The 140182-nt window shown below is 55.9% G+C and overlaps 3 protein-coding genes across 14 annotated transcripts; 1 reads left to right on the forward strand and 2 right to left on the reverse strand.

Annotated features, from left to right (window-relative positions):
• Positions 1 to 7385: 7385 nt before the first annotated feature.
• On the reverse strand, positions 7386 to 78632 carry LOC119511976 (paired box protein Pax-8). Of its 11 annotated transcripts, none has more exons than XM_037806439.1 (12): positions 78558 to 78632; positions 78146 to 78238; positions 54095 to 54260; positions 51990 to 52190; positions 50781 to 50869; positions 50404 to 50529; positions 50075 to 50328; positions 45971 to 46091; positions 45378 to 45581; positions 38751 to 38852; positions 9312 to 9398; positions 7386 to 8331 (listed from the first exon to the last, which is right to left on the reverse strand). In XM_037806439.1, the coding sequence occupies exons 2-12, from the start codon at positions 78168 to 78170 to the stop codon at positions 8261 to 8263; spliced, it is 1446 nt and encodes a 481-aa protein (XP_037662367.1). In that variant the 5' UTR covers positions 78171 to 78238; positions 78558 to 78632; the 3' UTR covers positions 7386 to 8260. The 11 variants fall into 11 exon arrangements, with proteins under 11 accessions (XP_037662367.1, XP_037662363.1, XP_037662359.1 ...); XM_037806435.1 differs by lacking the exon at positions 78558 to 78632 and adding an exon at positions 54948 to 57341 and having other exon boundaries at positions 45378 to 45502; positions 78146 to 78213; XM_037806431.1 differs by lacking the exon at positions 78558 to 78632 and adding an exon at positions 54948 to 57341 and having other exon boundaries at positions 78146 to 78213.
• Positions 25968 to 31180, reverse strand: LOC119512784 (paired box protein Pax-8-like; the record flags this gene model as incomplete). The annotated part of the gene is made up of 6 exons (XM_037807587.1): positions 25968 to 26181; positions 26659 to 27172; positions 27325 to 27450; positions 27702 to 27790; positions 28908 to 29105; positions 31011 to 31180. Coding segments are annotated over 6 exons (1311 nt in total), but the record flags the coding sequence as incomplete, so codon positions are not given.
• LOC119511978 (basic proline-rich protein-like) lies at positions 45707 to 47071 on the forward strand. 2 transcript variants are annotated; one of them, XM_037806442.1, is made up of 2 exons: positions 45707 to 45983; positions 46312 to 47071. In XM_037806442.1, exons 1-2 carry the CDS (start codon positions 45787 to 45789, stop codon positions 46577 to 46579), a joined length of 465 nt encoding a protein of 154 aa, XP_037662370.1. In that variant the 5' UTR covers positions 45707 to 45786; the 3' UTR covers positions 46580 to 47071. The 2 variants fall into 2 exon arrangements, with proteins under 2 accessions (XP_037662370.1, XP_037662371.1); XM_037806443.1 differs by having other exon boundaries at positions 45707 to 45962.
• Positions 78633 to 140182: the final 61550 nt, after the last annotated feature.

Consider the following 140182-nt stretch of genomic DNA (forward strand, 5'->3'; position numbering starts at 1 on the left):
GGCCAATTGTTGGCCTCTAGTGCTGCGGTTTGCTTATCCATAAAATGGAGATGATAACACTATTCACCTCACAGGGTCCTTGTGAGGATGATGTGGATTTATGCACATAAGTCTCAAAACAATGCCTGGCACGGGAGGGAAAGCGATGAGGTCAGCTGCTAGTGCACGGCGGCCTGCTCTGGCCTCACCACCCTCCCCCCGTCTCTGGGTTCCAGCACAGATTCTGCCCTCAAACAGGCAAGCTCTGTTTTGAAGCTGTGTGTTCCAGCTTGCTAATGCTGCCGTCATGTAAAAAACCAGAAGTGGATTGGCTTTTATAAAGGGGGTTTATTTGGTTACAAATTTACAGCCTGAAGGCCATGAAAATGTCCAGTTTAAGGTACCAACACGAGTACACCTGCACCGAAGGAAGGTCAGTGGCGTCCGGGAAACCTCTGTCAGCTGGGAAGGCACGTGGCTGGTGTCTGCTGATCCCGGGTTGTGCTCCAGCTCCTCTCTCAGCTCCTGTGTGTTCTTCAAAATGTTGCTCTTGAGGTGTTTTGTCCTGTCTTAGCTTCTCCAGAGCAAACTTCGGGCTAGCATCCCCAAAGCGTCAGCAAAATTCTGCTTTCAACGGCTATCTCCAAATGTCTTTCTGTCTCTCTCAGCTGCAGCACTGAGCTCCTGTCTGAGCCCTTATGGGACTCCAGTGATTTAACGAAGACCCACGCTGAAGGGGCGGGGCCACACCTCCATGGAAATAATTCAATCAGAGTTATCACCTACAGTTGGTTGGGTCACATCTCCATGGAAACAACCTAATCCAAAGTTTTTAACTAATCAACACTAATATGTCTGTCCCCACAAGATTGTATTAAACATGGTATTTTGGGGATATAATACATCCAAACTGGCACACTGGGGCTCTGCTCTTGACTTCCCTTCTGCCTGGAAGTTGCAAGAAGCAAATTTTAGCTCAAATGAGATTTAGCAGAAAAGGAAAAGGAAATTGGCTCCGATAACTGGGCAACACATGCCCAGGCCAAGTATGGCCTAATCAAGGGTTCCCCACTGAGCCAGGACGCTCTTCTCTCTCACCCTTCTAGTGCTATGTGCCCGTCTCCGAACACCAGGGTCAGAGCTCACAGTGATCACAGGGCCTCTTTGGAGATGGGGCTGGAGGAATTTGACTACTATTAAGTTGGGGGAAGGGGTAATGAATGGTAGGGAAAAATCCAACTAGTAACCAGGTACCATCTCCTCCAAGAAGACTTCCTAGAGTAGCCCCTCCCCACTCCAATTACTTTCTATCATCAAAATCCACAACTTCCTAAATATTTCCTTCCTTGCTTCCTTTCTCCTTCCCTCCCTGCCTTCATTCCTTCCTTTCTTCTTTCTGCTCCCAGGAGAACGTAAGCTTCACAAGAACGAGGCCTGTTGTTTAGGGCCTAGCACCCAGAATGGAAGAATGCAGATCTCAGAACTTTATTTGCCTCCAGTACCCTGCGTTCTCCTGGCTCTTACTTTCTTGGGTGTCTTTCGGTCTTGTCTGCTTCCTCCACTTGCTCCTCCCAGCCCTAAACCTGGCCTTTTCACAAGGTTCCAATGACATACTGGAATAAGAAAGGGGATTTGAGCTTGGTGGGCTTTTGCCTCGTCTTGGGTATTGGGGCAGACGCAGCTGGCTTCCTGAGCTCTTTGACACGGGCTGGGGGGAGGTGTGTGGACAGAGGAGAGATGCCTCCTTGCTTGGGTCTGCCCACCCCCGTCCACCCCCAGCTCGGGGCCTGACGACAGCGGCCCGCGTGTCCTGGGGCTCTGCCTGTCTGGTGCTGACCTGGGTCCTGGGGTGGAGGGCAGGGACTCTGCTCGGAGGCGCTGGGGGTCACCACCCCGCTGCCTGGGGATGTGGGGTCACCGTCTCGGCCCTCCCTGCTGGTCGCCGCGCTGAGCTGGCTGTGGGGCCCGCAGCAGCCCCGTGCCCTGCGTCTTCTCTGTCGAGCCAGAGCAAGTGCTTTCTTTTAGCGCAGGTGCTGGGAATGGTGCTGCTGCCCCAAAGCTGGTGCACCAGCCGCAGGGACGAGACGGGGCCTCGGGCAGCTGACAGCTACGCACACAGCCCAGGCCTGGTGCCACCTTCGGCTCCTTCCACAGTCCTGAGGGCTTGTTTTTCATTTATGTTTTACTAATTTACTGCATGTGTTTCCTGTGAGTGGTCTCAAATCCTCTCTGGAACAAGTTAGAGAATACATTAATATTTAAAATAAAGTAAACAACATGGCAGCGTGTGTGTCAGGCTGGACATTCCTTAAGAGCAGAGGCCATGTCTGTTTACGTGGCGCCAGCACGGCATCAAATTGAGGCTTAATAAACGGCTCTGAGTAAGAGGAAGGCGAGGCTGCCCGCACCAAGAGACAGCAGGTGAGGCCTCGCGCTCCAGCCAGCTGTCATCTAAACCCCCTTTTGCAACGGGCACCATTACTCACCCCAGTCCTGACCACCCCCAGAACCATTTCCCTCATCCCTGCCCGTCCACACCCTCCCCATAACCAGCCTCGCCCTCACCGCAGGCACGCAAACTACCAGCCCCACGTGCACCAGCCGCCTTCCCCAGCCCGGCACCCTGGCCCAGGCCGCGCGGCCGCTGGGAATTGCCCAGCAGAGGCGCTGGAGGTGCCGTCCCCAAGCGTGCCTTGGCCCCGGGGGGAGCTCCAGCCAGGCGGGGACCTGGCAGAGGGAGGGAGAGGATAAGCTGCTTCAAAACTCCAGATGCAGCAGTTAAAAGGAGGACAGAGGCAATGATCCTTCAAATTGCCACATCTGTATAATCTGCCTTTTATTTTCTGCTTCATGAAGTTTTATTTCGTATTATTTATTCACCTCCCCGCCCTGCCCCCCTCTGCGCCTCCCTGGCGGGCGACATGCTCAGATGGCCAGCGGCCCACCCACCCACGCCCCGGGCTGTGCCGGGAGGCACCTGCACCCACCTCTGGCTCTCTCCCCTTTTGTTTCCCAGTCCCTGAGGCCCCTGCCTCCACCCACCAAGTCGCTCTGAGGAAATGGGGGGGGGTCATCGAGGTGGGCGGAGACCCCAAGAGTCCAGAGCCCACAGCCAGTGACCCCTGTGCCCTCCAGCCCTCTCCTCCTTCCTGGCGCCTCTCGCCTCGATCCCCCACGTCCCAGGACTGGGGAGCCGGCTGGGATCCGCAGGGCGGCCAGGGAGGGGCAGCATCTGCTCTGGTTTTAGGCTCTGCCCACCCACCTCCCCTTCCCCGCCAGCCCAGGCCGGCCCAGGCCTTCAGCTTCCAGGGCGGGCACAGGAGGGGACAGTGGCCGGGGCTCCCCGTCTTCCGGTGCCAGCAGAGTTGGCGGAGCGGTCAGTGGGGTGAGAGGCGAGGCAACTCCTGGTTTCCACTCCTTGGAAGCTTGGACTGGTGCTTGTGGGTGGAAAACCACCGGGATTGGGGGCGCGTGGGCGCCAGCCTGAGCCGGGCAGTGGGGCCCTGAGCTCTCTGCCTGACCCGGAGCCGCCTGCCCGGGCCCAAGCCCACGTTTCACAGCCGCGGACTCAGGAGGCGTCTCCTGGGGCCACTGGGCTGGGGGCAGAGACCTGGCAGCACCCGTGCCCGCTCCTCCCGGGGGGACCCGACCTCCTGGGCCACGGCGGTGGGGGGCAGAGGGTGGCCCTTCCCCACCACCACAGCCGCCAGCTGTGCCCCTCCCTTAATCCACCCTCTTTCTCCCTCTCTCTTTTTCCCTTTGGAGGGGAAATGAGGTTCCATTCAGACCAACTCTCCCTTTTACGGACAATTTCTTTCCTGATGCAGCTGAGCCTCCTGGGGAGCGGGTGGTGGATTAGCCCTCGGGGCCTCCTGGCTGATGGCTCCGTGGGGACCTGGGGGGCTTCCCCTCTGGAGGGGGCAGGGGCAAGTGCCAAGCAGGAGCGATGGTGCCGGGGAGCAGAGCAGCCTGGACCGCGAGCTCCCCACCTACAGACCCGGGCTGTCAGTTAAGCTACTAGTGAGCTACCCCCACCAGCAAAAGAGGCAAACAAACAAAAAAAACAAAGATCTTTCCAAAAATGAACATGTCGCTCGTTCAAGCACAGCTCCTGGCGTGGGCAGCAGGCGGGTGTGTGCACGTGCGTGTGCTTGGGGAGGGCACCTTGGCTGGGGAGGAGGCGGGAGGGGGCCGAAGGGGAGAGGACCCCGGGAAGGAGGGGTGGGGGTGGGACACACAGGCGGCGGGGGAGGGAGGCAGGAGGGGGCGTAGGGAGGTGGGGGCTGCGAGCTGCTACTGGTTCGATTTATCCCTAATGAGCTCTCAGCACATGGCTGCCCCAGCTCGCTCCGGGGCCAGCGCGGCCCCCTGCGGGCCCCAGCCTGCCCCACTCCACAGCAGCAGCCGCTCGCTCACAAAAAAGCCAATTTCCACACTGCACAGTCCGCTTCACTCAAGGGGAAATCACATTTCCCTCGGAGAGCCGGGGGCAGCATTTCACTCCAGAGCCTGGCTGGCTGCCACCCAGCCCAGAGGCAGAAAAACGGCCCAAAGGCCCTCGTGGGCCCAGAGCCCACTGCCCCCCGAGCCCCGAGCCCCGAGTCTCCAGGCCGCCTCCCGACAGCTGGCACAGCCCGGGCTGCTTCTCAGAGGGGGAGGAAGAGCTGCTGTGCAGGGGGACAGGAGGGAAGGAGGGGGTGCCCCAGGCCTCGGGTCCACCCCAGGAAGAAGGGGCATCATGAAGAGCCAAGGGAGGAGGGAGGCAGAGGCTGTCGTGGGCTTGCAGGCTCTCCCACGAGCCCACGGCCCTGGAGATGAGGGGGAAGGGGAAGCGGACAGAGGAAGGAGGACAAGGAGAGTCACAGAGGCTGAGCAAAGAGCAATCGGCTCCCCACAGAGAAGCAATTCCCCTAGAGGCTGAAGAGGGTGCCAAGGGGCCAGTTGGGGGCTCCCGGCCTGGGAAGGGGAAATTGAGGCCCAGCCCGGCCCCTTCGCTGATGCTGGCGTGTGTGGCCCTGGGGGGCTGGGGCCTCCCGCCAGAGCAAGGGCCTTGCGCACTCTGCAGAATCTGTCCACACAGATCCCCGAGGCCTCGGATGGGGTCAGGCTGCATGACCTTCCAAGGCCAGGCACCTCTCAGGCTCCGTTTCTCCAACTGCAAAATGGGGCCAACATGCAGCACCAGAGACAAAAGATAAATGCTCAAAGGCTTTGGGAACAGAAGCAGCTAAGCCTGTGTAAAGGGCTAAACTTGAGACCTGGAGGGTGACAACTCAGGGGTTGGGGAAGAGGCAGCCACATCCTGCTGGCCCCTGCGCTGTGGGCTGAGCAGGGCTGAGGCTGGGCACCGGGGGGTCTCTGGTCCCCGCTTCTCCTGGCTCCCCCACCCGAAGGACAAAGGCACCATGAACTGCCTTAAAGAAGGGTTATAACGAATAGAAAACTGTGCAGGGGCGGGGGGAGGACGATGCGAGAGGGTGCGGGGAGGTGGGATAGTTCCCCAAATTCTCTGGCCTCCTGTTTGCTGTCTGCAGACCCACAGCCCCTCCCTGCTGGGGCTGGTGTGAGCCTTGGAGAAGTAAGAAGTGATGGGGGATGTGGGGGGGGGGTCTGACTGTGGACCGCCCCCACCTGCTCTGTCTCCCTGAAGGAACCCCACTGTGCACTCAGCCTCCCTGGGAGCTCCTGTCGCCCTGGGTTGGCTGGGCCAGCGAGGAGGGCTGAAGATGATGGGCCTGGGGGAGCTGACTGCCTGGAAAGCCAGCAGAGGTCTCTACAGAGGCAGTGAAAGGGACTGTTGGAGAATCAGGAGGCCCCGAGCGCTGTGAGTGTGTGTGTGTGAGTGTGTGTGTGAAGCTGGGCCCCGAATGCCGTGGAAATGTCTCAGACTCAGCATCATCCCAAATTTTCCTGCCAGCAGACACCACTGCCACACCTCTCCGCAGAAACCAGGGCCCCCGCCCCACCGCACAGCTCCCCTACATCAGCCGCCCACGGGAGTGTCCCACACTCTCACCGGGGAGAAAGTCAGCCGGGCAGCATCCTCTGCAGCCTCGCACGTGACCCCGACTCTGCACACTCCCAGCTCCTCCTGCCCCCTCCCACCCTGCAGCACCTCCTCAGCCCACCCCCTGGTCCACAGGTGATGACTTTCCAAGCTCAGGAGAGGAATCGTCAAGACCCACTGGCCTTGGGCTACACCCCTCTGGGCAGAGCGTCCTGGGATGCTCAGCTCGCCTCAGAGAGGCAGGAAGCCACCTCCGCGGGTCACTAAGGCCGGAGCACAGAGCGCCCCTGTCATCGTGGCTTGGAGTGGCTCTGCCATGGTACAGCGTTTTCCCAGAGAGGCTGCTGGCTGCGATGCTCGGACACCACGCATTGCCGCGGCTCAGGGCCAGGGGCTGTGTTCTCTTGGACGCTCCGGAACCCAGAGGCTCCGGCTCACGGAGGCCACACCCAGAGGGAACCTGTTATCAAAAGCAAGCCCAGCTCAGACCCCTCTCTGCAGAGGGTCTCCGGTGGCTGGGCCCTTCCACACCCCCCCCAGAGCTTCCCCGGGCTCAGGCCTGTCTCCTCCCAGCGTGGGGGTCCCCGAGGCTCCCCTCCCATCCGACTCGGCCCCTGTGGTCTGCTCAGCCACCCCTTGTCCAAGCCGGGTCCACGACACAGGGTCCATACAGACCCTCAACCCTGGTGACCAAGCGCCCGTCGAGTGCGGCCGTCATTGCATTTGCCCCCTTGTTCTTCCAGATTCTTTGGAAGGGGTGGTCCAAGCCCCTGCAGCCTCCTCCTTCAGGCCCCACCATTGTCAGTCATGGTGGATGTTTAGAGCCAAGGCCGAAGAGCCTGGGCCCTCCGTGGCAGCCTCCCTGGGGCCCAGAGCCCTCCAGGGGCCCGAGGAGCCTGGTGGACTTGGCTAAGAGGCCTGGGTCGAATCCACTGTGATCTACCTTGGGAAGCCATTTGACTTCCCCTGAGCTGATCTCAGCTTAGCTTGTGTGAAGCCTTCCGCACCCTGCCTGGTGCCCACTGGAGCTCAGTAAATGCCTTCCTTCTCCTTTCTCTCCTTTCAGGAGGGGCCGTGGGAGCTGCTTATGAGGTCTCCAGTCTGCAGCTGCCCTCAGCCCCGCACTGTCCCAGCTGGGTCTTCCAGCTTCTCGTTAAAACAGCAACTGTTTGTGGAGAGGCCGTGGCTGCCCAGCACTGCACCACGAGCTACTCCTAACCTCCCATGTATCTGGAGTTGAAGAAATTAAGACCCCAAGGTAAGTGATCCCTGCAGCACACGTGCAAAAATGCCCTGTCAGGGTTCTGGGGCATCAGATGGTCCCTGCCAGCCCCTGCTCAGCTCTGAGCATCTCCGGAGAGAGAATGCCACTTTCCCCCAGCCAATCCCAAAGCCTGGAGCGAATAGCAGTGGTTTATTGACACATGTGGCAATGGTGGGTTGTCTCTAGAAAAGAAAGAAGCATCAGGAAGAGAAGCCCAGCATGGCAGGGAGAAAAGTTGCTTGGAACTGGACCCTCATAAGCATCATGTACAGTATTTACAGTCAGGGCCTGGGGCAGGAGCTGTGGGCGCAGAGGGAACCTGTCTTGTTGGCTGCAGGGCAGCCTCAGGGTCTGTGGGCACAGAGGGCGTGGGTTGTGGGAAGCCCACTTGGCTTGGGGAAGGGAAGCCAGCGCCCAGCAGCTCTCGCTGCGCTCTGGTGGAGCTGCCCTCACACCGTGCCAGCAGCCAGGGGCCTGTGCAGCTTCTGTCCCCAAGCAGTTTCAGGCTGGCCTGGGAGACAGCCGCTGCCAAAGGGACGATTCAGTGGGCGAGAACTGGAGCTGGTGTTTGTGCGCCCACAGCAGCAGGCAAAGGTGGGTCAGCTCCTTCAGGAGGCCAGTGTCGGGGGGCAGAGCCAGGGGAGCAGGAGAGAGGGGCCTCGGGTCCCCTCAGGCTGGGGTGCAGCTTCTCCAACCCCAGGACCCTCCAGCGGACCCTCTTCTCGCCTCTGGTGGGAACCAGCAGTGCCGCCTCCGATTTTCTCTTTCTGAAGGGGATGGCTCTCTTCCCGGGGACCCCTGCCCCTCCCTGAGGAGCCCTGGAGGACAGCTGGGCCTTCTCCAAGGTCACCGTGTCTTTCCTGGTTCATTAAGTTAACCACATAAGGAGTGAGCTGCAGCGCTGGGCTCGTGGTTATTTTCCACGTAATAAATAAAGATTCCTTTGCGTGACTCTCCGAGGCCTGTACAAGGTCCTCCTGGGGCTCAGCCTCCCACGGTCGCCGTGGCAACTACAGATGGTCAAAGGCCGCGGCGGATGGCGCAGCTGGCCTGGGCGTGGAGCTGTAATAGTAGGGGGCACCTGTGCACGCGAGGAAACAACAGTGTGGTCAGAGGAGCCCCTCACCCGTCTGCTGACCCTCCGGCCACTGATCGTGAAAGACGGACCCTGCGGCCCTGTCCCCTGCTCTCTGCCTCCCCTTTGAGCTGTGGCTCTTGGCCCTCCCCCGGGGCTGCTCTGACCGTCCACACCCGCTCCAGGGAGAGGGCGCATGAGAACGGTCACACTCGGACCCTGAAGCATGCCCTCAGTCTCCATCTTAAGGCCCAGGGCTGTGTGAGTTTGAGGCCTTGCAGGGGCAAGGCTGCAGGATGGGCAGACAGACAGCCGGGGAGCGCGGGGAGAAGAGGCCTGATGCTGGCTAAACAGCGCCAGGCAGCTCCGAGGCAGACGCGCCGGCAGCAGAGCCCGCTCCGCACCCCTTGCGGGGCCCAGGGGCTCAGGGGCAGGGCCGTCCTGCCTGCCCAGATGGTGCCCAGAGTGGGGCTCCGGGTGGGTTCCGTGCCCTGGAAAGCGCCTCTTCCCGGAACGCTGGCCACGGCTCGGAGGTATCAGGGGTGCGGCGGGGCAGAGGATTTCCACGAAAGGGCTTCGCCGCTGAGCGGCGACTGGGTGTGAGCTACCTGGACAGTTCGGGAGGGCAGGGGTCAGAGCCTCAAGCTCAGGGCCCTCCCAGGAAGGAAGGACACTGGCCGGGCCTCATGGTCTGCGTCTGCTGCTTTCCGGCTGTCAGCCCCGGGGTCAGGGCTCCTCCCTCAACTGTCCCTCCCTCAAGGCTGGACCCAGAATCCAACAACAGAGCTCACCGATAGGGTCGCCGGCCAGGAGGGGACCGCACAGGGAAGTCCCTTGCTCGCCTCGGCCCTCTTTCCCCGAACCACCAGGTGCGTGGTCCCCAGCTCCTCCCTGGACTCGACAGAGGCCCACGGCCACCCCCCAGGCTTTCCAATGGCCTCGGCCACCTGGCAGCCCCCGCCCCTCCCACAGAGGGTGGCACTCACTCAGCAGGCCGGAGTTGGGGAAGTGCCAGGCCTCGCCGTAGGACGGGTAGGGGCTGTGGCTGTAGGTGCTGCCGGAGAACTCGCTTCCTGTTGGAGGACACGGGGGACAGGGCTGTGAGGCCGGCGAGGGGCAGTGGGAGAGACCTTCTGTCCTCGGCCCTTGCCACCCCCATTTTCCAGACGAGGAGATCGAGGCTTGGCGATCTGCAGAAGCTGGCGCAGTCAGAGACTGCAGTGGGTTTTGGAAACTGTGCTCTGAATCCAGGGCCCAGATTCTAGAGGATGCGTCCACTGCTGTCCTGAGCTGGGCAAGGCCCTTCCCGAGGGCACAGGTATGTATGCACGTGCACACATGTGTGTGCTAGGCATGTGTGTATGTGTGTACATGCATTTATGTATCTGTGTACCTGCATGGATGCATATATGTGAGTAGTGTGCATGTGTGTATGTGCATGTATGTGTTTGCACATGTGCAGTGTGCATGTGCATATGTGTGCATGGATGTGTATATGTATTTATGTATGTGTATTTTTGTGCATGTTTGTGTGTATGTGTATATGTGCATTATGTCTATGTGTGTATACATAAATGTATGTGCATGTATGTCCATGTGTGTGTGTGTGTGCGTGTAGTGTGTGCATGTGCATGTGTATGTATGGATGTGTATATGTATTTTTTATCTGTGTATGCATGTGTGTACTGTGCATATATGTGTATAGTGTGTATATGTGTACAATGTGCATGTATGTGTATGTGTGTGTACATGTATGTTCATGTTTGTATGTGTGTAGTGCATATGTGTATCTATGTATGCATGCGTGCATGTATATGCATGTGTGTATGTGCATGCATGTATGTATATGAGTGTGTATTTGTGTAGTGTGTATATGTGCATGTGTGTGTATATGTATTTATGTATCTGTGTGCATGCATGTGCATGTACGTGTGTGCATGTATGAATCCATGTGCGTGTGCATGCACGTGTGCATGTGTGTGTATTGTCTGTGCATGTGTGTGGATGTATATATGTATTTATGTATCTATGTATGTGTGTACATGCATGCATGTGCATGTACGTGTGTGCATGTATGAATACATGTGCGTGTGCATGCACGTGTGCATATGTGTGTATTGTCTGTGCACGTGTGTGGGTATGTATATGTATTTATTCATCTATGTATGTGTGTACATGCATGCATGTGCATGTATGTGTGTGCATGTATGAATACATGTGCGTGTGCATGCACGTGTGCATGTGTGTGTATTGTCTGTGCATGTGTATGGGTATGTATATGTATTTATTCATCTATGTATGTGTGTACATGCATTCATGTGCATGTACGTGTGTGTATGTATGAATACATGTGCGTGTCCATGCACGTGTGCATGTGTGTGTATTGTCTGTGCATGTGTGTGGATGTGTATATGTATTTATGTATCTATGTATGTGTGTATATGCATGCATGTGCATGTATGTGTGTGCATGTATGAATACATGTGCGTGTGCATGCACGTGTGCATGTGTGTGTATTGTCTGTGCATGTGTGTGGGTATGTATATGTATTTATTCATCTATGTATGTGTGTACATGCATGCATGTGCATGTACGTGTATGTATGAATACATGTGCGTGTGCATGCACGTGTGCATGTGTATTGTCTGTGCATGTGTGTGGATGTGTATATGTATGCGGGACACTGATTACGTGCTTCAACTTGGCGGGCCTGGGCTGGGGGACCGGATCCACCCCTGGGGAGGGTAGTGGGTACGGGTGACAGCGCCCTCCACAGCCCCCCGGGCCTGGGAAAGTGAGGCCGGAGGCAGGCCCCATTTCCTCACCCAAAATACCAATGTTAGGGGAGGCTTGCCGGAGGGAACCGCCTTTTCCCCACCCCCTTATCTTGCCCGGACACTCCCCGTTGCCAGTGCAACTCCCATCACCACCGGTGCGCATACATTGTTGCCAGACACCGTTACGGGAGCAACTCTCGCCCCTTTTCAATCAACCTCCGCGCCCTCTCAGAACCAATCCAAGCCTTTAACCTCTACAGCTACCCCGCCCTCTAAACCGCCCGATATAAGCTTGTACTCTCCCCTAATAAACTCTCTTGGTTTTCTTCATCCCAAAAAGAAACGTGTCCCGCCTGTTCCTTTCTCGCCGCCCTCCATACTTTGCACGCCTCCCGCCGGGGACCTGGCCAAGTCCCCCGCCTCGCCCTCGCCTCCGGGAAAGAGCCCCCGCCGCCGGTACCCTCGGAGCAATCCTGGGAGCCTAGGATTTAGCAACCGGCCGCCACCCTCCCCCAGACGAGTCAGCTGCGACCGCGTATGTATTTATGTATCTATGTATGTGTGTGCATGCATTTGCATGTATGTGTGTGTGCATGTGTGTACATGTATGTGTGTACATGTATATGTGTGTATATATATACACACACAGACATAATGCACATGTGTGTAGTGTGTGTGCATAAACTCTTTAGCCAGCCTAAGTATGAGATTGTTGAGGTGGGGGGTATGGGGGTGTGGGGCTGCTGGGGATTAGGGGGAGAGGAGGGCGGGCGCCGGGGCTGGTGGCCCTCACCCTCGAGGCAGCTGGGTCTGGGGACGTGCTCTGAGGACACTGCTTTTCTCTGCCGAGTCAGCCACTTGATGCAAACTCAGGGCATGAATTTACACAAGGTAAATTAGATCCTCTCCGTCTCTGAGTGAATCTGAGGGTTCCTCTAAGCAATGACAAAGTTGACCACCACCATGACCCCACGGGCGTGGAGTGGAAGGTCTGCGCAGTGCATCTAAATGTGCGATCCTGTTACTCACAACCTCCCAGAAGGATGGCCAGTGCTGCCCATTAACAGACGCCGACTGCGATGGGGTCAGATGAGGCAGTTTGCTTCTGGATAAGCAGCAGGCAGAACTTGACGTAAGGGCTTTTAAGTCTAAATTCCAGGGAATCCCTTCATTTATCCCTTCAGAGATGCTTCTGTTTACAAAGCGAGGTTCCTGCCAACCCCAAGAGCCAGTGGGTGTCCACACAGCCTTCCAGAAACCTTAGCCTCCTTCCCTGACTCTCTCTGGAGGGAGCTTGGAGCCTTCCTCTGGGGTCACATCTCCACCCCCACTTCCCAGCAGGGAGATTTCTTCTTCCCAGAAGATTTCCTCTTCTGAAAATGGGGCCAGTTATTGTCCCTCTCTCGTTGGGTTGTAACAAGGATTAAAGAAGATAATACAGACTAAATGCACATATCAAGCACTCAATAAATTCCACTTCTATTATTTTCCCATTACACAGGAGCTAAAATAAAGCTCAGCAGAGGCTCAAGTCGTTCACCCGACGGGTAGAGCCTGGTTGGGTTGCCAGGGCCTCCCGCTCCAAGGGAGTGTGTATGCGGAGCGGCATGGAGAGCACGCCACAGGGCCCTTCCTGCCTCAGGTGTCAGGGGCAGGTCGTGGGACAGCAGGTTCACGACACCCAGAAACTAAGTGACAGAAGGGAGGGGGAGAACAAGGCCACCAGACGGCAGCCCGAGCGCCCAGTGCACACAGAGGCCCACACAGCGGCCCCCTTGGCCAAGGCCACGCGTTCCATCGGAGGCTCCTGCTCCAGGCCTCTCTCGGTGCAGTGACCCCCGCCAGTGTACCCCAACCACCCTGGTTTCAGGGGCTCCTGTGCCTTGGCCCCACCGCTCCCAATGCCAAACACGCCAGCTCGAGGACAAGGGGGAGAGGGGGAAATAAAATGCGCGTGTTCTCTCATTTTGTCCCTCATTCCTGCATCTGCTCACTCACATACTTATTCACTTATTTAACACACGTACTGCACCCACCTGCCAAGGACCTGTCTCCCTCAGTCCCACAGGCTGGGGTAGGGCTGGGCTCGGGGCACTGCCACCCTTCCTACTGCCACAGCCCACGGAGGGCCCCTGCACCCATGGAGGGCCACACCCTCCTCCCTGCACACATGGAGGAACCCACCCTCCTCCCTGCACCCACCCTGCTTACCTCCCTGAGGACCCAGCCCCTGTAGTTCTGCCTGCTCCAATCTCTCCCCTGCCTACAGACATTCTCTGGAATCTTCCATCTTTTAAAAACCTTCCCCTGCCTCCCATCCACTGCTCTGCTCTGTGGTCTTCATCCCCACCTCCCTCCACCTCCACCCAGAGGTGCCAGTCACCACTTCTCTCCAGCGCCCGCTGCTCCAGGTGCTTGGGCTCCACGACACCTGCTCTCCTAGCCACTCCCTCCTCCACTCATGCTCTCCAGCTGGTTCTCCCCAATGAGCCTCCAAACCGTGAGGAGCCCCAAGGCTGGGCATATACCCTCCGTACTTCTCCATCCACACACTCTGGTGATCTTGTCTAATCCCTTAGCATTAAGTAACAGCTCTGTGTAACGGCTGAAATGACACCACGCCGGGATCATTCCCTGACTTCAGACATACGTCATGTGCCTACTGACCTGCTGACCCAGGCATCTGGTGGCATCACAGCCCTAACAGGACCAAAGCAGAACTCCCCCTCTTCACCTCTCCAGCCACTCAACCGCATCCCTCCGTCTTCCGCATAAATGCTTGCCACCATCCGTTCAGTCTCCCAGGCCCCAAATCCAGGAATCATCCTTGTTTCCTCGTGTTCTCATCCCTACAGCCAATTCACTGGGAAGCTTTGCTGGGTCAACCACCAAAATACATCATCCGTGTTTCCTTTCTCCTTCTCCACTGCTGTCCTCCCCTAGCCCCAGCCACGGTCACCTCCGCATGAATGACTCCAATTGTCTCCTAACTTGTCTCAGCTGCCTCTCTTGACTCTCAACAGCACATCTTTCCTGGAAGCTCGGGCAGTCTTTTAAAATTTGACCCCACCTCTGGCAGCATCTCCTCACCTGTCCTCTTGAGGTTTTCATGCACCTTCTGTGCATCAAGCTGAACTGGGCTCCATGACACCACTCTCCTGGTCACTCCCTGCCCCAGTTTCTCACTTGGGTGACACTTTGAACAACTTCTCAGATAGGCTTCTTCTTATCACCCCATCTAAACCAGTCATCTCTCTCACAGTGGCTCCTAATTACATCATCTCATTTTATTGTCTTCACAGCCCTTACCTGTTTATTAATTTGTTGACTTGTTTATTACCATTTCCCTCCAGTACTAAGTTGTAGGCTCCATGAAAAGAGGTGTCTGCCCAGTTCACTGCTATGTCCCTCAGGCACCTCAACCAGGATGTAAGTGAAAAGTGCATGAATGTATGGAAGGGTGCAAGAATGGATGGAAGAATGGATAATGGAAGGGTGGATGATGGAAGAATGGATGGGAAGATGCATGGATGAATGGGAAAATGTATGAAAAGATGAATGCATGAAGGAATGGAAAAATGAATGGATGGATGGGTGGGTGGGTGGGTGGATGGGTGTATGGATGGATGGATGGATAGATGGGTGGGTGGGTAGATGATGGATGGATGGATGATGGATGATAAATGGGTGAAAGGCTGGATGGATGGGTGCATGTATGTATGTATGGGTGGGTGGATGGACAGGCAGATGGGTGGGTGGGTGGGTGGATGGACAGGCAGATGGGTGGGTGGGTGGATGGATGGGTGGATAATGGATGGATGGATGGATGATGGATGATAAATGGGTGGGTGGGTGGATGGATGGATGGAAAAATGTATGAAAAGATGAATGCATGAAGAGATGGAAAAATGGATAGATGAGTTGACTGATGGATGAGTGGTGATTCAGCTTCAGAACTTAGTGTCATGGTGATAAACTCTGTTAATGGTGCAGGAACAAAAAAATGAGAAGGCAAAAGAGAAGGTGAATGGACAAGAGAAATCTGTATCCTGGCCTTGTTTCTGTTGCCACCTCCCGTGGCTTGTATTTTTATTTCTGGTATGGTGAGAGGCAGTGTAGTGTAATGGAAACAGCCCCAGATTTGAAATCAAAAGACCTGTGTCTGAACAACTCAGCACTTAGTGTGGCTATGACCCTGCACACTCTCCTTTGCTTTTCTGAGCCTCAGTCTGCTCAGCTATGAAACCTGGATGACACCAAACTCCCACAGAGGTTAAATGAGGAACAGTTCTGGTGTGAGTGGCCACACACAGCAGTAAACGAATGCATCCTTCCTTCCACAGTGCGTGAATGTCGTGGCATGCCTTATTTTAAGCCTTTTTTATGTGCCTAACACACAGTCGGTACTCAAAGAAGGTTTACTGATTTGAAGTGGAGGAATTGCCATCCCATCAACTGGGAGATCCGGATAGTGGTTAAGAGATGGACAAATAATTTTTCTATTTTTTTTTCCATAAAAAAATTTCCCTAAGAACGCATTGGCGTTCCTGGGGCATTTTCTGAAAGCCCCCACCCGGGGCCATCCCCGAGTACACAAGGCCCTCCCTTTTGCAGTTCGCTTGGGTTGGGGTCAGCCTGGAACAACCTGAGGGTCTTTGGTGAGAGGCCCCAGGAGCCCTTGCGCGGGGCTTGCCCCCAGGGAAGGTGTCGTCATTAGGAGAAAACCCCAGGGCTTCAGGAGCAGGCAAGGTGGAGCGGCTGGAAGGTGGCTGGGGGACCGACTGGGGCCCGGGATTTGATTGAGAGACCCCATTATCCTCACTCTTAAAAAATAACCGAATCTTTTCCTTTTTTATCTTGACCAATCTCATTTCACGCTCCAGAAGAGGAAGGGAGGGAGGCAGAGAGCAGTCAGGGTTCTGTATTTTCAACGCTGCATTAAGCACATCGCCACGGTAACCAGGCAGCAACAAGTGCCAGCTCAGCGGGTTCCCAGGGGTGCGGTGCTTCTCCTCCCCGCTCTGCCCGAGAGCCGGCCCACCTGTCTCAGTGCAGGGCACCCAGGGCAGTGGCTGCAGAGGTTAACCCCTGCCAGGCCACGGCCAGGAGGCTGCACCAGGCACTGGGGGTCCAGGGTCCCTGGTTCACAGCCTCCTCCAGAAGCACTGGGTCCCCAGGCCAGTCTGGGCAGTGGACATGTCTCAGTTCCACCACACCCACCCCTGGGTCCTTCCTGTAGGGTTCCCAAAAGAGTGGGACCCGCCCAAAGAAAGTCCCATTGTCCTCACTTGTCTAGACCGTAACACCGGGGTCACTTGGCTGATGATAGCACTGCAGAGAGGAAGCCCCGTGCCCGGCAGGCAGGTCCCAGGATGCCCAGAGAAGGTGGGAATGCACGGGAGCCTGGGCAGAGCGAGTGCAAGAGCCACGGGGAATGCCCTTCATCATCTTCCTCATCGCCCTCCCTGGTCATCTCTCACAGGAGGGGACAGAGGTGCCGGGGGGCCGTCTGTGCTTGGCTCTCGGGACCCGTGAGAGAGGAGGTGGGGTTCGGAACCCAGCTCTGTCTGGGCGTCTGGGAAGGAGGGGAGCGGGGAGCGGCGAGGAGCAGGGCTGCGGTGCTTTCTCCAGCCCTGTGGCCCATTCCTGAGGGACCTCTGGGAAGCCCACGCGTGGGACATGCCTCCACTGGCCGCTGCGGAGCCACCTCTCCCACATCCCCCCTTTGCAGGCTCCCCTTCCGGCCCAGCCCGCCCTTACCTGCCACCATGCCTGTGATAGCAGAAGAGGGATAGCTGCCCTGTCCGCTGGTGGGCACGTGGGGCGGGTATCCAGGCAGCGTGGGTCCCACCATCTCTCGCCCTGAAAAAACACAGCAGAGAGTCACCAGGGGCCATGGGCTCCCAGCTTCATGCCCCTCTCCCGAGGCTCGCAGCACTCCCCCAGCCGGGCCCACCCTCTCCCAACCCCTCCTGCCCTGTCCCGGCCCCCGAGCCCACGTCCCTCTCTCCTGAGGGTCTCCTGAGGCTCCACCATGCAGGCAGCACTTGCCTGTGCAGTTGTGCATTGTTCACGTTCTCCAGTCATCTTGTTCATGGGAATTTTATCATACAGAGAAGGCCATGACACTGGAGGTGGCGGAGGGGGTTACGTCTCCTGGTCCTTCGTCAGCTGCCCCCCAAAGTAGGCACAGTTGCCCTGAATGAATCCACTAGAGGCACATCCCCTTCAGCCCCTGGCTCTGAGGAGAACCAACAGGCCCTACAAAGGGGTGCCCCCCCACCCCGGTTTGGACCTGCAGCAGACATTGCGAGCCAATCACTCACGCTCCCCCAAATGTACACCCCTCCTCGCCTCCCGGCCCTGGAGGAAGTGTGGGGCATCTTCAGGTTACACAGGACCACAAACTGCACATCTGCTTACTCCAGTCCCCAAAAGAACCATTTTCAGCAAAACAGATGCCCATCTCTTTCTGGTCGTCTGTAATTTGGAGATGGGGGCTAACGTGTGCTGCAGCCCTGGCCTTGGAGAAGATCGGCAGCTGGGCAAGGAGCCGGTGTCCCCCGACCGGCCTGTCCTCTAGCCCCTCCCATTCCGGGGGTCCCGCGGACCCGGTGTTTCATCCACCCGAGGGCTCTGGGCTGGGTGGGCACTGCCGTGGTCTCTCGGGGCGGCCCAGGCCAGGCACCACGTCCCAGCATGTCTGCCACCCTGCCCCGGCTTGGAGGACGAATGGCTTCTTCTCTCCGCACCGTGGGCACTTTGGACAGAACAGCTCCACCGTGGGGCTCTCCTGTGCATCGCAGGGAGTGGCAGCCCCCGCCTCTACCCGCTCCCCATGACACCTCCGTCCTTCCCATGCAGGGAGCCGCTGGGACTCAGGCTCGGGCGCCTGTCTGGCTTCCGGCACCTTCTCCGAGTGCCTCAGACCAGCCACTACAGCCCCAAGCCTCAGTGTTAGAGGGGAAAGTAAGAGCAGCCTCACGGGCCTCTTACGCTACTCTGTCAGCTAATTTCAGGCCACAGGCAGGCACATGCTAGCAACGAGCCATCAGTGTCCGTTATTTAAAACTACAGGAAAGTTCGGTAAAACTGAACACCACCCCCATTTGCTGATTTCTAACACAGTGCGGGACACTGATTACGTGCTTCAACTTGGCGGGCCTGGGCTGGGGGACCTGATCAGCCCCTGGGGAGGGTGGTGGGCACGGGCGACAGCGCCCTCCGCAGCCCCCCGGGCCTGGGAAAGTGAGGCCGGAGGCAGGCCCCATTTCCTCACCCAAAATACCACTGTTAGGGGAGGCTTGCCGGAGGGAACCGCCTTTTCCCCACCCCCTTATCTTGCCCGGACACTCCCCGTCGCCAGTGCAACTCCCATCACCGCCAGTGCGCATACATTGTTGCCAGACACCGTTGCCAGAGCAACTCCCGCCCCTTTTCAATCAACCTCCGCGCCCTCTCAGAACCAATCCAAGCCTTTAACCTCTACAGCTACCCCGCCCTCTAAACGCCCGATATAAGCTTGTACTCTCCCCTAATAAACTCTCTTGGCTTCTTCACCCTAAAAGAACCGTGTCCCGCTTGTTCCTTTCTCGCCGCCCTCCATACTTTGCACGCCTACGCCGGGGACCGGGCCCAGTCCCCCGCCTCGCCCTCGCCTCCAGGAAAGAGCCCCCGCCACCGGTACCCTCCAAGCAATCCTGAGAGCCTAGGATTTGGTAACCGGCCGCCACCTCCCCCCCCCAGACGAGTCAACTGTGACCGCAACACAGTGCCCAGCCGTGGTTGGCACCAGACCAAACAGGGCGGCGGGTTCAGTCCACCGGGCGAGCTGGAGACACGGGCGAGGGTTGGGGAGCTTTCGCAGAGAAGTGAGGGAGAGACATGCAGGCGTCTCGCGGGGTGGAACTCGAGCTGTCTGCTGAGACGGCCGTAACACTGACTCCCAGACTCGGCTTCCCAGCCCGGCCGACGCTCCTGGAGAGACGACGACGCCCGTGCCAGGGAAGGGGCCGCGAGGAGGGCAAGAGGGGGGGGCCGGTGGCGGCCGGCCAGGCCCGGTGCTCCCCTCCTCGTCACTCCGGGGCCCCTGGCCCCGCACGCCCTGTCCCTGTCCATCCCTCACCCAGCCGCTCCCTGGGCTCCGCAGCTGCCCGTGGGGTCCCGTCTCCTGACAACCAGCCCCCGAGATCATCGGCCTTACTGCACTGTATTCCGAATTTTTAGCCCTTGTCTCCCCTCAGGCATCTGATTCTCCTCCATGTGGCAAATGTATCTGAGTCAAATGCTAGAGCAGACCCCGAAGCTTCCCCAGGGCGCAAGCCCACCTGGAGAGGGTGCCAGGCGTCCCTCGAGACGTCCCCCAACCTGGGAACCATCGACTCACAATGGTCCCACCAAACTCTTTGCTGCTTCAATCCCTTAAACATGCAGGTTCTTCCAAACAGCCACGAGCTGCGCAGCCCTCTTAGACGCGAAGGCCCGGAAGCCGCGACTGTGCCCTCTTGGTTACGCAGCTCCCTACGGCTCCTCAGCACAGGTGTGTCCTGGGGCTGCAAGTCCGTCTTTCCTGCACTCAAACACACTTCCAACACGGCCCCGATCTTAAGAAGCTGACACGGGCGCAGGTCTGTTTCCACAGCTGTAGAGAGGAGCGCTAACGGAATGCAGCAGCCCAGGAATATGGGTTCAGAGCTCACATATGGGGAGAGCCCAGGGTCAAAACCATTACTTGGAGGAATTCATGGGGTGGAAGTGAATTCAGACAATTTTATTTGTCCCCTTTGATGTTTACCCTCTATGTGACCCCTTTTCAATTCCTTATCTTGTTCTGATAGTAAGGAGAATTTATGGCAATCTGGAAAACTCCTTGGCAGGACTAAATACAATTTTGCACAAAAGGATGGAAGTTAGTGGACGCTTTGAAGCTGTCTTCTGCTGATAAGACCCAACGCGGAGCTCCCCGAGCCACTGGGCTGCAGCCTCTACGGCACTGTCTCGGCCAGTCGGGAGCCCAGATGGACGTCCAGAGGGGACGGGCAGCCCACTGTCCCCCAAACCCTGTGCTTCTGCCTTCTCGGCTGGAAAGCCCCCTGGGGAGTTGCTGGGCTGGGGGAGGAAGTGACCCTTAGGGGAGATTCTGTGTTGAAGGAACTCACTCACTGGTGGGGGAGCCTGGGAAGGTTGGGGTCCTTTGGGAACCACTCAGAGGAGGGGGCCGGGCACTGGGGTCTTCAGGGGGTCACTCAGAGGATGGGGAGCCTGAGCCAATTATGGCACGAAGAGGCTCCCCTCTCTGCACCATGTCGGGGGAATAATTTCCTTCCCTTCAATCCAGCTCTCTACCCCTCGGGTGGGCTCCTGCCCCCTCCCACCGTGTCCTCAGTTCTCTCCTGGGTCCAGGCTCATGCTGCTCCTGAGGGCCAGGCTGGGGCAGGCCCCATGGTGGGAGGTTCAGGGGCTCCCGCCAGCACCCAGAGCCCAGTGTGGACACGGCCCTGCACCCCTCAGAGCCGCTGCTTCTGCACTGACCCCAATCCTCGGGCTGCGCCCCACGGCCGGCCCTGCTCTCCAGCATCGCGTGGGCCTGGCTCCGGGACCCGCCAACCTGAGGAGTGGGCATGTCCACCAGAGCAGGAACTGGGGAAGTTCCCAGTGTCACCCCGATGTGACTGCACGTTCACAGGGGACCCTCGAAGCCCTAAAATGGTGGCGGTGAGGGGAGACAGTGTGGAGGTTTGGGGGCTGTGCAACTGCACTTTGTCACACAGGGGTCTGTGCGGGACACGCCAGCTCCCCCCTGCCTTGTCTCTCTCTCTCGGTCTCCTCAGCGGACCCCACCAAGCCCGCCAGGGTCCGCAGGAGCTGAGGTTCCCCGGCCCGACCTGATGCGCCATCCCTACCTCGTCTCTGCAGCTCCCCTGTCCCTCCCCGGGCCGCCTCCCCAGTGACCGCCGCCCCCCAGCCCTCCCCACTCCATTTTCTCTGCCTGATGTCATTTCAGTTAGCTCACAGATTCTTCTCCTTTAACCGTTTGGTCAAAACAAATGTCCCATCTCTGCTTTTGCCCTCTTGACATTTCCAACTCCAAGTCAGCGTTTTCTTTCTCACTGCAGACCCGTGAACGCTGCCCCTCCATGCAAACACAGGCTTCTGGGAGTCACCTTCACCTCTGTCTCCACCTCTTCCAAGACAGGCGAGATGTGGAGATGTGAGAACGGAATTCCAGGTTCCGGGCAGACAGAAAACGTAGGGTCAGTTAGGACAGAGGTTTGATGGACTTGAATTAGCTGTCCTCGGGGTGTCTCTGGGCCAGTCCAGAACCCATGTCCAGGGGCAGGGCCCCGCCCTAAGTGGAGCAGCTCTCATCTGCTGTGTCCACCTGGCTTCGGCCAAGGCCTCATTTCAAGAGAGCTGTGCAGTCCGGCGAGTGTGGGAGCCCCCAGGCCAGAGGGGCTGTCCGACTCCGCTGCCTCCGAGCGGCCCCCAGCCCCCGCTGCTCCCTGCTCTAACGGGTGCCACTGAGGCAGAGCCACACGGAGACGGGGCCACTCTGGCTTCCTCCGCTGGCCCTGGTCTCGTTTCTTGCGGAAGCCCTTTGGATTTCTCAGACTGTTGAGGGCTTCCGCCCTCCCTGCCTCCACCACGGCCTCTTCCCGACCAAACCCCCTCAGGCCCTGGCTGCTCGGGTGGCTCCCCTCCTCGGGGACGCGGCCCCCGCCCGCCTGGGAAGGAGGCTCCGAGGCCCTCTCAGTTCCTGGTTTGCTGACGGTGACGAGGCTCCTGACGGGGTTCCCCAGCGCCCACCCCCCCAGGTTGAGTCTCTGAGTTTATCAGATCTAAAGATGCCTGAGTGTCCTCGATGCGTGATGCCGGGGAGCTGGGTGTGAGGACAGCTGCATTAGGGGCTCAACTGGAGTAACTGTCTTCGGAAATCTGCTCCAAACACCAATGCCTGGTTCCCTCCAAAGCTTACTTTCCTGTTTCTTCCCAGGACCGGGGGGTCACCACTTTCCAGTGCCTGGCCTCGGGGTGCCTGCTGTCCGTGGGTCTTGGGGTGCGGCGCGGCAAGGCTGGCAGCCTCTACTTCCCCGCCGCCTGGCCCCGGCCCTGCTGCAGCGCCAGCACCTCCGAGAGCGGAGTCGGCGCCGGGCGAGCGGCCAGTAGGTCTGGCCCTGAGGACCCTCCCGCCCCGCTCCTGCCGGCGGAGACCTCCCTGTCGTACCTGAGAGCAGGGCCTGGCCCGGGAGCTGCCCGTACACGGAGGCAGCGTGGGGAAGGCACCTGAAGGGCGGGACCGAGGCGGCCGGGAGCCCGGGGCCCGCGGGGCTGCAGATCCAAAAGGCGGAGCTAGATAAAGAGGAAGGGGTGGAGCTAGCACTGGACACCTCGGGGGTTTCCTGCTTTATGGCGAAGGGTGAGTGAGGATCTGCCGGAGGAGGGAGACAACAAGGAGAGAGGGTGTGCGATGGCCGATGCGGTGCGGCGCGGCCGGGCCCCGGGCGGGGGGGCGCTGGGGCGGGCCGAGGGGCGACGAGGGAGGGAGGGGCTGCGATGGCGATCGTGGCGGTAAGGGCTGGGGTGTCTCGGGATGGGTGGTGAGGAGGGGGAGCAGCTCCTTGGCCGCTGCGTATCCCCGCGTAAGTGGCGATTTGGTGGCAGGTTAGACTGGAGAGAGCTTCCACGCCTCTCCCTGCCATGCCGGCCGCAGCCCGGCCCCTCGGCCCCCATCGGGCCCATCGGCCTCTGCAGGCCCAGGACCCCCCGGCGGCCTTCCCCCTTCGCAGCGGCCCGGCTACCGCCGCCCCTGGCCCGGCCCACCCGCCGCTGGTTCCGGAGGCCGTGAGCCCGGTCCTAGTACCCTGTCACCACGGGGTCACGCCTGGTGGGTACGGCAGGTTGCGCTCCCAGGGGGTACGTGTTGGAAGGGGGGCTCAGGGCAGATCTTTCCCATCAATTCCAGGGGGCTGCTTGAGCAGGGGCAGCGGGTAGAGGCCCTGGGGGACAAAGAGCAGTCAGCTCAATCTGGGGTTAGCTCCCCCAACACGCCTCCCTTCTCCTCTCTCCCCCCTCCCCCCTCTCCTCCTCCCCTTCCCCTCCCCCTTCCCCTCCCCTCTCCCTCTCCCGCTCCCTTCTGCCCTTTCGTTCCCACTCCCTCCTGAGGAGCTTCATTTGGTCTCCAGTGTCTTCCAGCCCCAGGCTCAGGGATTCCCCTCCCAAGCCCCAGAATCCCAGAATCCAAGGCTGGCACCGATGGACGTCGAAGGACCAGGCCCTGGTGGGAAAGCTGCTCTCCTGGCCAGCCCCTCACCCTGCCTGGTCCCACAGAGTACAAGACTCACAGGGCCATGGCCTGGGGAGGAGAAGGAGCTCGTCACACGCCCAGGCCTGGGGTTCAGCCATCACCCTGAATGGCAGCACAGCGCACCCCTCACCTCTGCAGAGAGCTGACTGCAGAGCTCGGACCCCCGCCACCGTGGGCCTGTGACACTGAGTCTCTTACATGTTGAGCCTGAAGCCCAGAGGGTCACTGTCCCGGTCTGTGTAATGAACCAGGAATTCTGGTCCTGACCCAGTAACAACACAACACAATACATGGGGTTTCGTTTCTCCAAATCCAAGCAAGTATAAACTAGCAGGTTCAGCCTAAAGATGCTATATAGGGTTAATTCTGTCTGAAAGACTCTTTATCAAGTTCCAGACATTTTCTTCAATCAGACCTCATTTTATAACCCACCAGCCACCTCTGACATCTGAACAGCAATCCCGAGGTGCTCAGCTGAGCATCTGCAACCCCCCACTATGGCCCCCTCGCCAGGGGGACCAGACATGCACATGTGCACACGTACACACATGTGCACAACCCCACACATGTGTACACGCATGTGTATACACACACGTGCATGCACGCACACCATCATACACACACGTGCTCGTGTACACACACCCCACACATGCACACAGTGCACAACCCCACACGTGTGTACACGTGTGTGTATACACATGTGCACGCACACATACCATCACACGCACACGTGCTCGTGTATGCACACACCCCACACATGCACACACGTACACGTGCACAACCCCACATGTGTGTACACGCATGTGTATACACACACGTGCACACACACATACCGTCACACGCACACGTGCTTGTGTACACACACCCCACACACATGCACACATGCACACAAGTGCACAACCCCACACGTGTGTACATGCATGTGTATACACACGTGCACGCACACATACCATCACACACGTGCTCGTGCACACACACCCCCACACACGTGCACATCCCACACGTGCGTACACATGTGTGCGTATATACACACACGTGCACACACACATACCATCACACGCACATGTGCTCGTGTACACACCCCCACATGCACACACGTACACGTGTGCACAACCCCACACGTGCGTACACACGTGCATATGCACATGTGCACACACACATACCATCACATGTACACGTGCTCGTGTACACACACACCCCACACATGCACACACGTACACACACGTGCATGCACACGCATATGCCCACACAGGGATCACACGCATCACAAATGCACTTTGCTAAACGTGCAAAACTGAAATCAAGGAACGCTCCGTGGTCACATGGCACCACAAAAGGTGATTGCTTTTCATGATTTCCATCCAGCCAGGCTCTGCAAGGAGCCACAGCATTTTGCACTGCCGGAAACTTCTGGCAGCCTCAGACTTCCACCAGCACTGGAGGCAGGGTGGTGTTTCTTAGAGCCTGGCTTCATGAAATTGAACAAAACACCTACTTTCTAGATGTAAGAAAAAGAGAAGTTGAAAATGTCTTATGGTTGGGTTGATTTGATGCCATAATATTTACTCAAAATCCTATAGCTGTTCTGAAATCCAGGCAATTTAGTGAGGAAAGAAAAAACTCCTGTGCACTCAAGCGACTGGGGATGATGCATGGAGCAAGTGGGAACTGGGTGTTTCCTGGAAGTGACCTTGGCGTGGAGGGTGGGGGCCGCAATGCTCCAGAAGTGGCTGCAGCTGAGGGGCTCTCTCCTCTCCTTGACATCCCACCTCCGTGCTCTCACCTGTGCTCTCCCCTCAAGGCCGATGAAGGGCTACGTGGGATTTTACACACGTGGCTCTGGGGCTGGCACAGAGCTCTTGGTAGCAGTAGATGCTCAATAAGCCGTGATCAAGGTATTGCAATGTCTGAGTTATGTGAAGGCTCGGAGCTGTCAAATTCTTGGTCTCTGTCATTGTAATATTTGTGTTCATTGACCTGCTTCTTTGGGTGTCTGTGAAGGAGAGGCACAAGATTCGTACAGACTTCCCTTCCACGTGCCTGGTAGTAAAGTGGCAACCAGGCAAGGCCACGGGTGCTTCTGGTTCTCACACGATGACGACGCGTCCGTCCAGGGTCGGGTGTGAGGCCCTCCCTCCTCTCGGACTCCTGTGCCAGCTGGGAGAGTGCGGTGCCTCTGTCACAAGCAGGAAGGCGAGTGCTGCTGGCAAGAGGTGCCCCAGACGCAGCCAGGGGCCCCCAGCGCTGCAGGTGAAGGAACGAGTGAGGGTGGGACACGTGATGTGCTTTGCTGGGCGCCAGTGTCCTCATCGAGAGGATGATGACTTGAGCATCCAGTGGTTTCCAAACCCCCTTTTCCAGTCTTCAAGTGAGAACTTCCACAGAAGCACAACGTACAGAACAAAGAACGACAGACCACTCAGGGTGAAACCAGGGCCCGCGGCCCGAGCCCCACCCTGGCCCTGGGTTCCTGCCACCTCCTGGGGGCCGGGAGCAGGTGCTGCCGGGGTCCTGTAGACCCCTGGGAGTGGACGCACACGTGGTGCCCGGGCCCCTTGTGATCACACAGGCCCCCCAGGGCCCGAGAATGGCTCCGCGATGGAGCGGGTGCCCAGGGACCCAGCAGCAGGGATCTGCTGGCTGGTGTCCATGCGGCCACCCTGTTCTCTCCAGAGCTGTGGCTGCGCCATGCCAACTCGCTCCCGGTTTCTCTGCTCCCCCTCATGCTCGCCACAGCCTAGGCTGATAAATCGCTGACACAGATTGCCTGCCCTGCTGCAGGAGTGGCCATGGGCCGGGGCTCAGCTTATGCCCAGCTTCACCAGCTCTGTCCTCCTCAGATCTTACAAGTGCATGGATCGAATGATGGCCTGAGCAAAGAGGGTGAGCAGAACCCCCACAGAACTCCTCAGCTGGGGTTTGGCGGGGCTAGTCGGGGGGCATTGAGCCAGGAAGGGCTCGGATCTCTGTTGGGCTCTGGTGGGGCCTTGGACACCCCTGCCCACTTTTTACAGAAGCCAAACATTTTAGTCCAACCATCTGCCCTGTGTTTGGGAGCTAGAAATTCCCTTGGAACTGCAATTTACTATTCTGGGTTCCTCAGGTTGTTTGTGATACATTCATGACACCTTGACTGGGTATCTGTGATAAGCAGAGCACAAATATAGGTGCTGAGATTTGAAAACAAGTTTCAGATGCTGCTCTTATCACTGGCCCGCCGTGACACACTGTGAAGAGCTGGGAGCAGCTCACAGACATGCAGAAGCCCGGAGGGGCCACAAGCTGTCTGCGGGGCAGGGCGTCTGTGCTGAGTCTGAACAGCCGAGCAGGACTTTTCCAGCAGAGAATGGGGAGAAGACACAGCCTGTGTGCATCTGGGATTTTACACCCGGGACTGAGAGCAGCCTGCTCAGGGAGGATGCAGACTCGGGTGCTCGGAGTGGGCAGTGGAGGTGGGGCTGAAGGCGCCAGCCGGGTCCTGATGGGAAGGTCGGCGCGGAGGCCCCATAGGAGGGGCTGGGTGGGGACGGAATGCCGATGGGGGACACGGGCGGACGGTGGCCCTCTCCGAGCACCAGGGGGCTGGCCCTTACCTGCTCGCCTTTGGTGTGGCCGGGGGAGGTGTAGGCTCCGGGTAGTTTCTGCCGCTCGAACGGGCACTCGAGCGGCTCCAGGTGGTGCTGGCCGAAGGCGTCCGAGCGCAGGTGCTTGCGGGGCCCGCCACCCTCCTGGGCATCGAGGCTCAGCCGACAGCTGTCCCGGTCACCTGGAGCCCCCAGGCAGGGAGAGCGCTCATCCCCCACCTCGCTTGCCCCTGGGTTCTGGAGCCAGGCCCACGCTGAGCGGCTGCCAAGGGAGGGACGGCTTGGACACAAGGCACAGGGTGCTGAGCCAATGCCCCCCACCCGCCTCACTCACTGTCATCCATCTTCCTCTTGCCGTCACTGCCAGGCTGGGTGATGCCCAGGAGCCCGTTGATGGAGTAGGTGGAGCCCAGGGAGTCAGACTGGGGTGACTGCGGGGGCGTGACAGCCGAGCTGGGGACTGCAGGGGGAGAGGGCCATGAGGGGGCAGCCTCACAGCCCCAGCGCCCACCCTGCCTGCAGGACAGAGCTGGCAAGGCTGCAGCTGCTCCTGCCGGGGCCGTGACGGGAGGTTCTCGGGGTCGGCGCCACCTCTAAGTCCTGGGGACCTGGTCAAGGCTTCGCAGCAAGGCCATGGCTCGGCCCACATCTGGGCTCACAAGTTGCAGATGTGTGTGCTCGTGGGGGACATGCAGCACCAAGGACACTCACTCAGCGTGTGTCCTGGGCTCAGGGACTTGGTGGCCACGCAGCTCTCCATGGGGAGGTTGAATGGCTGCTGCACTTTGGTCCGGATGATTCTGTGAGGAAAAAAAAAGGTCCAGACCCCACTGTCCTTTTGACAGCCCCCTCGGGCACCTCAAAGGCCACCTCATGCCCCAGGGGTCCCCCTGGCGTCTGGCCCTCGTGGGGTCCGCCCCAGCCTCTCCGGGCAGCAATGCAGGTGACGCAGCTCCTCTGCTTGTCCCTCACATCCCCGTCATGCTGTCCCCAAGCTCTTGGGCTTGGCCTTCCGAGCTCTCCAGCTCTCCCCAGGACCATCCCCAGCCACCCCAGCCACCTTGTCCCTTTCTAATCCGTTCTCCCTGCCGCTGCAGAGTGGACTTGCTGAAATGCAAGTCAGCCTCTGCTTAAATCTGTCAGGGGCTGTAGTCCAAGGCCCCGGCCCCTGGAGCACGGCCGCCCTCACTCTCCCCTTGGCTCCTCTCAGCTTCTAAGGGGTGACCTGCTAGCCACGGGCCTCTGCGTGGGCTGCTGCTTCTGCCCAGCGCGCTTTCCCCTACCTCCACCTCACTTCACTGCGCATCGTCGCTTCTTGCTTGGGGGAAGCCTTTCACAGCCCCTTACCTAGCTCTTCATCACCCTCTCTTTAGGCAGGACCTAGTCTTGCACTTTTACGACGGTTTGTGGGGTTTCTTGATTAGCCTCAGTCTTCCTCATTAGACTGTAAACTCCACGAGGACGGGAGTCATGGGTCCCTGGGGCCTGGCACACGAGTGAATTATGTGGCTGAATTAATGTGCGAGTGCGAAAATGGTTAACTGGGTAGTGAATGAAGAATGGAATGACTAGGGAATGAGCCAGTGTTTGAATGAGAGCCAGGCGAGGAGTCTTGTGGCTGAGGAAATGACCAGTCCAAAGAGGTTGCTGATTGAATGAAAGGGGATGTGGTGTGTGAGGCAGGAAACTGCAGAGATGACTTCACGGGGTGGGGTCCCTGGGGGAGGGTAGTGGAGGAGGTGGGGAGGTGTGCACCTGCCTGGCTTCCCACAGCCCCTGCTCTGCCCGAGCCAGCCCTTCCCCTGGCCCCAGGGCCCACGTCCTGTGGCTGGAGGCTTCCATCAGGCCCCAGGGCCCGCGTCCTGCGGCTGCCACTCCCTCACCTGTTGGTGGAGCTCACCTGTTGGTGGAGCTCACCTGTTGATGGAGCTGACGCTGGGCACCGTGTCGTTGTCACAGACGCCCTCTGCTAGGAGCCGGTCTCGGATCTCCCATGCAAACATGGTGGGGTTCTGCCGCTTGTAGTCCCCAATCTTCTCCACCACCTTGGGGGTGGCCACCTTGGGCTTGGAGCCTCCGATCACCCCAGGCCGGATGCTGCCAGTCTCGTAGTACCTACTCCAATAGACAACCCCAGGAATTCCCAAGTAAGCAGGCGGGGTCTCCGGGAAGGGATGTAGCCAGAGACTCTCATTTCCCCAGGAGACCTCTAGGGGAGGAGGGCAAAGCCCTGGGACTGGCCTTGGACACCTGATGTGCCCAGCATGGTCGTCTCCCTTGCTTGGGTAGGTTCATGCTGTTGCCAAACCAGAACCCTCCACTGAAGTCCTCACCTGGGACCCTGACTGCCCTGTCCCTTCTGTTGAGCCTGTCTCCTGTGGCAGTGCACCTGCCCGAGTCATCTTATGGGCAGGAACCAATCCCAGTGTACCCACTGCTTGTGAATTACAGGCTTGCAGCAGCGGTTTTCTCAATCCAGGCATTGCTCACTATTCTCCTTGGCCATCCTGGTGCTCCTCCTACCTGGACGTGAGCTGGGGTTGCCACTCTGTCCTGGCTGCTGTCCACCTTTCTCCCCACCCTGGCCCTTGGAGAAGTGACTCCCCTTCTACCCGGTCACCATGGGGCAAAGCTGGCCTCCTCAGGGCTCCAGGATCCCCACCTGGCCAGGCCCAGCACCTCAACTGAGCACTTGCCCAGGTCTCTGCTCCACCCTCCCCAGCCAGCTGCTTCGGCAGGTCAGTGGCCTGTCAGGATAACTCCCCTTCCTCTTTGTTGTGGAAACACTCAAGTCTCCTCTGCCATGAAGAAAAAGCCTGGCTCTTTAAAGCTCCACTCCCCTGTCCCCACTATCCAGAGCTCAGCACCACCCCCGTTGCCCCCAGACCCCCGAACACCACAGCCCATGCTGGGGTCTCACCCATCTTGGGGAAGCCCCACTCCCTACCCCAGTAAGGGACCACCCTATTTCTTGACAACTGCAGTCAAGAAACCAGGGTTTTCACAGACGATGACAGCTTAGGCCCCTTGACCTCATCAAGCTGTCCTGTGAGTGGAGAGGGGGTGCAGCTCCACGGAGCTGATGCAGAACCCCAAAGCCTCAGGTGAGGCACATTTCTGATGGACATAGTTTTCCAGATTAGGACACGTGGCTACGTCAGCACAGAAGACCTTGCTGATCCCAATTTCTTTTGAATCACTGGGTTAGTGATCTGCAGCCCGGGGTGAGGCACAGGTGAGAGGCAGGTGTTGATGCACAGGTGACGTGCAGGCAATAAGTGCAGGTGATGTCCAGGTGATAATGTGCAATTGATAAGTGCAACTGAGTTCTAGATGATGCAAAGGTGATGCACTGGTGATTATGTGCAGACAATAACATGCAAGTGATGACACGCAGGTGCTGTGGAGGTGATGCAGAACCAGAGCTGCCATTCTGCTCTGGGGCCTCATAGACGGCTTCTCCAGCCTCGGATTTCATAAGCATCACCTGGTCATCTTACAAACAGCCCAGCATCCAGGCCTGGCTCCCGACAGGCTGATTCTGCAGGCCCAGGCAGGGCCTTTCCCCAAGTGACCCTGGAGATTCTCTGGCAGGTGCTTGGAGAGTTTTGGCTTGAGAAGCACAAATTCAGACCTTCCTCTCGAGGGGCAAGCCCTTGGGAGCCACTTCTGACCATGTGTTCCCCCCAGTGGGTCCATTTCCCTGGGTCTCCGCAGGGGCAGCACATTTGGGAATAGGAGGTAAGATTTCCTCGCTTCAGGTGCAGAGAACACCACAGAAAATGAGAAATGGGTAAAGGAGAAAAGGGGAGTTGCAGAAACTAAAGGAAGGAGATATGGACAGAAGGGAGGTCAGGGTAAAAACAGGACTGGGAGGTCCTGGGGAAACATGAGGCCCCGAAGTGCCAGGACCCCTTGTTCAGGTCCTGGGACCAAACGGGACTGGGAGCCGGCCGCGAGTGCCGGGGGCTGCCGAGGGAAAGTGGCGGAGCGGGCCTGCGCCCGGAATTTCGTGCCTACCTGCCGAGGATCTTGCTGACGCAGCCGTGGCTGACACGGAGCTGGCGGGAGATGTCGCAGGGCCGCACGCCCTGGTGTGCCAGGTCCACGATGCGCTGCCGCACCACCTCGGGCAGGGGTCTGCCGTTCACAAAAGCCCCTCCCAGCTGGTTCAGCCCTCCGTGGCCTGGGAGGGGACAGCCGGCAGCGGGTCAGGCCCTGCAGGGAGCTGCTGCCCTCCCGCTTCCCACCTGGCCACAGCCGTGGTGACCAGTACCACAAACCCGTTGGCTTAAAAAACAGGAATTTCCCTCGGTTTTGGGAGCAGAAAGTCCAGAACCAAGGTGTCAGCAGCCCCTGCTCTCCATCACTCTCAACATAACTCACCTTGGCCTCTGCCGCTCGGCCCCTTCCCTCCCCGTGTCCCCTCCCGGCCCAGGTTCCTCTGAGGGCTCCAGCCACTGGGCTCAGTTCGGGCCTCGTCCTAGCAGGGTCTTTGAAGAGCCTCTGTGCAAACAAGCTCACACCCACAGCCCTTCGCACGTGCACGGGGAGCCTGACATCCCAAACGACCCCCATGTCCTTGGCTCCCCTGCCAACGGCCAGCCCTCCACAGGGAGGGAGCCACCGAGTCACAGCTTCTCAGATTTCTCCTTTTCCTTCCCTTTTGAGCCAGAGAACCAGCCTTAAACAAAATTATGTGGAAAAACACAAACTCGAATGACCGAGGTGTCTTCTCACGCTAACAGGGAACTTGCCGGCTTGCAGCTGCGGCAGCCACCTGGGGCAGGTGCCAAGAGCACCCTCCGCCGCCCTCCTGGCCTCGACCCTGTCCCAGGCCCCGGCCTGTGCCTCACCCCGAGTCCACTTACTCCACTTGCCAGGCAGTGCCGCAGCAGTGGCAGACGTGTCCCCTGCTCTTTCCTCACGGGTTCACTATCAGAAGGGCACAAACCAGAAAAAGGCCATCACAGGGCTGCACGGATCCTCCGGGGCAGGCCACAGGGGCCCGGCTGAGCAGAAGGACATGGAGCCACGGATGCGGGACGGGGGACGGGGGACAGGGGAGGCTTCAGGCGATGGGGGCAGCTGGTGTGGGTGCAGGTGTGTGGACAGGTGGCCCAGTCATAGCTGTCCCTGCAGCCACGTGGGCTTCTGGCTGGGGCCACAGCTGATCCACACGACTTCTGCGACCGGCTCACGTGAGAAGAGCCAGGCCTAGTGCAGGGCAGCGCGGCCTCCCGGAGGGGCCGGGGCAGAGTCCTCAGGGTGAGGGGAGCAGGTGGGGCAGGCCCTGAGGGACGCGGTTGCAGGAGGTTGTGGCCGAGGGCAGAAGGGCCCGCCGTGCCCATTAGGGCCCACTGCACAGCACACTCAGAACTGCCTGGCCAGGTGCCCTCAGGCCCCAGCTGTCTGCAGTCGGACAATCAAGTTCCCTTGAAACATAAAAAAAAAAGGTAAAGGAAAGGCTGGAGGCCTCTGGCTTGGGCAGCCTTCAGGAGGAAACGCCCTCTGGCCAAATCCCCGGTGTGGGGCCTGCTCTGCTCCCCCTTCCTAGCAGAGGCAACCGGGGCTGGGTCCAGGGTCCCCTGCGGCCTCCTGGCTCCTGCAGGTCCAGCCATGAGCACCAGGCGGCGCCCGCTGCCCCAGAAGCTCGGGGTCCCTGCCCCCCAGCAGGCAGCTGGAAAGGTTCCGAAACCACATGCCACTCTTAGATGGCAGGACTCGGCCCTGTGCATCTTGGAAAGTCTGCGTCTCTGCAAGTTGGCTGCAGAAACCCGAAACTGCACCCTGAGCAATGTGGCCCTACAGGGGCACCTGCCTGCCGAGCCTCCCCGCTGCCTCCCACATGGTAAATTCTCGGGTGCTGGGGCTGGCTTGGCTTCGGGGTGATTCGGTGTCACTGTGGAGAGCCTCGGGCCAGATCCTGACTGGGCTCTGCCCATATTTACCTTGTCATTTGAGAAGCTTTTGTTTGCTTTTATATCTTAGTGTTTTCATCCATTGAATGGAGCCAAACAACCTCGAGCTGTGCCTGCTGCGGCCGACAGTGATGGGAAGCAGGGCAGAGCCGTGTAGGGTGCGGTTCCCCATTTCTAAGACTCCCCTTGGTGACTGTCACGGCCCAAGCTTGACCCCAGGACTGGGGCAGTGGCTCTCAAACTCGAGAGCCCTCGGAATCACACAGCGGCGAAGCCAGCGCCCAGCCTGCGGCAGGACGGAGGAGCGTCTGCTCTGAGAAGTTCCCAGTGCTGGTCGAGAAACCTGCTGAGAGCCCCGGGCTGGGTGGGGCAGTGGCTCGTAAAGAAAACGTAAGAGTAAGTCCTCATAGCCCTCTGCTTCTAAATTCTGATTCCTGTCGCCTATGAATGACGGTTTCCGCTTCTTTCCATCTCAGCACCAGTGGTCAGGTGCAAGCCCGAACAAGACAAGAGGCCTGGCCTCAAGGAACTTGAAATCTTTTTGGGGCTGCAATCTGACAAACTGGGAATGACCATCTCAAGCGGAGGTCTCTTGGAAGAGGCCCAGTGTTGGGTGAGCCAGCCCTGCAGGGTGGAAAACGTAGGTGCTGAGCAGACGGAAGTGTTTCCACAGGAAACAATCTGTGCCCAAGTCTTGGTGCCTTCAAGGAGCTGAAAGACATTGACGTTGGCTCCAGGACTGGGCGGGAGCGTTTGGAAAGCACCTCCGGGCGGCGGGTGGGGGCACCCCTGTGGTTGGGACGGAACCCGGCCCTGCCGTCCTTCCTGGGTGCCGTGCAGGGCGTGGACTCGGCTGGGCGAGTCGCTGCCCGATGCCCAAGGTGGGCGCAGCCTTCCTTCCTGCTGTGCCCACTGCTCCGGCTGCCTTCACATGTGGTGTGGACCCGGTGGGCCTTGAGGCCGGAAGCCGGAGACGAGTGGGTGCCCTCGGTCAGTCTGGGGTGAACCAGGAAGAGGTTTGAAGCTTCATAAGCAAAGGCCTTTTGCCTCGTCGGGGGCGCTTCTGGGGGAACGTGGGTGGGGAGTGGTGGGTGTGGAGGATGAAGACAAGACTGCCTGTCTGGAGAAAGCGAGTTCCTGAGTGTGAAGGTGTGCACACGAGGATGCACGCTTCCCACGGCCAGAGAGGACTCATCTCACAGAACGACAGACTTGGAACTCTGCAAAGCTCCAGGGGAAGATGGCTGTGCGGACATGTATTTTAGGCAACGTGGCCATTTGGGGAGATCTTAGAGTGTTCTTTGGTAATTTCTTCACCCCTTACAAGGCTCTGAGGACTAGGGATGGAAGGAGAAAAACAGAGAGGCTTATTGCCCCCAACCCTTGTTACAGGCACCAATACCCAAACCCAGAGAAATTCTCCCCACGTCCCCATAGTCCTTTGAGCAAGTCCCCGTCACGGCACTGTCTGCAAGTTCAAGGCAGGGAGCAGGTTTGGCCTCCCTAGCCCCCGAAACAGAAGTACAGTGAATGCTTTAGCATCTACATGTGACAGGAAAATGCTTTGCAAACGTGAGGAGCTGTGGTGGCGGCTGGGATTCCCAACAGCAGGGCCTGCAGTCTCTAGCGCTCCAGCACTTTCCCTTTCCTTCTGTCTGATCCCTCTGGGCTCAGCCCAGTGCTGAAGTGGTAATGACCCAATGTGCTGCCCTGTAAAACTGTCCATCTAACTCCTGGGAAATTTGCCCTAACCTGAAAGCTTGTCACGGTGGGACGCGAAGCCTTGGCAGGACTAAGGTAGGAGGTGCAGCGGCCGCTTCGGGGCCTTCTGATCTTGCTGGGTCCACCCCTTCCATGAAGGAATGGCCTGGCCAGTGCTAACCAGCCCTGGTCTCCTCGCCTGGTGCTGTCACTCAGTTGCAGGCTGGTGACCTCCCTCCGTCACCTCCCAGCTGCTGTCTTTGACTTGGCGCCTTTCTGAAATAAAGGCCGGGGTCTCTGCCTCAAACCGCTCCTGAAGAAAAGCATCTCAACACCATGCGATCCCCGTGCTCCAGGCTCTCGTTGCCCGGAGGAGAACTGGAGTAGACCGTCTAGAGCAGAACAGAAGGAGCTGCACTCTTAGGGCAGCACTTTGCGTCCGGTTTTACCTCCAGCTCGCTGCATGACCCTAGACTTCTCCTAAGGCTCCCTGGGGACGAGAGACAGTAGCTACGTAGAGGTGCTTAAATTCCTCATTCATTTCTCATCGGTCCATCTTCCTTCTACCTGTTCTGGAGCTCTGACTATCCTCCCATTTCTTATTACCTAAGTTTCAAATAAATTAATCTATGTTGCCTCCCTACCTCCCACCTGCAAAAAAAAGAAAACAAAAACAAAACAGTAACACAATATTCTCCTTGTCACTATTTTCCTGTTGTTTTCAACGAAATTTCTCAGAACATACCAATACCAGTTCCGGTTTCCTCCCACCCGCTGGCCAACTCCGTTCCTCTTGCTTGGCGTGTGCGCAGATACTGGGTGTTGGTGGTGGGAGGGAGGTGCCACTTCATCCCTCGCAGAGCCCGCCCCTCCCGTGTCCCCATCTCCTGGCTCCTTATTCCTTGGGTCTATGCTTTTCATTTCTCCTTAATTGGGTTTTCCCTCCACTTGCTCCATTAGATGTGGGAGTTTTTCAGATTTCTCCTGAGTCCGTCTGACCCAGCCCGTCCTCTTGGCTCTACCTGCTGTCCGAATGCTGATGGTGATCTCCAGCTCAGATCTTCCCACCCACATTCACGTCGGTCCTACTGGGGTCTCCCCTTAGGTGACAAACAGGCCCCTCCTCTGGCATTGCCGTGTCAGGAGCCACACGCGTGCAGAGCCTGCACTTCAGCTGCGTCTCAGCCACCTTCCACCAGCCCTCGGAGCTGCACCTCTCTGCCTTCTGCACTTCTTCAGGGCTCACAGCACACCCTCCTGCCTCGGGAAGCTTGTCTTCCCCTCTTACCTCAGATTTCATCCAAATACCACCTCCTCCGGGCAACTCCATCCTACACAGGTCAGGGCCTCTGGATGTTCTCTCGGCTTCCTTTACTTTTCTTGCATTCATCCCAATTTTAATTTTACATTTATGTGTATGATTATACGTATGAATAATGCCTGCCTTGTCCCACCAGAATGAAAGCTCCATGAGGGCAAGGCTGTGTCTGTTTTGTTCATGTTAAATTTTATTAGGTGTTCAATAAAAGTGTGAATTAACTTACAGACCCCAGCTTCTCCCATGAGACACACGTCAAACACTCATCAAACCAGGACCTTTTTACCTATTTACCTAGCCAGTAGCTTTCTGGCTGTCCCCAGAATTCAGGCATCCGTGTGTCATTATCCATTTGCCGTGTGTTTGTCGTGCACCCACCGTGTGTCAAGCGCTCTGCTGGAGTCGACGCCTACCCATACACGGCTGCCAGCCTAGGAAGTGAACCCACAGTTCCTGCTTGGGGTCAGTGCTGAGAGGGAAACAAGACGCGACGTACTGTGGTAAAGAATGAGGTGGGCCAGACAGGGAACTAGTCCGAGGTGGCGGTCAAGGGGCGCTCTCTGGGTGGCGTGTGAGCAGGTGTTAATGTCCCGTGGACCCGACCTCCCGTGTGGCAGAGCAGCACACCCCAAACCCGGCCCGCCCCTGCCACCCCCACGCCAGGAGCCCTGACAAGGCACCTCCCCACCTCCGCGGCTGGTCCCAGTCGTAAACCCAGTGCGCATGCTCGCCGAGACCCAGCTCCCTTCCCGCCCTGTCGGAGCCTGAACTTGGGGTCCCACACCCAGAGCTGCCTCCTCTTCTTCTGCAGTGGACAGTCGCCCCTGTTCCCCTTGAGGGTCAGTCTGGGAGGCTCGCACCCCCGGACGTCTTCCCTGGGGAACAAGCCAGGCACAGTCCCCACCACTGCCCGGAGCAGAGTCAGGGGCTCCTCGCCGCTGTGTCCCACAGGTTGTCTGCACTCCTTGAGGGTGACTCGGCTTCTCATCCTGGAGACCTGGATGTTTACTGTGATGCTTGGTGCAGAGTTGGCACCCCAAAAATGCTGGATGAATTAATGGAAGGAGGTAAAAGAGAGGGAGAGAGGGAGACAAGAGAAATCTGTATCCTGGCCTTGTTTCTGTTGCCACCTCCCGTGGCTTGTATTTTTATTTCTGGTATGGTGAGAGGCAGTGTAGTGTAATGGAAACAGCCCCAGATTTGAAATCGAAAGACCTGTGTCTGAACAACTCAGCACTTAGTGTGGCTATGACCCTGCACACTCTCCTTTGCTTTTCTGAGCCTCAGTCTGCTCAGCTATGAAACCTGGATGACACCAAACTCCCACAGAGGTTAAATGAGGAACAGTTCTGGTGTGAGTGGCCACACACAGCAGTAAACGAATGCATCCTTCCTTCCACAGTGCGTGAATGTAGTGGCATGCCTTATTTTAAGCCTTTTTTATGTGCCTAACACACAGTCGGTACTCAAAGAAGGTTTACTGATTTGAAGTGGAGGAATTGCCATCCCATCAACAGGGAGATCCGGATAGTGGTTAAGAGATGGACAAATAATTTTTCTATTTTTTTTCCATAAAAAAATTTCCCTAAGAACGCATTGGCGTTCCTGGGGCATTTTCTGAAAGCCCCCACCCGGGGCCATCCCCGAGTACACAAGGCCCTCCCTTTTGCAGTTCGCTTGGGTTGGGGTCAGCCTGGAACAACCTGAAGGTCTTTGGTGAGAGGCCCCAGGAGCCCTTGCCCGGGGCTTGCCCCCAGGGAAGGTGTCGTCATTAGGAGAAAACCCCAGGGCTTCAGGAGCAGGCAAGGTGGAGCGGCTGGAAGGTGGCTGGGGGACCGACTGGGGCCCGGGATTTGATTGAGAGACCCCATTATCCTCACTCTTAAAAAAATAACCGAATCTTTTCCTTTTTTATCTTGACCAATCTCATTTCACGCTCCAGAAGAGGAAGGGAGGGAGGCAGAGAGCAGTCAGGGTTCTGTATTTTCAACGCTGCATTAAGCACATCGCCACGGTAACCAGGCAGCAACAAGTGCCAGCTCAGCGGGTTCCCAGGGGTGCGGTGCTTCTCCTCCCCGCTCTGCCCGAGAGCCGGCCCACCTGTCTCAGTGCAGGGCACCCAGGGCAGTGGCTGCAGAGGTTAACCCCTGCCAGGCCACGGCCAGAAGGCTGCACCAGGCACTGGGGGTCCAGGGTCCCTGGTTCACAGCCTCCTCCAGAAGCACTGGGTCCCCAGGCCAGTCTGGGCAGTGGACATGTCTCAGTTCCACCACACCCACCCCTGGGTCCTTCCTGTAGGGTTCCCAAAAGAGTGGGACCCGCCCAAAGAAAGTCCCATTGTCCTCACTTGTCTAGACCGTAACACCGGGGTCACTTGGCTGATGATAGCACTGCAGGGAGGAAGCCCCGTGCCCGGCAGGCAGGTCCCAGGATGCCCAGAGAAGGCGGGAATGCACGGGAGCCTGGGCAGAGCGAGTGCAGGAGCCACGGGGAATGCCCTTCATCATCTTCCTCATCGCCCTCCCTGGTCATCTCTCACAGGAGGGGACAGAGGTGCCGGGGGGGCCGTCTGTGCTTGGCTCTCGGGACCCGTGAGAGAGGAGGTGGGGTTCGGAACCCAGCTCTGTCTGGGCGTCTGGGAAGGAGGGGAGCGGGGAGCGGCGAGGAGCAGGGCTGCGGTGCTTTCTCCAGCCCTGTGGCCCATTCCTGAGGGACCTCTGGGAAGCCCACGCGTGGGACATGCCTCCACTGGCCGCTGCGGAGCCACCTCTCCCACATCCCCCCTTTGCAGGCTCCCCTTCCGGCCCAGCCCGCCCTTACCTGCCACCATGCCTGTGATAGCAGAAGAGGGATAGCTGCCCTGTCCGCTGGTGGGCACATGGGGCGGGTATCCAGGCAGTGTGGGTCCCACCATCTCTCGCCCTGAAAAAACACAGCAGAGAGTCACCAGGGGCCATGGGCTCCCAGCTTCATGCCCCTCTCCCGAGGCTCGCAGCCCTCCCCCAGCCGGGCCCACCCTCTCCCAACCCCTCCTGCCCTGTCCCGGCCCCCCTGAGCCCACGTCCCTCTCTCCTGAGGGTCTCCTGAGGCTCCACCATGCAGGCAGCACTTGCCTGTGCAGTTGTGCATTGTTCACGTTCTCCAGTCATCTCGTTCATGGGAATTTTATCATACAGAGAAGGCCATGACACTGGAGGTGGCGGAGGGGGTTACATCTCCTGGTCCTTCGTCAGCTGCCCCCCAAAGTAGGCACAGCTGCCCTGAATGAATCCACTAGAAGCACATCCCCTTCAGCCCCTGGCTCTGAGGAGAACCAACAGGCCCTACAAAGGGGTGCCCCCCCACCCCGGTTTGGACCTGCAGCAGACATTGCGAGCCAATCACTCACGCTCCCCCAAATGTACACCCCTCCTCGCCTCCCGGCCCTGGAGGAAGTGTGGGGCATCTTCAGGTTACACAGGACCACAAACTGCACATCTGCTTACTCCAGTCCCCAAAAGAACCATTTTCAGCAAAACAGATGCCCATCTCTTTCTGGTCGTCTGTAATTTGGAGATGGGGGCTAACGTGTGCTGCAGCCCTGGCCTTGGAGAAGATCGGCAGCTGGGCAAGGAGCCGGTGTCCCCCGACCGGCCTGTCCTCTAGCCCCTCCCATTCCGGGGGTCCCGCGGACCCGGTGTTTCATCCACCCGAGGGCTCTGGGCTGGGTGGGCACTGCCGTGGTCTCTCGGGGCGGCCCAGGCCAGGCACCACGTCCCAGCATGTCTGCCACCCTGCCCCGGCTTGGAGGACGAATGGCTTCTTCTCTCTCCGCACCGTGGGCACTTTGGACAGAACAGCTCCACCGTGGGGCTCTCCTGTGCATCGCAGGGAGTGGCAGCCCCCGCCTCTACCCGCTCCCCATGACACCTCCGTCCTTCCCATGCAGGGAGCCGCTGGGACTCAGGCTCGGGCGCCTGTCTGGCTTCCGGCACCTTCTCCGAGTGCCTCAGACCAGCCACTACAGCCCCAAGCCTCAGTGTTAGAGGGGAAAGTAAGAGCAGCCTCACGGGCCTCTTACGCTACTCTGTCAGCTAATTTCAGGCCACAGGCAGGCACATGCTAGCAACGAGCCATCAGTGTCCGTTATTTAAAACTACAGGAAAGTTCGGTAAAACTGAACACCACCCCCATTTGCTGATTTCTAACACAGTGCCCAGCCGTGGTTGGCACCAGACCAAACAGGGCGGCGGGTTCAGTCCACCGGGCGAGCTGGAGACACGGGCGAGGGTTGGGGAGCTTTCGCAGAGAAGTGAGGGAGAGACATGCAGGCGTCTCGCGGGGTGGAACTCGAGCTGTCTGCTGAGACGGCCGTAACACTGACTCCCAGACTCGGCTTCCCAGCCCGGCCGAGGCTCCTGGAGAGACGACGACGCCCGTGCCAGGGAAGGGGCCGCGAGGAGGGCAAGAGGAGGGGGCCGGTGGCGGCCGCCCAGGCCCGGTGCTCCCCTCCTCGTCACTCCGGGGCCCCCGGCCCCGCACGCCCTGTCCCTGTCCATCCCTCACCCAGCCGCTCCCTGGGCTCCGCAGCTGCCCGTGGGGTCCCGTCTCCTGACAACCAGCCCCCGAGATCATCGGCCTTACTGCACTGTATTCCGAATTTTTAGCCCTTGTCTCCCCTCAGGCATCTGATTCTCCTCCATGTGGCAAATGTATCTGAGTCAAATGCTAGAGCAGACCCCGAAGCTTCCCCAGGGCGCAAGCCCACCTGGAGAGGGTGCCAGGCGTCCCTCGAGACGTCCCCCAACCTGGGAACCATCGACTCACAATGGTCCCACCAAACTCTTTGCTGCTTCAATCCCTTAAACATGCAGGTTCTTCCAAACAGCCACGAGCCGCGCAGCCCTCTTAGACGCGAAGGCCCGGAAGCCGCGACTGTGCCCTCTTGGCTACGCAGCTCCCTACGGCTCCTCAGCACAGGTGTGTCCTGGGGCTGCAAGTCCGTCTTTCCTGCACTCAAACACACTTCCAACACGGCCCCGATCTTAAGAAGCTGACACGGGCGCAGGTCTGTTTCCACGGCTGTAGAGAGGAGCGCTAACGGAACGCAGCAGCCCAGGAATATGGGTTCAGAGCTCACATACGGGGAGAGCCCAGGGTCAAAACCATTACTTGGAGGAATTCATGGGGTGGAAGTGAATTCAGCCAATTTTATTTGTCCCCTTTGATGTTTACCCTCTACGTGACCCCTTTTCAATTCCTTATCTTGTTCTGATAGTAAGGAGAATTTATGGCAATCTGGAAAACTCCTTGGCAGGACTAAATACAATTTTGCACAAAAGGATGGAAGTTAGTGGACGCTTTGAAGCTGTCTTCTGCTGATAAGACCCAACGCGGAGCTCCCCGAGCCACTGGGCTGCAGCCTCTGCGGCACTGTCTCGGCCAGTCGGGAGCCCAGAAGGACGTCCAGAGGGGATGGGCAGCCCACTGTCCCCCAAACCCTGTGCTTCTGCCTTCTCGGCTGGAAAGCCCCCTGGGGAGTTGCTGGGCTGGGGGAGGAAGTGACCCTTAGGGGAGATTCTGTGGAGAAGGAACTCACTCACTGGTGGGGGAGCCTGGGAAGGTTGGGGTCCTTTGGGAACCACTCAGAGGAGGGGGCCGGGCACTGGGGTCTTCAGGGGGTCACTCAGAGGATGGGGAGCCTGAGCCAATTATGGCACGAAGAGGCTCCCCTCTCTGCACCATGTCGGGGGAATAATTTCCTTCCCTTCAATCCAGCTCTCTACCCCTCGGGTGGGCTCCTGCCCCCTCCCACCGTGTCCTCAGTTCTCTCCTGGGTCCAGGCTCATGCTGCTCCTGAGGGCCAGGCTGGGGCAGGCCCCATGGTGGGAGGTTCAGGGGCTCCCGCCAGCACCCAGAGCCCAGTGTGGACACGGCCCTGCACCCCTCAGAGCCGCTGCTTCTGCACTGACCCCAACCTGCGGGACACTGATTACGTGCTTCAACTTGGCGGGCCTGGGCTGGGGGACCTGATCAGCCCCTGGGGAGGGTGGTGGGCACGGGCGACAGCGCCCTCTACAGCCCCCCGGGCCTGGGAAAGTGAGGCCGGAGGCAGGCCCCATTTCCTCACCCAAAATACCACCGTTAGGGGAGGCTTGCCGGAGGGTGTGGAGAGCCGTCTCCCGGGACGGGCATAGCGCATGCGCTGTAAACCTGCTCCAAAGTCCCCCCGCCCATCGAATGAGCCAAGATGGCGCCCATATCCTGCTTCCGCTTATGACGTGCACACTCACTATTCCTATCTGCCAATTGAGTGCATATGCGCGGCGCTAGATCATTGGTTATGAGTAGAGTACTTAAGAGTTTGCCCAAGCGAACCTCGGGGAGACAGCCCACTAGGAGCCATACCTGACGGCCACATCGAGGCTGCTCTCCCGCGAGGCACTCTGCCCCGCGTGGAAACCTGTAACAGAGAATGCTTATCTAGCTTCAGTAAAAGACTTGCTCTCGCAACCGCCGTGTGGCTCGAGTCGTGACTTCCAGCCAGGTCAGTTTGCGTGGTCTGCATCTCTCTCTCTCTCATCCCTTGTTTCTCCCCTCGCCGGCCGGGGAACAGGGGTCGAGCGGGGCGGCGCCGGACAGGAGGGAACCGCCTTTTCCCCACCCCCTTATCTTGCCCGGACACTCCCCGTTGCCGGTGCAACTCCCATCACCACCAGTGCGCATACATTGTTGCCAGACACCGTTACCGGAGCAACTCTCGCCCCTTTTCAATCAACCTCCGCGCCCTCTCAGAACCAATCCAAGCCTTTAACCTCTACAGCTACCCCGCCCTCTAAACGCCCGATATAAGCTTGTACTCTCCCCTAATAAACTCTCTTGGCTTCTTCACCCTAAAAGAACCGTGTCCCGCCTGTGCGGGTAGCTGAGCTTGTGCCTCGACTTACCAGGCCTGGGCCAGGGGACTTGATATCACCCCCTGGGGAGGGTAGTAGGTACGGGCGTGAGTGCCCTCTGCAGCCCCCCCGAGCCTGAGGAGCGAGGTCAAGGCAGCTCCCTTTTCCTCACCCAAAATGCCACTGGCAGGGGAGGCTTGCCGGAGGAAACCGCCTTTCTCCCAACTGCCCTTTCCCCACTTCCTTATCTTACCCACATACTCCCTTGTGCCAAGGCCACTTCTGCCACCGCCAGTGCGCATGCACCGTGGCCCAAACAACCCCCGCCCGCTGCAACGGCTCCTGAATCCTCTCAGAACCAATCCTAGCCCCTCTCCCTTCAATATTGCCATTTTAGGCTACTTCACCTCCTTTCCAGCCCTGCCCCTCTTACCAGCCTATATAACCTGTAATCACCCCTGAATAAATCTCTTTGGCGCATACTCCTACTGGATGAAGAGTGTTTTTGTCCTTATCGCCGCCCTCCACACCTTGCACGCCTCTCGCCGAGGACTTTGGCCACGTCCTCCGCCTCGCCCTCGCCTCCGGGAAAGAGCCCCCGCCGCCGGTACCCTTTAAGCAGCCCCGAGAGCTGAGGGCTCGGCTACCGGCCGCCACTCCCCCTAGAAGCAGTAACCCCGACCGCACGCCTGTTCCTTTTTCGCCGCCCTCCATACTTTGCACGCCCCCCGCCGGGGACCTGGCCAAGTCCCCCGCCTCGCCTTCGCCTCCGGGAAAGAGCCCCCGCCGCCGGTACCCTCCGAGCAATCCTGAGAGCTTAGGATTTAGCAACCGGCCGCCACCCCCCCCCCCCCCAGACGAATCAACTGCGACCGCACCAACCCTCGGGCTGCGCCCCACGGCCGGCCCTGCTCTCCAGCATCGCGTGGGCCTGGCTCCGGGACCCGCCAACCTGAGGAGTGGGCATGTCCACCAGAGCAGGAACTGGGGAAGTTCCCAGTGTCACCCCGATGTGACTGCACGTTCACAGGGGACCCTCGAAGCCCTAAAATGGTGGCGGTGAGGGGAGACAGTGTGGAGGTTTGGGGGCTGTGCAACTGCACTTCGTCACACAGGGGTCTGTGAGGGACACGCCAGCTCCCCCCTGCCTTGTCTCTCTCGGTCTCCTCAGCGGACCCCACCAAGCCCGCCAGGGTCCGCAGGAGCTGAGGTTCCCCGGCCCGACATGATGCGCCATCCCTACCTCGTCTCTGCAGCTCCCCTGCCCCTCCCCGGGCCGCCTCCCCAGTGACCGCCGCCCCCCAGCCCTCCCCACTCCATTTTCTCTGCCTGATGTCATTTCACTCAGCTCACAGATTCTTCTCCTTTAACCGTTTGGTCAAAACAAATGTCCCATCTCTGCTTTTGCCCTCTTGACATTTCCAACTCCAAGTCAGCGTTTTCTTTCTCACTGCAGACCCGTGAATGCTGCCCCTCTATGCACACACAGGCTTCTGGGAGTCACCTTCACCTCTGTCTCCACCTCTTCCAAGACAGGCGAGATGTGGAGATGTGAGAACGGAATTCCAGGTTCCGGGCAGACAGAAAACGTAGGGTCAGTTAGGACAGAGGTTTGATGGACTTGAATTAGCTGTCCTTGGGGTGTCTCTGGGCCAGTCCAGAACCCATGTCCAGGGGCAGGGCCCCGCCCTAAGTGGAGCAGCTCTCATCTGCTGTGTCCACCTGGCTTTGGCCAAGGCCTCATTTCAAGAGAGCTGTGCAGTCCAGCGAGTGTGGGAGCCCCCAGGCCAGAGGGGCTGTCCGACTCCGCTGCCTCCGAGCGGCCCCCAGCCCCCGCTGCTCCCTGCTCTAACGGGTGCCACTGAGGCAGAGCCACACGGAGACGGGGCCACTCTGGCTTCCTCCGCTGGCCCTGGTCTCGTTTCTTGCGGAAGCCCTTTGGATTTCTCAGACTGTTGAGGGCTTCCGCCCTCCCTGCCTCCACCACGGCCTCTTCCCGACCAAACCCCCTCAGGCCCTGGCTGCTCGGGTGGCTCCCCTCCTCGGGGACGCGGCCCCCGCCCGCCTGGGAAGGAGGCTCCGAGGCCCTCTCAGTTCCTGGTTTGCTGACGGCTGACGAGGCTCCTGACGGGGTTCCCCAGCGCCCACCCCCCCAGGTTGAGTCTCTAAGTTTATCAGATCTAAAGATGCCTGAGTGTCCTCGATGCGTGATGCCGGGGAGCTGGGTGTGGGGACAGCTGCATTAGGGGCTCAACTGGAGTAACTGTCTTCGGAAATCTGCTCCAAACACCAATGCCTGGTTCCCTCCAAAGCTTACTTTCCTGTTCTTCTTCTTCTCCAGGACCGGGGGGTCACCACTTTCCAGTGCCTGGCCTCGGGGTGCCTGCTGTCCGTGGGTCTTGGGGTGCGGCGCGGCAAGGCTGGCAGCCCCTACTTCCCTGCCGCCTGGCCCCGGCCCTGCTGCAGCGCCAGCACCTCCGAGAGCGGAGTCGGCGCCGGGCGAGCGGCCAGTAGGTCTGGCCCTGAGGACCCTCCCGCCCCGCTCCTGCCGGCGGAGACCTCCCTGTCGTACCTGAGAGCAGGGCCTGGCCCGGGAGCTGCCCGTACACGGAGGCAGCGTGGGGGAAGGCACTGAAGGGCGGGACCGAGGCGGCCGGGAGCCCGGGGCCCGCGGGCTGCAGATCCAAAAAGGCGGAGCTAGATAAAGAGGAAGGGGTGGAGCTAGCACTGGACACCTCGGGGGTTTCCTGCTTTATGGCGAAGGGTGAGTGAGGATCTGCCGGAGGAGGGAGACAACAAGGAGAGAGGGTGTGAGATGGCGATGCGGGTGCGGCGCGGCCGGGCCCAGGGAGGGGGGCGCTGGGCGGGCGAGGGGCGACGAGGAGGGAGGGGAGCGATGGCGATGTGGGGAGGGCTGGGGTGTCTCGGCTGGGTGAGGAGGGGGAGCAGCTCCTTGGCCGCTGCGTCTCCCGCGAGTGGCGATGGGGTGGCCGGAGAGAGCTCCCGCCTCTCCCTGCCATGCCGGCCGCCCGGCCCCTCGGCCCCTCGGCCCCTCGCCTCTGCAGGCCCAGGACCCCGGCGCCTTTCCCCTCGCAGCGCCGGCTCCGCCGCCCCTGCCCGGCCCACCCGCCGCTGGTTCCGGAGGCCGTGAGCTCCGGTCCGTACCTGTCACCACGGGGTACGCCTGGTGGGTCGGCAGGTTGCGTCCCAGGGGTGTGTTGGAAGGGGTCAGGGCAGCTTTCCCATCATCCAGGGGGCTGCTGAGCAGGGGCAGCGGGTAGAGGCCCTGGGGGACAAAGAGCAGTCAGCTCAAGGCCGGGGGTTAGCTCCCCCCACATCGCCTCCCTTCTCCTCTCTCCCCCCTCCCCCCTCTCCTCTCTCCTCCCCCCTTCCCCTCCCCCTTCCCCTCCCCTCTCCCCCTCCCCCTTCCCCTCCCCTCTCCCCTCTCCGCTCCCTTCTGCCCTTTCGTTCCCACTCCCTCCTGAGGAGCTTCATTTGGTCTCCAGTGTCTTCCAGCCCCAGGCTCAGGGATTCCCCTCCCAAGCCCCAGAATCCCAGAATCCAAGGCTGGCACTGATGGACGTCGAAGGACCAGGCCCTGGTGGGAAAGCTGCTCTCCTGGCCAGCCCCTCACCCTGCCTGGTCCCACAGAGTACAAGACTCACAGGGCCATGGCCTGGAGAGGAGAAGGAGCTCGTCACACGCCCAGGCCTGGGGTTCAGCCATCACCCTGAATGGCAGCACAGCGCACCCCTCACCTCTGCAGAGAGCTGACTGCAGAGCTCGGACCCCCGGCCACCGTGGGGCCTGTGACACTGAGTCTCTTACATGTTGAGCCTGAAGCCCAGAGGGTCACTGTCCCGGTCTGTGTAATGAACCAGGAATTCTGGTCCTGACCCAGTAACAACACAACACAATACATGGGGTTTCGTTTCTCCAAATCCAAGCAAGTATAAACTAGCAGGTTCAGCCTAAAGATGCTATATAGGGTTAATTCTGTCTGAAAGACTCTTTATCAAGTTCCAGACATTTTCTTCAATCAGACCTCATTTTATAACCCACCAGCCACCTCTGACATCTGAACAGCAATCCCGAGGTGCTCAGCTGAGCATCTGCAACCCCCACTATGGCCCCTCTGCCAGGGGACCAGACATGCACATGTGCACACGTACACACATGTGCACAACCCCACACACGTGTACACGCATGTGTATACACACACGTGCACGCACACACCATCATACACACACGTGCTCGTGTACACACACACCCCACACATGCACACACGTGCACAACCCCACACGTGTGTACACGCGTGTGTATACACACGTGCACGCACACATACCATCACACGCACACGTGCTCGTGTATGCACACACCCCACACATGCACACACGTACACGTGCACAACCCCACGTGTGTACACGCATGTGTATACACACACGTGCACGCACACATACCATCACACGCACACGTGCTTGTGTACACACACCCCGCACACATGCACACATGCACACAAGCGCACAACCCCACACGTGTGTACATGCATGTGTATACACACGTGCACGCACACATACCATCACACTCACACGTGCTCGTGCACACACACCCCCACACACGTGCACATCCCACACGTGCGTACACATGTGTGCGTATACACACACGTGCACACACACATACCATCACACGCACATGTGCTCGTGTACACACCCCCACATGCACACACGTACACGTGTGCACAACCCCACACGTGCGTACACACGTGCATATGCACATGTGCACACACACATACCATCACATGTACACGTGCTCGTGTACACACACACCCCACACATGCACACACGTACACACACGTGCATGCACACGCATACGCCCACGTGCATGCACACGCATACGCCCACACAGGGATCACACGCATCACAAATGCACTTTGCTAAACGTGCAAAACTGAAATCAAGGAACGCTCCGTGGTCACATGGCACCACAAAAGGTGATTGCTTTTCATGATTTCCGTCCAGCCAGGCTCTGCAAGGAGCCACAGCATTTTGCAGCTGCCGGAAACTTCTGGCAGCCTCAGACTTCCACCAGCACTTGGAGGCAGGGTGGTGTTTCTTAGAGCCTGGCTTCATGAAATTGAACAAAACACCTACTTTCTAGATGTAAGAAAAAGAGAAGTTGAAAATGTCTTATGGTTGGGTTGATTTGATGCCATAATATTTACTCAAAATCCTATAGCTGTTCTGAAATCCAGGCAATTTAGTGAGGAAAGAAAAAACTCCTGTGCACTCAAGCGACTGGGGATGATGCATGGAGCAAGTGGGAACTGGGTGTTTCCTGGAAGTGACCTTGGCGTGGAGGGTGGGGGGCCGCAATGCTCCAGAAGTGGCTGCAGCTGAGGGGCTCTCCTCTCCTTGACATCCCACCTCCGTGCTCTCACCTGTGCTCTCCCCTCAAGGCCGATGGAAGGGCTACGTGGGATTTTACACACGTGGCTCTGGGGCTGGCACAGAGCTCTTGGTAGCAGTAGATGCTCAATAAGCCGTGATCAAGGTATTGCAATGTCTGAGTTATGTGAAGGCTCGGAGCTGTCAAATTCTTGGTCTCTGTCATTGTAATATTTGTGTTCTATTGACCTGCTTCTTTGGGTGTCTGTGAAGGAGAGGCACAAGATTCGTACAGACTTCCCTTCCACATGCCTGGTAGTAAAGTGGCAACCAGGGCAAGGCCACGGGTGCTTCTGGTTCTCGCACGGATGACGACGCGTCCCGTCCAGGGTCGGGTGTGAGGCCCTCCCTCCTCTCGGACTCCTGTGCCAGCTGGGAGAGTGCGGTGCTCTCTGTCACAGCAGCAGGAAGGCGAGTGCTGCTGGCAAGAGGTGCCCCAGACGCAGCCAGGGGCCCCCAAGCGCTGGCAGGTGAAGGAACGAGTGAGGGTGGGACACGTGATGTGCTTTGCTGGGCGCCAGTGTCCTCATCGAGAGGATGATGACTTGGAGCATCCAGTGGTTTCCAAACCCCCTTTTCCAGTCTTCAAGTGAGAACTTCCACAGAAGCACAACGTACAGAACAAAGAACGACAGACCACTCAGGGTGAAACCAGGGCCCGCGGCCCGAGCCCCACCCTGGCCCTGGGTTCCTGCCACCCTCCTGGGGGGCCGGGAGCAGGTGCTGCCGGGGTCCCTGTAGACCCCTGGGAGTGGACGCACACGTGGTGCCCGGGCCCCTTGTGATCACACAGGCCCCCCAGGGCCCGAGAATGGCTCCGCGATGGAGCGGGTGCCCAGGGACCCAGCAGCAGGGATCTGCTGGCTGGTGTCCATGCGGCCACCCTGTTCTCTCCAGAGCTGTGGCTGCGCCATGCCAACTCGCTCCCGGCTTTCTCTGCACCCGTCATGCTCGCCACAGCCTAGGCTGATAAATCGCTGACACAGATTGCCTGCCCTGCTGCAGGAGTGGCCATGGGCCGGGGCTCAGCTTATGCCCAGCTTCACCAGCTCTGTCCTCCTCAGATCTTACAAGTGCATGGATCGAATGATGGCCTGAGCAAAGAGGGGTGAGCAGAACCCCCACAGAAACTCCTCAGCTGGGGGTTTGGCGGGGCTAGTCGGGGGAGGCATTGAGCCAGGAAGGGCTCGGATCTCTGTTGGGCTCTGGTGGGGCCTTGGACACCCCTGCCCACTTTTTACAGAAGCCAAACATTTTAGTCCAACCATCTGCCCTGTGTTTGGGAGCTAGAAATTCCCTTGGAACTGCAATTTACTATTCTGGGTTCCTCAGGTTGTTTGTGATACATTCATGACACCTTGACTGGGTATCTGTGATAAGCAGAGCACAAATATAGGTGCTGAGATTTGAAAACAAGTTTCAGATGCTGCTCTTATCACTGGCCCGCCGTGACACACTGTGAAGAGCTGGGAGCAGCTCACAGACATGCAGAAGCCCGGAGGGGCCACAAGCTGTCTGCGGGGCAGGGCGTCTGTGCTGAGTCTGAACAGCCGAGCAGGACTTTTCCAGGCAGAGAATGGGGAGAAGACACAGCCTGTGTGCATCTGGGATTTTACACCTGGGACTGAGCAGCCTGCTCAGGGGAGGATGCAGACTCGGGTGCTCGGAGTGGGCAGTGGAGGTGGGGCTGAAGGCGCCAGCCGGGTCCTGATGGGAAGGTCGGCGCGGAGGCCCCACAGGAGGGGCTGGGTGGGGACGGAATGCCGATGGGGGGACACGGGCGGACGGTGGCCCTCTCCGAGAGCACCAGGGGCTGGCCCCTTACCTGCTCGCCTTTGGTGTGGCCGGGGGAGGTGTAGGCCTCCGGGTAGTTCTGCCGCTCGAACGGGCACTCGAGCGGCTCCAGGTGGTGCTGGCCGAAGGCGTCCGAGCGCGGGTGCTTGCGGGGCCCGCCACCCTCCTGGGCATCGAGGCTCAGCCGACAGCTGTCCCGGTCACCTGGAGCCCCCAGGCAGGGAGAGCGCTCAGTCCCCCACCTCGCTTGCCCCTGGGTTCTGGAGCCAGGCCCACGCTGAGCGGCTGCCAAGGGAGGGGACGGCTTGGACACAAGGCACAGGGTGCTGAGCCAATGCCCCCCACCCGCCTGGCACTCACTGTCATCCATCTTCCTCTTGCCGTCACTGCCAGGCTGGGTGATGCCCAGGAGCCCGTTGATGGAGTAGGTGGAGCCCAGGGAGTCAGACTGGGGTGACTGCGGGGGCGTGACAGCCGAGCTGGGGACTGCAGGGGGAGAGGGCCATGAGGGGGCAGCCTCACAGCCCCAGCGCCCACCCTGCCTGCAGGACAGAGCTGGCAAGGCTGCAGCTGCTCCTGCCGGGGCCGTGACGGGAGGTTCTCGGGGTCGGCGCCACCTCTAAGTCCTGGGGACCTGGTCAAGGCTTCGCAGCAAGGCCATGGCTCGGCCCACATCTGGGCTCACAAGTTGCAGATGTGTGTGCTCGTGGGGGACATGCAGCACCAAGGACACTCACTCAGCGTGTGTCCTGGGCTCAGGGACTTGGTGGCCACGCAGCTCTCCATGGGGAGGTTGAATGGCTGCTGCACTTTCGTCCGGATGATTCTGTGAGGAAGAAAAAAAAGGTCCAGACCCCACTGTCCTTTTGACAGCCCCCTCGGGCACCTCAAAGGCCACCTCATGCCCCAGGGGTCCCCCTGGCGTCTGGCCCTCGTGGGGTCCGCCCCAGCCTCTCCGGGCAGCAATGCAGGTGACGCAGCTCCTCTGCTTGTCCCTCACATCCCCGTCATGCTGTCCCCAAGCTCTTGGGCTTGGCCTTCCGAGCTCTCCAGCTCTCCCCAGGACCATCCCCAGCCACCCCAGCCACCTTGTCCCTTTCTAATCCGTTCTCCCTGCCGCTGGCAGAGTGGACTTGCTGAAATGCAAGTCAGCCTCTGCTTAAATCTGTCAGGGGCTGTAGTCCAAGGCCCCGGCCCCTGGAGCACGGCCGCCCTCACTCTCCCCTTGGCTCCTCTCAGCTTCTAAGGGGTGACCTGCTAGCCACGGGCCTCTGCGTGGGCTGCTGCTTCTGCCCAGCGCGCTTTCCCCTACCTCCACCTATTCACTGCGCATTCGTCGCTTCTTGCTTGGGGGAAGCCTTTCACAGCCCCTTACCTAGCTCTTCATCACCCTCTCTTTAGGCAGGACCTAGTCTTGCACTTTTACGACGGTTTGTGGGGTTTCTTGATTAGCCTCAGTCTTCCTCATTAGACTGTAAACTCCACGAGGACGGGAGTCATGGGTCCCTGGGGCCTGGCACACGAGTGAATTATGTGGCTGAATTAATGTGCGAGTGCGAAAATGGTTAACTGGGTAGTGAATGAAGAATGGAATGACTAGGGAATGAGCCAGTGTTTGAATGAGAGCCAGGCGAGGAGTCTTGTGGCTGAGGAAATGACCAGTCCAAAGAGGTTGCTGATTGAATGAAAGGGGATGTGGTGTGTGAGGCAGGAAACTGCAGAGATGACTTCACGGGGTGGGGTCCCTGGGGGAGGGTAGTGGAGGAGGTGGGGAGGTGTGCACCTGCCTGGCTTCCCACAGCCCCTGCTCTGCCCGAGCCAGCCCTTCCCCTGGCCCCAGGGCCCACGTCCTGTGGCTGGAGGCTTCCATCAGGCCCCAGGGCCCGCATCCTGCGGCTGCCACTCCGCTCACCTGTTGGTGGAGCTCACCTGTTGGTGGAGCTCACCTGTTGATGGAGCTGACGCTGGGCACCGTGTCGTTGTCACAGACGCCCTCTGCTAGGAGCCGGTCTCGGATCTCCCATGCAAACATGGTGGGGTTCTGCCGCTTGTAGTCCCCAATCTTCTCCACCACCTTGGGGGTGGCCACCTTGGGCTTGGAGCCTCCGATCACCCCAGGCCGGATGCTGCCAGTCTCGTAGTACCTACTCCAATAGACAACCCCAGGAATTCCCAAGTAAGCAGGCGGGGGTCTCCGGGAAGGGATGTAGCCAGAGACTCTCATTTCCCCAGGAGACCTCTGGGGAGGAGGGCAAAGCCCTGGGACTGGCCTTGGACACCTGATGTGCCCAGCATGGTCGTCTCCCTTGCTTGGGTAGGTTCATGCTGTTGCCAAACCAGAACCCTCCACTGAAGTCCTCACCTGGGACCCTGACTGCCCTGTCCCTTCTGTTGAGCCTGTCTCCTGTGGCAGTGCACCTGCCCGAGTCATCTTATGGGCAGGAACCGAATCCCAGTGTACCCACTGCTTGTGAATTACAGGCTTGCAGCAGCGGTTTTCTCAATCCAGGCATTGCTCACTATTCTCCTTGGCCATCCTGGTGCTCCTCCTACCTGGATGTGAGCTGGGGTTGCCACTCTGTCCTGGCTGCTGTCCACCTTTCTCCCCACCCTGGCCCTTGGAGAAGTGACTCCCCTTCTACCCGGTCACCATGGGGCAAAGCTGGCCTCCTCACGGGCTCCAGGATCCCCACCTGGCCAGGCCCAGCACCTCAACTGAGCACTCGCCCAGGTCTCTGCTCCACCCTCCCCAGCCAGCTGCTTCGGCAGGTCAGTGGCCTGTCAGGATAACTCCCCTTCCTCTTTGTTGTGGAAACACTCAAGTCTCCTCTGCCATGAAGAAAAAGCCTGGCTCTTTAAAGCTCCACTCCCCTGTCCCCACTATCCAGAGCTCAGCACCACCCCCGTTGCCCCCAGACCCCCGAACACCACAGCCCATGCTGGGGTCTCACCCATCTCGGGGAAGCCCCACTCCCTACCCCAGTAAGGGACCACCCTATTTCTTGACAACTGCAGTCAAGAAACCAGGGTTTTCACAGACGATGACAGCTTAGGCCCCTTGACCTCATCAAGCTGTCCTGTGAGTGGAGAGGGGGTGCAGCTCCACGGAGCTGATGCAGAACCCCAAAGCCTCAGGTGAGGCACATTTCTGATGGACATAGTTTTCCAGATTAGGACACGTGGCTACGTCAGCACAGAAGACCTTGCTGATCCCAATTTCTTTTGAATCACTGGGTTAGTGATCTGCAGCCCGGGGTGAGGCACAGGTGAGAGGCAGGTGTTGATGCACAGGTGACGTGCAGGCAATAAGTGCAGGTGATGTCCAGGTGATAATGTGCAATTGATAAGTGCAACTGAGTTCTAGATGATGCAAAGGTGATGCACTGGTGATTATGTGCAGACAATAACATGCAAGTGATGACACGCAGGTGCTGTGGAGGTGATGCAGAACCAGAGCTGCCATTCTGCTCTGGAGCCTCATAGACGGCTTCTCCAGCCTCGGATTTCATAAGCATCACCTGGTCATCTTACAAACAGCCCAGCATCCAGGCCTGGCTCCCGACAGGCTGATTCTGCAGGCCCAGGCAGGGCCTTTCCCCAAGTGACCCTGGAGATTCTCTGGCAGGTGCTTGGAGAGTTTTGGCTTGAGAAGCACAAATTCAGACCTTCCTCTCGAGGGGCAAGCCCTTGGGAGCCACTTCTGACCATGTGTTCCCCCCAGTGGGTCCATTTCCCTGGGTCTCCGCAGGGGCAGCACATTTGGGAATAGGAGGTAAGATTTCCTTGCTTCAGGTGCAGAGAACACCACAGAAAATGAGAAATGGGTAAAGGAGAAAAGGGGAGTTGCAGAAACTAAAGGAAGGAGATATGGACAGAAGGGAGGTCAGGGTAAAAACAGGACTGGGAGGTCCTGGGGAAACATGAGGCCCCGAAGTGCCAGGACCCCTTGTTCAGGTCCTGGGACCAAACGGGACTGGGAGCCGGCCGCGAGTGCCGGGGGCTGCCGAGGGAAAGTGGCGGAGCGGGCCTGCGCCCGGAATTTCGTGCCTACCTGCCGAGGATCTTGCTGACGCAGCCGTGGCTGACACGGAGCTGGCGGGAGATGTCGCAGGGCCGCACGCCCTGGTGTGCCAGGTCCACGATGCGCTGCCGCACCACCTCGGGCAGGGGTCTGCCGTTCACAAAAGCCCCTCCCAGCTGGTTCAGCCCTCCGTGGCCTGGGAGGGGACAGCCGGCAGCGGGTCAGGCCCTGCAGGGAGCTGCTGCCCTCCCGCTTCCCACCTGGCCACAGCCGTGGTGACCAGTACCACAAACCCGTTGGCTTAAAAAACAGGAATTTCCCTCGGTTTTGGGAGCAGAAAGTCCAGAACCAAGGTGTCAGCAGCCCCTGCTCTCCATCACTCTCAACATAACTCACCTTGGCCTCTGCCGCTCGGCCCCTTCCCTCCCCGTGTCCCCTCCCGGCCCAGGTTCCTCTGAGGGCTCCAGCTGCACTGGGCTCAGTTCGGGCCTCGTCCTAGCAGGGTCTTCGAAGAGCCTCTGTGCAAACAAGCTCACACCCACAGCCCTTCGCATGTGCACGGGGAGCCTGACATCCCAAACAACCCCCATGTCCTTGGCTCCCCTGCCAACGGCCGGCCCTCCACAGGGAGGGAGCCACCGAGTCACAGCTTCTCAGATTTCTCCTTTTCCTTCCCTTTTGAGCCAGAGAACCAGCCTTAAACAAAATTATGTGGAAAAACACAAACTCGAATGACCGAGGTGTCTTCTCACGCTAACAGGGAACTTGCCGGCTTGCAGCTGCGGCAGCCACCTGGGGCAGGTGCCAAGAGCACCCTCCGCCGCCCTCCTGGCCTCGACCCTGTCCCAGGCCCCGGCCTGTGCCTCACCCCGAGTCCACTTACTCCACTTGCCAGGCAGTGCTGCAGCAAGTGGCAGACGTGTCCCCTGCTCTTTCCTCACGGGTTCACTATCAGAAGGGCACAAACCAAAAATCAGGCCATCACAGGGCTGCACGGATCCTCCGGGGCAGGCCACAGGGGCCCGGCTGAGCAGAAGGACATGGAGCCACGGATGCGGGACGGGGGACGGGGGACAGGGGAGGAGCTTCAGGCGATGGGGGCAGCTGGTGTGGGTGCAGGTGGTGTGGACAGGTGGCCCAGTCATAGCTGTCCCTGCAGCCACGTGGGCTTCTGGCTGGGGCCACAGCTGATCCACACGACTTCTGCGACCGGCTCACGTGAGAAGAGCCAGGCCTAGTGCAGGGCAGCGCGGCCTCCCGGAGGGGCCGGGGCAGAGTCCTCAGGGTGAGGGGAGCAGGTGGGGCAGGCCCTGAGGGACGCGGTTGCAGGAGGTTGTGGCCGAGGGCAGAAGGGCCCGCCGTGCCCATTAGGGCCCACTGCACAGCACACTCAGAACTGCCTGGCCAGGTGCCCTCAGGCCCCAGCTGTCTGCAGCCGGACAATCAAGTTCCCTTGAAACATAAAAAAAAAAGGCAAAGGAAAGGCTGGAGGCCTCTGGCTTGGGCAGCCTTCAGGAGGAAACGCCCTCTGGCCAAATCCCCGGTGTGGGGCCTGCTCTGCTCCCCCTTCCTAGCAGAGGCAACCGGGGCTGGGTCCAGGGTCCCCTGCGGCCTCCCGGCTCCTGCGGGTCCAGCCATGAGCACCAGGCGGCGCCCGCTGCCCCAGAAGCTCGGGGTCCCTGCCCCCCAGCAGGCAGCTGGAAAGGTTCAGAAACCACATGCCACTCTTAGATGGCAGGACTCGGCCCTGTGCATCTTGGAAAGTCTGCGTCTCTGCAAGTTGGCTGCAGAAACCCGAAACTGCACCCTGAGCAATGTGGCCCTACAGGGGCACCTGCCTGCCGAGCCTCCCCGCTGCCTCCCACATGGTAAATTCTCGGGTGCTGGGGCTGGCTTGGCTTCGGGGTGATTCGGTGTCACTGTGGAGAGCCTCGGGCCAGATCCTGACTGGGCTCTGCCCATATTTACCTTGTCATTTGAGAAACTTTTGTTTGCTTTTATATCTTAGTGTTTTCATCCATTGAATGGAGCCAAACAACCTCGAGCTGTGCCTGCTGCGGCCGACAGTGATGGGAAGCAGGGCAGAGCCGTGTAGGGTGCGGTTCCCCCATTTCTAAGACTCCCCTTGGTGACTGTCACGGCCCAAGCTTGACCCCAGGACTGGGGCAGTGGCTCTCAAACTCGAGAGCCCTCGGAATCACACAGCGGCGAAGCCAGCGCCCAGCCTGCGGCAGGACGGAGGAGCGTCTGCTCTGAGAAGTTCCCAGTGCTGGTCGAGAAATCTGCTGAGAGCCCCGGGCTGGGTGGGGCAGTGGCTCGTAAAGAAAACGTAAGAGTAAGTCCTCATAGCCCTCTGCTTCTAAATTGTGATTCCTGTCGCCTACGAATGACGGTTTCCACTTCTTTCCATCTCAGCACCAGTGGTCAGGTGCAAGCCCGAACAAGACAAGAGGCCTGGCCTCAAGGAACTTGAAATCTTTTTGGGGTTGCAATCTGACAAACTGGGAATGACCATCTCAAGCGGAGGTCTCTTGGAAGAGGCCCAGTGTTGGGTGAGCCAGCCCCGCAGGGTGGAAAACGTAGGTGCTGAGCAGACGGAAGTGTTTCCACAGGAAACAATCTGTGCCCAAGGTCTTGGTGCCTTCAAGGAGCTGAAAGACATTGACGTTGGCTCCAGGACTGGGCGGGAGCGTTTGGAAAGCACCTCCGGGCGGCGGGTGGGGGCACCCCTGTGGTTGGGACGGAACCCGGCCCTGCCGTCCTTCCTGGGTGCCGTGCAGGGCGTGGACTCGGCTGGGCGAGTCGCCGCCCGATGCCCAAGGTGGGCGCAGCCTTCCTTCCTGCTGTGCCCACTGCTCCGGCCGCCTTCACATGTGGTGTGGACCCGGTGGGCCTTGAGGCCGGAAGCCGGAGACGAGTGGGTGCCCTCGGTCAGTCTGGGGTGAACCAGGAAGAGGTTTGAAGCTTCATAAGCAAAGGCCTTTTGCCTCGTCGGGGGCGCTTCTGGGGGAACGTGGGTGGGGAGTGGTGGGTGTGGAGGATGAAGACAAGACTGCCTGTCTGGAGAAAGCGAGTTCCTGAGTGTGAAGGTGTGCACACGAGGATGCACGCTTCCCACGGCCAGAGAGGACTCATCTCACAGAACGACAGACTTGGAACTCTGCAAAGCTCCAGGGGAAGACGGCTGTGCGGACATGTATTTTAGGCAACGTGGCCATTTGGGGAGATCTTAGAGTGTTCTTTGGTAATTTCTTCACCCCTTACAAGGCTCTGAGGACTAGGGATGGAAGGAGAAAAACAGAGAGGCTTATTGCCCCCAACCCTTGTTACAGGCACCAATACCCAAACCCAGAGAAATTCTCCCCACGTCCCCATAGTCCTTTGAGCAAGTCCCCGTCACGGCACTGTCTGCAAGTTCAAGGCAGGGAGCAGGTTTGGCCTCCCTAGCCCCCGAAACAGAAGTACAGTGAATGCTTTAGCATCTACATGTGACAGGAAAATGCTTTGCAAACGTGAGGAGCTGTGGTGGCGGCTGGGATTCCCAACAGCAGGGCCTGCAGACTCTAGCGCTCCAGCACTTTCCCTTTTCCTTCTGTCTGATCCCTCTGGGCTCAGCCCAGTGCTGAAGTGGCAATGACCCAATGTGCTGCCCTGTAAAACTGTCCATCTAACTCCTGGGAAATTTGCCCTAACCTGAAAGCTTGTCACGGTGGGACGCGAAGCCTTGGCAGGACTAAGGTAGGAGGTGCAGCGGCCGCTTCGGGGCCTTCTGATCTTGCTGGGTCCACCCCTTCCATGAAGGAATGGCCTGGCCAGTGCTAACCAGCCCTGGTCTCCTCGCCTGGTGCTGTCACTCAGTTGCAGGCTGGTGACCTCCCTCCGTCACCTCCCAGCTGCTGTCTTTGACTTGGTGCCTTTCTGAAATAAAGGCCAGGGTCTCTGCCTCAAACCGCTCCTGAAGAAAAGCATCTCAACACCATGCGATCCCCGTGCTCCAGGCTCTCGTTGCCCGGAGGAGAACTGGAGTAGACCGTCTAGACCAGAACAGAAGGAGCTGCACTCTTAGGGCAGCACTTTGTGTCTGGTTTTACCTCCAGCTCGCTGCATGACCCTAGACTTCTCCTAAGGCTCCCTGGGGACGAGAGACAGTAGCTACGTAGAGGTGCTTAAATTCCTCATTCATTTCTCATCGGTCCATCTTCCTTCTACCTGTTCTGGAGCTCTGACTATCCTCCCATTTCTTATTACCTAAGTTTCAAATAAATTAATCTATGTTGCCTCCCTACCTCCCACCTGCAAAAAAAAGAAAACAAAAAACAGAAACAGTAACACAATATTCTCCTTGTCACTATTTTCCTGTTGTTTTCAACGAAATTTCTCAGAACATACCAATACCAGTTCCGGTTTCCTCCCACCCGCTGGCCAACTCCGTTCCTCTTGCTTGGCGTGTACGCAGACACTGGGTGGTAGTGGTGGTGGGAGGAGGTGCCGCTTCATCCCTCGCAGAGCCCGCCCCTCCCGTGTCCCCATGTCCTGGCTCCTTATTCCTTGGGTCTATGCTTTTCATTTCTCCTTAATTGGGTTTTCCCTCTCCACTTGCTCCATTAGATGTGGGAGTTTTTCAGATTTCTCTCTGAGTCTCCCATCGTCTGTGGTGACCCAGCCCGTCCTCTTGGCTCTACCTGCTGTCCGAATGCTGATGGTGATCTCCAGCTCAGATCTTCCCACCCACATTCACGTCGGTCCTACTGGGGGTCTCCCCTTAGGTGACAAACAGGCCCCTCCTCTGGCATTGCCGTGTCAGGAGCCACACGCGTGCAGAGCCTGCACTTCAGCTGCGTCTCAGCCACCTTCCACCAGTCCCTCGGAGCTGCACTCTCTCTGCCTTCTGCACTTCTTCAGGGCTCACAGCACACCCTCCTGCCTCGGGAAGCTTGTCTTCCCCTCTTATCCTCAGATTTCATCCAAATACCACCTCCTCCGGGCAACTCCATCTTACACAGGTTAGGGCCTCTGGATGTTCTCTTGGCTTCCTTTACTTTTCTTGCATTCATCCCAATTTTAATTTTACATTTATGTGTATGATTATACGTATGAATAATGCCTGTCTTGTCCCACCAGAATGAAAGCTCCATGAGGGCAAGGCTGTGTCTGTTTTGTTCATGTTAAATTTTATTAGGTGTTCAATAAAAGTATGAATTAACTTACAGACCCCAGCTTCTCCCATGAGACACACGTCAAACACTCATCAAACCAGGACCTTTTTACCTATTTACCTAGCCAGTAGCTTTCTGGCTGTCCCCAGAATTCAGGCATCCGTGTGTCATTGTCCATTTGCCGTGTGTTTGTCGTGCACCCACCGTGTGTCAAGCGCTCTGCTGGAGTCGACCCCTACCCATACACGGCTGCCAGCCTAGGAAGTGAACCCACAGTTCCTGCTTGGGGTCAGTGCTGAGAGGGAAACAAGACGCCGACGTACTGTGGTAAAGAATGAGGTGGGCCAGACAGGGAACTAGTCTGAGGTGGCGGTCAAGGGGGCGCTCTCTGGGTGGCGTGTGAGCAGGTGTTAATGTCCCGTGGACCCGGCCTCCCGTGTGGCAGAGCAGCACACCCCAAACCCGGGCCCGCCCCTGCCACCCCCACGCCAGGAGCCCTGACAAGGCACCTCCCCACCTCCGCGGCCTGGTCCCAGTCGTAAACCCAGTGCGCATGCTCGCCGAGACCCAGCTCCCTTCCCGCCCCGCCGGAGCCTGAACTTGGGGTCCCACACCCAGAGCTGCCTCCTCTTCTTCTGCAGTGGACAGTCGCCCCTGTCCCCTTGAGGGTCAGTCTGGGAGGCTCGCACCCCCGGACGTCTTCCCTGGGGAACAAGCCAGGCACAGTCCCCACCACTGCCCGGAGCAGAGTCAGGGGCTCCTCGCCGCTGTGTCCCACAGGTCGTCTGCACTCCTTGAGGGTGACTCGGCTTCTCATCCTGGAGACCTGGATGTTTACTGTGATGCTTGGTGCAGAGTTGGCACCCCAAAAATGCTGGATGAATTAATGGAAGGAGGGAAAGAGAGAGGGAGAGAGGGAAGGAAGGAAAGAGAGAGGGAGGGAGGGGAGGAGGGAGGGAGGGAAAGAGAGGGAGGGAGGGAAAGAGAGGGAGGGAGGAGGGAGGGAGGGGAGGGGAGGGGGAAAGGGGGAGGGGGAGCAAGGGGGAGGGAGGGGAGGGAGGAGGGAGGGAAAGGGAAGGAGGGAAAGGGAGGGAAAGGGAGGGAGGGAAAGAAGGAAGGAGGGAGGAGGGAGGGAGGGGAGGGAGGGGAGGCAGCCCACAGAGGGCTTGGCAAACTCCACACATTCTTTCCCTTAAACGGAGTATTGTGTGTTTTCCATGAACACATCATCATAAATATGAGTTGCTTAAAGCGGGGAGTCCAGATGTCACAGCCCAGAAAAGGAGAGGTTTGTCTTGCTTCTGAAGGAGCCAGTGTTCACGCCAGCCCTTCCATGTTGACGCTAAATGCGACTGCCTGTTTTGCCAGCACTCGTGGGGCTCAGTGGAACGCAGCAGTGCAGCCCCGTTCTGCGTCTTTGTCCTCCAGGCGCATCCTGTGAGTGACCGTTATTTTGCCATTTTACGTCGATGAGGAAACGCAAGGAGCTCAGCTCGGCGTTCGAGGCCGAGGACATGGGACACCGGCCCTGGAGTCCCGCTCCTCAGTCCTCTTCCGGCACCAAGCGGCCAGGGTCCAGTCGGAAAGAAACCGCCCCAGGGACCCCAGCAGAGGCTTTAATGCGGGGAATCCCCCCGGGGCTCGGGGAGCTGCGGGAGCCCCGAGGAAACGCCGTGCGCACTGGAGGCCAAGGGCACCGTGCGAGGGCGCAGCAGCTTCTGCTGGAGACCTGGGTGCGCTGGTCTGGGAGGCCGCGGCCCGGACCTGGCACTGTGTCCCGGGGGTCACAGAGCTCCCCGCATCCCGGCCGCCCGGGAGCCCCCGCGGCGGCTCACGCACTGGCCGGTTTTCATCTGCGCAAGCAGTGGGGTGAGGGCGGGAGAGCAGCTTGGGGACAGCCCCACCTCTCACTCCCTCCACGAGCTTGGCCGTCACCTCTCTCCACGTCTCCTTCTCGGTGTCTTGTGAGCTCCGCTCCCGACACGGCCTGGGGCACAGGCAGCCCTCAGGAAGTCAGCCATGGGGTCCGGGGCCGCGGGAGGTCAAGGCCGGGGGTGCTTGCCCTCGTGGGGAGTGGAGGAGGAGCTTGGATTCTCATTTAACTAATTTATTTCTCAGCAACTGACAGAGCCCCCTGCTGCGCCCCATTTGCCACTCTTCGTGCCTGGGTCAGCCTCTGCTCCTGCTTCCAAAAGGCTTGGTGATGAGAAAAGGACCATCCCGGAGGCAAGCGTCTGCAACGCTCTGAGCGGCAGGAAGGGATCCAGCTCCTCCCCACTCCCGGACCCTCACAGAGGGCGCTGCATTGATTGCTGGGCCTGGTGGGGTCTCCGGGCTCCAGCGCGGTCATGGAGCCCTGGGACGGCGAGGCCCAGCCCAGCTCCCGGCTCCGGCTCCGACGTTGGGGGACTCAGAGGGTCCTGGACAGCAGGGCGAGTCGGCTCCCTCGGGAGGCGCAGTGAGACGGTGGAGGGCGAGCGCCGAGGGACGGACACCAGGTAATACAGAGGCTCCCCTGGGCTGGAACCGACTTTGGCCCGGATTTCACCAATGGTGGAGGCGGAGGAGTTGGGGAGGAGGGGCTCTGTCCGGTGCTTGGGAATAACACTAACAGCATGTTATGGAGCTCACTCGTTGAGCCGAGCAGAGCACTTCAAATGCACCTTTTCACTCAATTCTCAGAACAACCGGCAGAAGGAGACGGCACTGTGTCCCCATTTTGCAGACAAGGAACTGAGAGGCAGACACAGTGGCCGCCCGCCCGAGGCCAGGGCTCCGTGCAGCCCGGCTGTCCCCGCCACTGCGGCCGCCGGGCCTCACCCCTCCCTCAGGAGCTGACTTGTCTTTGCGCCGCCTGCCGAGGGCGGGAGCATCCCCAAAGCCACTTCACAATCTGCTCCAGCTTTCTGTTTGGTTTGGGATTTATGATTGTCTCTCACCGGAGGACTAGCCCCAGTCCTTGGTTTCTCCCACGCCTCGCACATGGTTTGTTCTCCATCCTCAGCTGGCATCCGCCTCACCGCCTTCTTCCCAGCCTTTCTTCCTCATGGTTTTTACTCCTGTCCTCAGTCCCTCCGATCCCTGGCTGGCTTTCGATTCCACCCCTTGCTGAGCGCCTCCTCTCCCTGTACCCCCCGCCTCGGCATCGTCGTCGCTGCGTCACCGCTCAGGTCCTTTATCCCATCTTCCCTCACAGGCATCCTCAGCCCCACCGCTATTCTTGCGTTAGCGTTGAACCCATTAAAGCTAATTTGTTTGCCCTAATCTCCATTTATTTTTCCCTAGTTGATATTAGATCTCCCTTTCTATTGCTCAGGCATGATTTTCTTTGTCTTCCTAATGGTCCACCGCCCCTTCTCTATTAACGTGGTCGCTGCACTGTGTGAGTCCTCTCCGCCCCTCAACCCCTACATCCACCCTGTCACCTCCATCCCAGGAAGGGCCCGGGGCGCAGGTTTCCAGGGATGGGGCAGCTGCAAATGTCGGCAGACACAAGCTCCCGACAGCGCAGCTGGAGCCGAGGCCCATCTGGAAGCCCGAGGAGCCACCTCTGCAGCCAGGGGAGCTGGGACACCTGAGGGCCACCTGCAGCCTTGGAGGCCACCGAGCCCAGGGGGCCCTCACCCAGGGCCCTTTGGGGCCTCTCAGAGTTCTGACTTCTGCAAGCTTTCTTAGACCCTATGAAGGATATCAGTTGGGCCACTTTCTCCATTTCTCCTCCATCCCAAGCAGGACAAGCTCTCCCTAGAGCCCCTGGAGACGAGAAGCCTCCTCTCTATGGCTGTGACTTTGAGGATGGCTAATCCAAACCCTGCACCTTGGCCCTTCCCGCCCCTAGGAGAGAAGCCACCCAGGCCCACACTCAAGAACTTTGGCTGCCCTGCTCCCCCACGGACACCCAGGAGGCCTCCCTCACTGCCCCTGTGCATTTGGGTACGGGCTTTTCCCCTTCCTGGCGACCTCCTGGTCCGGAGGACAGCGGAGCTTCCCAGCACTGGACAGATGTTGGAACCCTCGGGGGAATTCAGACGTCCCTCCTCAGCTCGGCTCAGTCGGAACCTCTTCGGGAGGTGCTCCCAAGTCTGCATGGTCAGGAGCTCCTTCTGTGATTCCTCAAGAGTTTATGCCACTCAGTAGTCGGTCAGCAAGCACTGATTGAGAGCATCAGGCAACTGATTGAACAAGACTTCCAGCCAGAGGCTGCACGTGGCGTCCAGTGCTTCCTGGAGGTTCACTGCAGTCACTTTTCTTGGTTTCTCCCCCTGAGCTTCCTGGCATCACGTGCTGGGGCTGCTGTGGATGGGGCAGGCGTGTGGCAGCCTCTGCTGAATGCACCCAGGAGCCCAGCATCATGCAGATCACTGTGCAGATGCCATGGGGGTTCAGGCTGCTTTAAAAGTGGGTCTGTGTTAAAGTAATTTCCAGCTCACTGGATTTCTGTTCAGTGAGCACCCACTCTTGGTCTGATATTCCAGGCCGCGTATGATTCGGAACACAAGACACAGCCTCTGCCCTTGAGAACCTGGCAAATCAAAAATCTCTGATGTGTCAGAGAATCTTAAAAGTTTTAAATCCATTCACATCCCCATCTCTTTCGATCTCCCTACAGCCCTGTGGAAACCTATGGTGGTGTGTGTGTATTTGTGTGTATGTGTGTGTGTGTGTGTGTGTGTGACTGCGTGACAGCCTGTGTATTTGTAGGTGTGCGTGTGTGTTACTATGCGTATTTGTGTGTGACCCGAGTCTCTGTGTATGTGGCTCTGTGTGTGAGTCTGGTATGACTGTGTCTGTGGGTGACTGTGTATGACTGGTTTTGTATGACTGTGTGTGACAGGCTGTGTCTATGTGTGTCTGTGACTGTGTGTGTGCGCATCTGCGTCTCTCTGTGTCTGGGTGTGACTGGGTGTGCCTGTATCTGTATGATGGTGTGACTATGTGTGCATCTGTGCCTGCGTGTGTATGAGTGTGACACTGTGTATCTGGCTGTGTCTGTATGGGATTGGGTGTGTCTGTCTGTGTCTGTATGATGGTGTGACTCTGTGTCTGGCTGTGTCTGGTGCGGGACACTGATTACGTGCTTCGACTTGGCGGGCCTGGGCCAGGGGATCGGCCACCCCTGGGGAGGGTAGTGGGTACGGGTGAACAGCGCCCTTCACAGCCCCCCGGGCCTGGGAAAGTGAGGCCGGAGGCAGGCCCCATTTCCTCACCCAAAATACCACTGTTAGGAGAGGCCTGCCGGAGGGAACCGCCTTTTCCCCACCCCCTTATCTTGCCCGGACACTCCCCGTTGCCAGTGCAACTCCCATCACCACCAGTGCGCATACATTGTTGCCAGACACCATTGCCAGAGCAACTCCCGCCCCTTTTCAAACAACCTCCGGGCTCTCTTAGAACCAATCCTAACCTCCGCACCCTCTCAGAACCAATCCTAGCCTTTATCCCCTCAGCATTGACTTGTAACAACCCCCGCCCTCTATGCCAGCCTATATAACCTGTGCTCACCCCTAATAAACGCTCTTGGCTTCTTCACCCTCAAAGAACCGTGTCCTGCCTGTTCCTTCTCGCCGTCCTCCACACCTTGCACGCCTCCGCCGGGGACCGGGCCCAGTCCCCCGCCTCGCCCTCGCCTCCAGGAAAGAGCCCCCGCCGCCGGTACCCTCCGAGCAACGCCGAGAGCCGAGGGTTCAGCAACCGGCCGCCCCCCCCCCAGACAACTCAACTGCGACCGCAGTCTGGTGTGAGTGTGTGTGATGTTCTGTGTCTGGTGTGACTGTGTGACTGGGTGTGACACTCTGTGTCTGGCTGTGTCTGATGTGACTGTGTGTGATGCTGTGTGCCTGGTGTGACTATGTGTCTGGTGTGACTGTGTGACTGTGTGTGACTGGGTGTGTCTGGCTGTGTCTGGTGTGACTGTGTGTGCCCGGGTGAGGTGTGGAGCTCTCTGGGTGGGAGCCCTGCAGGGGACCTGGCCGTCCTGAGGTGTGAAACAGATGGGAACAAATGAAGAACCACTTTTCCCAGCCTGACACACCAAGCAACACTGTGACAAAGCGGAGCGCTGTGGTCCCCACACCTGTCTGCACCTGGCTGCCAGACCTCACCCCCAGCGAAGGGGATCACACTCGGCAGACGCAGCCTGCGGGAGAGGGAGGCGAGGCGCAGAGTCACTCCGTGACCTTGCCTGCCAGCCTCAGTTTCCCCACCTGGCTCGGGGGAGCAGACGATCTTTGAGGCTCTTTCAGGCCTAATCCCATGCCTCTGGGAGAGTCCCTAGGCCTTGGGGGTGCAGAGGGAGCTCCCAGGGGCCCCGGGAGCTGCAGGAGTGAGGGCGAGCCTCCCGCCGGCTGCAGGACCCTGGGGTGGCCCCGCTGGGAGGCCGGCAGAGCTGCAAGGCTGCTGGGAGGTGCCCGGCCGGGGAACGAGGTAGAGCCGGGGCCAGCACGCGAGTTCTCCCAGGGGATGGCCGAGCCGCCTGGGCAGACGGTGGAGGGCCAAGGAGGAACGGGTCTGACCCCAAGCACATCCTGAGAGTTTTGCTTCTCGTATCAGCTGTTTCCTCGTCAATTTTACTAAGTGTTGAACCCAGAGGGGAAGCCCCTTTTGCATATTTTGCATGTGGGAAGCCAAGATTCCCCTCCTCTGTGGGGGCACTGGGGGATGGGGATGCAGCAGGAGAAGGTCTGGCAGACACATGTCACTTTTCCCCTCCTCTCTGTCCACCCCAGCCTGGGCTTCTGCCTTTGGACTGACGGTCAGGGCTCGGCAGGCTTGGGGACGCCCCCAAGACCAGCCTACATCAGTGGGATATTTGGCTGCCCGCCAGGCTTCACCCCCAAGTGTCTCTTCAGAATGAGGCAGGCAGAGAGCAAAACCACTTTTCCAAAGCCTGCACCAGATGCTTTGTAACATCTGAGCCCCTAAGTGCACCAGCTTCTCTAGGTCCCTGTCCTTGGTCCTTCCACCAAAGCATCAAAGCGTTGACAGAGCCGAGCCCCCAAGCAGGCACAGCCCACTCCGGCCCTGCCAGGGGCTTCTCACCAACCCACACAGAGCAAAGCTACACGTTCTCCTCCTTCCAAGAACTTCCTGACCCTGGATCCAGTTGAAAGGTGGGTAATTAACTCAGATAAGTGATTTGTGGGGTCAGTTCAATTTCACAGCCTTATGAGATGGGTGGGGCTGGCATGAGCCTCATGTCATAGAGAATGACACAGTCTTGGTATGTTGCAAGGTTTGTGCACAGCCCATTGGGCGCAGACCCAGGAGGAGGCCACATGGGAAGAGGGTCCCTCAGGGAGCTGCAGGACAGACTCCACCACCCGGAGGCCTCCAGGCAGCTGACCCTCCATCAGTGGCTCACAAATGCTCATCCACAAAACAACCAGCTGAGGGGCCCATGAAGGGGGCACATTCCAGGGCCCAGGAGAGCTGATCTGTTCTACAGGCCATGCTCGAGAAACACTCCTTTAAAGAGAAAAATACATTGAGCAAATATTTATTAAGTACCTAGTATATACTACCAGGTGTCAAATGTCATTTGGGGAGTTTCATTCCCAGCCTACAGAATCTCGTAGCTGCTGGTCCTCACAAATGCTCTGATCCTGAATCTGACGAACACCTGCCAAGCGGGTGTCCGACCTGTGGGGACAGAATCGCCCGGGCCTACCGGCGTTTGCTCTTTTCAGGGGCCGCTGCTGCCCCAGCCTCACCACCTGCTTCTGGGCACAGGACCTTGTGTCCCCATGGGGTAGCACCAGTGTCCCTAAAAGGCTGTGTTCCTGCTTCTCTGTCCCCTATGGCCAATTATTATTTTAAAAATAAGAGTAATTATAGCAATAGCATTGGAAAGAACCAGTGTCCTTGACGTTGACAAAGCTTCATACACAAAACTCAAACATACAAGTTAGGTCAACTAGTAAAGCAATAGGTGTACCTTCCCCAGCATTTGTGACACCCTCGCTCCATATGAGATTTTGCATAAGGTGCTGGGGATATAGGCAGCTCTAAGAGGGTTCTTACTTTTGTCTAGCTCAGAGGTGGGCTGTCAATGTAAAAAGATAAATGGCATTTCTGAGTAGCAGATTCTAAGTGCCAAACGACGGAATGGCAAAGGGTGCAGTGGGAAGCCATCCAGAACAACCCCAATAAGGGTCTCAGAGGGCATCGCGGCAAGGAGATGGAGCATGGGCAGAGCCACTGCGTGGGGAGGGGCCGGACAGCGGGGTCTGCACCCGGAAGTGGTGGGGGATGGGGAGGGGAGGCAAGCGGGCCCGGAGCAGACTCCTCCTGGGCTGCCCACCAGCCGCTGGGCTGCAGGTGAATGTCAATATTTGGATTAAAAGGAAGTGCAAGCAGGAAACTAAATTTATTTTGGAAAATAACCAGGCTGAGATTCTCTGGAACAGGGCCAAGAGAGAAATCAGAGCATTCTGACAAGGTGAATAATCTAGCAACCACAGCCGTTCCAGTTGCTAAAAACACCACAAAGCCCAAGGAGGGAAAATAAGGGCTCAATAAACAAACACATATATTTACGGGTGAAAACTGACAACGGAAGTGCAAACTCGAGGTGCTGGATGGATATTTCATGCACAATTTGGTAAAATGCCCCAAAATACGAGTATTGAGTGCACCTGACCCAGGTTTTCTGACAGCAGGTTAGCACCCACCACCCCACACGGCTTGTCAAAGCCCCTCACGGCTCCAAGCAGGCCAGAGCGCCAGCCTCCCCCTTGCTCCGCGGGTCGTGTCCACCTGACTGAAGCATGTCCTTGCTCTTGTCAACTCTGGCTGAGAGTCTGGTTTTCCTTCCTCTATCCCCGGAGCCTCAGGTGAAGGTGGGGGCCGCGCCTCTTGAGCACCAGCACCCCGGCGCCCTCACCGTGCAGGAGCTTCGTGCTTTTGAAGTGGTGTGGGGCTCGGGTCACAGCTCCAGTGACCGGGGCTGAGGGACATGCTGGCGTCGGCCGAGAAGGGCTGCGAGACGCTTCTTGACGAGCTCCCGTCAGCTGCGAGGGGCTCAAGCACAGGCCCCAGCCTGGGCGCCCATTTGGGAAAGACAAGACTGGAAGGCGAGGACAGGGTCACCGCCCGACTGCAGAGCGCTGGGAACGGAAACCTCCCAGGACGGGATCGAAACTGGTCTCCCAAGGGACCGGATGAACTGTGATGTCCCTGGGTGGCTGCAACGGGACTTCAGGGGCGATGGGCCCCCCAGAGGGAATCTTGGGGTGGGGAGCCCCAGGGCAGCAGAGGATGAGACCCAGGGAGCGCAGCCCACGTGCGATGGTGGTGTGTGGAGGGATGGCGGACCCCACGTGCCAGGAGCGCCGGGACTGTGTCAGGAGAAGCGACAGTGAGAGGTGGCCCGGGGCCTCAGAGGGTGTGGGGAAGAGCTGGGGCTGCCTCTGACAGAGGCGGGGATCCTCCAGCCTGGGAGCTCCGGCCACGACGTGGCCTCAGACCCTCGCAGGGACACCGGGCAGCCGGAGGCCACGGCACAGAGCACCGCAGACAGGTGCTGCAGGCTGCCGGACAGGACCCTGGATTCCGAGGAGAATGTGGGGTGGTTCCCACTGCACAGGAGAACTTACAGGGCAGCATTCAGAATCGAAGGCTTGTTGTCCACACGTGTCCTTTCCCTGCTTTGCTGTGGTAACCAGTGCCTCTGCCACCCGGCAGGGAAATGCTGTTTGAGGGTCACCGATTTGTGACAGTTATACAAATACTTGTTGATTGAAGGAATGAAATCGTCACGATGACACTGCGTCGTGTGTGATAACGAGAAATACAGTTCCTGCAGACCCTCCCGCAAGCCGGGACACCGCTCTCCACTTCCACGTGTTCCCTCCAGTGGTCGGGACGTAGCTATTCTTCGGGCAGTGGGGCAGGTTGAGGGGTGTCGGGGGCAGAACCCTGGAGAAGACCCGGGATGGGCAAGTCCTGCTGCTGTCACCCCGTGGGGAAGGGCCACCACGAACCCCAGGGGCTCGACAACCTGCTTGTCCCTGAGCTCCCTGCGGACGAGAATGCTGGACCCAACGTTCCCTCCAGGGACCCCCCACCCCTCGTGCCCCACAGCCTGGGGTGGGGGCTGGGCCCTGGGTGCCCTCCCTCATGCCGCAAACCAACCCGTGGGCCTCAGGAGCCGGGGGGATGTCCCGTCAGCTGCAGATTTCATGCTGAGCCTGCCCCACCTGCAGGGCCAGCCCCGGGTAACAGGGCCCCACTTTCTCTCCCAGGGCTGCTCAAAGCCCCAGTCAGGGCTCACCAGCCGCACCTGTCATCTCACAGGTGTGCCCCTCTGGGTGCCTGAGGGTGGGGCCTTCTCCCAGCACCTGCAGCCCAGGGCCGCCTGCACATGGGCGTGCCTCAGTACAGGCTTTCCCCTGGCATGTCTGCCTGTGCAACAGGGAGTGCAGTGTGTGTGTGTGTGTGTGTGTGTGTGCATGTGGCTGGATGTGTGTGTGTGTGCAGACCAGGCGAGGACCACCAGCGTCTGGGGCACAACTTTCAGGAGGCCTCGCTCACTCAGTGCCAATCCTGCACTGTGTGAGCATGAGAGGGGCAGCCTCCTTTCAGCTTGCACCGAGGGAGTGTGTGTGCATGTGTGTGTATGAGTGTATGAGTGCACACGTGCAGGTGTGTACACGTGTGTACGAATGTTTATGTGTGAATGCACATGCGCATGTGTTTGCATTGCAAGAGTGTAAGTGTGCATATACTGTTTGTGTGGAAGTGTGTACACAACATGTGCATACGTGCATATGTGCATGTGCACATTGTGTGTACATGCATGTGTGAGTGCCAGTCTGTACACGTGTGTGCATGTGCTGTGTGTATATGTGTGTATGTGTGTAAGTGTGCATGTGTGCATTTGCATGTGTGTGCATGTGTGTATGTACATAGTGTGTGTAAGTGTGCACATGTGCGTGTGAGTCTGCAAGTGCGTGCGTGTGCATGCATATGTGTGCATGTGTGTATGATGTGAGCGTGTGTGTTTACATGTGCACGTGCACGTGTGTGTGTGTGTGTGTGTGTGTGTGTGCACATGGCATTTGGGCTTCATCACAGCCCTCACTGGGCTTGGCAGTCCCAAGCAGGTGAGGGGGCCCCCTCTCACTTGCCCAGCCCTGGCTCAGCCCTTGCTGCACCTCCACAGCCCAGCGGGCCCCACCAGGCCCCACTGTGCCCCACGCTGTCCCCTGGTTCTGGTGGGGCCTCTGCTCGGCCGCAGGATGGTGGATGTCAGCGTACTCGGGAGCAGAATGTGGAGAGAGGCTCTGGCTGAGAAGCTGAGGCCCCGAAGAGACAAATGGCCTCCACCCAAAGAAGACTGCAAGACTTGCCACAAAAATAGAAATGAAATCAGGCGACGCGTAATTGTGTCTGTGCCGCCTGGTACAGAGAGTGACTTCCAGGGAGCTGCGGGCCAGAGTGGCGTGGCTGAGGCACGATGTGCTCTCAGCCTCTCCTCTCCCAGGAGATGGACAGACAGCTTCCAGCCCGAGGGAAGGACAGCAGCTATGTCACTGTGGCAGGACTGGAGAGGGAGCCCTGAGGCCTGGGGCCCTGCCCAGACAGCCCCACGGTCACCAGGAGAGGAGCAGCATCTTCCTGGAATGGGGGCCCTGGAGGGGACTCCCTGCCTACAGCCCGGAGATGGCCGCCAAGCGTTTTGCCTTGGCAGAAGAGGCTGTGTGTCCACGGCCTTTGTCCTGCAGCTCTGCCTCTGCCGAGCACTGGCCAGCAGCCCCGACCCGGAGCCCCAGTGCCAGCAGCCGTGGAACCAGGCAGATCCCCACCCCAGCTCACGTGCTCCTTCGGGGAGAGCAAAGGCTCCAGGGTCGTCAGCCAGCGTCAAGAAGACCTCGTGGAGTTGATCTCTCGTGGGCGACGTGGTTGTGCCATGGTGGCTGCCCAAGATAAATGCCCTTGGTCCCGCCTGCTGACTGTCCGGGTTGTTGTTTTCAGTCCTCGTGCCTCCACTGAATTGTTTTGTCTGATTGCTTCCCTCTCCTGGTTTCATTCCAAGATTCTGCTCTCTGCCCTGAGGAGGTGCCTCTCACCTTGCTCAGCCCTCAGGTTCCGGCTGGTTCCTTCCTCAGCTCCAGCGCTCCGCCCTCCCCGGGGCCTTCCCTCCTCATTCCCACCTCGAGTCCACCGAGCTCGGCCCTGAGGACAAGCCAGGAAGTGGCCCTGTTCCTGCCGCCTCCATCTCTAGAAGTCCCGAGAGCAAATCTCCGTGGAGCCAAAGAGCAACATGGCCTCCAGTCGGCAAGCTGCTGCTGCACAGCTGAGAGACGTAGATGCCAACCAGGGTTCGCCATCGCCAAACTCAACTATGATTGCACAAAGTGGGAAAACGTGGGACTATAATCAGGTGGTGGGGGGCAAGAAGGGGAAAGGTGATGATGGCACAGAGGAATCGTGGATGTTTTATTTTTTAAAGTAAATGTGTGTTTCTGAGTTAATTAATCCAGGGACAAGTCTTCCTGCCACCCCGTCTCAGGTGTGCACACCCACGTTAGCTTGCCTTTCCGCGAGGACCAACCCACTAAAACCCTAGAACATCCTGGATTCCCACGTAAAGTCCAGTGACAGCCGGCTCCATCCCAAGCCTGATGCTCACCGGGACTCCGACTTCTGTAAAATGAAGCCAAGCGCCTCTGTGGAGACACAGTAACAGCTGACAAAGGCCGCAGTGCTCCACGCAGCATCTCCCGCGTCCCCGTTCCCTCGATCCCGCCAACCCCCAGAGGCTATCAAGACACCCACGTGGAAGTCTCAGTTTTAACCGGAACAAAGTTTCAGCTCTGGGTTTCAAGTTACTCACCGAGAGCTTCACTGGCACCACTTGGGAATTTGCCCTGGAGATTCTCGGAGGCTGACACTGGGGACAGAGAGCGGGAGCCGACAGGACACGGGGCTGGACGGGAGCCGAGCAGCTGGGGAGGCGGCGTTCCCTGTGTCACCCCCTGGAAGCTGCGCAGCTTTCACGTGGTGAAGACAGATGAGGAAATTCCAGCCCGAGAGACAAACGGCTGGCCTGAGGTCACGCCGTAAGTGGCGAGGTTCAGGTCAAGTGCAAAGCCTCCGGGGCTCAGCACCTCCTGCGCCCGGGGAGGGGTTCCAGGGAGGGAGAGACGCCGGGCCGGGCCCTGTCGCCCCTCACCCTCTCGATGCCTCACGCTCCCCAAGTTTATCCCACGACACACACAGAGGGACCTGAGCGTGCAAACACACAGCTCATGTGCTGATAGCTGATTAAGCCGTTTCTCGCTCAGCTGCGTCACCAAACCAGCTCCACGAGCCTTTCTGCTGGGCTGGCAGGACAGCGTGTCCCTGCAGGCCCATTAGCACTGACTGCCCAGGGCACGCGAAGGCCACTTGGGAAAACCTGTGAGCACTGTGGCTGAAGGAGGGGGAGAAGGGAAGGAAGGAATGTTTCTTCTCTCTCTGCTCAAACCGAAGACAGGTTTCTTCAGAGAACCAATGCAGAACCCGGCAGCTGCTGTCCACAATGAAAATGGAGACCTTAAAATAAAAATCTCTTTCTAGCTATGGAACAGGTTGAACCTCAGCAAAGACTTCCCTTGGTTGGCCTCGGGAATAAGCACAGGGTGGAGCCCAGGACGCCAGGCTCCTGCCTCTGAAGGAGACCCTGGTTTCTACTCAGGCCCCTTCCTGAGGAAGGACTTCCGGCCAAGGAGATGTCCAGATTTAACGACACGAAGTGGGGTTTTATAGTGGAATACTTTCCACGAAGAATTTTGGTGCCTTATAAGAGGACGTTGTTTAGCCGGCCCCCACTGGCTGAGAGAGCGGTCTGGAGAAGCTTCCAGCCAGCCATGGGGCTAGTCTTCCTCAGTCCACTACCTCTGGAGCTGGGAAAATGGTTATGAGCCCCCGAGAGCCTGTCAAAAGGCCACTCCCTGAACTAAAGTAGAGTGGGCACCCCTGCCCTCCTGGGGTGGGGTCTTCAGGAGCCAGAGACCCCTGGCCTGCGCTCTCCATACGCCCCCTGGAAGAGCAACACAGGGCACCATGTCGGACACAGCAACTTGCACATTTGCCAGGAGAACGCCTCCACGCCCTGCTCCCAAAAGAGCCCCTTTTTATGTTTTCGCTCATTCTGTGCTCAGAACAATGGAGCTCAAAGCTTTCTCAGCTCAACTGAGGCTCGGTTCCTCTTGGATTGATAAATAGAGCAGTTTGAGACACAACTGCAGACAGACCCACTGTGGTGAGAGAAAGTAAACGGTCCATGTACCGGTGGACCCAGCAAGCTCCTGGCTGAGATAACAGGGTGGGGACGCCGAGCAGCCCAGGCCGCAGAGCCACAAAGTGGGCTCCCCACCCGCCACCCAGTGGAGACCCCTTTTCCATGCTTGGAAATGCCTCAAGAGAAGGAGAGACCCAGCATCATTCTCTCTGGTCTAAAGGTGGCTCCTCTTCTTTGCCCCCAAGCCCTCTGTGTGTAATTGAAACTGGCTAGGGAGAGAATTGGAATTTTTCACAAATAGAATGTGATAACTACATAATGTGATATGAACATTTGAAGAACTTTTCCTATCTAAAATATTCACTTTAAACTCCCCCCAATTTTTTTTTTTTTTTTTTTGGTGAACTAATTAATAAATGCAAATTCATTCAGGCATATCCTGACTGAATTACCATTTCATTTAATTGCAGGGGAATTTTCCATCACTAAATCCTCCCTTGCTGATTTTTTTTTTTGCATTATTTATATATTTTTTCCAGTTTCACTAATAGTGAGGTTGGTATGTGATATTATCTGCTGTTTGTAAGTCTTAAATTTCTTTTTCATTTAAAACGTTTCCTCATTCTTGCAGCTTCACGTAATCTGGAGAAAAATCATTAGACGCAGACAAAATTTTACACTTAAATGATTGAAAAAGACACTGGCTGAAATTAACCTGACAGGAGTGCGTCTTGTCTGGTTGTGCTTCTCTCATCGCATGTGTGTATGAGCGTGTCCATGTGTGTCTCCACTCTTGGTTCAGGTGGACACATTTCCCTGTCAGTGAGTCACAAGACTATGTAAAGATTGTGCAAACACAACTAGGGTTGGAGATCTCAGGGGCTTTAATAATAAAAATAAATACCACTCACATCTCCTTTTAAGTCCCCAGGGTACAAAGTGCATTTTCTTGCCTACTTTTCATGGATGCCAAAACAAGACTTTGCCACTGAGGAACCTAAGATCCTGACCAGCTGGCTCCTAAAAGACCCTGCCTCTTTTTATACATAGAAAAGTGGGGAGGGGGTGTTTCAGGTGGTGGTTAAGAGGTGATTAGGAGCTATGGTAGAGATTTAGTAGTCAAGAGAACGTGATTTAGAGCAGGACTGTGATTTTCTCTTATTGAATGGCAAAGGTTTCATTCACCTAGCTACCTTGGTTTATTAAATAATTTCTTTCATTTTATTCTCTCTTCAGCCACCTTTTCTCTGCCCCCCCCCCCCACTGCCTCCTTTCAGTGTCTTTCTTTTTCTCTTTATTCTTTCCCTCCTTCTTAACTCACAGTAAAATGTTCTGGAGGACGTGAATGATTAAACTGTTTACTCCGAGTTTTCGTCATGAACCAGCATGTTACCAAAAGTAAAGTTTCACCTTTATACCCAACTCCATCAATAATTACAGAACAAGGATGACTATTAGTAAATTTTTCTTACAATTAGTTCTTACAATAATGGTTCTGTTTATTCTGAGCATACAGAATTCTTTTCATTTTATTTTCATAAAAATTAATTACAATTCAAAATAATCTGCTCCAAAATGAAGTTGGCAGATTAAGAGATTGTGAGTAAATCAATGGGAAAAAGTATACTCATAAAACATGTACTTCATTAAAATGAGAGATTTGAGGCAGTATAACAGAAAGTTGTGACATTATATTAGTAGAGGCTCTCCTTTGAATAAAAGTATCTCTTAATAATTAAAATTCCATGAGATTGATTTTTGTTTTGTTTTCCTTCATTTCCTTTGTCCTCTTCAGCAAAATTAGGCAGAGCTCCTTGGGGTATACACTGATAAAATTAATTAACTGTCCTTCTACTTCCAAAAAATTCCCAAATAAATACTTCCAATAGACATCAAAAAGTGTCAATTAGAAATAATTACTTCTTATCAATCAGTGGGGCAATTAAAGTGACAAAGCTTGAAAAGATACTCATCTTAAAACTAATTCACAAGGTAGCTAAATTATCTCCTAATTAACTTTCCTTGAGGAGGGGGAGGACGGCCCATCTTGAAACAAAGGTGAATGAAGAACCCCAGTGCCTCTTCTGTGTGCCTCACCACTGTTTCCCGGCCCCGGAAGACCTGATTTCCAACCCAGGCAAGAAACAGGGAAGAAAAGGTCCTTCCCGAATGCACTTAAGCCCATTCCTCCTTTTTTATACCCAAGAGGAGGGAATGGCTCTTAGGTCTCAGATCCGGGAATCAGAGGCATCCTTTCTCCTCTTAAGTCTTATTTTACCCCTTGAATAACCTATTTTCAGGAGCTGGGGGGAGGGGGTTGTGGTAAGTTATTTCAAGAAACTTTTAATGCCAACCTGCTCACTTCTAATTTTTTTTCCTCATTAACAGTTAACGTTTTAACATTTTGTTTGGCATTATCACTACACATGTCTTTGAAATTTGGTAATGTTTTTGCTTCGAAGGATTTTTTCCCTGATGCAACAAAGGTGCGAGCGGATTTTACCGAACGTTAGGGAACGTTCAACCCGTAGCTGACAGCGTGAGCCATCCCTCCAGAATAGTGGGGCGGGGGCTCCCCGGGGCCGGCCGCGGGGCGCGCGGAGCCTCCACCTGCGGCGTCGCTGGCAGCGCGCTCGGCCTGCCTCGCTCCCGCGAAAGCCGCCGGCCTTCCGCTCCGGGGGCAGCTTCTAAATGGGGGCTGGGGTGGGGTGCCCAAGGAAGGGGGGGGACCTTAAAACTTTAGAGAGAACGAGTTGATAAAAATAAGAGGCTTATGAATTTCGCTGTAAATCAGGCGGCGGCGGCAGGTGACTGACCAACCCCCGCCCCGGGCAGAAACCGAGACGGCCTTGAACCAGCTGAGCCGAGGTCCACGCACTTCCCTTCTGGTGCATGAACACTCAGCTAAACCGAAGGAGGAAGTCTCATCCTCTTCCCTCTTTATTTCGTGGATTTCTTCCCCTGCGGACAGAAACTCCCTCCAGCCCGGGCGGCGGCTCCCTCCCCCAAGGGGCGATTTGCTTCGAGGTGCTGGGAAAGCCGCGCTTTTTCTTCTAAGCTGCTGCTGACGAAAAATAAAGTAAAAATATTTTTTTTCTTTCCTTCTTTAACTGCCACTTACTCTAACGAACGCTTCTAGGAAGCAAATATCGAAAGCAAAATCAAGCCAATCCGAGGGCCGTGCCACCGCCTTATTTTTCGGGCAGCGTCAGATGGGAAGGTCCGGCCCAGCCCGGTCATCCCGAGGTCCGAGAGCACCCACTTCTCCCACCGCCGCGCGAACAGTCAGGGGAAGTGGGGTGGGAGAGCGAGGCCAAGCGCGGAGCCGAGCGGAAAAGCGCAGCCGGAGCAGGGTCGCGCGCCGCGGGCCGGCCCGAGACCTCCTGAGCCGGGGCAGGGCGTCACCCCGCGCAGGCCGGGTCTGGTGGGGAGAAGGGGCTGAAACTGGTCTCAGAACGTGGCCTAGGAGCGCGCCCGGCGCCAGAAGCGACTGGTGAGGGGTGCCGGGCGGCTCCCCGGGGCCCCGGGCTCGCTGACCTCGCCGCGCCGGGAAGGGCCGCCTGCTCGCCTCCCTGAGGCTCCCGCACGGGCCGCGGGGCCGTGGAGGGCGTTCTCCGCCGAGGACCGAAGGCGGGATGAGAGCATCTTGAGGACTCTGTCTCCGGCCCTGGAGCGAACCGGGGCGGGAAACCTGCCGGCATCCCGGGGGCTTCCCCGCGCCCGGCGACTCCAGGCTGCGCCGCGCGCTGGGCTAAATAGAGATCACCGCCGCGCCCGCGCCCGCGCTGACCCTCTTTATTATAACAAATGTCCCGTGTGCCGAACGGGACTTCATATTCGCCTAGAATCCATCTGAAATATTGATTTCCTCTCACATCGCCGGCCGGAATCGATACTGCCGCGCCCTGGCCCCATAAATCGCTTTCCCGGTGGCGGGCTGTGTTCTATCCATCACCGCCGGCCGCGCCGCGCCTCCGCCCGCTGCCCGCACTCGCTCGAGTCCCGTGTCCACCCTGCGGACCAGTCCCGACCCCAACTGGGGGTGCGGGGAGAGAGGGCGCTACGGCCGCTGGGCACTCCGAGAGCGTCTGGAGGCCCTGGCGCCCCGGCGCGGGCGCGGAGGCGGGTCGGCCCCGCGGGCAGCGCAGCCCTCGCGGCCGAGTGCTCGGCGAGGAGTCCGAGGGCGCTCTAGTGCTCTGCCTGCCCCAGGCCCCAGGTTCCTTTCCCGGTTGGCTCGAAGGGTGCGGGGGATTGGCGGGTCCGCGGGGGGAGCCACCGGCAGGGACTGAGCGCGCCCCGGAACACCGGCTCAGAGGTCCGGGGAGGGAGCGCTGCAAGTCCAACCACCGCGCAGCCCAGGGCCTGAGACCGCAGGGCGCCCCAAACCGGCCTTGCAAGGCGGGGGCTGGCACGAAGGACAGCCCTGGTGTCCCTCACCGAGCTCCTCTTGGCTCTGTGCTGTCCACAGAAACAGGCCTGGGGAGGGCGGCTCTGCCGGGCCGAGGGGTGGGAGGAAGGGTCCAGGGCCCGAGAACCGCCAGGAGCCCGCGGAGGGCCAGGCCCGAGGCGCCGCAGTTGCTTCCCCGCACGGGTGGGTTCCGCAGGCGCCGAGCCCACCCTCCCAGGCCCCACCGACTGGAGCGCACGCATGGGCGCGCGGCGGCACCGGGACTCAGGGTCTTGGCCAGGCCGCATCCTTACCGGATCTGATAGAGTTGTGAGGCATCGCTGGGGAGTCGCTCCAACCCGCCGAGGGCTCCGGGCTTCTTCAAGCTGGTCCCCGCCGCCACACTGCTGCACAGACCCAGAGAGAGGGTCATGAGACTCGATGCCCGCCGCCTCGGACTCTCTCGCAGGCCCTGCCTTTGGGCTTTCACCATGTGCCAGGAGAGTGGGAGGATTTTTAGGCAAAGTGGGGTCACCTCAGCCTGGCCTAGCTAAGGCCGGCCTGTCTGCGGGATCCCAGTTGGCAGGCCCCCCAGGAAACCCCAAACTCCAGCTCAGGGGCCCTCTTCCTCGGCTGTGCCAGCCCCAACCCATAAAACAGGGACCGACGAAGCAGCCCTGCTTCTTGGGACCCCCTTCCTTCTTGCCCCACTCCTCTCTCCCGCACCTGGCCTGCCGCAGGCCCCGCCGCCTGGTTCCGCCTGCGAGGGTGCCCTGGGCCGCGTCTCTCCTCCTCCTGAAGTTTGTTCCCATCCGCCCGGCATCACCGACCGGTTTTATCCCACCGTGGCCCTGGGAGATGGGTCTGGCGAGGATTGCAGGCTGCGGATTGGCTGGCTGGGTGCAGGGGGTGCGGGGAGGGGAGGATTTTGCAAGGGGGACATGGCTGAGTGGACTCAGGAGTTAGAAACAGTCGCTGGAGCTTCTGTTTCCAGCGGGGAGAGGAGGGGGAGGCAGCTGAGCCCTGACTCAGGCCTGGAAATGTCTGAGGGGTGGGAGACGGAGACCTCAGGCCTGGGGTCCCCCTATGGCACAGAGCAGAAGGGAGAGGTGGCTCTCCAGGGCCGGCACCCGTCTTCTCACCCCTGTCTGCTGATGGGAAAGTGGCCTTTTCTCCTCCACGTGGGAACTTTGTTTTTACGCCTGGTTCTTAGGGAGAGGGCTGGAGGGGTGGCCTCTTCCAGGGCGGGAGTGTGAACAGCCCCTGAAGCCCATTCCCCGGGTTTCACCCAGACAGATCCACTGCCACATTGTTCAAGAAAACGGCCACATAACCTGTTCCACACCTCTCTGTGCCTTCCGAGCTCATGCGCAGCCTCAGGTCCTCCTTCTTGCTCCGTGTGGATTTCTCACCTGGGAGAAGAGTTCAGGGGAAGGGCAGTGGGGCCCACCTTAGAACTGGACCACACTGAGCTGACCCGGCCTGCCGGGCTCAGCATCCAGGCTCGGGGGACTGCATGGTGGATGAGAAGGGGTCTCTCAGGTAGTGTCTTCTGTTGGGGAAGTGGGGTACAGGGAACACTGTGTGTGGGATGTGGGGCCATGTCCTGGAATTCCTGCAGACCTACGGGGAGGGCCGACATGCTCCCCCACTCTCAAGCCTACCTCTGGGCCTGGGGTCCTAGAGAGAAGGGGAAGAGGGAAGCGGGCAGAGGAAACTAGAATTACTGAGGGGTGTGTGTGTGTGTATGTGTGTGTCAAAGCACACAAATGGTAATTTTTTTAAAAGTTTTGTCTTTCTGGTTGATCCACAATTGCCTCTCACCCATGCTTTCTCGCAACGGAAAAATCAACCATTTTGTAAGGGAAAAATAAAATATGTATATCCCTAATGCATCCTACACATTTGTAAAGGGCTCTAAAACAGAAACAATAGGCACTTTATTGCTTTAAACATTTCTCTAAAATTGTCGTTTAAAATTGCTCTGTGGTTTCCGACTGTCCAGGGTCGTGGTCTGGGGAGCAGGGCTCTCCACAGGACTGGAGGGGCCTCGGACCCCTCTCACCACCCACAGCCACTGTCCACCCTCATCCCCGGCCGCCGCTGTTGGGGGGGTCACGGAGTGTGAGGGCCACAGCAGAAGCCTGTTCATCTGCCAGGAGGGCCGCACTGGAGGGTGACAGCCCGTCATCGAGACGGGTCAGAAGGCCTCAGAGTCCCACCCGAGCAGAGGGACCGCTGGTGCCGAGAACCATCTCGACTTTGGCCGTCGATTCTTGCCAATGCTTTTCTCCGGCCCCAGGGAATGAGTTCCTGTTTTCCCTCCCTTTTGTTTGGCACAAGTTCTCAAAGGACAAAAATGTTAAGCTATCAAAGCATTTTTTATATGCCCTATTCATGAGCTCATTTAACAAAAAAATCATATTCATACAAACACTTAATGTGCAACTGCACTGGCTGCTCCCCAAGGAAAAACCCACCCCACTCCTTAAACCCCCTTTTCTGTGGTGAGTGGCAACCATGGCCAGGAAGCCGCCCCACGGCAGAGCAGCAGGGGACACACACCCTACTTTCTAATTAAATTCAGAAATCAGGCCCAGAGTCCTTGCAACTTCTTAATTCTCTGTGTCCATGGCCAAGGAACCCATCGTTAACCAGTAGCCCCAGCTCCATCTCTAGCTTCAGTCTCCTCTGCAAAAGGAAGGATTTGAAATATATACATTTAAAAAAACACCTTTCATCAGTTTTTTCCTCACACTTTTAAACATCCATGATCCTTTTAGTTAAGCATAAAAGCATTATGATTAGGAGACTCTCACATCAATGGGAAATTAAAATTTTTTTAAACCATCACCCTTTCTTCCCAGATTTGATGTCCATAGGGCTTTCATGCTGAGATTATCTCAGTTTTTTTCCAAGAAAATTTAATTAGCTGCCAATATTAAAATAAATAGAAAAGAGAAAGTAACTCAGCTTCCCTTTAAAAATCAAGAGATATGGCATGTATCTGAGTGTTTCTTTGTGGAAATGAATCTTCTTTCAGATTTAACACTCAAACGAAGACTTTAAAATACATTCCAGGTAACGGCCTAACTCCAGTAAATGTTTGAGTTTGCATAATGGTCTGTGATTTTTAAAATTCTAAGTTGATCTGTTGGGCCCACAAAAGCAGCCTTCCTTTCCAGGATTCAGTTCACGTTCATTGAGCTGGGGGTAGGCAACCACCTCCTCCAGTTTGCTTGGAACAGGGATTTTCAGTGCTGGAACCAGGAGAGGCCCAGGCAAAGCAGGAGGAGCTGGACGGGGGTGGTTCGGGGCCTTTGACAAGGGCCCAGAGCTTAAACTGGCTGCTGGGTGGGTGTTTGTGCGGGTGGGACCCTCCCACCTTCTGGCTGGAGCTGTCAGTCCTTGAACTCCCCGGGGGTCCATGGGTCTTTCCCAGTCCCCTTCAGGGACCCCGCGTCCCCGGGAGCGAGCCTGGGGCCACCTCCTCAAAACCGGCAGGGAGTCTGCGAGTTCCCACTGCAGACTGCACAGAGTTGGCCCTGGGGACCCCTGCCCCTTAACAGCCCCCCTGGCCATGCTGTCTTCCCCTGTGCGGAACCATTCCTGGGACTCAGGGGCATCTTGGGGGAAGAAGGCAGGGAGTCGGGGCTCCGTCAGGAGGTGAGTGTTTTGATCCTGCTGTGTGAAATCAGACCCTTTCTTCTCTTTGAGCCTCAGTTTCCTCTCCTGTAGGTAGCCGGAGGAGGGGTGAAGGCTTTGTCGTGGGGATGAATAGAATTATGAATGTGAAAGCCCTTTGGAAGCTCCAGCTCTGTACAAAAGTTAATTATTATTAGATAACAAAAGGCTGGGGCGATATTTCAAGAAGGCTGGAGTTAAAACGTCTCTAAGATGTTGCTGTAGAATTGGTTCCTTCATTCCTTTCCCCACAGCACTGGGTGTGTTTCAAACAGCCCTCGGAGCCTGGGTGCTGGAGAAGCGTGAGCTTGGGACTCAAAGGGGCAGCGAGTGTGGCTGGTGGGTGCAGATCGGGGCGCTGGGCTCCCCTCCTCCTCAGGAAATGCTGGCAGCCTGCCCTGAGGCTCCTGGAGGCTGGACAGGAGTCAATCATTAATTACGCCCCCTGCTTTCAGAACGCGGCAGGAGAGACGCTGGTCCTGGCTGGGGTTTGGAAGAAGCCACCGGGGCACGTGTCCAGGGGGTCTCTGCCCGCCCCATGGCCCCTGCTGGCTACCCTCCAGGGAAGAGATCCTGGCACCACCAGGGCTGCTGCAGGCAGAGGAGTGGAAGGGGGCCCATGGGTGGAGGCGATAGCACAGCTCTGTTGTTTTTCAACTAGTTATAATAGTTTTAAAAGAAATAGTTTTTTTTTAAGTTGCAAATTTTGTGCTAGACCCTTTACCAACATTGATGAGAAGTCTGAGCCCCTGGGAATGGAAGTGACACGTCCGAGGCCCCCGGCTGGTAGGTGGCAGAGCCTACGGTGAATCGGCACCACCGGCCCAGGCCTGGCCTCAAGGGCTGGAAATCCTGCTCCCCCCGCCTGGCCACTCCCACTCCGCGGCAGCCACCCTGCCCCTTGCCGTAGGAAGGAGGATTCTGGAACCCAAGCAACGGCTGGAGCGGGATCAGACACCCTGACTGCAGAGAGGAGGGTGCCCTCCCCGCGGCCAGGCCCTGCGGCCCAGCCGGGGGCAGCGGGAAATCTTCGGCCCATGCCGGGGCGCTGGACTGGGCGCCTTCCCGACAGCTGTTCTTGGGGAGATGCCAAGGAAAACACCCGGGCCCAGCGCTCTTCCTCAGTCCAAGGGTTGGCTTTGTTCTCGGTGGCCTTGGAATGCACAGAGGCGGGCCTGCCTCCCCACACCCTGGCAGTGCCCAGGGCCCCACAGAAACGGCCAGAGCCCTGTTGTCTGGGCTGGGCAGGAGCGGGACGGAGGACACGGAGGACTTGGGGGCTCTGGCCTGCCTTTTGCCCAGTGCTCCCTGCCTGCCCCTGGGGAGGCGCCCGGGCTTTCTGCCCACTCCTCTCCCGCCCTCGCTCACCCCCGACCAGTTGTCGTTCTGCTCTGCAGACACACAGCCCCTGCCTGCCCCCCCCGGAGGAGCACCCTGAGGACCCCACTTGACCCCCTATGCCCCGTGGCTGCAGCCTGTGGTCACTGCTGCTGCTCTGTGGCACCCCCAGCCACGGCGGCCCCATGTGGGGTGGACACTGACCACTCAGGGCCTTTCCTTCTGACCACAGCAGCTGCTGCACTGAGACCCCGGAGCCCCAGGCTCGGAGGACCCCTTGACCCTTCATGCCACCCAGTGGGGCCTCCAGCTGTGGTGTGGCAGTGCCAGGATCCGAGCCCAGGCCTGAGGATTCTGAATCAGCAACCTCCCCAGGCCGTGCCACCGAAACAGCTGCGAGAGGAGGGAACAGACCCAACAGAGAGGCCCCGCTTGTCGGTCAGGGCCCCTGTGGCTTGTGAGGAAGCTGCACCGTAACGAGCATTTCACGTCCTGGGCCCTCAGAGGGGCTGGGTAAGCAAGAGCTCACAAAGAGAGCCAGAACTGGGGCCCAGCCAGCCCCTCTCCCTCACTGGATTCCCGTGGCTCGGTGGACAGCGGACACAGAACACAGTTGCGGCATCCATAAGTGAGTCGTCCACCTCTACAGGTTTTCTAAAAACTCTGTTTTGAGTAAAGAGGCGTTTCCTTTGCTTGGCCTAACCCCCTCCTCAGAGCCTCTCGGAGTCTGCGTGGGGCCTCGGCGTTCCCAAGTGCGGCCCCGTCACGGCCCTCACTGCTCTCCTCCCACCCAGACCCCGGCACCACCGCCCCACCTTGCAGAGGGTCCCCTCGGGGGGTGGGTCTGGCAGCAGAAGCTGGAACCCTGGCACCTTCCTGAACTGACCGTGGGCCCTTGGCCAGGTCGCAGCCCCTCAGAGCCGACGTTTCTGAGCCTGACAACAGTCAGACAGTGCCCGGTAATTGTTAATGACGACACAGAGGACAGTGGTGGTCTCTGCCTCGACAGCTCAGACCTCCAGGGGCTTTGAGGGGTGCCGGGGTGGTCCGGAAGGGCTGCTGTGCCCCCCACCCAAGAACTTGCCTCTGGAGGGGCTTCCCCATCCCGGGGTAGTTGCCGATCTGTTGCTCTCGGGCTCAGCGCCTCAGCCAACCATGTTGGACCCGCTGCACTTTCTGAGTTGTTGAGAAGCTGGAGTCTTTTCTGCTTTTCTTTTTTGCTTTTAATTTTTTAAACTTATAGACAGAACACTTCATAAATAATTCAAACAGTAATTTGAACACCCCCTCTTCCAGCCGTTTGCCCCAGGTAGCCCTGCTGTCGATTCGATGTTTATCTTTCCAGACTTTTTCCCTTCACACCCACGTCTGTTACCATGGAAATAATGACCTTTTCGGGAGTGCGTGTTTTAGCATAAATAGGAGCACACGGCAACGTAAGGCCTGATCTTCAAGGTTCCTGTGCTCACTCAGCAATGTCTCCAATATCTTCCCAAGTCAGAGTGTAGAACTCCTCCTTGTTCTTTGTAAGTGCTGCATCATAGTCCAAAATACGGATGTAATACAGTCTGAGTAACTGCTCCCCTTCTGGTGTATAGTTGTGTCTGAATTTTTTTCTTACTAGAGTTGTTCTGCAACGAACTCTTTATATATATGTGGAAATATTTTCCTTGAGAAATGAGAAATGGATGTGAGATCAGACAGCAGACACCTTTAAAATATAGTGGGCAAGGCTGGATTAGCTTCCGACAAGCCGCCTCTGTCTTCTCTTTTCGTTGCTCCTTTGAAGATCGAAGGACGCAGGAGCTAGAAGGGGGAGCCTGGAGAGGTTCCTAATCCGGGGTCATTGTCATCTTCCAAGCAGGACCTCAGGGTGGTTCACACATTGTTAAGAAGTGGAGAAATGAAGGGTGATGAAGCGATTGCGATGATAGATAGACGCCTGGTCGGAGGAGCTTTGCTTTCCCTCCCCACCCTCCTCCTTTCCATGTATGTGGATCTACAAATGCTTACTGGGCAGCTCTGAAACGCGGGGCCCTCTGCTAGGATCTGAGAACATAGCGGTGGTCGAGACAAGAGTTATGTCCTCGTGGAATGAAAAAATGGGTTATTATGGGATGGCGTGATGTGTGCCGTGACGGGGTGGGAATGGAGAGTGGGAGCTATGGGGACGACATGCTGGCATCCAGAAGAAGGAGCTTCTAATGAAAGACCAGAGGGAGAGTCACGCCCCCCAGGCAAGGAGAGGAAAGGGAGGGGTTAGGGACAACATTCTGGTCTGGGCAGGAAAAGCACACACAGGAAGGCCCAGAGGCCTGTTTAGAGAACTGAGCCCGGCATGGACGAGGGGCTGCATGTGTGGGTGTGTGTGTGCACATGTGTGTGCAAGTGTGTGTAAGTGTGTGGGGGGTGAGGGCTGAGAGACCGGGCTTGGAAAGTGTGCAGAGTTAGATCACAAACATCCCTGCAGGCCCAATAGGGCATTTGGAATTTATCCTAAAAAGCAAAGGGGACGACTGAAAGTAATGAAGCAGGGGAAAGGAATGGCCAGTGATGTTTCAGAAAGTTTTTCCTGGCTGCCGTGTGGTGGAGCGATGGGCCAGGCTGCAGGTCGGGCGGGGGGCTTTGCTACTCAACCCACGGAGGGGCGGGGCTGCCTCCGGGACTGGGGGTGGGGACGAGTGGGGTGGGTGTGTGTGGTGGAAATGCCATCGGAGGCAGCTTTTGACTCTTAATTTGATTCTTGGCTTGGCGGCGACAGGCTCTGCCCAGTCCATCCAGCCCTGTCCCACCTCCCCTGTCCCCTGGAGGGCTCCAGGCATGGGTGCTTCAGAAGCGCTGGCCACTGCAGGCTCTTTTCATCCTGAAACCTTCAGAAGAAGATGTGGGCTCTGAGCAGGTGGTCTGCAGAGGCTGTGAGGTGGTTTCTCTGCTGTTACTCGGGTGTGGCGAGAGAACGTGCCACTCTGGGACCAGACGGCCGCCAATGGGTGCATGAGGACGTTTGTGTCCTGCAGGTGCCCAGGGTCTTGATTTAAAAACAAAAAACCAACCAACCAATTTTACACAGACTCTTCCTAAACACTGAAGAGGAGGAAACACTTTCCAATTTGTTCAAAATGGAACATGACTCAGCAATATAAAAGAATAAATCACTGATATATGCAAAACACAGATTAATTTCCAAATCATTGTGCTGAATCAAACAAGTCAGACAGAGTACAAAATTTATAATTCCTTATATATAAAATTTTAGAAAGTGCAAACTATTCAATTGTGGCAGAACATATGTCAGTTTCTTTGGGCTGATGGCGAGAGAGGGACTTGCCTGCAAGGACCTGTGGAAGCTTTGTGGGTAATGAAATTCTGCTGATTTTAATTGTGGTCGGGCTCACACAGGTGAATATATTTTTCAGAATTCATTGAACTGTATACTTTAAATTTATTATTATTCATAAGTTGTACCCCCAAAACTGATTAAAGTCAGCTCTTCCCATTTCTGTATCACAAAATATTAAAGCTATTTTTAAAGTAGGAAAAAAAAAAAAAAAAAAAAAAAAAAAAAAATTCCACCCCCATGCTGGGCTGAGCTAGCAGAGAGACCCTGAACGGGATGCAGGAGGGGTGGGAAGTTATGCAAGAGAATAACAAGGCAGGAAAAAAAGAGAAAGCAGCAGCAGCGAGGCTGGGCCCGGGCTCCGGGAGGAAGGGGCGGAATGAGGGTGGCTCTCAGAGAGGAGCGCAGGGCCGTAGTTCTCAGCACTGTACCCTTGGGCAAAAACACTCAATATTTTATCTCCACCTTTGTTTTCTCGTTTTTAGTAGAAAGAGCGTAAGGACACCCTCCTTTTTAAACTGGTTGGGTCAGGGCTTGTGAGCTAGTGTGTGTAAAAGCACCTCGAAGCCAGTAGCTGTAATGCTACTGTAGGCTTATTTAACTCTCAGATCTGCTGTCCGTCCAGCGCACCCATCAGTACCTGTGTGTGCTGCTGGGTCCTACTATGTGTATCTGCTCTGCGTGGCAAGCAGGAGATTCTAACACATTCCAAGTCACACTCAGCGGCTCCCTACCTCCCTCAGAGAAAACATCAAGATTCTCATGACAGCCTCCCAGGTCCTCTCCATCAGCTCAGCTCTCCATGTCCCGCGCCGTCGCCTCTCCCGACATGTGTACTCTGCTCCAGTCCCCTGGCCTTGCTCTGGACCTCCACGCCATGGCTCCCTCTCCCAGATGCCACCCACTTGCTCCCTCATCTCCCAATCTCGGACCAAATGTCCTCTCCATGAACGCTTCCGACCCCCACTGCAAACCTCTGCCGCCACTCCCCGTCCCTGCCACTTGCTTCGTTCCGCTCCACCATCTGACGTGTGCTTCACTCCCTTGCTCATTGCCTGGCTCCCCTGGGAGAAGGTCAGTGTCATGAGGGCGGGGGTTTCTCACCAGGTTTGGTCACTGCTGCACCCACAGCACCTGGAACAGTGCCTGGCAGGCAATGAACATCCATTGGTGGACTGGGTACGGGCATCAAGGAAGGCCCGTGACCTGACTGGGATGGGTGATGCCAGGCTTGGGCACACAGTGGCTGAGAAGACAGACGTGGACCCCAGCCTCAGTTCTGCCCACCCCTCACAGGCAGCCGGGGGTGGGAGCAGTGGCTCGGAAGCACTTAGCTCTGCCAGGAGGCTGCCAGCCTCCCCCTTGTTTTCCTAAGTAGGAGTGCGCTCGGACCTGGGCAGGGCCAGAGAGGAGTGTGGGCTCCACGTGTTGCACGGAGGGGACCCTCCCCCAGACCCCAGAGGCGTGCGACCAGCCAGACCACCCAGGGCCCCAAAGCACCAGGCAAACGTCACAGCACCTGCTGCCCAAGGGACATGTGACCACCTGCGCGCTGCTGGGTGGGAGCAGCCTGCACAATCAGGTTATTGTGCTAAATGTGTGGGTCCCCTTGCCAAGCCACACCCCGTTCCAGCAGTGCCAGACCCTTGTGGAGCCCTATTTTCCTCAGCCCTCAGGGGGAGGACCGAACTCTGTGTCCTGAGGCCCTGGAGGAGGAGGGTGTGCTCTGGGGAGGCCCCACCTCTGGCCCTGCTCTGCGCTCCCGGGATAAGGGAGAGACAAGCCCATGGCGGAGCCAGTCGCCGGCAGCCCTTCCCTGGCTCTTGGAGGCACTTTGGCATTAGCCACTAACGTCCAACATTTGCTTTGAGTGGCAAAGACTGTCCATCACTGACCTTGATTTTTTAGAAGCCCAAAGGTTTCCCTCCTGCCATGACTGGGTCCAGGAGTTCCCACCAATTCAGCACCCACTCCTGGAGGGGGCGTCCTCCACCCGACCCCTCCTCCTCACGCTCGGCAAGGGTTTAGGCTTCTGCATCCCGGCAGCCCCTGCTGGGCTTCGAAGCCGTGTGGGGTGGGCTTCCAGAGCGTCAGCACAGCCCAGGCACCTTGGGCAAGCCCCTTTGCCCCTCTGAGCTTCATCTTTCGCTTCTATCAAATGGGGCGTTGATGGCTGCCGCACACGAGTGTCAGCCTTAAATTAGGTGAGGTCTAGGAGAGGCTGAGAAGGCTTTGGTTACTGTCGTCAAAGGGCTTTGCGCCCTGTGGATGCTCGGTCAGAACTCACCTCGCAGCACCATCCACTGGCTGTGTGGGGACCCCTGAGGGAGCCCCACCTTGCTGGGAGCATTTATTTTGTGCAAACACGTGACTCAAGGGGAGTGGCATGATGACACGGCAATCAGCTTGTGGCCAGAGCACCTTGATTTTGACAGACAAGTGAACTGGGCAAATTCCTGTGCTTGATACACTGTGAGATTCTGTAGTGAGTGTTTTAAAAAACAAAACAAAACAAAACCATGAATCTGATGAATGGACCCCGAGACCCCAGTTCTGCTTTGCCCTCCGTCCCGGCCCTTCCACAGCAGACCTTCTTCCCGGCGCCTTCCTTTAATTAAAAGAATCCTTCCTTCTCTGCATCCTCAGTTCCAGAACAAGCCAGGAAGCCCACGGAGTGGCTGGCAAATCCGCAGGACCCCGACACCCTCAGGGCTGGTCCCAGGACACACAGGCTAAACCAAGACGCAGTGTTTGTGATGTTCTCTGAGCCCCGGGCCTGACGTGGTTCCGGGTATTTTGGGGAAGACAGAGCCCAGCTCCTGCCCTGCAGGAAACGGAGAAAATTCTTTGACAGACACTTTCATCTTTCCTCCCTCTGTCTCTCCCACCTCCCTCCCCTCCTTTCTTCCCTCCTTCTTTCCCTCCCTCCTTCCACAAATAAAGATTGTGTTACGCAGGAAAGTCGGGCCATGTTGAGGTCACACACTGAGAGGCAGCCCGGGGTTCCAGCTCGCCCCTGGGCCCGTCTCTTGGCTCAGGAGGAGAAAGCACCCAGCTGGGGGGCAGTGAGGGCGGCCCCCACTCGCGGCCTGGCTTCCTCACCAGACGTGCAGTTTTCTCTGTAACCTCCCCCGGTCTGCTCACTGCCCCACTGCAGCCCTTCCTTCATTAGGCGATGCCCACCCCCCCGAGTGGGAGAAGGGTAGGGGCTGGCTCGTTGCCTGCAGCTGGTGTGATTAGCTCTAACGATAAGGGGACTGGGTGGCAAGGCCATGCCACCTTTTTTCAAAGAGCTTTATTGAGATATAATTCACAGACCCTTTTGAAGTGTACAATTTGATGGTATTTGGTATATTAAGAGTAGTGCATTTATCGCCACAATCTATTTTAAAACATTTTCTTTACCTCAAAAGGAAGGCCCACTCCCCTTGGCTGTCACTCCTAAACCCCCAATCCCCTCCCACCCAGGTGTTCTCAATCCACTGCCCGTCTCTCTAGATCTGTCCCCTGAGCCTTCTGTGACCTGCTTCTGTCACACGGCTTAATGTCTTTGGGGCTCATCTGTATTGTCCCATGTTTCGTTCTCCATGCAGTGTCTGATGCAGAGCAGACAACCAATACACCAGGATGGGTGGATGGATGGATCTTAGCTTAGGCCCAGAATCAGACCAGACGTCCATGTGAAGACTGAGCAGGAAAGTGATGGGGGTAGAAGCGGCTCGGAATCCCTTTTTCACCGGCTGGCTCCCTTGAATTCTTCGTCTCCCTGAGCACACACACCAGGGCTTCATTCCCACTCCCTTCCTTCTGTGAAGCCCAAGGGGCCTCCTTTTCCCTCTGGAACCAGCCCAGACAGACAGACACACACCATCCCAGGTCTGAGGCAGATGGTGGAAGGAGGGGGCCACTTGAACTCAGGACTTATTTTGGAGATGTTTTAGTAGCTCTTTCCCCTTCCCTGCCAGCTGGCGAAGCACATGGACGATGGGAGCCTCACGTCAGTGTTCTTTCTCAGCCATGCGCCCCAGAGTGGGTCCTTCTCACCCCTCTTTGCCATGGTGCTTGGCTGAGTGTGGGGGTGGGGTGCTGCATTCCACAAATGGCGTTACCTACCTCCCCAGAGCACTTCAGCAAGCATCGTCTCTTCGCACCCTTGTGAGCAATTGATGAGGCTGGCGTTGGCAGCCCTGTCCCACAGGTGAGCAAGGGGAGGCTCTGATGGGCAAAATAATTTTCCCAAGGTCACCTACCCACTAGCGGAGCCAGACTAAGGGGCTGGAGGAAGAGCACCAGGGAAGTGGAGCCTGGGCAAGGTGCAGGAACCCCCAGGCTTTGCTTCAGAAGGTGGAATTCCTCCCTAATAGGGCCCTTGAAAGAATAAGGCAAGCACTTTTCTTGAGGTGACCCCAATAGGGTACTCCTCTGATTTAGGTAATGTGACTCTAGAGAGGCATTAAAACATTAGCTTGCTGTTGCCCAGGAAACAGAGAGGATGATCCCCAGGGTTGGATCTTTAGGGCAGGTAAATTTGATTGGGGTGCAGGAGAGCTGAGGATGGGAAGGTTCGGAGCAGTGACCTCTGTGTGGGGCGGGGTGAAGGGCTGAAAGGAAGCTCCTGAGACCAGATCTGGGGCTCCCTGGTTCTAACAGAGTGCCTGGCATGTGTAGGTTCCCAATAAATAGTTGATTGACTGTTCAAAGAAGAAATAATTGAGGGAGAAGGTACGGGAGCAGGAGAGGAGCCTGGAAGGCAACTTCTTTGTGGGTGGATTCTGTTTTAGGATTGGATCCACATGAGAGCAGACACATGTCAGTATGAACCGAAGCGCTAGTTTTCTCATAGCATCTTCCTGGACCCACAGCTTCATTGATTTTCATGGCGACCATCCAGTCAGGTTTACCTGCACATGGCTCGTGCTTGCCAGGCAGGTGCAGACAGGTCTACAGGCCCAAAGAAAGTCCACCCTGCAGGATGGAGCTTGTCCCCACACAACACCTGTGCCAAAGGTCTTCCTGGATAGTGTTTTACTTGAGACTCCTCGGCTGCAAGAAAAGGCAACAACTAGGACCAATTTAGGCAAAAATACAGGGGATGGGTTATAAAGACCTGGGGGATGGGTCACGGAACCCAAGGCCAGAGGTGCAGCTGGGCCTCAGACCAGAACCAGGGCCCGGAAGGCCGCTGGGACTCGGCCTTCTCTCCTCTCCTTTTCTATCAGAGAAACAGCTGCTTCTTCCGTCTCTCTGTGCACAAGTTCTCTCTACTGCTGTGCACAGGTTGGAGGCCCACAAGCTCCTGAGACGGCCCCTGAGCGCCTCGAGCAGAGACTGACCCCTCATCCAGGAGAAGCATCCACCCAGCCGGTGCAGGGCAACATCCTGGTGCGGTCAGCAATGACTGAGGCTGTCGGGTTTATCTTTGCGAGTGGGGATCACAGTTCTTAGAGAAAGGAACACCAAAAAACATTCAGGCTGCTTAGATACCCCCAAATGCTCACTGCAGGTGCTTCCTCAGAAGGCTTGAGATTTTCCTGAATATGCATGTCTCATAATTTACTAATAAACAAGTTCCCTGGGGTTGACTGAAGGTTGTTACAACCTTGGGTGGTATTGGTAGTAACAGCACATCTGAGATCAAGGTGGTGATATCCCTCTGAGCTTCTTTTGAGTCAGATCAGTTCTAAGCACCACCTGACAAGGAGACTGAGAAACAGAAGCAGAGGGGCCAGAGGACCTTGAGGACCCTCTAGACCTGCCCACCGAGGAGGACTTAAGAGGATGAAGGGCATTTTCCCTAAGAAGAGAAGAACTATTGGGGAAGGACAGCTGTCTTCAAGTAATTAAGTGGTGGCCATGGGGAGAGAGGATCTATGTGTTTTGTGAGTTGTGCGTACATGTTGTGTAGAAGTCGATTTGGGTTAAGTTGAAGCGACAAATTTGAGGCAGCTGATCTGCCTAGCGGTGGAACAGGGATTGCCTTGGGAAGGAGTTGACTGCCCACCACTGAGTCTTCAAGATGAGGCTGGATGCTAAGGGTGCCGGGAGAGGCGACCTTGGGGCAGAGAGACCTGTGGGGGTTCCCAAACCTGCCTGATCATGCAGTCACCTGGGGAAGTTTAAAACATCACAGACTCCATCTAAGACCTGCTGATGCAGAATCTTGAGTCAGGGAGAAGAGGGTGCTCTGGCCTCTGGGACCCCAGATGATTCTGATGATCAATCGGATTTGAACCTTCAAATTCCAAGTTTTGAGGAATTTATTTCCATAAAACCTGGTCTCCAGACTAACAGCATCAGGATCATCTGGAAATATTTTGAAATGCAAATTCTTGAGCCCCACTCAAAACTTATGGATTATAAATCTTGGAGTTGGGTCTCAGCAATCTGTGGTTTAGCAAGCCCTCCAGATGATTCTGATGCTAGCTCAAGTGTGAGATTCACTGGTCTACAGTACTGATCAGTAACTCTAATTTTGGTCTGTATTGGAGTGATGGCTTCCATTGAGTTTAACCCCTACTATGCTGTAGCCTGCCTCAAAGATGGCCCCCAAATGGTCCCTGCCCCCTGAAATCCACACCGCTGTGCTATCCCTCCCCATCACTTCAGGGCTGGTCTATACGCTCATTAGAGTTTAGCAGAAGTGTTAGTGTGTCACTTCCAGGACTAGATTAGAGAAGACAATATAGCTTCTGTTTTGCTCCCTTTTAGATCTCTTATTCTGGAAGCCCAATGCTATGCCTTGTGGCTACCCAGGCATCCCTGTGAAGATGCCTGTGAGGCGAGGAACCGGGTCCCCTGCCAGCAGTTATGTGAGGTGCCATCTGGGTGGTGGATCCTGCAGCCCCTGCCGAGCCTTCAGATGGCAGCAGCCCTGGCCGACACCTTACCCGCAGCCTTGTCAGAAGCCCCGAGCTACAACCACCCAGCTCAGTTCCTCCTAGATTCCTGACACTCAGAAGCTGTGTGAGGTAATAAATGTTTGTGGTTTTAAGCTGCTAAATTTGGGGTAATTTGCTACACAGCAATCGATAGCTAATGCTAAACTCTAGAGTCTTATTCCTACATCTGCTCTTAGAAAGTTGTTGTGAGACTATTCTGTCAGCAGATTGTGCGAGTATATCTTCACAGCTAGAGCAAAAAGTAGAACTTTTTCTTCTCCCCATTTTTAGTTCTAGATTGACTTGTTTGAGCATTAAATCTGCTTCTAGTGCTGACACTGGGATTAGGTGAACACACCTCAGTTAATTCATGGCGTTTCAGATGTTCCTGTGATTAACTTTGCAGAGGGGCTTCTCTCACCGCCAGCCTGGAGACAGCAGGGTAGCTCCACTGGTCCAGCCAATGCTTCATTCTGCTTTGGCTGGAAATTCTGGCTGAGACAAGAGGTCACCCTGGGGTAGAGGACATACAGCCTTTCCTAGAGGCAAATGAGAGAGAATAGTGTGGGGTGGGGCTGGGACAGCAGTCAACGTCACTTCAGAGTAAAATTAAAATAAGCCGAAGAGCAGTGTGAGGGCAGGCCCGTCAGGTGCGGGTCGCAGCAGCCGGGTGGCGCACCTGTGTGCACGTCCAGGTGCTTTTCCTCTCCCCGTCTCGGAAGCCTTCGCAGAATTGGAACCCATGGCCCGCACTGGCCAAACATCACAAGTTCTGTGTGTTACTCTTCTACTAGTTCCTATTTCCCTTCAGAATAAAAGGGGACACAAGGAAGGGCAGCCACAGAGAGGGGAACACGGACTGGGGAAAGGGGCAGCTCCCTGTAGGAGAAACACAACCCACTGAGTCCTGAGGACCAAGGCGAAGAGAACACACCGTGGCAGCTCCCCAGGGCCCGCGAGGAGCCGCCGCCTTTGCTGGACTCTGCCTGTAGTTCAGGTAGTCGCCACCAGGTGGAGCAGTGTCTGGAGCACACTGGGAGGGGTGAATGTGAAGGGTTTAACCTTACGCGTCAGACGTCCCTAAAAACACGCACAAAACTCACACAATTCTAATTATTGAAACAGAACTGGGTCACTAACAAGCACTGTAAATTTATGAGAGTTACTCTCCAGACCTCTGTTGCCTCATCTTTAAAGAAAAAGGAGTTGAGTGAAGATACATTTGTGTGTAAGATAAATTTCTTACAACGATTTACTTATGGCCTAAATGTTCTTACTGCCAGTTCTAATATCCAGCTCTGAAATTCTAGGGTTCCATTTATAACAAGACTTCTTTTACTTACCCTTGACTTATCTTGGTTTCTTAAAGCTTTGGGTTCTCGGACCTATTGCCAACCCCTTCGTTCCCACGGTCTCCTTGAACTCTGTCTCTTTAAATATCAACAGCCGTTCAAAGAAACTTCCTCGGCATCACTCCTGTCTGCCTCATACTTTCTCTAGATCGTCACTCGTCATCCTTCCCTTTCCCTGGGGCGTCAGGCACAAACCTCGTGTACTTTCTCAGACACCCTCGACTGCCTCCCTCTCGTTTGGTTTGCCGTCCTCACTGAGTCACTCTTTCATTTCCAGACTTGCTCACACCACAGGGCATGGATTCAGTCCAGAAGTATGGGGACTAAGGCTTGACTGGTGGAAATGGGGGGCTGGAGGGAGATGGCCAATAAAGTCCCGGGCTCCCTGTTCTGGCCTGTGCCCCACCCTACGCAGAGTGTCAGCATTTGAATCCTTGCCTCAGGCTCTGCTTTCTGAACGATCTAGAAGACTAGGTGTTCTCCTCCTTTTAAAGGTCAATCTTCTCACTTGGGCTCTCCTTTGAACCCCTCTGTGCTTCCTCCGTGCTGCATTAACCAATTTTCCATTGTTCTGACTCTCTAACTTCTCCTTGTCAATGGGCACCTTCCTCTTAGTCTATGAATATACTCAAGTATTTCCAAGAAAAGCAAACTTTCCCTTTACTAAAAATGTGTAATTCCATTTCTTCATTGAAAATTTCTTACAAAGTGATACTTACTGCTTAAATGTTCTCACTGCCAACTCATTCCTTGGCTTCTTGTAATCAGGTTTCTTTCCACACTTTGCCACCAAAGCTAAATCCAACAGTGTTTCTCAGTACTTACCCTGTGACTGCTCTGCAGTGCTTGTCATTGTTACTTTCCCTCCTTCCTGGAATCCTCTGCTAACCTGACACTCAGGTCATTGTGCACATCTGGGGCTCCTCCTGTCTTCCAAATCACTCCATTTGTGCCTTCTTCTCTGATGTTTCCTTCTCTCTCCATCTCCAATTCAAGGTGCATTTTAATGCAGAGGGCTTGGTCAACTTCTCTGCTCTCACACTCTCTCTTCTGACCTTCTCCCCAACCTTCATGCTTCAGTGAGCTTCTCTAAGGAGAGAATAGAACTCTCTCTCCAGCCCGATTGTTTCCTGAGTTCAGTATGTGCATTGCCTCTTGGAAGTCACTAAGGGTCCCAAAGATAATACATCCAAAGCAGAACACACCACACCACACACACACACACACACACACACACACACACACGCACACATACGTCCCTTAATCAAAGCAACAATTTGTTTCTTTTATTGGCTTCCCTATTACTAGTCATGAGACCACCGTCCTCCCATTCTCTAGTTTTCATGTATCCATGTTAGCCTTTGTGAAACTGTCCTGAGGCTTCCAGAAATACTTGTGGAACTTAGAATGTGGACAGGCTCCTGCAAGAATGGGTGGGACTCACATTTATGACCAACTGAATTTGATAAGGGTGTCAAGTCCACTTAATGGGGAAAGACTAGTCTCTTGAAAAAATGCTGCTGGGAAAAACTGGATGCCCACATGTAAAAGAATGAAGGGGAACCCCTACCTCACACCATATACAAATACAAACTCAAAATGGATCATAGACCTAAACATATGACTCAGAACTATAAAACTCCAAGGAGAAAATATACAGAAGCTTCTTCAGGACCTTGTGTTAGGCAATGGTTGCTTAGACTTTACACCAAAAGCACAAGCAACAAAGGAAAGATAGATACACGAGACCTCATCAAAAATAAAACTTTTGTGCATCAAAGGACTTTATCATGAAAGCAAAAAGACAGCCTACTCAATGGGAGAAAATAGTTGGAAACCACATTTCCAATAAGAGCTTAATATCCAGAATATATAAAGAAATCCTATAACTCAACAACAAAAAGACAAAGAATCTATTTTTTATATAGGCAAAATACTTCAATAAACATTTCTCCAAAGATGATCTACAAATGGCCAAAAAAAGCACATGAAAATATGCCGAACCTTACTAGCTATTGGGGAAATGCTAATCAAAACCACAACAAGCTACCATTTCATACCCACTAGAATGGCCACTATTAAAAAAAACAGAAAATTACAAGTATTAGAGAGGATATGGAGAAATAAGAACACTCATTCATTGTTGGTGAGAATGTAAAATGATACAGGGCTGTCAAAGGCAGTTTGGAAGTTCCTCAGAAAGTTTAGAGAACTACCATATGACCCAGCAACCCCTCTACTAGGTATATGCCCCAAAGATTTGAAAGGCAGGACTTGAACAGATATTTCCACACCATGTTCATAACAACATTATTCACAGTTGTCAGACAATGTAAGCGACAAAGTGACCATTAACTGATGAATGGATAAACAAAATATGGTATGTACATACAATGGAATAGTATTCAGCCATAAAAAGGAATGAAGTCTTGATACATGTGACAACATGGATAATTTGAAGACAACATGTTGAGTGAAATAAGCCAGACACAAAAGGACAAATATTGTATGGTTTTACTGATATGAAATAATTAGAGTAAGCAAACTCATAGAGTCAGAATCTAGAATATAGGTTACCAGGGGCTGTGTTGAGGGTAGTGTTCCAGTTTGCTAATGCTGCCATTTATGCAAAATACCAGAAATGGATTGGCTTTTATAAAGGGGGCTTATTTGGTTACAAAGTTACAGTCTGAAGGCCATGAAAATGTCCTAATGAAGGCCTCAACACAAGTGTACCTTCACCGAAGGAAGGCCAATGGTGTCTGGTAAACCTCTGTTAGCTGGGAAGGCATGTGGCTGGTATCTGCTGCTCCCATGTTGTGTTTCAGCTCTACTCTCAGCTCCTGTGCATTCTTCAAAGAGTCTCTGTTGGCTGCAGCATCTTCTGTCTGAATTTTTTTATAGGTCTCCAATGATTCAATTAAGACCCACCCTGAATGGGTGGGATAACACCTCCATGGAAATTATCCAACCAGAGTCATCACCCACAGCTGGGTGGGGTGCATTCCATAGAAGCACTCAAAGAATTACAATCTGATCAACCCTGATAACATCTGCCCATACAAGATTACATCAAAGATAATGGCATTTGGGGGACATAATACATTCAAACTGGCACATTCCACCCCCTGGACCCCAAAATGACATTATCTTTCCAAATACAAAATACATTCATCCCACAATATGACCCCAAAATGACATTATCTTTCCAAGTACAAAATACATTCATTCCATCACAATATCACAAAAACTTAAATCATTTCAGTAACAAAAGTTAAGTACAAGGTCCCATCAAAATCAATTACAGGTGTGGTCAGTCCTAAGGCATACTTTTCCTTTAGCTTTGGATCTGTGGACTTAGAACAAGTTATATGCTTCCAATATACAAAGGAGGGACATTCATAGGATAAACATTCCCATTGCCATAAGGAGAAAGAGTAAGGAAAACTGGGTTAACAGGACCAAAACAGTTCCTAAAACCCGCAGAACAAACTTCACTAGATTTCAAAGTCTGCGAGTCATTTACAGAACAATGTTGCATCCTTGGGGCTTGAGAGAGCAGGAGTCTAACTCTTCCTAAGGGCCTTTGTGGCAGCCCTTTCCTCTCCAAATTCTTCGGTGAGTGCTCCAACATATCCACACATTGGGGAGACCACCTTCTCGGCCCCACCCTCCTCAAACATAGGGGCATCTTCTGGATTCCCTTCCATCTCTGGGGCACACGCTCAACCCCTTCAGAACAGTGTGGTGGCAGCCAGGCTCTCCCCAGTTCCCTGGGAATGTGCTCCACCCTCTTTAGGACCTTGGGTGGCAAAACTCTTCCAGAGCATCGAGGTGGAATGCCCACCATCAATCTCCAGGGCAAACTCACCCTTTCCATGCATGTGGGCTGCTCCACTCTCCCAGCCCAAGGCCTCTTGACTCCAGACCTCAACCTCCATGGCTCTGTCTTTGAAGAAATTTTTCCTTCAATTTGTTCCTTGTCTTTCTCCTCCAATCCCGACTGGCAGTGGCTCTGTTTGTAAAGATCTCGCAAAAACTCTGTTGGCTTCACATGAAGCATGCAGGGGTCAAAGCCATCAGACAATAGGAGTTTCCACAAATCCTTTCTTGATAACTCCATCTCCAATCTTGGCTTGTACTGAAATGGTGGCTGGGTTCCATGTTCAGTTAAATCCTCATGTTGGGCTGTAGCTTCTGGGGATCCACCCCCTGGAAGTCTGTAATTTTCCAAGCCATCAGCTTCTGGTTTCTTTGAACCCAAGAGTTCAATTCTAAGTTTATCTCTCTCTGCTCTCATTTTACTATAAGCTGCAAGGAGAAGCCAGGGTACATCCTCCACACATAGTCTGGAGATATCCTCAGCTAAGTATTCCAGGTTGTCACTTTCAAATTCTTCCTTCCATCTGACACCAGGACTCAATTTTGCCAAATTCTCTGCCATTTCGAAACAAGGATCGCCTTTCTTCCAGTTTACAACAACACATTCATCATTTCTGCTCAAGGCCTTGTCAAAAGTATCTTTAGAGTCCATATCTCCACAAACAGTCTCTTCAAAGCAGTTTAGGCCTTTTCTATCAAGATCCTCACAATTCTTCCAGAATCTTCCCCTTATCCATAGAAAAAGCCATTCCAACATGTTTGGTATTTGCAAACTCAGCAGCAAAAGCACCCCACTACTGGTACCAAAATCTGTTCTAGTTTGCTAATGCTGTGGAATGCAAAACACCAGAGATGGATTGGCTTTTATAAAAAGGGGGTTTATTTGGCTACACAGTTACAGTCTCAAGGCCATAAAGTGTCCAAGGTAACACATCAGTAATCGGGTACCTTCACTGGAGGATGGCCAATGGTTTCTGGAAAACTTCTGTTAGCTGGGAAGGCAGGTGGCTGGCATCTGCTCCAAAGTTCTGGTTTCAAAATAGCTTTCTCCCAGGACGTTCCTCTCTAGCAAGCTTGCTCCTCTTCAAAACGTCACTCACAGCTGCACTGAGTTCCTTCTCTTTGAGTCAGCTCATTTATATGGCTCCACTGATCAAGGCCCACCCTGAATGGGTGAGGCCAGGCCTCCATGGAAATATCCCATCAGTTATTGTCTACAGTTGGGTGGGGCGCATCTCCATGAAAACAACCTAATCCAAATGTTCCAACTTAATCCCCACTATTATGTCTGCCCCACAAGATTGCATCAAAGAATATGGCTTTTTCTGGGGGACATAATACATTCAAACCGGCACACCTGGCTCTATAGACTGAGACTCTGCAAACAACCCTAAAGAAAGGGTAAACAGAAGACTCAGGAGAATTAACTGGCTCAGGCCTGATTCAGACCAGATGAGGAAGGCATCTGTGGACACCCCCTCTCTCATATGCTGTTTCTTTTGCAATATATGATCTTTACATTAATTTTGCATTTTCCAGAGCCTCTGGTAGAGAGCCTCACACACAGCTAGCTTTCTATAAATGCAGTTGGATGATGGAATTTGCCTGGGTGCTTATCTCAGCCACAAACTCCAATACACTTGGACCCAGGCATCTGTAGGTCAGCACCTGGAGCTGCTTCTCTGCAATGCAACCCCCAGAACTTTCTTTCCCCAGGCAGCCAGATGGGACAATAATGGTGATTAGGATTCAGACTGGAGTGGACTTCAGAGATGACCTACTTCAATGTCTGCATTGCATTCTGGAAGCTTCCACAGGGGTCTCCTTATGTGGGCTCTGCTTTTATTTACTCTTTCCTTAGAGAGTACAGCCTTGGGTTCTCAGGGCCATTCCAGGTTGAGCTCACCTGCATGCAGGTGGTGGCAGGGGTGCCATCCTGTAGCATCCTAACCGTGACATCCACCCACCTGGAGATGCCTCCTGGCAGCAAAGCATCTCAGGTGAACTTTGGGAGAGTGTCCTGGGAGGTCTCAGCAGGAGGAGGAAGGGAGTGGGGTTGCTATGTATTGGGAAACACAAGTCTTTGGACATCTCCTGTCTTTGTATGTAACCCAAGGATATGTTCTGTTCTCATGACTTTGCTTGGCCATCACGGCCTCTTCTAACAAGAGAAGCCTCCCTGGACAGCTGGAACATGGCGTCAGTCTCAGAGTCAACAGAACTTTACTGGAGGCCTGTTGCTATGACTTGTCTCGACATCACATCTGTACACAGTGAGACGGACCAGGGGTGCAGGTTTCACATTATGTTCTATGTTATTTTATTTACTTTATTTGCAGGTGTGGTTGGGTGCCCAGGCTTGGCCCTCAGTGCAGGCTGGGCCCAGGGCACTGACAGTGGTCCGGAAAGGCCGTTTGGATCCAGCCTGTCTGTTCACAGGGCTCGGCAGGTCCACGCAGGGAGGGGGGCCCTGGCTCCCGGGTGCCGTGTCCTGACACGCTGCCTGGCACCTGCCTGCTCCCATCCCGGCTGCAAGTGCTTAGGGGCCATTTTCTCTAGCTTTGTGCTGCAAGTGAAGCAAGCAAACAGTATGGTTGTGGACCCTGCTGAACTTGCACTTGCTGAACAGTAACTCATCTGATCCTTCCAGCACTGTTTTCTCAATGTGGCAGTTGAGGAACTGTAAGCTCAGAGGGTCGACTGGCACCCACAAAGTCCCAGATGTCGCCTCGCTGCTGGAGGAGCTGGGCTGGGGCTCCAAGAGCACGCTCCTCCCCAGTCGCCAGCCGCCCCGGCGGGGGCTGCAGCAGGCTCTGTCCCAGCTCACCTGGTGGAGAGCATCTCCTCCTGCCTGACAGGCAGAAGATAAACAGATCCCCGTTAAATCTCACTTAATGCTGATATTTATACATTTATTCAGCACGTGTTTACTGAATCGAGAGAATGCCTAATAACCTAATGTGTTTCATCTCACATGTTCCTACTAATGAGAATGCAAGTATTGCTTTTATTTTAATATTTCATTTGCTTCCCACCCCTCCTGTTTTCTTTGCTTGGGTTTTAATCTGTTGCCAAACTCTGGAAAGTTTGGGCCTCTTGAGTGTTAGACAGGAGAAGGCCACAGTGGACTCAGGCCAGTATTTGGTGCAAAGCCACCGGCTGGGCCCCACCCCCACATGTAGCACACCCCATAGAGTCTGTGCCTGTGGGGTTGCAGGGCCCAAAAGATGGAGCACACAGAAGGGGAAGCAAACGCCCCTTTCCTCTGCTGAAGTGCCGGGATAGCCGGGTGCTCTGAGTCAGGGCCTGAGTGTTTCGGGACTTCAGGAGAGAGAATGTCGGTGAAGATGCAGTGGATGGTGTCCTTGGCCCTGGAGGAGCAGAGAAGATGGCCAGAATTATGACAGGAGTGTAGAAAAACGTGTGTGGGGTTGTGGTGCCGCCGTGTGTGTGTGTGTGAAACAGAGAGAGCGAGAGGGAAAGAGAGAGGTGGGGGGAAGGATAGAGAGAGGGAGAGGGGAGAGATAGGGAGAGGGGACAGAGGGAGGGGAAGGAGGTCCTGCCGTCATCTTGGGTTCATCTGCTGACTTGGAGTTTGCTAAAATGGAGTGCCTTCCCCTGGTCTACACCTGTGAGACTGGCTGCACTGCCTGATGAAGGCGCAGTTGTGGGACCCCCTGGGCAGCCTTCTTAGAGGCCAGGAGGGGCTCTGGGGGTTGGGGTGAGTTGGGAGGTGCTTGGAAATGTGTTTTGGCAGAGGGGTGAGGGTGCAGAGAGCTGGGCTTCCTTGGGGTGGGATGGGTGGGAGAGGGCAGTGGGGGCAGCAAACTTACCTGGCTCAGGTGACCTGAGGAGCAATGAGCCAAGGGGAGGAGGACACCAAGGAGAAGTCTGAACCCGGCCCAGGGTGCCCAGGGCGTAGCAGCTGGTGGGCAGGGCCGGGAGTGGAGTGGGGTGTGGGGAACACAGGGAGAGGGGAGAGCTGGGGAAATGGACACGGGAGCTGGGGTGGGAGAGGGCATGCGGGCCCCCTGCCTGCTGCTCCCTGCCCTCCCAGCTCCACCTCTGGCCACAGCAGGGCCACTTTCTCCTTTCCGTGTTTTCCTTCCCTTCTCTCCCTCAAGAAACCATATCACAGAGGCATTCTTTTTAGTTTTTTTTTAATTTATAATCTTAAATACAACTGTTGAGTGAAATAATTTATCCTTTCCTGTCAAACTTCCCTATATACCTGCACTTACACATAGCTATAAACTTTTGTCTTATAATTGAACTGCTTATCCACACGCGTGCACGTACACACACACACACACACACACACACACACACACACACACACACACACACACACACACACACACACACACACACACACACACGTTGCCCTGTGTCGGCTGGAGATGCTGCGACCGCGGAGAACAGAGGTCCAGCCCCGGACGGGCTCCGGCCTCCGACTCTCCTCTGGGACGCGAAGCCTGGTGCGAGCGCCTTCTGCTGGGCCGGCCTGGGGGTGGGCGCCCCCCGGGAGCGGCGCGCTCTGCCTCCCTCCCATCCGGGGCACAGGACCCCGCCTTTGACCTGAGCCAGGAAGCGGGGACGCGGCCCGGGGAAGGCAGCAGCCTCTGGGGTGAGGCTGCAGCAACTGCCGACTTCCGGGTCCGCCTTTCGGGAGCCCGGCAGGTGCACCGACTTCCTTCTGCTGGGAGCAGGGTTAGGGTTCGGGATGGGAACCGTCATGGAGAGGGGGTGCCACAGAGGACCCGGGAAAGCTCCCCCGATTCCCAGCCGGACACGGGAGCAGCGCGCGCCTGCTTTCCCTCCTTCGGGGCGGGGGCGGGCGCCCGGCTCCGCGCGGTTCTGGCCGCGGAACTTCCTCGCGCGCCCCCGGGCTCTGCTCGCGGAGGGGGACGGGGCTCATCCCTTTCTTCTGTGCGTCCTCTCCCGCCCACTTCCGCTCCCCTCGCGGCGCCGCGTGACCTTTCACCCCGCCTGGCCGTCCCTCAAAGGCGGCCCCCGTGGCTAATAACCCGGCTGGCGGCCGCGCACAAAGCCGGGGCCGGAAACCATTGTCCCGGGGACAATGGCCGAGCAGCCCCATAATGAGGTGGCCGCGGTGTTGTCTGACGTCCCAGGTTGCCCCGGCGAAGGAGGAGGGGCCGCGGCTCGCCTCCCGGGGCTGCATTGTTCCCCCTTTCTGGGGGGCACCAGCATCTGGCCCTGCGGTGGGCGGCGGAGGCACCCAGAGGCCGCGCCCCCCGCGTCCTGTGCGCCCCTCGCGCGCCCCGCGCCCCCCGCGCTCTTGGCGGCACCCGGCCGGGCTGTGGGCGGAGCTCCGCGTGGAGGGCGGCACCTGGGGGAGGGGGCGTGGCCTCGAGGCCAGGTGTCCCCGCGCAGGGCGGGGGGATGGAGGAGCGGCCCGGGTACCTGAGACCTCCCGGAGGTTGCCTGCTCTTGCCGCTCTGTCCAAGCCCGGGGGGCTGCCTCGGTTATAATCTCACCCTTTTGATGCAGGAGCCCGTCTTGTCCCAAATCAGACTGGAAACTCCTGCGGGACGAGATGCCGCGCCTCCATCTGCCCCCTTCTGCCCCGGCGCAGTGCTGGGAGCTCAGCGGGATGGCTGACACCACTGAATTACCGCGAAATTTATAAAAGCACCCAGAAATTTGGTTAATTGGTACGGGTTGGTAGTTGGGATTGTGTGTGTGTGGGTATGTTTGAACATACAGGTAAAGAAACATCTATTGTATCCTTAGAAAAAATGCCACCTCACATTTGTGTTTCAGTTTATGTTACAGGTTTACTTTAAGTAAACGATTTTGGTTTAGGGATAGTGTTCTTTTAAAGTCAACGATATGGAGGTAAACATTGCGTATACTAACATGCACGGGTTGGAGCACACAGTTCATGAGTTTTGACAAATGTGAACCTCTATGTCACCACTGCCGCAACGGAATAACGATCAATCCATCATCCCAGAAAGTCCCCGGGTGCTTCTGGAGTTGGGCTCCAAGGACTCTCACCGCTGTGGGACCTGTGAGGCAGCGCTGCTCCCCTCTGTGTGCGCAGCGACGCCTGGGATCTGTCCAGGGCTGGAGCCAGATGCTGCCCCACGCGGCTGAGGGATCGAGGCGCGGAGCTCTGGGCGGACGCCTTGCGGACCCTGGTTTGGGCTCCTAGGGCTGCTGACCCACTAACAACCACATGCCCCTTTGTCCCAGATTCTTTCTCTCTCTTTTTTTTTTTTTTTTTATCTCCACCTAACCCCAAATCCCAAATTGCCATGGTAACACCTCCTTCCTCTTTGCCTTCGGAGTGCCCTCTGCCCCTTCCAGCTCCTCCTGCCTGTCTGCACGATCTGAGCCACCTTCCTGGAACAGGGCCTGTCCCCAATGGCTGGCCTCTCCCTTTCTCAATTTGATTTAATGAGCACATGTCCGTGAAGCAGCAGCACTGGCCAGGCCTGACCCTGCCCTTGAGGAGGGAGGTAAACCAGGAACTGTGGTTAAGCTGGGCGAGAAGTCAATAGGATACATGAGTTGGGAGAGAACATGGTGATCAGCCAGTCCAAACCCCTCACTTGACAGATAAAGTTTAGCAGAAAGATTGGCCCGTAATCCACTGGGGCACCTTGGGTGCACCCCACAGAAGAGTGGAGACTTGAGAGGGACTCTGAACAAGTGTAGGAGGGGCTAGCAAGAGGACGGACCAGATGTCCTGGCTGAGGACAGCTGCATCTCAGGCGCGGGAGCTGACAGCTGGGTTCTCCTCTCTCGGGTTCATTCTGAGCTCGCGCACAGGGGCTGACAGCAAACCAGGGTGTGTGCCTGAGCCAGTCTCGGGGTCAGGCCCCCAGGGACAGGGACTTGGAGACCTGTGGTCTGTGGGGCCAGGGGGCTGTGTTCCAACATTGGGGAGGTTATTGTGGCTCATGTCATTAGCAGCATAGACTTTAGGAGCGCTGGCAGGTTTCACTCCCCCTTGGGAAGACGTGGGTTCTCATACCCTCCCCCCAGCAGACCCAGCTGCCTCAGGAGGGAGGGGCTGTCACCACCGAATGTGGCCAGCTGAGGTGGGATGAGGATGGAGAGGGGCAGCCCCTTCCCTGCCACCCACCAGGGCAGCCAACCATCCCTTCTTCTGTCTGAGGTGCAGCCCATAGTGTTTCACCTGTGGGCTGTGTTGACCCTGCTTACCTGATCCAGCCCAGGGACGCGTTTCCTCTGGAGGAGCAGGGGCCTCATTTGCCTCCAAGAAGAGGTTCACATCTGGAATTCAATTGGATACAGGTGAAGCATAGACACCCATGCAGGTTCAGGGAGGAACAGCTTCTATTGGGTTGCACCTGAGGACTCTTTTGGTCCCTGAAAACATAGGTCTGGAGTTTAAATCAGAGGTTTGTGCTGGAGGCATGGAGAAGGGAGCTGTAATAATGGGGTGGCCCTTGTCTGGGAAGATCATGAGGCTGCAGATTGCTGTGGCTTGAGCACCTTGCAGGCTTTGCAGGAGCATCAAATCTGAGATGCTCTGCTGTGACCAGCCTGCCCCGGCTTGTCCTTGAGTATACCAAGCGTCACTTTTATCTTCTACATGTTGTTGTACTCAAGATGTTTAAGATTTCTTCCAGCTTAGGCATCCTGGAAATGGTTTTAGGGATTCAACCCTAATTACCATCCTGCAGCAGAAAGCAGGGTGGAGCTGAGCCACTTCTGGCAAATGGCTGGGTCAGTGTCCAGCAGGACGGGCTGTGATTCCCCTGGGGGAACTCTAGGGGTGGTGGTGGTGGGGAGACAACAAGAATGATTTGAGGTGAGGAAAAGTGCCTTGTCCTCTGTCCTCTCACCAAGCGTTGCAGAAGCTCCCACCTGCTGCCAATGGTTTGGAACATCCCTACAGGACCTCCCAGGGGTTACCTCTCCCTGCTGCACAAAGCAGGAACAACTCCTGGCTAACTCCATGGACTTGAGGTGAGACCATGTCTGTCTCTGGGGCTAACTCATAAGGAGCTACAACTTTGGCGATTAGTCTCCAGCCAAACCTGCGGGTGGGCCTCCCAAGGCCCAGGGGAGTGGCTCCTCAGGGCTTGTCCTCCCAAACTTTGTCCCCTCAGTTGCCCTAGGCTTGCTCTAACTGCTTCCCTGGCCTGACACTTTCCCTCTGCTGGGAGGCAGGAGCCAAGCCTCTTGGATGACTGGCAGGTCATTTCTTCAGCTCAGATCTTGGCCCTGGAAAAAGAGCCTGGACCTCAAAATGAATGTTTCTTAGGAGGAGTTCAGCTGGAGAACCTCTATGACCAGTGGGCCTGAGGGAGGCTGGGATGGAAAAGCCAGGAGGTGAGCCCCTGGCACGGGAGCTCCCACTTTTCCTCCCATGGATTCCGGATGCCTCCTCACAGTCATATTCGGCTGCCACGTGAAGTGGACCGTGGACCACCCCTGGTCTAGTGAGCGTTTGGCCCAAATGACTTTGGGTTTACGTTATGACGTGTTTGCTCTGGCTGCTGGGCAGAATTATCTATGAAGAACACCTCAGTTGCTGGGCAGGAGTGGCCTGAATGTCTGATGGTCACACTGCCACAATGCCTGCACCAGAATAAATTCACAAATGGCTCTTTAGAAATTGCTTTCAAAAAGTTACTCATTATCACTTTTCTACTCAATTTCCTAAAAGAGCAGTTTGAAATCACATGGGGAAAGCTATTGTTTGATAGTTTAGTAAATTGCATATAGCAGGTACTTATCAAGTACTTTAAAATGAATGAATGAATGAGCGAATGAAGAATGAATGAGAGAAAGATCTTCCAGTTTTTCCCAGCTCCACCAGTGCTCTTAATTTCTTCCTGAAATCGTCCCATCATGTTAAAAGCCTTTTGTTAAGTAAAAGCAATCTCTATAAACCTCAGCATGTTGTTGATGAGTTTTTGCCACGGAAACACTTTCCGTGCCTGTGAGCCAAGTCACATGCCCTCTTTTTCTGGGAAGCAATCTCTCTCAAAGTAAGTCTTTTCAAGAAATCTTCTCCAAACCCCACACAAGCTGAGAATTACGATGGCCCCAACTTCCTGCCAAGTTGCCTGGGGATGAGCTGGGGAGGGGGCACCCTCGGCAGAATGTGTTGGTTAACTTTGCAAACTGACTTTTTGGACAACTCTGGTCTATTGGCTTTGAAGTGTGTTCACTCAACTCTTTTCCAGCACATTTTCCTTCCTGATTGTGTTTGTTTCAACTTATTGTAAAATCAGCACACAGGTCCCGAGATGCTCTGAAGGTTGAAACAACTGGCTTGATATCATTGCATCACTACCTGGCGAACGAGAGCTGCACCAGGCACAGGTGCCAGCCCCCAGGCGAGAGCTTGACATTCAGGGAGGTGGCACCCCCACACGCACCTGGAGGGGCTGCCCTAGCGCCCCACACCCACCTGGAGGAGCCACCCTAGCGCCCCACACCCACCTGGAGAGAGCCTTCCCAGCGCATCCACACCCACCTGGAGGAGCCACCCCAGCAACCCACACCCACCTGGAGAGACCCTTCCCAGCGCCCCCACACCCACCTGGAGGAGCCACCCCAGCGCCCCAACACCCACCTGGAGGAGCCACCCCAGCGCCCGCCATCGGGGTTGTCCCGTTGTTGCCTGAGGGTACTGGACTGTGGGTGAGCCTGGTTGTCTGGCTCTGTCTTCGCCCTCCCTTTCCTTCCATCCATGGTCCCTACGTGGGCTGCAAGGGCTTCGTTCCTTCAGGCAGGTAAGCCTGAGGGTCGGGTGGAGCAGGAGCACCTTCCCTAGAAGGCACCAGGCGTCATGGAATTGTACAGTGCCTGAGATGGAAGGACATCAAGGATCATTTCAAAACAGAGGAAACCAGACCCGGAAGGGAGGCGGCTTGTGCAGTCAACAGAGCTCATTTTTGGGAAAACTAGGACCGGAATCGACATCTCCTCACACTCGGCTCCAGCTGCTCCAGGTGACCCCTAGGTTAGTCTGAGGTTCCTCGAGAGCATCGACAGCCTTTCCTTGAAACCCTGGAGTCTCAGGCCGAGGAGCTGATGGAATTGGCTCTGGGTTTCTGGGTAAGTGCCCCTCCATCCCCACCCTTTCCACGACCAGCTCTCCCACCAAAATGGAAAATTCTGTGCATTTCAAAATACTTAAAAAATGTTGATCATACAATTAATCCTAAAAATGTGGAGTTAGTCTCATTTTATGGAAGAGTATCTGAGACCCAGAAGTGTGAGTAAATCCTTCAAACTCACACAGGGAGGAAGTGGCCAAGTGGATGCCTTCCCACCAGGTGTGTCCCACTCATCCAGCTTTTCCCTCCCACATAACCCGAAGCAGGGAATGCTCACGAGGGGCAGTGTTCACAGTGCTTAAGTGGTCAGCTTTAGGGTCAGTTGAAGTTGAAAGTGTGTTCTCACTCTGCTGTTTACTAGCTGTGTGACCTTGGGCCAGTTACTCAACCTCTCTGAGCTTCCACTTTCTCATCTGTAAATCGGAGCTCTTGATACTCACCATGGCATCGTGAGGATAACATGAAACAGCATCTAGGGTAGGTCTTTGCTGTTTCCACCCATCTGAAATCAGTTCCTTCTTCTGGTACCCACACGTTGGTTTTCCACTGTTGATGTGGTTTACATGGAATGACCACCCCTGGCCTCTACTCCAGCTGGGCCCAGTGCGTAGCCTGTCCAAAGTGCTTCTGGTGGATTGTGATTCCATTCTCCGGGCTACAGTTACTGGTTCAGGGGTGATAGTGTGATCCCTCAAGTGAGAGTCAGCCTGTGGGGAAGGAGGCCCTCTGCTTGCTGGGGTTTCTACATGAAGAGGATATAAACTGATGCTACAGAAGTGGCCTTGGGACCATGAAGATGGTGCACAATGTAAGGAGAACATAGAAGGGAGGCAGATTCCTGATGACACATGGGGGCTAGTTCTAGCTGGGTGCTTGGGCATGGTTAGTGTCTCCTTGGGGGAAGGGGCCTAAGGGTTAAGATGTTTTCACCTGTAAGATTCGACCTCATTTGCACTTTTCCTGGCCTGAAGTCCATATCCTATTGCTTTTGGGGAATTTTAGAGTTCAAGGGACGTACTAATTTCTAAGGGCTGAAGTAGCTTGTGCACTGAAAAGAACAGAGTGTTGTCATCATCCCAAGCCCTAACACGTACAGGCTGCGTGACCAGGAGAAAATCACACAACCTCTCTGAGCCTCTATTTCTCACATTCAGCTCAACGTGGGGGAAGTTTATTGTGGACTGCTCCTGGGGTCAGCACCTGTGGGGAAGGAAGGAAGCAGGGCTGGGCAGAGGGAGAAGGAGGCTGTGAAGTAGTCAAGGGACCCACCCAGAGCGCTGAAGCCAGGGTGGCCCTGCAGGGGTGCCAGGCCTTGGGGTCAGGGGCCAGGCCAGCCACTGGATGTGGGGCGTGTCCTTGGCAAGTTGGCTCTTAGCCAAGCGCAATTCCAGGAGGTCTGTGAGCTGAGAAGCAAGCCCTTCAGTCCTGAAAGCACTGGGGTAGCTCGGGAAAGTGTCCACCACAGCACCTGGCAGGGCCGCTTTAAGGCCACGACAAGGCACTGGGACGCTCGTGCGTCACGGGCGAGAGCGGAGACTGTGTCCAGCTCAGGGCTTTCCTCTCCCCACTGCTCAGCCCACCTCTCACCCTTGGTGAAGGAACTTCTGCCTGTCCTGAGGGGGTGTCCCCGCAGAGAGCCCGGAGGACTGGAGGACAGGGGCCTCACCAGAGCACCTGCGTTTGGTTCCCAGGACAGGAGCTGAGTAGAGGATTTCTTCCTCGTCTCCCAAATAATTCCTTTACTTAGTGTTGTAGGTCCCAGAGGAATGTGCTAACATGACTTAAACCTATTGTTTATTTGTTTCGAAACAGGCTATGCTGCATACATATTTAAAATAAATTTGAAACAGTGAACAGGGCTATGGTAACCACCCACGTACAGTTAGTTCAGTGCTCAGTGGGCTCACTCGTGTGGAGGCGCCTTGTGCACTGCGGAGGCGATGGTGAGACCCCGGCCGGACAGAGGAGACATTGCAGCGTGGGGCGGTCCACGGCCGCACAGCCAGAGCCCTAATGGCACTTGCGCCGGGACCAGCCCTTGTTCTCTTTAGCCTGTGACCCCTCGTGCAGGTGCAGCTCCCACCTGCCTCCCACGGGCGAGGCAGCCAAGGGCCCCGCTGGCCTCTGGCTTCGCTGGCCATGCTGCTCCAGCGCTCGGCTCTTTCCCTGAGTCTCTCTTTCCAGGAATCTGGAAGAGTCCCACAGAAGAAGAAAAAGCTAAGGCAGCTTGCAAAAGGCCCTTCTGTTCCTCCCAAGTGAGAGCAGAGGAAGCCTCCGGCAGGACGTATAGCAACAGAAATGTTTGTGAAGAAGTGACCCTTCTTCCCTGGAGACTGTCACGAGTTGGACACCACAGCCACACTGCTCTCCAGAAACCAGGTGGGCAGATGCGATGCCCTGGCTGCCCGGCTGCCCCGCTGCCCTGCTGCCCCGCTGCTGTGAGGCCGGCTTCGGGAGACTGCAGTTGGGGCAGCTGGCCACTCAGGGACTCACGTTCCCTCTCAGGGTCCTTTTCACAAGCAAGGGGTTCCCTGCGAAGCCGTGTGTGCCTGCTCCCCACAGCTGCTCCTTCTCTGGCAGGGGCGCGGACCCTGTGGCCATCCTGCTTGTCCTGAAGCCCCTTCCCAGGGCCTTTGCCTGGCAGCAGTTCTCCGCTGCTCACCACTCTCGGCCCCTGGTGTGCTCCTCAGCCCATTGGGTTTCTCTCCCTTCCTCACGCATCTCACGCTCACCACCTGGGTGTTGTCTTCTGGTGACTGTGAAAAGTACCCTTGGATGAGGGGCCCAGGTCAGCCCCTGAGTGAGAAGGGGTAGAGGTGCAGAGTTTAGGAGGAAGAGGGCTGCCTGCACATCATGCTCAGTCCCCACTGGTAAAATGGGCACAGCCTCCCCACTGGCCCACCCCAAGGGCTGTTTGAAAGTGTCTGCGAGGGGCATGGCCTGTGCTCTGGAGTCATCTTCCTTGAGGGCTCCCTTGAGGAGAGATGGCAAGAGAGGGCCGCACAGCCCTGCGGTGAGCTCTGGAGGGGCTGTGGAGGGGCAGAGGGAGGCAGGCAGTGGCCCTGGGCCCTGGTGGGGGCCTGCTCTGGATCAAGTGTTCGGGCGCTTGATGGAGATCCTGAAGTTTGGGTGGCTTCCAGGTCCTCAGAATGGAAGGTGCAGTTTCCAAAGCAGTTCAGGAGTCTGGAGATTTTCCACGGAAACGATATTAAAAAGCCTCCTTAGAATTCCCAGGTCGGCCCCTCACAGTGCCGCTAAGTCCTATGTGTCTATAATGAACCAGCGTATACTAGTGTCACGGTGTCAGTGATTAAACAAAGCATCCGAAAGTTGACTATACTGGTTTTGCCTTTACCCAGAATGCTGACCTCTTGAAGAAATAGAATTGATTCGAGGAAGTTGAAGATGTACCCTTTTCTGGAGAAGGATCTGGCATATTCAAGGACTTTCATTTCTTCATGACATCCAATTCCACTTTCCTTCTCACTGACTCAGACGGTTCACTTGGGCACTGCACTTACATTGCGTTTCTCATCAGTCATGATTCAGGTCAATTTTTGGATCACAAATGGAATGACTAGAAGAAGGGATGAGAGAGGGAGACATGAAGTGGGGAAAAAGGCAGAAGAGAACATGAAGGAGGGGCATTGCATGGAGATTTCTTTAAGGATACGAAGCGATAGCAGAGTCAGGGTTCTCTGCAGTGGGTAGGAAGGTGTGGGGTGAATCGGGGACCACCTGCCTGCTCAGTCAGTGAGGAGGCGGTGGAGAAGAGGCGTGAAACCAGACAGGATCTGTGCCCCCCACGAAGATAGAATAGCGAGGGAGGCAGGCCGCGGGCAGGGCATGTGGTATTTGTACAGACAGGTGTTCATAATTTGAGATTATGTTTCCTAAAGGTAAGTGGCATAGTGGTGGTCGGAGCAAACTATTTTATTAGTATTACTGCTGCTACTACTATTATTATCATGTGAGTATCATCTCATTTGATATCAATTGAGTGATTAATTTTATTCCTTCACCCAATATGTATTAATTGAGCTCCCACTATGTTAGTTGCTGGGGTACAGAGAAGCAATAAGGGTGCAGTTGCTCTCCTCAGGAGCTTGTAGCCCCATGGAGGAGATAGCCACACAAACACACAAAACAAATGTGAATCTGAATCGGTGATTAACACAGTAAGTGTGATCCATAAGGGAAGGGTGTGACCTGATCATTAGTGCAGGAGGTGACGCTTGAACTGCAGGGCGATGGGAGCCAGTGGGCTAAGAAGTGAGAAACACTTCTCCAGGCAGAGCAGCAGGGACAAGGAGCCAGTGAGGATGGAGCTTCCCAAGAAGGTGACGTGGGAGGGGGGGCTTGGGAGGGGCCCTTTCAAGAGCTACAGATGAAGCAGTGAAGATCGGGGCGGGCGGCTGGTTTGCGTACTGTCACACGACTCAGAAGAACCAGAGCTGGGGTTCAGCCCTCGTGGCTTATAAGCTGCTGTAGCCCCCAGTTGATGTTTTTCACATCTTAGTTTCTTTATTTGTCCAATGCAAGTACCTGGGAAAGCCCATCTTCTTATTCCTTATTGAAACACTAATGATACTATGCATTTGCTAATCAAGCATCTATAATATATTAGTCTTATATAAATATGAACAGTAATTAAATATGTACCCAATAACCAATTACATTCTTGTTTAACTTTCTGACATGTTTCTGGAATATTCCTGGTTAATGTCACAACAATAGCAAGAATAACTACTGATATATTAAGTTGAAAAAACACCTACAGTAGCTCGGGCAGATTACTCAGGGCAACTGTCTGCGATGCGTTCTAGCGTTGTATATATGCAGGCAATCATCACTTTACACAGTAGCCATGATCTCTAAAACTCGTCTCTAAATTAAATTTCTGCAACTTCTTCCAGAACCAAATCTGATGCATTTCTTCACGTGTATGCAAGGTTCTGCCTGTGATGTGCTGCCATGTCATTTACTGGCTCACGTTTAAGGGTTGATGGTTCTGGTTTGCTAAAGCTGCCATTATGCAAAATACCAGAAATGGTTTGGTTTTTATAAAGGAGATTTATTAAGTTATAAATTTACAGTTCTAAGGTCAAAGAAGTGTCCAAACTAAGGCATCAACAAGAGGATACCTTCACTGAAGAAAGGCCGATCGTGTCCAGAACACCTCTGTCAGCTGGAAAGGCACATGGCTGGCATCTGCTGGTCCTTTGCTCCCTGTTTCTGGTTACAAAATGACTTTCTCCAAAACTTCTCTGGCCTTCTGTCCCTCTTAGCTTTTCTCAGCTCTCTGCTTGACTCTCCCAGGGCGTTTCTCTCTAAGTGTCTGAGGATCCTCTCTTAGCTTCTCCAGAGCAAACTCTGGGCTTCCTCTCTTAACTTAGCATCTCCAGATGTCCTTCTGTCTGCATCTCCCAGTGTCTGGGTCTGCGTCAGCCCCTGAGCTCTCCTAAGGACTCCAGTAAACGAATCAAGACCCACCTTGAATGGGCGGGATCACATCTCCATGAAAATAATCTAATCAAAAGTTCTCACCCTCATTGGGTGGGTCACTTCTCCATGGAAACAACCTAATCAAAAGATCCTACCCATAATAGTCTGCACCCACAAGATTGGATTAAAGAACATAGTCTTTCCTGGGGTACATAAGAGTTTCAAACTGGTACAGTTGACTTTAAACATTATAAGAACACTTTTTACTGTCTTCATTTGAAAAGATGGTAGGCCTATGTGTATACTTTTTGAATTAACCTGGTATGTACCATATGGAGTCTATAGCTAATGATGTGTACAATGGTGTGACTTTGGCTTTCTGTATGAGGCTGGGTATAGGCAGTGATGACACAGGAATGATGGGAGCTGGTTGGCTGTCCACCACATGCGACGTCTGTTATGGACTGGCCCCTCTCTGGCAAGACACGCCTTGGGCTGAAAGCCTCATCTCACTGCTTTCACCTGCACTGCATCTGCTCCTTACCTGCCCACCCTCCAAACTCACTGTCCACTCACAGTTTCTGTCTGGGGCTGTTGGCTGGCCACCCACACTCAGCTGCTACCTTCAACCTTTGTGTTCTTCAGGTGTAGCCACTAATCATTCACAGTGTGACCATTTCCTTCTCCCTCAAGGCGGGACAGGGCAGGGCAGGCTGGGCGGAGGTCTCCATGTTGGAGAAAGAGCCTTGGCAGCCAGCCTGCCTGGGTATGAACCCTGACTCCACCCGTCACCAGTGTATGACCTTGGGCAAGTTATTTAAATTCTCTGAGCTTTAGTTTCCTTAACTATGAAATGGTGAGAAAAACTGTTTTTCATAGGGTCGTTGTAAGGATTTAGTGAGATTAAGTATGCGAATCATTTGGCACTTCCTTGACACATAGTAGGTAGGTGACAAGAGCACACAATAGGGAAACCCTGGGAGGGAGCCTAAGAGATCAGCAGGATTCTGTCACGTCCAAGGACAGGTCCCAAATTTAAGAAATGGGGCGGATACTGAGTAGATCAAGCCACTAGGGGAAGGGCGGGAGGCAGTTGTCTCAGATCAGGCTGGAAGGCAGGCTCCAGCCCCACTCACTGGGCCCCAATGGGGATGACCGTGGGCTTCTCAGACCCAGGAGACATGCTTCTGTGACGAAGGAAGCCCCTTGGGGTCCTTTTTTTGTAACAGTCCCTGCCCCCAAGTAGACGCCTCCTCTGTATGCTTAACTCTGAAGCTGTTTTACATATCCCTCGGTTTCTCCAACAGCAGTTCTTATTTCAGCCCAAATTAAGTGTGAGCCTGTGCTGTTTTGACTAATCTGACCCTGGTGGTGACCAGTTGGCTATTTTAGTTTCAAAGCCTCATCAGGAGTGTTGATCTCAGCATGTCCCGTTTCCTGCTATAAAATCATGATGGTTTTATTGACCAATTAGTATCGGGTAATGGTGATTGTTTTACTAGAGCACTGGGTCACCCTCTGGACAGCGGGTTGAGCAACGCCATCTCAGTCTTTATCATGAAATGTTAGAGTGGGACAGGGCCTTGGAATTTGTTTAACAACGGAGGAAACCGAGGTGTGGGGAGGTTAAATGCGGGTAAAAATGGCCAGCAGGATAAAGAGAGATGCAGAAGCTCCAGGAAGGGGAGGTATTTCTCCAAGTTAATTCAATAAAGAGGCTCCAATCCCTTTCTTATAACTGTGGAACTTCAGCCATCCAAATTCTAGGTGCAAAGATGATGCTGTGATGGGATTTGTAAGGTCAGTAGATGAGGAACTGGATACTTTAAAGGCTAGCTGACCTCTAAGACTTCTGTCCACCCTGACATGCTAAGGCACTGCTTTGGACTAAGTACATGATGATGTTCACAGTAGTTTGCACATTTGCTTAAATTCTTTCTCTTGAATAGGAGCTTCTTTAAGACAGGGGCTGTGTTACTCATCTTCATTTCTCCCATAGATTTACTTGTAGTATGTGCTTGGTAGGATTTCCTGAGTGAACAAATGGATGATGGTATTTTGAAAGTGTGTGATGGTCACCCACATAGATGGCTATTATTTTAAAAATGGAAAATAAGAAGTGCTGGAGAAGATGAGGAGAAATTGGAACTTCAGCGCATTGTTGGTGGGAATGTAAAAAGGCACAGCCACTGTGGAAAGCAATATGGCAGTTCCTCAAAAAGTTAAACATAGAATTGCCATTTGATTCAGCAATCCCACTTCTAGGTATAAATTCGAAGAGAGTGAAAACAGTGTTGCAGATACTTGTACGTAAATGTTTACAGCAGTGTTATTCAGAATAGCCAAAATCTAGAAGCAACCCAAATGTCCATCAACAAGTGAATGGATAAACAAAATGTGGTCCATATACACAATGGAAAATTGTTTGGCCAAAAGAAAAGATGAAGTTTTAAGACCTGCTGCAATATGGAAGAACCTTGAAAACATGCTTAGTGAAACAAGCAGGCTCCTAAGGACAACATTGTACGGTATCACTCACAAGACTTGGCTACAGATAGAAACATCACAGATCTGGAAAGCAGATTAGAGGTTACCGAGGGAGGGGGAGTGTGTGCTTGTTAAAAAAAAAACAGGTGTGATGAGGAGTGACCTGGCAGAGTGAGCTTGAGAGCTGAGCAGGCTCTCGTGTGCTCAGCTCCACTTGAGAGCAGACTGGAAGCATATGGCATCAGGGAGGAATTAGTTCTGAATTGAAAATAACAGGAGCTGCACCCCAAGGTAACTCTGGAAAAAAAAATTTTCCAAATCCAATGGGAGATTCTTTGCTCAAGACGGGAGGTGGGATGTGGGGCCACCTTTACTGGGGGGTGTGTTTTGCAGACGCGTCAAGGCCGGGCAGACGAGGGACCCAGGGCTGTGCCGCCAGCTCACGATCTCATGATCTCACCAGAATCCGATACCTCTGGCTCAGCCCCTTCCCTGCCAGGGTTTCAAGACCCTCTTGAGAAACAGCGCGGGAATCCGAGAGAAAGGAGGAGAGGTATGGGAGTAAACTTCCATGTGGTTCACACTTTGGTGGACTCCACCTTTGCTTCCCCTGACGAGAGCACCTTCCAGCACCTTCTGGCCATCATGCCTCCACCATCCGGTGGCTCTGTTCTCACCTGGGAACTCCTGCGCACCTCAGCCAGAGGCCCTGGCTGCTGGCAGACCCTCTTCTTGGCAACCCCCTGCTCCGGAAGGGAGTTGCTTGGCTGATGGGTTTATGTTCTACAAGGTTGTGGATCCCAGCACTCCTAATCACCCAAATGAGGGTGCAGCTGCTGCATCTCATCGGAAACACACGCTCACTGCTCTCCGTGCAGCGCTGGCTTCCCCCGGACTCTCTCCCCGGCACCCCCAGGAGATGAATTCCGCTCCCCAGGCCCCCTTGAGTCCCAACTAGGAGACAGTGCCCTGATGCCTCCCCTGGGGGTTTTTCCTTAACCCTTCGTCCTCCCTCTTCCTTATTCCGTCCCCTGTTCTCCTTCTTCCTTTCCTTCCTTCCACAAGCATTCATTGAACATCTATTAATTACCAGGTAGTAAGGGGGGGTGGTACAGAAGTTGGTAGAATCTGACCTCTTTTGGGGAAAACATTGCATAATCTGGTTATGGAGAGAAAGCAAGTCATGGACAGATATAACTACCCAAAGCTCCCACACAGACTCCCCTTGGTTGCAAGGCATGTCCACACAAAGTGGGGTGTCTCCTTGGAGGAAGGCTCCAGCGCAGTTGGGGGATCAGAGCGGCTCTTTCACGGGGCACAGCCATGAGTTAAACCTTGAAATGTGAGCGTATTTAAGGCAAGCAGAACCCAAGGTTTCTCCCTGGATTCTTCGCCATCCAGGGCACTGTGTCCTCCTCTCTGATGGCACCTGTGGGATCTGCCCAGGCCTGGGCCCCCCGAGAGCTGCAGGGCGTTGAGGGCCCTGCCTCCAGGGTTTAAGGCGCACCCAGATTGCAACATGGACTTCTATATTCAGGAAACACAGAGAAGACAGTGCATATTTTAAAAACTGACTTTAAAATGTTAGCCATCTATATCATATCAGTAGAGAGAGAAGTACAATTTAAACCAAAGGAGATAAAAATACCTTATGCGTATAGAGCTTCCAAAGAGGAGTGGTGCTAGTCGGGAGGATTTTGGAAGTGGTCTGATGGGCCAGCCAGGCCCAGTGAGATCCGTGGAGGGAGCAGGCTCCCGGGACTTTCCGTGTCCAGGCACGAGGGAGGAAGCTGGAGGCCGGAGGCTGACCTGGGGCTCGGAGGAAGCCGGGCCCTGCTGGGGGCTGTGCGGGACTCAGTGCCCCGGGGGGTGGGTTCGGGCTGCGAAACCTGAGGACTCTGCCCTCGAGGATGACCTGGACAGGCCCCTCGCTTCGCGGACTGTTCCACACGAGCAGCCGAGGTCTCCCCTGCTGCGCACCTGACATTCGGAGACCCAAGGCAGCGACTCACCTGGGTGATGCGGCCAGGACCGAGCAGGTGGGTGGCTTGGAGCTGGGGAGCAGACGCTGTGTCCAGGAAGGAAGGAAGATGTGGCAAGGTGCTGGCCCAGGAACAACTGAAAAAGGTGAGAAGCTGCAGAGCTTGCAGGTGAAGTGAAGACAGAAAAGTGGGGGAGATAAGAACAGCAGCCGATTATTGGGAGTTGGAACGAGCCTGGGCTGTGGGAATGTTACCTGCTTCCTCCGCGTGTCCCTGTGGCCCCCCTCACAGGTGGGGAAGCTGAGGCTCGGGGGGAAGCGACTGTCCGAGGAAGCACAGGAGGGAAGTGGCAGAGCCAGGAAGTGAAGCGTGTTTGTGGCACATGCCCCGGGCAAGGCTGGGGGTGTCGGCACCCGGTGGCCCCCAGCGCGGGGCCTGGGAGGAGGGGACAGGCTGAAGTGTCTGTGGGTGTGAGGTGCTGTCAGCTTTTGCCTGAGTGGACTCTCACATCAGCCCTGGAGTTTGGCATGGATTTCTTTAAATCCCATTTTCCAGTTGAGGAATCTGAGGTCTGGAGAGGTGAAATTAATTGCCCAGGGTCACCCAGCTGGGAACTGGCAGGCAAGCAGAACCTAGTTCCTTTCCATGTCAGGGTTAGACCTGGGGAGCCCAGAGGACTCCCAGCTTCTGGAGGGCCAGAGTCCTGAGTGGTCCTGGGGTGGGGACAGGCGTGTGAGTGCAGCAGAGCCTGATCCTGGGAGCTGTGAGGACGAGCCAGTGGCAAAGGCCCAGAGGAGAACGCGCGGCCCAGGGTGTGCCGCTGGGCCTCTGTCTGCAGTCGGGAGGGCGGGGAGCTGGGCAGGGACGTGGTGGGGCCTCTGCTGCTCGTCGGCTGATGGTAACACCCACAGGCCCGGGGCTGCCAGGCGACACAGAGAGCTCTGGGTCCGGAGCCAGCCTCGCCTTTCCCCAGCCTGGCGGTTCTGTCTCGGTGGCAGGCGAGTGAGCCGAGTGGCCCTGCAGATGAGGCTCCAGCTCCAGGTGCGGGCAGCGGCCCCCGCCACACGCTGGTCCCGCAACCCCACTTCCCGTCTCCTCTCCTCGTGTCCTCCTTATCAGTCGCCCTTGTACCGGAGGCCCAGAGAGTTGGGCCATGATCTCACCAGTGTTCAAAGCTTCCTGGGGGAGATGGAAGGAAAGCAGAGAGCACTGGAGTGTGCGGGTGTTGACAGCTGAAGGACCGGAGCCTGGCCAGGGATCACAGGCTGCGGGGGCGCCGAGGCCGCGGGTGCTGGGGTCACAGGACTGAGGCCGTGGGGTGCTGATGCTGTGGGGACTGAGGCTGTGGGGACTGAGGCCATGGGGACTGAGGCCATGGGGACGGAGGACGTGGGGACTGAGGCTGCGGGTACTGAGGTCACAGGGACTGAGGCTGTGGGGTGCTGAGGATGTGGGACTGAGGCTGCGGGTACTGAGGTCACAGGGACTGAGGCTGTGGGGACTGAGGCCGTGGGGTGCTGATGCTGTGGGGACTGAGGCCATGGGGACTGAGGCCATGGGGACTGAGGCCATGGGGACTGAGGCCGCCGGGACTGAGGCTGTGGGGACTGAGGCTGCGGGGATGGAGGTCGCGGGTGCTGAGGCTACAGGGACTGAGGCCGTGGGGTGCTGATGCTGTGGGGACTGAGGCCATGGGGACTGAGGCCATGGGGACGGAGGAAGTGGGGACTGAGGCTGCGGGTACTGAGGTCACAGGGACTGAGGCTGTGGGGGTGCTGAGGCCGCGGGGACTGAGGTCACAGGGACTGAGGCTGTGGGGTGCTGTGGATGTGGGACTGAGGCCGTGGGGACTGAGGCCATGGGGACGGAGGACGTGGGGACTGAGGCTGCGGGTACTGAGGTCACAGGGACTGAGGCTGTGGGGTGCTGAGGATGTGGGACTGAGGCCGTGGGGACTGAGGCCATGGGGACGGAGGACGTGGGGACTGAGGCTGCGGGTACTGAGGTCACAGGGACTGAGGCTGTGGGGTGCTGAGGATGTGGGACTGAGGCCGTGGGGACTGAGGCCATGGGGACGGAGGACGTGGGGACTGAGGCTGCGGGTACTGAGGTCACAGGGACTGAGGCTGTGGGGTGCTGAGGATGTGGGACTGAGGCTGCGGGTACTGAGGTCACAGGGACTGAGGCTGTGGGGACTGAGGCCGTGGGGTGCTGATGCTGTGGGGACTGAGGCCATGGGGACTGAGGCCATGGGGACTGAGGCCATGGGGACTGAGGCCGCCGGGACTGAGGCTGTGGGGACTGAGGCTGCGGGGATGGAGGTCGCGGGTGCTGAGGCTACAGGGACTGAGGCCGTGGGGTGCTGATGCTGTGGGGACTGAGGCCATGGGGACTGAGGCCATGGGGACGGAGGACGTGGGGACTGAGGCTGCGGGTACTGAGGTCACAGGGACTGAGGCTGTGGGGTGCTGAGGCCGCGGGGACTGAGGTCACAGGGACTGAGGCTGTGGGGTGCTGAGGATGTGGGACTGAGGCCGTGGGGACTGAGGCCATGGGGACGGAGGACGTGGGGACTGAGGCTGCGGGTACTGAGGTCACAGGGACTGAGGCTGTGGGGTGCTGTGGATGTGGGACTGAGGCCGTGGGGACTGAGGCCATGGGGACGGAGGACGTGGGGACTGAGGCTGCGGGTACTGAGGTCACAGGGACTGAGGCTGTGGGGTGCTGAGGATGTGGGACTGAGGCTGCGGGTACTGAGGTCACAGGGACTGAGGCTGTGGGGACTGAGGCCGTGGGGTGCTGATGCTGTGGGGACTGAGGCCATGGGGACTGAGGCCATGGGGACTGAGGCCATGGGGACTGAGGCCGCCGGGACTGAGGCTGTGGGGACTGAGGCTGCGGGGATGGAGGTCGCGGGTGCTGAGGCTACAGGGACTGAGGCCGTGGGGTGCTGATGCTGTGGGGACTGAGGCCATGGGGACTGAGGCCATGGGGACGGAGGACGTGGGGACTGAGGCTGCGGGTACTGAGGTCACAGGGACTGAGGCTGTGGGGTGCTGAGGCCGCGGGGACTGAGGTCACAGGGACTGAGGCTGTGGGGTGCTGAGGATGTGGGACTGAGGCCGTGGGGACTGAGGCCATGGGGACGGAGGACGTGGGGACTGAGGCTGCGGGTACTGAGGTCACAGGGACTGAGGCTGTGGGGTGCTGAGGATGTGGGACTGAGGCCGTGGGGACTGAGGCCATGGGGACGGAGGACGTGGGGACTGAGGATGCGGGTACTGAGGTCACAGGGACTGAGGCTGTGGGGTGCTGAGGATGTGGGACTGAGGCCGTGGGGACTGAGGCCATGGGGACGGAGGACGTGGGGACTGAGGCTGCGGGTACTGAGGTCACAGGGACTGAGGCTGTGGGGTGCTGAGGATGTGGGACTGAGGCCGTGGGGACTGAGGCCATGGGGACGGAGGACGTGGGGACTGAGGCTGCGGGTACTGAGGTCACAGGGACTGAGGCTGTGGGGTGCTGAGGATGTGGGACTGAGGCCGTGGGGACTGAGGCCATGGGGACGGAGGACGTGGGGACTGAGGCTGCGGGTACTGAGGTCACAGGGACTGAGGCTGTGGGGTGCTGAGGATGTGGGACTGAGGCCGTGGGGTGTTGAGGCCGTGGGGGCTGAGGTCACAGGGACTGAGGCTGCGGGTACTGAGGTCACAGGGACTGAGGCTGTGGGGTGCTGAGGATGTGGGACTGAGGCCGTGGAGACTGAGGCCATGGGGACGGAGGACGTGGGGACTGAGGCTGCGGGTACTGAGGTCACAGGGACTGAGGCTGTGGGGTGCTGAGGATGTGGGACTGAGGCCGTGGGGTGCTGAGGCTGTGGGGTGCTGAGGCCATGGGCCCCTGTCTGGGCTTCCAGGCCAAGCCTGCTGACCACAGTATCTCAAGGAAATCCCATTTTTCCACATGTACTAAACATTTTCCCACACAGGCCACCTGTTCAAGCACCCCAAGGCTAGCAATAGGGACATTCAGTCCCATTCTCTAGAATAGGAAACTGAGGCTGGAGGAGTGCAGGGGCTGGCTCAAGGCCACACGGCTTTGCCGTCCCCATTGGGACAGGCTCAGTCTCTGGAACACACAGGAACTGCAGGGCCCGTGACCCTCTTGGGCTGCCTGACGCAGAGGCCCAGGGCCTCCCTGCCTGCACCTGCCCCTGGGGGATGGCAGCAGGGACAGGGCACGAGGAGGGGTCCGGGAGTGAGACCCGGGCTCCCCAGCTCAGGGGCCGGGACGTGGTGGGTCCTCAGCCCAGATGCTGCGTCTGCTCTGCTTTTCCCAAACATCTCTTCCCTCCTTCCTTTATCCCCTTGGGCTCATTTTCTTCTCTGCGTTCCTTCACCCCCACTGCTTCCGGCTTCACCCCTGCCCCTCCTCCCCGCCCTCCCCTCTCCCCTGCCCCCACCCCTCTTTCCTCCCCGAGCCCTCCTCCCTCCTCTGCTCTTGCTTTCTGTGATTTATTACTTGCCCTGCTACTTCTGACAAACTATTTGTAGGAAAATGAGATTTGGGCCGTGCTGGATGGCTCCTCCGGGAGCCAGGCAGGGGGGTTGGGGGTCAGGACCCCCGTGTGGCCCCCCCAGCAGAGCCCACACACTGATGGAGCTCTTTAAGATAAATGAGCAAAATTAAGAGCCTCCCCGGGGGAAGAAAACCCGGGACGGCAGTCAGCACGGACGGAGCGTGTGGTTTCCTCCCAGAAAGTCACCTGCTTGCGCCCCACTGGGGCCTCCCCATCTGCTGCGGACTCGGGGACTCCCTCCCCCGAGATGAACCTCCAGCCCGGGCTCCCCTCTCTCCAGGCCGAGCAGCAGGTCTCTCCGGGGGGGCCAGAAGCGCGGTGGGGGACCGTGTGTGGCTGACCCCAGGGTGCTCCGGGGACACCAGGCCCAGCCCCCAGGCTTCACCCTAACCCTAACCCTGGCTGACCGGAGCCCGACTACAAGCTCCCTGAGGGCAGGGCACGGTCTCCTGGCTAGGCTGGCTCCCTGGAGGCCTTGAGAATTATCTATGGATGGAGCGGGTGCGAGAATACAAGTCTTGCAAGTGCACAGCTCCTTTTCAACTACAATTGGATGTGCGAGGGAGTTAGTGCTTTAGATGACATTTTTTTCTTATTGTAATAGCAATACATTATTTTTCTGTCAAACACTGAGCAAATAGAAATAACCACAGAGAAGAAAATACCTGTTATTCTACTGCTGATGGTTTGGTATTTATCCTGTTTTTAATACAACATTTGAAAAACTGGATCACATGGTGCACATTTCTTTACCTGCTTTATCCACTTAATGTTGTATTCTGAATGCCTTTTTATGTCATTAAATGTTGTCCCAAAACAACTTTAATTGGAAACAATGTTTTATTGTATGTTTGTATGTTCCACATATGATTATTTTTTTAACAAAGCACTTTTAAAAAAAATTTTATTGTTTCTAAATTTTTGCTATTATAAAGATTTGCTAATTTTGGCATTCCCCAAATCATCCCATTTTTACCATAGTCAGTGATAAAAGCAGAGATTTCCACTCCTTCCTGGCTTCATAAAAATCAGACGTGACATATTCTAAATGTTGACAGCTCTGCTGGGCCAGGCCTGAGGTCAGCCCTTCCAAAACTTCACAGGTTTTCAAAGACCTTCAGAATCTGTAAATCAGGGAGATCAGAACTTTCTGTAATCAAGGGAGGTAGTTAAAGCTTCAGTTATATGACAACTAAAACACATAGGACATTTGAAGAAAAGGTTACTCAGCTTGAACCTTTGAAAGACATTTACAGGTAGAACACACATCAAATTACAATAACAGGTATTAAGTATGTTGTGTGACACGACAATACTAATTTCAAAGGGTACTAAGTAGAAAACTTGAACACGGTGTGTCATCCTGCGAGTTTGGGATGAAAAGTGTCTGGTGGCTTTTCATCCTGTGGGAAAGAAAAGAGGCTTGGGACTCGGAAAGATGTTGGCGAAACAGCTGGAGATTCGCCTCCGTCCCTCAGAGCAGGAGGGGCAGGAGGGCAGGAGGGCAATAGGGGCAGGAGGGCAGGAGGGCGGGAGGGGCAGGAGGGCAGGAGGGCAATAGGGGCAGGAGGGCAATAGGGGCAGGAAGATGGAAGGGCGGGAGGGCAGGAGGGCAATAGGGGCAGGAGGGTGGGAGGGCAATAGGGGCAGGAGGGCAATAGGGGCAGGAGGGCGGGAGGGCGGGAGGGCTGGAGAGCAGGAGGGCAATATGGGCAGGAGGGCGGGAGAGCAGAAGGGCAGGAGGGCGGGAGGGCAGGAGGGGCAGGAGGGTGGGAGGGTGGGAGGGCGGGAGACTGGGAGGGTGGGAGTGCAGGAGGGCACTAGGGGCAGGAGGGCGGGAGGGCGGGAGAGCAGGAGGGCAGGAGGGCGGGAGGGCAATAGGGGCAGGAGGGCAGGAGGGCAGGAGAGCAGGAGGGCAGGAGGGTAATAGGGGCAGGAGGGCGGGAGGGCCAGGGGACAGGAGGGCAATAGGGGCAGGAGGGCAATAGGAGCAGGAGGGGCAGGAGGGCAGGAGGGTGGGAGGGCAATAGGGGCGGGAGGGTGGGAGGCCCAGGCCCTCACATAGAGGCTGGCACGGTGGGTCCCAGGAGGCCGAGCAGTGACGCCAGCGCTTGGCCATCTCCCCTGGCGTCTGCAGCCTGGTTCCCAGGTTGGTGCCCTTCCCGGCCCTGAGGGCTCCTCGTGGCTCCTGCCCCAACCTTCGGGGTCCTGTTCCTGGGGGAGGAATGAGGGCGGACCATGATCTATGTTCAGTATTTGGAAAGGCCCAGTTTCCAATAATAAAGTGTCTTGGGCTAATACAAGGTCAAGTTTCTCTGCTTTGGGTTAATTCATACGAACTTGATTTGGGAATACATATTATCTCAAACAAATTGCTCTGAACTGGCATTTTTCTGGGTCTTTGATTAATGAAAGGGGGAGCCCATTGTTTAATAAACAGTCTGTTGTTTCTGACCACGTGGGGGGTCTTGGCTGGGAACACAGGTCTTTCTGGAACAAGCTTGGGAAGCAGCTCACGGTGCCCACCGCAGCCCTTCCTTGGTGCCCGCCTGCCCTGAGAGCAGCCCTGCAGTGGGCAGATGGGGTCACATCTTTCAGAAAGTCTGTCCTGATCTCCTTCCAGCCCTGATCCTGATGGAGAGACGACTGGGAGAGAGGCATGAATGAGACCAAAACCGGTGATTCACAGATGATTCAACCTGGAAGCCCCCACCTCACTTTATTAGTAATAAAAGATTTGGTGGCAGGCATAGGTGGAGAGAAAAGAAATTAAAACACCGTGATCCCTTTAATATGGTCCAAGATTTACTCTGCATAATCGTTATATTTTTGATAGGAAACTCGTGGCTCCTCTCTTCCCAGTAACAGAACGGTGATCTTTATGGGGCTGGTGTGAGGAAGCTGGCGGGCACAGCCCCCATCACATTAAACTGTCTCGGGGAAGAGGCAATTTGTTTGATATTAAGAGTTATAAAAATATCAGCACAGAGCAGTTACGCAGGGGATATTGCACAAGCCAATCTGAATTTTAATGTAGTGTGAGCAATAAGCACCGTGCTCGCTGTGCTCATGCCACACTCCCCTCTGCAAACATTTGAAGAGGAAGAAAGAGGCCTTTGAGCGTCTTGCAGCACTCCTCACCAGCGTGCGGGAGCTGCCAGATGCTCCTGGGGGCCCTGCCTGGGAGGGGGAGATCTGGGGAGGAGAGAATCGGAAACTCAGCATTGAACCTGCTTCCTTCCTCCCTGTTTCTCTCCCCTCTTCCCCAAGCAGCTGGCCCAGAGCTGCCCAGGTCTCGGCTCCTCCTGCCCACCAGCATCGCAGGATTTTCATCCCAAGCATCCTCTAGTTTCTGAACCCAAAGTTATGCTGCTCCTAGTCAGCCCACTGCCTCTCAGTGCTCTCACCCCAAACGCCCTCTTTTCTTCTCCCCTCGCCCTGATCTCATCCTATCTCTTTCTCTCGCTCTGTGACGTTTAGGTCCATACTTTAACCTCTCCCTTCAGTCTCCCTCCATCAATTTCCTCATTATTTCCATTTGCCGTCATCCCCTCCTTTCACCTCCCATTCACCTCTTTCCAACCTTGTCTCCATAAATATCCATTCAGCCTTACAGATAGATCTTTCTGGCACATGCTAACCAATCAATTCACTTCCACAGGGCACCTACTCTGTGTCAGGCGCTGAGCTGGCAGCTGAAGGGACAAACACGAGTAAGACAGACAGCTACCTGTTCTCCAGAGACTCGGCTCTGGTTGGGAGAAGGCAGTGGTGGTGGGAGTGGTAGAGAGGGTGAAACCCACCCATCGGTCATTTTAACTTGGGACGGCCTAGGTAAGAGCCCCCAGGAGGGTCTAAACCAGGCAGTGGAGGCCCCAAGGAGCGATGCCTCTGACCGAGCAGATCACGGAGAGGTTTGCTGAGGGGCTGGTTCTCCAAGAATGTGTGCAATTGACAGGTGGAATTGGAGAACTGAGCAGAGAAGAGTGTGTGTCAGGCAGAGCAGAGAAAGGCACAGAGAAGGGAATTCACGGGGATGTTTAAGAAACGGGAGTCATCTAGCTCGGCTGAAGAGGCCCAGAGAAGTTCAGGAGCCACCTACGTGAAGCCCTGTTTTTCTGACCCCTGCCGGGCCTTCCATTGCTCCGGCAGCGTGGCCTGGGTTCCCTGGAGGGAGGCCTGTGGACTCTCCGTGAGGCCAACACTGTCCCAGAGTAACGTGCCTTTGCCTGGCGCAGTCGTTCACGAGGGCACGGGGGGGTGAACAGCTGTATGCATGTATGTACTGGGCCTACATTTTCCAAATTACCTGAGAAGGCGCAGGAGAGCCGTCCGTCCCAGGGTCAAGACAGATCACTTGTTTTAGGGTAAGAGAGTGCAAAAAGTTTACGGATACAGCCTCAGAGTCCACACTGCAATCAACCTTTATGAAACTACCATTTCTTGAATTTTCAGGTAGTATCAGAGAAAAATGCCTACAATTGTGTGAAAAGGGGATTAATGTAATTCCCTCTTTCCCAACTATGTAACTGAGGCCAGATTTCAGTCAAAGCAGTATATGGCAACACCCTGAATGCAGAATTCACTGTGAATGTGAGAATTCAGCGTCTTCTATCGATCCAGACTGTGCAGAGAAGTGCAAACGTGTAATTACAACACTCTGCACTCTTTTCAAATGTAGATATTTTCCATTAAAAATATGCTATCCATGTAAACACGAATGGGTTTCTTATGACTGACTTTAAGTGAATTAATAAATACACGTTTTTAAACACTTCAGTTTTCATTTATAACACCATAATATTGATAGATATAACCCACATAAACAAAAGCTCTTGGGCTGCTTGATAATTTTTAAGAGTGTAAAGAGGTTCTGAGGTCAAAACTTTGGAAACTGCTGGGGTACAGTATGTCCCTGAAAGTGAAGTGCTTCCAAATCCTCTGCTCAGCTAGCGCCTCCTCTCACCCCACGTCACAGAAGACTTACCCTTGAACCCCCCGCGCTGCTCCTTTCCCTCCTGCGCAGCTCCCCACTTGCAGCCCTCACTCCCTTGCTTTACAGATTCCAGATCTAAGCTGCCTAAATTCCTGAAGCCAGCCTCCCTCTCTCCATCCACTCTTATCTTCTTAACCTCAAACTCCCTTGCTGATCTTTCATAATTCTTTCACAGACAAGCTCCCTGTTTTTTCTAGGATTTGTTGAGGCCATACGAGCTCCTCAGCTTGCTCACAGCTTCATTTCAAAAGTCCTTCTTTGCCAGTGCTAAGCGTGTGTCCCTCGGGTTTGGAGACTCCTGAACAGGTTGGAGCCGTGGCGGTGGAAGGCGCCCGGCTCTGGAACTGCGTCTGAGCCCAGCTTTGCCACTTGTTAACAGGTGGCTCCAGACAAGTCACTTGAAGCTCTTGACTTTAGCTCCTACCTTCACAAAGTGAGGATAATAACCCTAACCCTGCAGAGTCCCTGTGAAGAGGAAACTAGTGTATACACACAGGAGAAAGAGGGTGAAGTCATGAAGATTCACTATTGTTTTCAGAAAGAAGCAGGAGGGCAACCGTGGAAGTGTGTGCTCACAAGCATTACTTGTCTTGGTCATTATAAGTCAAGGTAAACTATAGCCTAGATCACAAGTTCTCAAACATACACATGCAGCAAATCCCCCGGGGCAGCTTGTTGAATACAGGGAGGTCCTTAAACGTTCTAATTCAGAAGGTTAGAGGTGGGGACCTTGCGCCTGTCTCTTTAACAATTGCTGGTGTACACCTCACACTGAATTTGCCTATATCTCGCATTTTCCTGCTTTTGTATGAGATCCTCTAGTCCTTAAAAGATAGGCACAACTGTGTTTGTGTCTAAGTTCAGCGTGTTCGTTGAATCACGTGGGCTAGCATGTATGGAAGCCCTCTGTGAAGTGCCATCCAAATGCAGCTTTAATTATTTTCTTGGTGAAAAGCCCATTTGCCTCCTCCCAGAAACGGAGAAAGTGGAGGAGACGGTCTCCAGGCTCCCCACCATCCCGAGGACAGTGCTGGCCTGGAGTGGGCTGAGCGGGCTCCAGGGCTGGCTTCCTCCCCGTTCACCCCCATCCTACCCCAGCCTGACCAGTCCCTCTGTCCGCCCACCGCCTGCTCCCAGCCTTGCAGCTGCCACTTTTTCTCTTCTCCCTACTTCACCCTCTGGGCCTGCTGTGCCTCGAACTGGAGGATTCTCTGTGTGATTCGAAGATGCCCTCACCTCCCAGCTGCTGGTGTCTGAGCCGTCAGCAGCCGGTGCAGCCAGGAACTTCACCACCTCTCTCCCTGCCCCAGCTGTCTCAGGGGTGCCGGGGGTGTCACGGTGCCCTCGAGAGTCTCTCTGCTCTCCCACCTGCGGGTGCGCTTGCTTCTTGACCACACCCCACCCTCAGGCGGCTGGGAAGGCGGCCACCGCCCTGCGCTCTTGATGGCTGTCAGCTGCATGTCTGAAAGTCTCTTTTCCTCTGTTAGACTCCCTTAAAGGGCGCCGAAGCCGAGTTGCTTGTACGCCAAGATGTGACAGCTCTTTCAGCTTTACAGGTGCACAGCCTTTTCTCTCCAGGGGTGTCCAGGCCCTCACTGTCAGCCAGGTGAGCTCCAGGAGTGTCGACCCCATTGTACACAGAGCCGTTCCCACCTGTGCCAGAGCTTGTTTCTCTCTCAGGGCCTCTGTCCTAACCGCCCTGACTGCAATTTGGCTTCCGTGAAGACCGCTTCAGTGCCACCAGACATGCCTATGTATGTCCAAATCCCAAATAATTGCTGGAGAGGTGCTCTCAGGAGGCGTCTTGGCTCTGTGTAAGTCAGTTGGCACAACCAGACATGGAGCAGTAGGGAGCAGGGAGCCCAAGGGGTCCTCTGCAGCACTCAGCTTCACCCCTCAAGCTGTCCACAGTGGGCAAAGCTCCCCTTTCCCTCCCTTTCCTTGTGAAAGGCATTTTTATGTAGGCTCAGGGCTGGCATCTGCAACGGGGGTAGATGGTGAGGATAATGGCGTGGCTTTACCTATGGGAAGAAATTAATTTTTTCCCTTCTCCTCTTTGTTATTTATCTATTTATCTGGTAGAGAGAATCAAGGATAAACATCAAAGGAAACAGAAAGTTTTGAATCATTTTCAGACAGTGGTGACAGAAGCCAGGAGGCACTGCTGAAGGGAGGCTGGGACCTGGCCTGTGCACCCTCAGGGCCCCTCCCCGGGTGCCCTGTGTCTCCTCAGAGACAGGAGACGGGAGCGAGCAGGAGCGGAGGGAAACTAGGAGGGGGTGGAAAAGTCTCCAATAAGCTTAAAGAAGTAAGAAGAGCCTCCAGCTGCTCAAGTCATCGCGATACCCGTGGGACGACTTTCCTCAAGGAGAAGCGGGGCAGAGGGTCCCTTCTTTCCCTCTTGCCCCCGTGGGGGTGTCCCTTGTGACTGGAAACCCCAAGGCCCACACTCGTGCACATCTTATCAAGGAGCTGACCACAGACGCCCTTGGCCGGGGTCGGCTCGGAGCACAGGCTTCCTGCACGAGGGATCTTTGCCTGGGTTGGGAGACCCAGGTGGGGTCCGGGGGGCCTTGCTGAGAAACAACAGGCAAGACCCACCGGGGGGCAGATGCCAAGCAAGAAGGAGATGGACGGTGACGGCTGTGTGGTCCTGGGGCTGCCGCACAACCAATGATTCACGGAAGCTGGGAAGGAAAGATAACAAGCTCCGCTTTGGATGAGTTTCATTCCAGGGTTGGAAGGTCAACAAAATAGAGATCTTCTGCGGACAGTGAGAAATATGAGGAAGGAGGGGTCAGGGTATGGGATGTAGGTTGAGATGATTCATTTGCCCATTTAGGAAAACTTCGTCCAGTGCTGGCTGTGTACCGGGCATGACTCAGACCTGTTGATCCAGGGGTGGGATGGGGGAGGAGAGGCCTCCGACGAGGTGACACACTGGAATGCGGGAGCCAGGGAGGGAGACAGTCTCACCGCGGGGCAGATGGGCCCTGAGTTCACCTGCACATGGCAGGAAATCCGGAAAGCCTGAACAGGCTGACGAGATGCTGCCCGAGGCTGTCAGTCTCCCGCAGGGCCAGCGACAGGGATCTCCGCCAGGTCGGTGAGGACCCTGGCAGCCGGACCTTCCAGAGCGGCTCGGCAGCTGCCGTTACCCGTGGCCCCTGCCTCCTGCCCGGAAACCCTGCATTCCGCCCTCCCATGGGGTCCTGGGGACAGTGGCGGCTCCCGAGGGCGCCGTGTCCCCAGGCACCCTCGGTCACATTTGTGTTTGCCGCAGTGCCCCCAGCCAGCGCTCACTTCCCCCTCTTTTCCCAGCATCCTCTCCCTGCCACCCCCCTTTTGTGTGGTGAGAGTACAATTGAAAACCTGTTTTCACCCCAAATTTCTAATTTTAGTCATTTATAACTGCCTCAGAAGACATTCACAGGGACGAAATTTCCCTTTATTTTGTCACAGCCCCAATATAAGATTTTTTTAGTCTTTTTTCCCTTAAGTTGGAAAAAAATCTACTTTAGAGTCAGGTAAACATGATGAGGGAGTATTTTTTTTAAAAGAAAGAAACAGAGAGAAAGGAGGGAAGGAGCCAGGGAAGGCAGGCGGGAGTGCGGGCGGATTCTCTGCGGACACGTACTCGGATCCCTCGGCCTGGGGGTTGAGACGGTTCCCACCGCGACCCCCGGAGCACTGAGCTGAGGAGCTGTGGAGTCTGAGACGTGAGGGGTGGTTTGATCATTGTACCTTCCGAGGAACTGAAATGCGGGCACCTTGGGAGCCTCCTAAAAGGAAGGATTTGGGTGGAAATCTGCAAAGCCCCAGGGAAATGTGACCACTTGACTCACTTTAGCCACAGAGATTCAGACCCAAAGGCATTTGTCATAGTAGCTCCAGATTTTTAGGGGCTAGGAGGTTGGATCCTGGGACGGGCAGGAAGGGACGGGTGCAGCGGGCAGGTTTGGAAGCCCGTAGGAGCGAGGAATGAGGAGCAGACGGAACCACAGCAACTGGGGACAGGTTGTGGACAGTCTCACTTTGTGCTTGGGCCAGTTCCAGTCTTTCGAGACAGAGGGCCTGGAGATGGGATGAGTTGGATTGTGGAGATGAGAAGGGAGAGAAGGTAGGATATGAAGTACAGGGCAGCATGTTGGCGGTAAGATCTAGAGAAGAACATCTGAAGGAATTAATATTTAATGGGGGACATTCAAGGGATCCAGAAAATAACACAAAGACAAAGCCTCGGGAATGGGCACTCGGACGTTGAAATCGGTGCCAGGTGGTGTCCAGACGGCTGCCGACTGAGGGCCTTTTGATGCCGAGCATCTTCCGAGGGAGGAAGAACTGAAGGTGGGCTTCAGACTGCCTCCCCCTCTCAGCATCTCGTCCTCAGGAGCTCCAGCCTTCCCCAGGGTAAGGCCAGGCATGCAGAATGAATGCCACATCCAAACCCCACAAGTAGAACCTGAATTTAGGGAACATTGCTGCAGGTGTCTGAACATGATCTGACGTATGAGTCATCTGCCAAGTTACTTTATTTTCTGAAATTTTCTATATATTAAAAAATATATAGTCTTTTTTAAAGACTATACATAATTTTATATAATTAAAAAATATATAAAAAATATATATAGGTCACTCTCTATATTAAAAAAAAAAAGGATAAAACAAACTGTTCTATTCTCAGTGTCTTAGGTCTCACCAGCAGGGGCTCAGATGACACCACATTCATAATAATTCTGATGTCTCACCTGGGTTCTTACATATCTTTCCCTCCTACCAAATGTCTTCGGACCACTCAAAGGTAGTTTTTGCAGGCGTGTTCATTTGGGAAGCCGTTTGGTGCTGGTCTGTGTTACCTTGGATTGTCGCTTCCACTGTCGAGCAAGTTTCCCCTCTTCCCAGCAAGTAGCACGCTGTCTTCAAAGGTGTCAGCATTGTGCTCAAAGCAGGGTTACCTGTACGCCAAGGAATTAGAATTTAGTGAAACAGCTCCTTTAATTTACAAACAGACTTTTTTCTCATTGTGTCTGTAAATACATCCAGGATGGCAAAGCTGGCTCAGGGCCCTAAAGTAACTCCAGTGCTGTGTGCAGAGTCACCAGGAGGCTCTCACCCTGCTGCTGAGTCTGGTTCACTCTGAAAGACTTTCCTCCGTGTGGTGAGTTATTTTATGGGGTCCCTGACATTCCTCCCTTCTGACGGGCTTGCGTTAGGAGCCACCAGCTGGCCCGCCAGTCTGCTTATGTGCAATCTCTTGTGGATCCAGGTCAAGACTTTTCCAGGAGGTATCTCAGCTCTGTTATAGCCGAGGACTCAAACAGATTCTTGGGTCAAAAGTACTTCCAAGTTCCATCTGCCAGAAGCAGATGAGTCTCTGCTCTGGCCTGGCTGGGACAACCTGTCACTCCAGTTAGCCTTATTCACCAGGCCTGGGACCCTGAGTTCCCTCGAGCACCGACTCCACCTTGAGCCAGTGCCAAGGAGAGGCACTCTGACTTACCTGGGCGTCACCGAGCGGCCCAGGGCTGCCTTCCCACTCCGCGGGCTGAGACAAAGCGTTTCACCACGTCCCTGTGAGACTTCTTCATGGAAAGGGGGACACCAGGCATCCGGGAGGGGGAGAGGGAATTGCTTGAGCAGTAACTGTCTGTCTGTCTGTCCAGAGAAGAGTGGATGCCCTGAGAGAAGGCAGAGCTCTTGTTTTCCAACCCATCAAGTCTCATGAATTGTCTTCTTCTTGGTCATGAGCCTGCCCCAGCAGAGCCTTGTCACGACCCTGGCCAAGGTTTTCCTTTCTTCTCTTCCCTCCCTTCCTACTTTCCTGCCTACTTTCCTTCTTTCCTTCTTCCTTCCCTATTAATTAAATACTTATTATATGCCTCACACTCTGCTGGGTACTAGAGGGATGAGAGAAGGGTAAGATATTGTCCTTGCCCTAAAGGGCTGGGGAAGGCAGGTGCGTGCACAATTAACTATAATAAGTGTGGTGCGGCTAGAAGGGGGATCTGCCCAAAGTGTAATGAGAGCACAGGGAGGTGTGAAAGAGCTGCCCTGAGGTCGTCAGGAAAAGCCTCACTGAGAAGACGATTTCTGAGTTGCCTTTTGAAGAACAAATAGGAACTTTCCCGGAGAACAAGAGGCAAAGGCGTTCCAGGCAGGGACACGCGGCATGCGTATGGTTTGGCTGGAGCACAGAGGGGGCGCGTGTGAGGGTGCGTGACTGTTTGGAAAGGCAGCCAACCTCAGGATGTGACGGGGCCTGAGCGTGTTTAAGAGTTGGCGTTTTATTTGGCACAGATGGAGAGGCACTGGGTTTTTCCTTGGGCAGCATTTCTTGACTTGCTAACAGGTGGGCAGTGAAAAGTGGGCAGTACTAGTGTTCAGTAAATCAACCCATGTGGATGTAAGACTTTTAATCAATCAGTTGATCAAGAGATTTTTGATCAATCAATTTTTCTGTCAATCAGCCGATTCATGGCCAGTGTGTGCCGGGGGCCGTGTGAGATACTACAAGCGTCTCACACTAGAGGAGGTCAGAGTCGTTCATACTTGGAAAAATTGGTGGTGGAGGTGGGTGGAAACAGCACAAGAGTGTGAGGTTGGATGGCGGAATCCGAGACGGGAGAGAGCGGGGAAATCCGCACAGGCTTCCGTAAGGAGGTGGGTCTGAAGGGTCAGCGAGAGGCGGTTCCTGGTCAGGAAACCACGCGGCACACGCTTGCACTGGACGTCCGGGGACAGCAGAGACTCTGGTCTAGGGAAACACGTGGGGACGCTGGGAAGAGGTGGGAATGGAGCTGGGGCCCGGAGAGCTTCCCGGGACTCTGCGTGAGGAGGACCTCCAAGCCCTTCCAGGGAAACGTCCTGCCTCACCTCTCCCCGTGGGGGTTTCTTCTGTAGCATCCCCACACGTGTTCACCAATTGTTGCTGGAAATCGAGTTTCATCTTTAGATGTCTCCGAGTGTTGGAAAGTTCTGCTAAAACCCAGCTCGTTACTTTTCTTTTCAATCTGCATCTCTCCTACTTTGCCATAGTTTCTTTTCAGATATTTAAATCAATCTCCATAACTTTTCCGACTGGAAACTCTCTCCTCCACAGGGAGGTGTGTTCTGCTCGAAAGTGAGGCCCGTGGGTGGGGTCTGCTCAGGGCTCTGCAGTCGGACCCGATTCCTGCCATTGGAAAGGAACATGCTGGGAGCAGCGTTTTGTGAAGATCAGGCACAGACGGGCCTGGCTGGGCTGGGGGCTGAGTGGAAGACGGAGAACTCAGCAGTAGCCCAGGCCCAAGACCTGGTCCAAAGGTGACACTGGGACAGGGGAGGGTCAGGAAAGAGCAAAGCCTGGAGTCATTCCTGAACTTGGTGAATGAGGAGGGAGACTGTGGACCCCAGGTTCTCTGTCCCAAGGGGCTGGGCAGAAGTGGGGTGCTGGGGAAGAGCTCTGGGCAACAAAGCTGAATGGGAATGTGGCAAGGGAGTCCAGAAGAGGGCCAGATCCGAAATACTGACTTGGGAGTCATGAAAAAGAATGAACCCCTTAGGGAATGAAACACACAGAGGAGGACGAACCCTGGGGAAAGTCTGCAGTGTGTGGATGGGATGGAGGAAAGACGCCACCGAGGGGGATGGGCGGTGAACTGCTAGAAATGGAGCAGAGGGTGATTGCTCGGGAGGATGAAGGAAACAGAAAGGCCTGACCCAGAAGGAGGGGGGAGGTCAGCGGCAGCAGGACAGAGAGGCCAAAGCAGAACTGGAGCCGGTCCAGCCTCCCCACACCCCTCTTGTCCCAGCACACTGGCCCATGTTCCACCTTCCTGGCTTTGTGCCAATTTCCCAGGGGCTGAGCCGGCCCAGCTGAGTGGCCCCTGCCCAGGGTGGGTGCAGGGCTGTCCCACCGCAGGGCACTGCTCCCGGGGACAGGCAGCTGCGCCAGGGGACACAGACACCTGGCGTAGCAGGAGGCCTGAGGAGACGGACCGCCCTCATCTGCTCTCCCTGACCTCTGAGCGCCGTGGCCTCCCGGGGACAGAGGTGAGCTCCGGAAGCACCGCCTGCACCTCTTTCCGGCTCACCCTGCCCTCCCGCCCCACACCTCAGCACACTCAGCCCCTTCAGCCAGGGCTCCCTCCTGCCCAGGGGATCCCCCCAGGGAATGCCAGGGGAGATGCATCTCCTGAGGTTGAGGGGCTGTCTCCTGGTCCCCCGGGCCGTGAGGCTGCTTCTCCCAGCATGCACCGGGAGCCTGGGAACAGGGGTGGGAGAGGCTCAGCTGAGGAGCTCAGGATTTAATTCTATGCATCATTAAGTAGTCCTCTGGAAGTGGTGTCCCCTATACATCATCCATGCTTAGTAAACAGCACGCTGACATTACATTAGCGGCTGGAAATGAATTTTCTCTTTTATAGGGAAATTGAGAATCCGCCAAGAAGAAAGAAAGAAAAAAGGAAAAAAACCTCAAAACCAATTATCTAGGCATTTATGAGTTCCACACTGGTCCCTCTCTCTCCGCTCTCACTCAGATGCAAAGAAGCATTTAATATTTAATATATTAAGAAAAGAAAGAAACTTTGATAGATGATGCGGAATATGGCACTAATTCCCTCTGCCCCCCTCACTTCCTCACTCTCCTCCCCAGAAACCTGGCGCCCGGTTCCAGCTGACATTTAAATGGATTAAGGTGTTCAGATTTCCTTAATAGTGTTGACATTTTGGAAATATTTCTGGTTTTTTTCCCTCTTCGAAATAATAATAATAAATAAATACTAGAACGGATCCTCCCTCCTCCGACAGGCGGCCTGGGCTCCGCGGGATCCACTCCTCCTGTGCAAGGTGAAGGGTGATGACAGGGGGTTTGGGCCTCCTCTTGGGGCTGGGGGCCGCTGGTCAGGACGGGTCTTGCCAAGTTGTCTCCCGGGCTGCCAGCCCTTCCCCACTCCCCACTCTCGGCCCTCTGTCCCTCTGTCCCCCTATCCCTCTGTCCCTCTGTCCCTCCCCTCAGGGCCTGGGGACCCTTCACACGCTTTGCGGTTTTCCCTCCACATTTGCCTTAGCAGGGTTTTCCCTCCACATTTGCCTTAGCTCACATCTGAGCGCCGTCCTCTGGAGACAGGGCCTGTGGGCTCACGGTGGATGTGGAGTGAGGAGTGTGGCTCTGAGTTTGCTCACTGCTTGCCCTGAACGTGAGGAGCCCTCTTCCCGCAGGTGTGATGCACCCCCACCCCACACGCCAAGGTCCCGAGCAGGGGGTGTCTCAGCACCAGCCTAATGCATCGCACAGAGAAGGTGCTTGCAAGTGTTTGTTTAAAGGAAAGGAGGAAGGAAGGAAGGGGGAGGAAGGAGAGAAGACAGGGAGAAGGAAAGAAAGAAGGGAGGCAGGGAGGCCGGGAGCAAGGGACACGGGAAGGAAGGAGAAAGGGGAAGGGAAAAGAGAAAGGGAAGCAGGAAGTTCTGATGCTCGCTGAGGCCTCTAACAAAGCCAACCACAGACAGAACAAGAGCAGGTGCTGGTTCCTTTCTGTGAGTTTCCCACGATTTAATAGTTGTTCTTCGTCGTCACGGTGTTTGGAGGACTTGTTTGGTAGAAACATCTGAGAGTGCTTGTGGCGAGCCCGCTGCTCCTTACAGAGATGTCTGTAGGAGCGTCAGCCGGAAGGAGACCGTCAGAAGACTCTGGATTATACCTCGGCTCTGTAGTCTAGAAGGGGGCTCCTTGGTCTTCCAAGACTCTGTTTCCTCAAATAGGAAACAGATAATAATCCTGGGCTGAGGGCTGTCTGTTAGTATTGCAAGGATGATGTACACTCACTGAGTAAGGTGGTGCCGGCACGTGGCGAGTGGCCAGCAGTGCTGGTGTCAGGCGTTTAATACAGTGGCTGAACAATAGTAGCTTCCAGCAACTGGGCTAAATCAGCCAAGATTTGAGAATACACCAAGAAGGAAGAAGAAAAGAAATCATCAGAACCTATTATGAGTTCTTGCCTGATCTCTTTCTCAAGTTCTACTTTTATATTTGAATTCGAAGAAGCATTTAATGTACCAACAAAATAAAGCAACTTGGATAGATTTTTAGGCATTTCCAGTGGTTTCTGCTAGCAGAATTTTAACTGAGTTTTGGCCACTGCAGCAGAATTAGTGTCATCCAGGCAGACAGGGGCCTGGCTGAGGAGGCACGCGGGGGCCCCAGGCTCACGTCTCTGCAGGTGCCACCGTCAACTCCGTGCTCCCTGCGTCTTCACACCTCTCCCTGGTCTTGTCATCAAGGCCGCTGCCAGGTCACACTGCCGTGTTTTCAGGGAGAAGCACCTAGGAGAATTCTCAGCTGGAACACTATCCCGTCTATTTTCACAAAGCTGACTTTTAACTAATCTTTAAAAGGAAGCCTGTCGTCCCCTGGGCTGTGTGGGGCCTGGCAGGAGCTGCATGTGCCTCAGATTTGCCTGGCTCAGTAGGGGCCTCGGTGAGACCTCGGGGCTGGATTGAAATAGCTTTTCTGCATTTAGCCATAGTCGGCCTAGAGTCTGCTTCATATTTTCACCCTTTCTTTGGATGTTGAGACCCCCACTCCGCTAATCCATTAATATTTGAGATTTTCAGTCTTGGCTTTAGAGTCATTGCTTTAATAGTTTGTGTCTGTGTCTGTGAGCGTTAAAGGAGCAGGTGCCGTGTGCTGTCATAGATGTAGAATTAAGACACAGTTCGCTTCGTCGAGCTTACGGCCCAGAAGGGCACAGCCCAGCTTTGAAACCCGTGACGAGTGTCTGTGACCGACCTGCAGTCAGAGCACCTAATCAGCGCATGGAGAGCCAGGGCAGGACACGTGGGGGTAAAGGGGAAGAGGATTCTCAGGCAGACGGCGAGGGCGGGGTGGGGTTATGCAGAATTAACACGCTCAGATTCTTTTTCTCCGTTTGGTAAAGAATGATTCAGTTACGTTTGTTTTAAATTAGATGACTCCAACTCTATGTGATTGAGTATAATCAGGAGATGGGAAAAAGGGAGTTCTGGTTGTGGAGCTTGTCTTGGATCTCTGCGTCCAGCCCTCGGCTGCCCTGGCCCCTCTGAAATACCACTGACCATCAAGGCTTCGTGCTGGCCACCTGTCCACCCACCCATCCGCCCAGCCGTCTGTCTGGTCAACCATTCACCGTTCATCCCCTTGTCCAGTTGTTGCTGCACATCTGTGATGTTCTAAACACTGGGCCAGGTACCAGCCGAGCAGGTGCCGAGAAGACTGCCCCTGCCCTTGGGGACCACTTCACCCTCAATTGTAAATGCCAACTTCCCCTTTCTGAGTCCTCCGTCGGACTCAAACAGCAAAATAAACTGCATCGCACAAACGAGGTGTGACCCCTGGCACAAAAGGAGCGCCAGCATAAACACCACACACACCGGGGCCCTTTCCTCCCGTCAGCGTCAACCGGATTTCTAGGTTTGCTACTCCTTTACTTTACAGTTGGCCCCATATCTACGTATTCCAAACAATACCTGGTTTATGAGTTCATATTTGTGCATTTTACATAATGCAGTATGTATGTGTACTCTTGTGCAGCTTAGCGTTTTCTTGTTTTGTTCAGTGGACCGCTCTGAGGTGCCTTCGTGCTTTGTGTTTGCATCTGTACAGTCTTTTCATGCCTGTGTGGCATTCCGGTGCAAGAATGTATCACAATTAGTTTGCCCACTGTCCTGTTGATGAACACTGGTTTGCTGGTTTGTTTCCAGCATATTTTTCCTATTAAAGAGAAGCTGCTATGGACGTTCTTTCCAGTGTTGCTTGTTGCATAGGCCAAATGCTTTTTAGGGAATATACTTAGGAGTGTAAATGCAGGGTCCCAGCATGTTCACACCTTCACATTTAATAGATGATGCTGAATCATTGTGCAGTGTTGTGTCAATTTACACTCCCACCAGCCATGAGCGTTTGCTAGCTCCACTTTTTTTACCAATACTTGGTATTATTGACTTTTTAAATTTTTGCTAGCACTAGTGCATGTGAAATTGTTCTCACTGTGATTTTAATTTTAATTTGTCTGATTACCAGTGAGGTTGAGTGAATTTTTAAATGTTTTTTGGCAACTTGTGTTTCCTCCTCTATGAAATGACTATTCATGATTTTTTGTTGTTGCTGCTATTGGGTTTTGTTTTGTTTTATTTTTCCCTGTTTTTCTGTTAGGTTGTCTTTTTCTTCTGATGTGCAAGAATTCCTTCTATCTTCTAGATCTTAATCTGTTGCTGATTGTGTTTTGCAAATATTTCTCCCGGTTTGTCGCTCGTGTTTTCAATTTCTTCATAGTGTATTTTGATGAACCCACATACTTAATTTTA

Source organism: Choloepus didactylus, chromosome 17 (genome assembly GCF_015220235.1).
Source record: "Choloepus didactylus isolate mChoDid1 chromosome 17, mChoDid1.pri, whole genome shotgun sequence".
Classification (NCBI taxonomy): domain Eukaryota; kingdom Metazoa; phylum Chordata; class Mammalia; order Pilosa; family Megalonychidae; genus Choloepus; species Choloepus didactylus.

What these genes read in the sequence shown, in the direction of transcription:
- LOC119511978 (XM_037806442.1), top strand. Translation starts at nt 45,787, where the DNA reads ATGGGGTGGCCGGAGAGAGCTCCCGCCTCTCCCTGCCATGCCGGCCGC. An exon ending in TCCGTACCTGTCACCACGGG is followed by an intron (nt 45,984 to 46,311) that starts GTACGCCTGGTG and finishes TTTGGTCTCCAG; the next exon opens with TGTCTTCCAGCCCCAGGCTC.
- LOC119511976 (XM_037806431.1), bottom strand. Translation starts at nt 55,209, where the DNA reads ATGACTGGGCCACCTGTCCACACCACCTGCACCCACACCAGCTGCCCC. An exon ending in TATCACAGGCATGGTGGCAG is followed by an intron (nt 9,399 to 38,750) that starts GTAAGGGCGGGC and finishes GTCCTCCAACAG; the next exon opens with GAAGCGAGTTCTCCGGCAGC. An exon ending in CCCCAACTCCGGCCTGCTGA is followed by an intron (nt 8,332 to 9,311) that starts GTGAGTGCCACC and finishes TCGCGTGCACAG; the next exon opens with GTGCCCCCTACTATTACAGC.